We start from the raw sequence: 144,179 nt of genomic DNA, 5'->3' as shown, positions 1-144,179 counted from the left end.
TGCAAATTGCATTTAGGACTTGTGACTGTCATGGGCAGTAACATGGTACTGGAAAGAAGACATAGTAAAGCCTGTGTCTGGATTTATTCAAACCCATGACTAAACTTCATTTTTTGGCTTAACAAGACTTCTGCCCCTGTTTCCAAACTTCCCTGTATAAATATTATAGGACGTCTACAAAGGAAAAGCCCAGTGAACATATGTAAGCTTTATAAATAAAGAGGAAGCACATATTCTTGAAGCTCTTTTACAGTTTTCTCTTTTCATATAACTATGGTGAGTATAATTTCAAGGTGTACTATTCAAAACTCTAGCATCTTAAATGTTATTTATCATGTTCATATTTCCTCGTTTCTGGTTTTAACCCATAAATCAAGTAATTTGCAAGGAGAAAGTGCAAAGTATGGCATATTTGTAGACAAGACTAATTTTTTCACATACTTGTACTTCTTGGAATCCCAGATGTTGCTTTCTTGAAGGTTCATGACCACTATACACTTTTTAATATGAATTAACATGTAGAAACAAGACAGCAAATTTTCCCAGGAAGCAGTCGTTCTGTGAGGGAGTCTGCAAATACCACTTTGATCTGTGTAAAACTGAAGACCCTAGATTTTTATTGTTTTGCTTCTTTATTCCCAAATTAAACTCATTGAGTCGTTTATTAAGTGCTTCTGAGCATGGTTCTTTGCTGATGATAGTCTGATCAGCTTGCAAGAAAAAGGTCACATCAATTCACAGATGTCAACATGCAGCTCTTATCTGTTTCGATCCAGAAATTCCAGGAAATTATCACATGGAGTTCCCTGCATGCCCTTCCAGAGCACTATCTTTCAGGCCAATCTTTAAAATAGTGATTGGGGTCAGATCTACACATACTGAAGTGTTTATTTCCCAGGACAGGAATACCCTAGCCCACTGACCCTGAGAAAATTGTGTTTTATTTTCTAAGTTGCTCTAGTTTTGCTCTTTTCTGTTTTTCTCAGGTTTCCCTATAGCTGGCTGGGTTACCTCATAATTATTTTAATAAATGGGCACACTGCTGGCAGAATTTATTCTTCTCAAAACCACAGTCCATCTCTAACTTGAGCCTGAAGATAGAATTTTACACAAAAAGGACTGTAGTGATGCTGCTCTGGAAGACAAATAAGCAGTAGTGTTTTATTGTTTTTATGTGCTTGCAGAATAGAATTTACCTTTATTATACCTTCAAGCATGATATTTTGTATATACATACTTTAAAGGAAGAAGATACAATTCCAAGACCTACTCTACACAATGGGCAGTATACTTCGCAATCAGCTTTTTTTCTTTAGTGAAAACAAAGCAAAGGTCTATTTCAAGTTAAGAGTGCTGACTGTTATGAGACTTTCAGAGTTTTCTTAGTTTGGAAATAATTTTTGTTTTATTTTTAGTGCCTCACATACCCATTTTTAAGTACTTTCTAAGTACTTGCCGTACAGTTCACCACAGTGGTTGTGCTCAGGCCACCAGAGAGACAGAGGTGGTCTGCAAAAGACCCTGGCAGCACAAACAACTGACACGGAAGAATAGGACCTGTGTCTGTAGAAGCCATTGACTACCTCCCTTCTGGGGTAAAGTCTAACAAGAAAACACTGGAAAAATGTATGCAGTTGGGCAGCTCTTGCTCCACAGGGCATGGGGTTCATGAGCTGCCATGTAGTCACCTTTTCCCAGTCCCCCTTTCTCCAGACCACAGCAACATCAGCTCTTTTCCTTGCTTGTTTTCACCCAGGGGCCTTTTCCATGCACATCCTCAGCACTGGGATACCCAATAGGGCAGCCGCTGGCTTCACTGCTGTGAACCACATGGCAGGTTTTGTGCAGCAGCTGTGTGGTTTCTCTTCCCCTAGCCCTGGGTGCCAACCCCTACAGTGTTTCTCCTGCCCTTTCCCTAGCCCTCTACGTTTCACTGGGACTGTCTCACTGTACTCATCATAAGCACAGCTGCAGAGCCCTTCCATGGACATGGCCCAGGGTGTCTGCAAAGCAGAAGCCGCAGCTGAGTCTTCCTGTCATTTAGGTGCTTCCTCAACTTGCTCATATGCTACTGCACATGCCACAAGGGGAGCAGGGGGAGCATTCAGCTTGGGCTGTCGATTGGCATTTTGATGGCTTCTTTGATATCAGAGCATGAGAGAGCAAGGGGTGGTCAGTAGTGGTCTTGATCCACCCTCATTTAAGGACCCTCTCTTTGCTATACACTGAAGCTGTTACCAAATTCACATATTGCTCTTTGAGACCCATATTCTATAATGCACTGAATCGCTGGCTTATAGACACGAGTACCTGTGGGAACTGGAGCTGTGTTTCAGGCCAGGTTCAGGTTCAGGTCCAGCCCAGATACAGGCTGGTTCCACAAAGGCCTCATCAATCAGGGGGAACAAGCTCTGCCCTCTAAGTAATCTTTTTCTTGGCTTGTATGAGGTTCTTTGAACTCCAAATTTAGGTATCCCTCCTAATTAATGATCATTTCACACTGTCTTCAAAAGCCATTGGATTTTGATTAACCAGCAAATAAAGATGGCTTCATTCTCTTCTCTGGGCACATATTTCCTCTGTCTCCTTAGGAGTTAATTGAGTAGGTGAATAATAGTCTGTGCACTTTAACAGTCTGCGTAGGAAAGGCAATACCAGCCTGGTCACCAAGAGAACTTCACTGACATTAAGCACTTAGCAAATTTGATCCCCCGAAAGGAGAGAGAAGGTGCCTCAGTGTTCCCTATTACATGGTGCCCTGACGGCTCCTGTGCAGCTGGTGCCTTGAAAGCACAGCATGCAGCCTTGCTTTTCTGTGGCTACTTCAGCTCACTCCTCCACCCAGACCTCACTGTAGAAGCTGTTTTAACTGGGAAACAGACAACATATTCTGGTTTCTCCTCAGCCAAATGCAGAAATCTTCACCTTTGGAAATGTCTTGGCCCACTCCACTGAAGTTAACTAGGTGGCTGCAGCATAACTTAAAGACACAAATCTGCTAATCAATGAGATATCCTCCCTTTTATTTGCTATTACCCCTAAGATGCTGTGCATTTTAACAGCATTCAGAAAAAAGGGCAAAACAAGGGCAGGAGAAGTCCTCCAAGTGTTTTCCTATTTTCAGCACAGTGATTAGGCAACACATATGTGGAAACAGTGAATGAATATGCCAATGTCTCCACTGCACAAATCAGGCAAAACACAGCATGCGAGATCAAATAGGCATTAAATTTGTCCTGTGATGAAGACATGGAGACCAGAGAGTGCTGGATATCTTCCAGATCATCTTGATACATGCTGTTGGCTCTTATTAAAATTTTGCTAGAGCAGAAAACGCACTGTCGTGTTTTCCAGTGAGGTGCTAAGTTCAGAGGAACAAGCTGAAGGAGTAAAGCTTTCCACAAGTGCCGCTTTTGAATTCTCCTGGCCTTGGAGTGTCTTAAAGCATTGTTTGTATTAAGTACGTATGTGCAAACACATCCACCAACATATAACCAAATTGAAATCAAGAGGTGCTGAACTTGCATCCACAGCACTTAAAGCAGTCCTTCAGCTTCTATAGGGATGAAAGGTGTTTTTAGCACTAGCTTCAGGCAAGACCCAAATACCAAACTCTTTGAACATGGCAGTGATAGCACATGTGCAGTGGTTCAAACAAGCAAAAATATTTTTAAACACATTCTGGAATCCTTTTCATTGTTCAATTCTGTTTGATGGATTGTAATAGAGAATACCTATAGTTTTCATGGGAGGTCAATGACTGGGAGATGCTTTGTTGCCAGTGACAGTTGCACATCTCTTCAAATATACTAAAATACCAGAAACAAAATGCTGTGACATATCTCTTTGGGAAGTTTAGTTATCTTGCATTATCTCCATGAACAGGTCCCACATTGCTACCAGCTTCCTTTCTTGCTTAAAAATATGAGTAAATGCCTGACAACACTTTTGTGTTGTCAGTGAGAGCATTGTTGAGAGGTTCCAGGGGAAGCCACAAATCTGCCCCTTCTCACCACAAAAAGATGTGCTGCATTTGATAACACTGACTCTAAGGAGGAATTACAGAAGTTACCAAAACCAATTATTTAAGTTAAAACAGTTGAATGCAAAAACGTTTACAAAATAAGGTTTGCATATGAGTGTCCTGACAGACAAAGGTCCTAGGGTCTACTCTGTGACAGCTAGGGGAGTCAGAATAGTGATAGAAGAGATCTTGAAAAGTGATGTTGCCCCAGGATAGAGAACAAAGTCAGGGACACCTAATTTCACACAAACAGGAGAATTGAAATATTTTGTGTAAAACATGCATTTAGCTTTTCCCACATGCAAATATACAACTGCCACACTATATTTACAGACATTTTGAGTTCATTCCCTCACTTTCTGCCTTATGCAGGCACACTCGATTTCCCCACAGAACACATCAGTTCAGAATCACAGATAAAGCAGTGGTGAGGTAGCGTTTTGTAATAGGTGTAAAAGTCCCATAAATTGGATTAAGAAGTTCAAGCTGCAGAAATTTTATTCTGTCTCATAACAGCCTCAGAACCTTCTCCTCTCAAGATGTGTTCATCGTCAGTGGCCGCTGGAAGACATGGTTAACTGACACCCACCAGCACATCATGGGCACAGCCATGAGCATCTCTCATTCTCACAGACTCTCATCTGTACCTATGCAGTCAGAGGAATAAACTGTCTTCTGAGTAGGGATTCCTACAGCATAAAATATTTGTCTGTTCTGGAGCAGTGTAAAACAACTTAGTAACACTGGCTTTTCAAGGTATTGGTGTTTAAAGTACAAAATTGATCTGGTGCCATTGGTGTGCTTTCTACTCCATTTTTCTTCTTAAAAACCTGACTGCGTAATGAAATTGAAAGGTGACCCTTTAGCCTGATTTTGCAAATTTTAGTTCAGAAGTTTTCCTATGATGGACACAACCAAGAAAATATGTAAGACCCTAAATAAACCAAATGTTTACCTCCTCGTTTTACTGTCTGACTTGAATTCTTCAATGTTTTGTGGGCTAACTCTGGAAATACTGAAAGCTATTCATAGGCTGAAGTGAGGCCACAATGCTGCTGTTCTACGGCCCAGATACTATCAAGGCGCTTTTTTTGTTTTCAAGCTGCTTTGCACATACAGCTTTGTCCCACAGAGATCAAGTCAAGTAACATGTAAAAATGCTGAGAAGAATGGGTAAAAAGTAAAAATTACCCTGAATGACAGAAACTTTCATCAAAATCTTTCTTGACACAGTAGTTACAGTTGAGAATTAGTTTTATATGCATCTTCCACTCATCTTCATGAAATTGAACATGTTCATAAGTGTAGCCAGGTTCAGGACCTTGGATTATCAAACATTCAGCAGAAACTCAGGCTTCGTTTTGTTTTGTGTTCAGCACTAAATACATTACCAATATCAGAAATTCAAACACAACTGCACTCTGCACCCAGTGAAGAACAGCTAGGAAAGGTTTCAGCAGACATCCATGATTTTGGCAACTCAGCACGGTTCCCACAGCTGCCACTTTTCTGATGCATGATTAATTCAGCACCACATGTTGCACAGTACCGAACAGTCCTGTGTTTTCACATGGCACTGCTTTTATTTACATCCCCATAACATTGAAGGTTCAAGAAGCTAAGACTGAGGCAGGGGCCTTATACCCACTCACTGATGGTTGAAGTCAATGAGAAGAGGAAGAGCAGGGGAGGGAAGCAGAGGCTCCAGAAGATTAAATGTCTTCTTCAAGGACAAGCAGGTGTCTGGAGGCACAGGTACCTCACAGAGCAAGAATAAAATTAGCAGTCAGCTGATATCTTGTAATCTTCTAAATCCATGAAGCAAAACTACTTTTCTGAGACAAGTGTAATCCTAATGCATTTTGCTAGTTTTGGTTAACTTAAAGGTCCCTTTTTCCACTGATTTCAGAACATGGTGCCTCAGGCCAAAAGTTCTGTTTAAAGACAAATAGCACAATTATTAGCCCTTTAAGTCCCATGTTTTGTCTGACTTGTTTGATCTCACTTGCAGAATTACCATATTCTCTGCTTTCTTCAAAAAACAGCATTAAGGTTTTTTTCCCGAAATTACTCCAGTACGACAAGGACCATCTTATTCTTCTCAAGACAATCTCATCATGACCTTTAGCTGACATACCCAATATATTACTTCACCAAAGGCTAAGACAGTTCTTGTCGCGCTGCTGTCACTGGGGTGACCCCTTGCTTTAAACTAAAATATTTGTTACTGTCACATGCGGATGGCAAATAGACAATTGTCCTGTCAATGAAATCGTTAACTCAAGATTTGGACAGGTGTGAGGTGATATTTTTCCAAAGTTTATTAAATGTAATGGTTTTATGAGTGCTTTCCATTAGGGGAAGAAAAGAAGAAAGCAAAACTGTGACACAGCAAGAAGCACTTGCTTTCTGTGCTGAAGAGTTATCTTTACTTCCTCTTATTGCTAATGATCACAGAGCTCTTTCTCATTTGCTTATCCCCAGTCTCACCATGCCTTAGCCCCTGCTGAGCTCTTCTGCAGCCCCACCATTTCTCCTTCCCATCGTGGGGCCATGTACCAGTGCCCAGCATGCTGCCGTGTCCCTGTCCCCTGTCTGCCCCCGGAGCCAGGAGCAGCTGTTGGGCCATTGGACACCTCTCAGATCTCTGAATGCCTCCTCCCAGGCCACAGTCATCCTGGCTGTGGCCCAGGAGCTGCTGTCACCAGCAGGCCCAGAGGAGAGGAGGCACACTCCTTGCTCGGCGTGCCGCCCAGCACTGTGCCAGGTAGGATGAGCAGGAGAGGGATGCCAGAGAGGCAGGAGCTGGGCCTCCACTCTGATGGTGGTGGAACAGCCTTACCCAGAGATGCTCCTCCTGCTTCATTTCTATTCTCAAACCCTTTGCTGACAAGGGTCTCTTCAAGGACCCTTAACTACGACCGCTTGCTTTTATTTTTTGGTTTGTTTTACTGCTAATAGTAAATTATTCTTTTCTTAAAAAACATAGCAGGACATGGGCTTTTGCATCATTGAAGGCCAGATTAGATAAATGGCTTAAAATTAAACATAAAATTACAAGACCTGGCCTTTCAAATCTATATACAGCCAACTTGTGTGCATATATGGTCCTGTAATTGTCATACACTTCTAGGGTTCTCCTCCCTTGCCAACCCTGGAGTTAGTTCGTGGAATTCCCTCACACCAAAGAAAGTTAAGACCAGAGAAGTTAAGACCACCCCACCTAACCTTGGCATGAAACAGTCTGAAAGAGATATTAAGAGAAGAGAGCTGGAAAAGGACACAACAAATTAGATGTTCAGCTTTTAGGGTGAGCTTCACCAACTTCTCATACTTTTTTCCTTTTTCCTTTTTTTTTCTTCTTTCTCCCTACCAGGAGTGTACATCCTTTATCATCAGTTTAAATTTAAAACCTTCATTGCAGGAACAAATTAATTTTCCCCTGTTTTCAGCAGGATATTGCTTGAATGCATTTTCTGCCGGATTCAGATATCTTTCCACACCTGTTGATACTACCACCTAAAGAAAGCCTTTCCAGGGTTTGTGTGTGTGCATTTCCTACATGAAACTACAGCCTTGTCTGAATTGTCTCATCTACCTATAAAATGTCACCAGGTGCAAGGATGAGGTAATAGACTTTTCTAAACCAGAAGACCTCAAACTATGTATGCCCATACTCTTATCGCTGTTGTTGCTGCTGCCAGCTGGAAAAAGGGACTTCAAGTTAGTGTTGGCAGTTGTTAAGAAGGCTGGGAGAGGAAGAGAAAAATCATCTGAAGAATAGCTGAAAGGAGCTCAAGGAACATGCATACCAAGAGACTTGCTGAAGTACACAGTATAGTACAGTACCAGTAGCACTCCAAATCCAGTGGATGCTTAGAGATATAATATGGGAAGTACTGGATGAGACTGTGAGCTTATCACTGAAGTGTTTGGTCTGTATTGCAGAAACACTAAGTGATGACTGCTCCAAGGCACTACCACTTGTCATTCTGACTAATAGTTCCTTTGTTATGGCTTGTTTTTACACCAAGACCTATCTTCATTACTGTGGTGGCAGAATGCGCAGGAACTGCGCATTGATTGGGAAATCCCTACAAGGTTTACCATGAGATGGTGTCAATTGGAGCAGCTGATGTTACGAAACTTAGAGCAAATTATCTTTGGAGTCTCACTCATCCATCTCCAATCAGCCAATATGAGACCTAATCTGTGCCTTCCCCCCAAAAGAGGTGTAACCTCATTGTTTCATAAAGCAAATCTGTTTTTCATCCTACTTATCAGTCACAGCTCAATATTTCCCTTGAAAATCAATATTCCTAATATTCAGAAGTACATCTGTAAGGAAATACAATTTATTTTCACATTAATCTAAAATCAAAGGAAAGCAAGGTGGCACATGCTTACTGGCAGCTCTGATTAGCACCCCTCTGCAGCCTTCTCTTACTGATGCATGGGCAAAAGCATCAACCACACATCCTACCCAGTCGTCAAAAGGAACATAATAGATGCCCAGTAGCTTGAAGAAAGACAGAAAACAGTCTCTGTTAAAATGCTCCTCATAGATCATTTAAAAAGGTTCAGTTTTCCACTTTGCTGCAGTTTAGTCATCCAGCTAAGGATCCCATGTCAACAGGGTAACAGATTTTGCTTGTGTCTTTGGAGGCAGTATACAGGTGAATTGAAAAGGATGCCTCGCCAGGCTCTGCTCCAGTCAGTACTTGTATTGCTTTTCCAATCCAGGAGCTCACATGCTGGAAGCTCACAGCATACCAGTCTGTCAGGGATCACGTTAGCAATTGTGTCTGACATCTTCAGTTACGGAGCTGAGAGAGGACCATAGTGCTGTGAAACAACGTGTGCTACTTCAGACCTTGGGCGCTACTAGGAATGAAAGGGGACAACACGCATCTGGGAAAGGAGCACACATATTAGGGCATTGAGGTGTTGCAGCTTGTCTGACTTGTCTAACAGTTTTCCTGTGGGTTAATGTAACCTGCATGATGGGGATGGTGAGAGCAGGGTAGATTGAGCAGATGGGGGGGGGGGGTGGGGTGGGGAAAGGAGTCCTTAAGCCCTATTCAAGCTCTAGGACTGTGTCAGGCTATGGAGCATGTGTATGCTGGCTGTCTGGCTGCAGTGCACACTGGAAGGAAGAAAACACATCATTAAATTGGTGCTGTGGTCAATTATATGCCAGAGCTGTAAACTGAAGAGCAGGAAGGTGGCAAAGATAGTGACAGCTGTGCACAGGATTGCCCATTCGGTGTGGAGAGCCCTGCTCCCAATATATAAGGGCTGCTCAAATCCCACAGCACCCCCTTGTTAGGTGCTTGGCTTCTCCACCCTTCCCCATGCAGGAGGACACCTACCTGGGGGCCAGCCCTGGCTCTCACTGGGCACAGCCACATACCCTCTGGCACTGGTGCACACAGAGTTTCCACCACCCCAGCCTGGGTGCTGCTCAGGGTCTGCTGTGTAGCCAGCCCCCTGCTGCTGTGGCTCGCTGCCTGCTGCTCAGCTGTCCCGTGCAGCAGCCCCAGGGCTTGGGTTACAGGACAGTTTCTAACTTTGTGCTTGTCCCAGGCCATCAGGGCAGAGGCACATGATTTTTAATTTATGAGGACACCCATAGAGCTGTCACTTTCAAGGCAGGTGTTGAGAAGCTGGCAAGCGGCCCGAGTAAAGAAAAAGACTGACCTCACCCTGAAATAATGGCGGCCAACATGGTCACAGGACCATGTTGCAAGCATTGACATAAGTGGGCTTTAAAAATAACTAGGTCATCCCTCTAGACTAGCTCACCGTCTGGTACAAAGAAGCCATGAGGTACCAATTTATAGTAAAAGTAGGAGTGTAAACAGCTATTCAAGGGGTTGATGAACTTGTAGCATTTTGAGTCATCATTTTATTTAGCTTTTTTAATTCTCCTACCCAAATCAAATTTTAAGTCACACCACTAGACATAGCACCAAAATAAGAGGCAAGCTTTAATGACCGTGCTTGGTGGTGGCACCAGACACTGGGCATCTGTGATTGTAAGGTGGTCACAAATCTCCTTTGCGACTGCAGCCACCTCACTTTGAATCTAATGCACAGCGAGTACCTAAAATGGCTGTTGGACTAGATGATTGTTGTGGGTCTTTTCCAGCTGAACTCCTTTAGTCTGAAAATGAATCAAAGGCCACAGCTATAGAAACATTTTGTTGCAGAGGGAAGTTCCTGAATATGTGTTAATAGAATCTGGCCTTAAGAAAAAAGGAGAGGAAATATAGAGAGGAGAATACTACTTCTCTGCCTCCTCCAAACTTTGGAAAAACTGTTCTTCATTCTGATCTGAGATGGGGTGTTTTCAAAATGGTGTTTTGTCAAGCATGCTGCACACCTCCTCAGATCAGGACATTTTGTTCATAAGAGTTCCTAAGAGGAGAGAAACAGGATTGGGAGTATCTAGAAACTTAAAATAGTACAAGAGTTACTAAACTCCAATAGTGACTTAGGTTTTGACATCCACATCCATAACACACCTGGGTGAATTGGGTGGATTTATGGCATGCATTTAATTCCACACACAGCTGAAGTGCTGCTCCTGCCCTCTCCAGCTTGGTCTGTCATTGGAAAGAGAGAAAGGGTGATTTTCCTAAAGAAGTCTTTTTAAAAATAACTCCTTCATATCACCTGAATGGTGCAAAAGGAAAGGACAAGAACAGGAACTAGATACTGGCTACTGCAACTCTGTGAGAATACAGACACTGCATACTCAGAACACAAGAATTAAATTCATGTACTGGTTAGCACTACTGGTTTTGTCAGTGGAGCAAGTTCAAAGCGATTCTTCTTGGTCTTTGCTTCCCAAAGGATAACTGCCCCTCAGCAAGAACATACAGCACACTTGCATTTAGCTGAGCTGTTTTTCTCAGCCTGGAAATCAGAAACAAATAATATCAACATGGAAAACACTTGCTTTTGCTTTGACCAAGTGTGCCTTTGAGTCAGCTGTTAATGTTTTGTCACATGGTGACCATTCCTCATCTGAGTAACTAGCAAACTACCATAAAAAGTCCAGTATTGCTGGCATTAAGTTGTTTGTCAAGCTTGCAATGCAGTTGCCTAAATCAAGACATCAAGTTACCAGAGGTCAATAGATTGCTATTTCACACTCGATTGTTTCCATGCTTCCTCTAAAAAGTACTTGCTAATTTTCAGTTTGTCAGCTAACCCTTAATAATGTCAAAAATGCCTTGTTCCAGTAAGGCATCTATTCTGCTGCTTCTCTCATTCAGTTTTAGGATTCTCAGCTCATTACCCCAGGAAAGGGCAAAACTGGTCCATGTACTATATTCAATTTACATCTAATTCTTCCATTGCAACTTGCATCATGAACATAACTCCTACCTTTGCAGTTGTGGAAGACTTCAGTTGCTTAGTCCAAGGCATCAAAGTGAATAGCAAAAACAATTAAAACAAACCAGGAGAATAACAACCAGTATGCATTTTAATGCTTTTTTTTCTTGTCAAAAAAGAAAACACTCTTTCTGGGACCTGTTTTGTGAGACAGACTGAAAACAGGCTGTAAGCGGTATGCACCATTTCATAGAAAATTGTAATTGACAGGCCAATTAAAGAAGAAATACCCTCAACAAAGCAGATTCTGTGAGCCCAAACATCTTATCAAAGTGACAGGCTGCCTAATTAGCTTCAAATGGAATTAGGAACTCCATTGATCCATTTCTTTTCCAGTAACATGGCCATCCTAATTATCCATATCCTACTTCATTCATTTAGACTGTAAACACCTTTCCGATACAATAGATCCTTTCTTAATCAGTGCACTACAGACTAGGTCTAAGAAAGCCACTGTGCCTGTGCAGTTGTTCTAAGTTGATGCCACCCTCTTTGGTGTTTTCTCTGCTCCAACATAATTAAGAATTATATTGATCAGCTGGATGACTGTAATTTCTGGATAGGTAACTAGGAAAAAAATTACCTTGGAAAAATTACATTCCCAGGCACGTCAAAGAGGTATTACAGGCTGCCTCAGAGCAACAGTAGAGTCTGCAAGGTGGTGACCATGTAAAATCTGACATATCTGTAATTTGCCAATTTCACCCAATCGGTAGATATTTTGCATAGCATCTGTCCCAGAAAGACTTTTTGGGTTGTTTTCTGGAGGACTTTTTGTTTGGTGGGTTTTTTGTTTTGTTTGGGGTTGTTTGTTTTTTTTTGTTGTTGTTGTTGTTTTGTTTGTTGTTTTTTTTTTTTGTGGTGATGGGTTTTGTTTTGTTATTTTTGGTTTTTGTTTGGGTTTTTTTTAATTATCTTTGCAGTATTTCAGTTGCTTTCTCTGTGTGTGTTACATTCAGAAAAAGGAAAATAAGTTGGGGTTTGATAACTCATCTGAAACAGCTTCTGGTAAGTGTTTTTGACCCTGCAGCAAGAAACAGAATTAAACATACAGACAGCATTGAAGATAAAGTCTCAACTCTCTCTCCAAGTTGCTGAAACATTTGGTGGTGATGACAGGAAGATCAAAGCTTGTACATAATACCTACCAATCCAAGGTTCTTCGACAATCTTTTTTCAAGCATAAATGACTTCTCCAGATAATATCCATCTGCCTGTTAATTATATCACCTGGGCTAGTATTATCCATCCAATTATCAGATAAAAGCAAAAAAATGGTTATTAAATTGTAATATTTAATAACCATTGCAGCTGGATGTGTAGTTTTCTCTTTTATGTGCACCTAATAGATGTTATATCCTTAAGTAAAGTGGAAGGACAAGTGTCTTTGACTTTCTCTAGACTTCTGCTGCCAAATTACTTAACAAAATGTACACCTAACTAGCTAAAAAATTTGTAAATAGGGAAAATTTGACAGGATCAAATTAGTGAAAACATAGAAGGGAGTAGTCAGTTAACTAGTTCTCACAAAACTGATCCATAGCCAGGAAGACCACCCACAGATATCTCTTGGGACAGTGGAGCACACAGAGTCCTATCAGGTACAGCTCCATAATTTACCTGTTCAGTTGTTAAGCAGAGCAGGACTGAACTCTAGACTTCCAGTACTCAGTGAGCCCTTCTTTATCTCACGTTCAGGGAGAGGGGTGGCAAGGGTGTGAAATTTGGTTTGGATTGCTTTCTTAAGCAGCCAAAAATCAGTTCTGGGTAAATTAACTAAAAAAGCACACTAATAATAGCTCATTTTTGCTGGAGCTGATCACAGTTATGAGTCAACAATAAACAATCCAGGCAGGTGAGAGCATTGCATGTTGCAAACCAAATAAACATAAATAATCCCCAAACAATAGTCAGAGTTGCTGGGAAGGTACTTGAGGCTTTACAGTTATCCTTATAATGTTACAGGTTAAGTAGGTTACATGTTGGAAGGTAACCTACCAGCAGACATCTTGATTAGATATTTCCAGGCTGACATCACCGACGCATTTCACTTTTTGATAATTAATTCTATGTAGCACACATATTGTTGCAGTCACATAAAAATTTCGTTATGATCCTGACACCTTTGTAAAGATTGCACTAAATTTTGCATGAAAGGAGAGTTTCCACCTCTTTTGTATTTTTAGCAATAGCATAGATTTGCTACTGAAAGAGCGAGAGCTTTTATTTTGGAAGGGCACAGTACTTTTAAGAAAAGATGTTCACAGAAGTAAGATCTGGTTTGGTGAAAACACTAATGCAATTTAAAGTCTATGTCAGGCAGAAGAGTGTCTGAACTATTTTGCAGCTGTATGCCACTTTCTAACTATATGCTTATATAATGTTCGTATATTGTGGCATGTTGATTAAAGCTTGCTGTACAGAAATGAAAACATACAGTAGTCCATGCTTGTTCTTCTCTTCCATCGCTAGTTGGATGAGCATTTTACTGGGGAGACAAGAACAGAACTACTTCTGAGTCAAAGGAAATTTTCTTTCTTGTGCTTAAACATCTTTCCTCGCTATAAATGCAATGAAACAGTAACACTGGTTTTGACCCCAGTGCAGGCTGCAAGTGTTCTTCTAGACACAACAGCTATAGATGCCTCCAGCTTCCCCACCACAGCCTGCAGTGTCCTTAGGTCTTAAGACTTCCTAGTATGCTCCATTCCCTGCTTTCACTTATTGTCACTGAAGCAGCTTAACCACTAAAGAACAATCTTATGGAAGTGTTTTTCATGAAAATTCCTTTGCTGCCCTACCATATTTTTCTCTACTCCTTCTTTTTTCCCCAATACTTACTATCAGGGATATTTCCAGCTCAAATGTAATTAGGAGAAGGATACAACATAACTATCAAAGGTGCTGTACACACAACTAGGTCCAGAAGACTTTCTCATTACCATGCCAGCCATGTTCCAGCCAGCTGGGTGGCCTAGAAAATAACAAATCTTATTCATGCAAAGCAGTTTACCTGAAATGCTTCATTACCCAGAGGCAAGCACGGGATCCAGTTGACTAAATCCTCATGGCATCCCAGAAGACTGCACTTCTCCTTAGTGTTTACTCAGCAATGTCTGATGTTCCTCATGGCTGTTTCAATGGACCATCTTTCTTTTTTTTTCTTTCCCCATTCCTTCTCCTTTCCCTTCACCACTCTGAAGTCAAAAGATTTTCTTTTCCCAGTCAGAGGAATTTCTTTGTCCTGTATACTTTCTGAGGCTACTTTGTCCAGTGTATTCAGGGTCCTCTGTGTACGAAGCCACAAGGTACTCAGTAATGTGAATTAGGATGCCTCTGTTGCGTGCTGAGCTTTATGCAAAGTGAGTCTGATACTAGCAAAGTAATAAAGAATATTTCCAGTTTCCATTTTTTAAAAGTGGTTGATTACACAGAAGTTCAAATTATGACCGGGAAAACCATACAGAATCATCTCTACTTAATTTCCCCAAAACAATGCCCAGATGTTCATAGGTGTTCAGATGGTGCAGTGTCCAGTATCTAATATAGAAACAGTTCAGAATATATATGACCATATACTTGCAGTTAAAATATCCTTTCTTTCATCAGCTACAGTTGTGTGTGCTGTCCTTCTACATAAAGCTCTGCCCAAGATGTTCTTACTCTGTTAACACCTGCTGTATCCCTAAGGATTGCGTAAGGGTAAACTGTTACCAATTCTAATGCAACAAACTTCTATTATTAAAGTTCATTTCATCAAGGAACCATTAAAAAAGGTTGTTTTCTGCGGGAATCAAATCACAGTCAGAGACCCTTTCACTGCATTGGGTAGAAAAAAGAAGCAACATGCTACCTCAGAAAGCAACAGCCTAGCAGCCTAAAGCACTGCTAGAAACACTCTCTCTATTTGGAAAGATTTCTTGGTTTGAAGAAATTCCTTTCTTTAGAAAGAAATCACTATGGTCTTGTTCTTGTTCTTAAATATCTGAACCGATTTCAAGAAAAGGACCCAATGTCTCTGTGAAGCAAGGCCTGAAAGACAAAGTGGAATGAATATCTCTCAATGGAGATCTTGTAAGCTCACATTTCACAACTCTGTCTGTCCCCATTAGTTTCAGTTGCTAGAGGGTTTGAATGGACTTTCATTAAATGTTACATTTAGATCCCTCCCCCACACCTTTTATGCAACCCTGCTCAGAGGACAACTGAAGCAAATATGACTTACTGTCATGGTTTAAACCCAGTCAGGTAACTTGTTCACTCACTCCCAGTGAGTGGTGCCGAGCTGACAACAATCAAGGTCCGTGTCCGTCTCCCCCCCCTCCCTGCACCGGGCTCTCCCCTTCCCCGCTCCCGGAGGAACGGGGAGGAGGATCGAGAGAGTGCAACTCCTACGGGTTGAGACAAGAACAGTCCAGCAACAAATCACCACCGCTACTATCAGCTAAAACAATGATAAGGGAAAATAACAAGAGAAGAGAATACGATACCACCGGCCAAGAAAGCGAGTTCCACCCGGAAGCCCCTGTCCTTCCGGGTAACTCCCAGTTACCCCCCACCCCGGGCATGACGTGCTGTGGTATGGAATACCACCCCGGCTAGCCCGGGTCAGGCGCCCCGTCTCTGCTTCCTCACAGCTTCCCCTCCTCCCTGGCAGAGCATGAGCCTCACAGAGTCCTTGGTCAGGGTAAACATCACTTAGCAACAACCGAAAACATCGGCTTCACCAACACTGTTCTCAAACTAGAAGTCAAAACACAGCACTGCACCAGTTAACACAAAGGAAAAAACATGACTGCTACTGCTGAACCCAGGACACTTACATACAAGGCTGTGTTTTGATATAGCCACAAAAAAAAGATCTTTTGCATTCTAAAATGAAGAGTAGTAAAAATCTGACAAGCTAAGACCATCCATAAGCAAAACAAACAAAGATGTCAACAGAACTTAATCTGAGGAATTAATATGAGAACTTTTTGGAAATGGGAACATGCTATAGGTGTGAGATAACATACATTGGAACTACTTATTATTTGTTTAAAACATAAGTGGCCTTTTTAGTTGGTGAAATACACCTTAAACCTGCAAGTTCTCTGGCTCTGTGTACTAAGATCTTCATTACTAGAAGAATTTACCTAAGTGTTTAGGTTAACTAAGTGTTACTAACTAAGGTTAACTTAGGTTAACTGTTATTAACTAAGTGTTTAAGTGTTCCAGAAAGCTCTTCCTTAAGTGAAAATTAATATATGGATACTTAAGCATGTTATGTCAGTTTCTCAATTACAATTCAGCTTTTTAAACACAAAAAAGCTGTTCCTTAAAGTTCATTTTGTGCAAAAGCAATTAGCTGGTATCACTTCTTGTGACCTAATGAGCAGAAAAGGTAGGGTTTAGTTTGGTTAACACGAGAGAGTTTGGCCAAAGCTGTTGACAACAGCCAGGTTGGCACACTCCGGCAGGGACTGAACTGTTCTGGTCTCAGTGTTTCAGTGTAAGTCTTTCACCTGTAAATGCTGGGCATAAGCATGGCCAGCCTTGGTGGCTGTCAACAGTTGCTGCTTCTCATGGCTGCAGCCCAGCAGGGAAAATGAGTTGGTGGTCTCAAACCACCAACCATTTGTGCATGGCAAAAACCCCCATCACTGCTTAATACCGTCGATGGCAGAAGTAGCAGCAGAGAGAACCAGGAGGAAAGCAAGCAGGGAAATACATCAGCCAACACAGGACCCCGCCCACCTCTAACCAGGATGGGGAGGCTTGAAGGGAAATTTTTCTACAGCATGTCACACAAACGAGTCAGAGTGGTAAGAATCAGCGGCAGTGTCCATGCTGTATCTTTTAGGCACACAGTGCTCAAAGAAAACCTGAGGCACTTTTCTAGACAATATAAGATTTTGCACAAAAACAGAACACAGCAAACTATACAGGCAGTCTGGAGATATGAAACAATCCCTAACTAATTCTGAGATACAGCTGCAAAAAAAAACCCTGGTCCTGTATTCCTGGGGACAAATAGGGAGCTAGCAACTTGATAACTTGTCCCTATATCACCTAGAAAATCTTCATCACAAATTAAAGAAGCAGTTCAGGACTATCAACTCTCACCTCTGCCAAAATCTTGTCACTGAAACTACAAGTACAGCCGAAGTCTAATCCATGGTAACTTCTCTTTAATTCACGAGCTGGCAAAGATACGGAAGGAAGAAAGAGCAGCAAATTTCCCTTCCCCACCATTTGGAAAAGCTGGTCAAAGGAACAAAATATTTATGGCTGATTGCATGGGGACAGTCAAAAGATGGAAAACATCAGCTATTAGGTAACCCTGCACTCCTCTCATCTAGTTGAAGCATGTGTTATGACACCATCTCATGCACATTCCCAGCTACTGCTATTACATTACTTGCAGACCTGCCCCCTTTCCCTAAAAATGACAGATGCCCGTGCTCTAACACAGGTCTTCCCAGATGCATCCCCCCCCACCATCCCAGCCTCTTCCTAGCCAGCCCTGCGGGAGGCTGACTGGCATGGTGAGTTAAGCCTAAGATTCTCAGGATTCCCCACAACATAACAGCAATGCTTTGGAGAGTTTCTGCAGCTTGTTATGGGGGATGCCGTGCATGGTTACTAGAGGGTATATTTTCATTTAGTCTGAATGCTTGGCACCCCCGGACCGTAAACAGAAGCCTAGGTAGGAATAGATGGAATTATTTACTTACACTCTTAGTGATGAAAATGATTAGTCAATTAACTTTACTAATATACAGTATCTTGAAAGAAGATAAGATGTCAAAAAGCAAAGCTAGCCTCCAAATTGTGTCAAAAGGAAGAAGCTCACCAGCATTTAGGCTGATTTATGGGAAACTATGACAAGTATGCAAATTATGAGAGTTCCCTTTTATGTTTACATTTGTGCATTTTTCTTTGGCTATTTCTGATGATAGGCAGATCAGTACAGCTACACATAATTTGATCTCATTGACAGGAAATCATTCAGCCTGGAGAGACATCCTGCAGCCCCAACTTCCTGTACTACATCAGGCTGAAGACACCATGTTGGTAAATATCTTTAAGGGGAAAATGGCAACTAAAATTAGCCAAGATGACATTACATAGATCACTGAAAAAAAGCCCAGATGAAAAAAGTTTATAACATGAGACAGGTTCAATCACTTGTTCAGTTCATTTAAGTAGTCCAGCTGGACAATTATAGACAGCTACTGATTCCATTACATAATGATGAAGCAATGTCCTCATGAACTTCTATTTGTGTATCATTGTATCTGTCCAGGGTCTCTGAAACTCTTTTCAGTTCACTTGTCATATCCATCCTTGTACAGGGTAGCTCCTGGTCTATAATCCTGCATGTGTTATCCATGATACATAATACAATTTCTTGGTATCTTGAGACATGTATGTGCTTTGAGCTCTCTCCAACTGAATGGCCAGCTTAGCCAACTCACAAACTGAATGGTGAGCATGGTATAATCACAGGTGGCCTGGACCAAAGGGTTCCCTTCATTTTATGCAAATTCAACTTCATCCTTTAGCTGTGCACTTCCACCCTTCTGGGTGGTTTAACTTTCCCTCTGCTAATTTGCTGGTGCCATTCTACTAAAGGAGGTAGAGCCCTACAGATTATGGTCAAGCAACAGGGTTCTCTCAAACACCTCTAGCTGTGTGAAACTGGTTAAGGAATTAATTTTACAAACACTAAGTCAAAACTGCCCCCCCCCCCCCAAATGTTTTATAAAAGTCATGGGAAAAGTCCTGCCATAGAAACTTTGTGAACTTTCAATGACTGATTGCAGTGGGCAGTTTTCACCAAGAGTAAGTCCAAGTATGCTCTCCAGAGAGCATGCTTTAGAGATTTCCTGTGAACATTAATTTTCCATCTTTGATGAGAGTCACTCAAAACAATTTTGACTCTTCAGGATACGGAGAATCCTTTCAGATAACCAAAATGGTTCACTCCAAGTGATGGTCAACAACCCAAATATGAAAAGCAACATGCTCATTTTCATGGTCCTTGTCCATATGGCCATATAAACCCAAAACTGCCTGTGTCTTCGTGGCCATTTCTGTGCATCTGGACATCTTACTTATACCAGCACCAGCAGATGTGTTCTAGCACCAGCAGACGTGGTCTAGCATCAGCAACAAGCAGAAATTTCTAACAACGAGTAGCCCCGATCTTGGTGCATTTGCTTGTATGAGCCTTTCGTTGCACATGAGCCAAGACAGTTTGAGACAACACTGAGGCCATAAAAAATACACAGTATTAAAAGAACATCCAGTATTGAAATGAGGTTTAGTGTCTCTGTTGCTGTGTGTGAGGCCACCTCACAGTGGATAGAAATATGTTAAAGCAGCTCTTCAGCTTTAGCTGTAGGGATTTTTATTTTAAATTTATTGTGTCCCACAATTCAAGTCCAAGTTATAGATCAAAATGGTCTTGGCACAGTAAGATAAGTTGTAGGAAAAAAGCAAACTCAGTTTTAGATCTTGATAGGTTGTACTTAACTGAATGCTTCATGTAACTACCGATGTTCTCATTCCTGGTGTTTGTCTCCAATGTGCTGTGCTGTAAAATATTCTAGCGCTTTCTAAACTGTCAGGTACCAATTCATATTTTTCATGCATGTTGATAATCCTCTCCCCACCCTCAAAATAAAATTTAAAAGAAAATAATACAGTTTTCATTTATATTACTTTAATGTAGGTATGGCAAAATAAACTGCATCACTGGGAAAAATGAAATTTTCCATTGCAAGGCTCTGTGAATTGTCTGGAAGACCCTCTCTCTCCTGAAATAAAATAATGCTGAGTCTCACAGCACTAACCACTGCTGCTACATTCCCCAAAAAAACTGGAAGGCAGTTCAAAGGGCAGCCTACCATAGCACAGACAAAAAAGCAAACTCGAACTTAACTCTTTCTAGTAAACACAACACTCCAAGGTGACCTACAAAGCTGTGTGGTCACCGGTGTTCCCAGGCATGAGTAAGAGCTATGGGGTGAGTAGACCATCTCAAGTGAGCTCCCCAGCATAGATCCTCCATTCCCAGACCATCCCCATTCCCAGTGAGATGACACAAGCTTCTCCTTTGGACATGAAACCCGATGGCAGCCCCAGGTGTCCTACCCTGTGACACAGTTTCCACCCAGGGGGAGTTTCCAGCCCCTGCAGCCCCCACACTGCTGAGAGGGCACTGGGCTCTGGGATTTTTCCAGGCAGTAAGCCAGAAGAAGGAAGGATGGGATATCCCCATCCAGATTTGACTTACTGGAGGTAGATTTCAACCCAAGGATGAGGCCAGGACTCCCCAAGGACACAGATGGCTGTTATACATTCTCTTCTCTGCCTGACAGACTGCCTCAAAGCACAGGGCACAGCCCAAGCCTGTATGGACACATGCAGTCAGTGGTCACAGGTCACCCCCTGACAGCAAAGCCCTTGCTGGTGACCCCTTGCTGGTGATCTTAGTCACTCATTCAGGAGCAAGGTACTTGCATATGTTCTTTCCGGTCATGGGTTCTTCCCCTTTAACAGATAATATTAATACTGATGCTAATACTAATGAGATAAATGAAGGAAGATAAAAACGTCTTACACATTAGTAGCCAAGCAATGATTACAATGTCACGTTCAACAGCGTTTGGCCAGAGTGTGTCCTGAGCAACCCAGTTTACTTGCATCAGGCTCGAGCCTTAACTTCTCTCACATATCTGTGAAAAATTTGAAGGGGGTGTCAAAGGACGCAAAGGACAGGCCTAATATAGGCAGAACAGTCAACTGCAGTTTAATTCTATTGGACACTACCTACAAAGCTACTTAGTCATTGACATTCCTAGACATCATCTGTGAACAAAACCACACATCTGAACACTCCCAAGGCTTAAATTCAGATTTAAACTTTGAGCAGGTTCACAAGCATAAGGATGATGAAAAAAAAAATCTCTCATCTGAATGAATCCTGAATGTTAGCCAAGCATGGTCACATTGTCTTCAGGATACAGAATTATATCCACAGCAGATTCCAGGCAAGTGAAGGGAAGAGGCAAGCTAACACCGTTGGTCTTTGCCATCTCATATAGCTGCCACATGCTCCAACCACTGATACCCTGTCTGCAGATAACTACACGGGAGGTACAGACTCTGCTGGGCCCTGCAGGCTGCTTAAAGGTCTGATGTTCTGGGAGAAAACCTGGAAACTTCAGATTATGAAGCTGTTTTCTACATGATATTTTTTTATGTGGATGCTGTGCAAAGAATTGGAAAGCTTTGGAACAATTAAAAGGAAATATTTTCTAAACAGAAAGCTACTGTTTCTTGGAAGAAACAGTGAGAAAACCTCTAAAGTGTTTTTTTAAAGGATGTATCTGCTGAACATCAAGTGATCAATGTTCTTTCTTTAAGAATATGGCTTTCACATGATGTTGCTTCACTGGAAAACTTGCAGGTTTCTGTTATTAAAATTCCTATATTCCTCAGGCCAAATGACTTAATATCATACAGTGCTATCAATACAGAAGTATCTCCACATACATGTGCATGGAGTAAATCTGAGTATTAGCTACTAGCTCTATTTTCATTATTTGAACCCAAAGAACACATATACAAACACAAAGTTTTTGGTAAGAGGTGGCATAGCTAGACAAGTAGCTAAAAGACACTACTTTATTTGCAAAGTTTGTATCTTGTGTATTCTTAAACCATTCAGGATTGAACACTGGTGTCCTGGGTTCAGCAATAGTAATATTTTTTTCCTCTTCTTCGTAGCTGGTGCAGTGCAGTGTTTTTTGACTTTCAGCCTGGGAACAGCACTGATAACACCAATGTTTTTAGTTACTGCTCATGTTTAGTCTGACCAAGGACTCTGTGAATCTCATGCTCTGCCAGGGAGGAGGGAAGCCGGGAGGGAGCAGAGACAGGACACCTGACCCAAACAAGCCAAAGAGGTATTCCATACCACAGCATGTCATGCCCAGGATGTAACTGAGAGTTACCTGGAAGGGCTGGCTCACTTCTTGGTTGGGTTCGGTATCGGCGGGTGGTATTGTATTCTCTTCCCTTGTTATTTCCCTTATCATTGTTATTATTGGTGGTAGCAGCAGTGATTTGTGTTATACCTTAGTTACTGGGCTGTTCTTATCTCAACCCATGGGAGTTACATTCTTTCGATTCTCCTCCCCGTCTCTTCGGGGGGGGGGGAGGGAGAAAGTGGGGAGGGGGGGGAGTGAGCATGAGGGCTGTGTGGTTCTGATTTACAGCCTGGGCTTAAACCATGACAACTAGTTTTTTCACTATTTCCACTACAAACATACACTTGTTTTTCTAACTAAATGGTACAATTCACATTCTTGAAGTTAAAAAAAATATTTGTCCTGGTTACAAGTAAGTAGGCCACACTGACAGTTCAAACTTCAGTTATTAGAAAATAAACAACTACAAGAAAAACCCTGGGGAAGAATGATGCTTCCTGAGGCTTCAGAACTTCCAGAAACTTTGCCTCTCTAGCTCTAAATAGAAATCAGCAGAAATTACCTGAGGCTTCAAGAAACACATGAAATAAACTGATGAGCAATTAAGCTGTTTTGAGCGCTTGGTTTAACCATGTCAGGTTTCAGTTTGTCATATAACATTAGAATGTACTTGGTACAAGAGAGAGATATGCTCAACTTTATTAAGTGGAGACTATCTAAGAAGTTGAAATGAAAGAAGAATCAAAGATTGTTCCCACTTTGGAAGAAAACCAGGCATTGTTAGGATAATATAGTTTACATATCTCCCTCCTTTTCTTAATAGAAATGAAGAAAACAACAGTAAAGTCACTGGTTCTGAGAAGTCCTAGGCCTTATCTGTTGTCATAAAGTCACACAAGTCACTTGGAGTCATGTCCCTGCAGGTCCTTGTATTCCTGCCAAACCACCAGTACCTACCCACGGTAACAGAAATAATGTAAAATAAAAATGTGAGCTCATTATATGGGCTCATTTATCCTACTGGGTCCTGAGAACAATAATGGAGAAAGGTAGTAAAGGCTGGGTAAGTACCCATCATTTGGTACAGTCACAGTCTTATTAAAAAAAACATTTCTCCGTAGATAAGTCACAGGCAATGAGACATGCAAATCTTCAGGAGTCAGTAAGGCATGTCTGCCTTAAAATCAGTTTGGAGGAAGCCTATTGGCAAAGACTGCAGGACTCAGTCTTTGGAGGCAGTAAGAGTTTCAGCAGTAACGGGAATGAGATCTTTCATAGGAATCAGCCTGTGCAACCTCCCATGGTAACAATGAACCAACACTAAATGTGTACACACATATTACTTTAAAGATATCGAAATAAAAACCCTTACTGCACACATCCTTACGGAGGAAAAGATGAGAGAACAGATGTGGCATGTTAATTGCACTGCATGAAGCAGCACCGTAAGATACTAGAACAGTCTAAAGATGACCATGGCAAAAGAATATATGGGCAGTAGAGCTGAATTTTAGCATAATACCTCTGAACTAGAATTGTGCAATCAAACTCTGTAAAAACATGTCTGGACTTGCATTCTGCTAATAATAACATTGATCTGAACATAAAGCAAACTATATTAATTTCTGTGTATAGTGTGATTGTTGTCATGTTGCTAAAAGGTGAAGTATAGCATGTACTTGTTACAGATCCAGCTCAACAAAAAAATCTAAACTTTAAACATGGACCCCAAGGAGTGGTTTGCTGAATGAAGCCTGGCATGATCAGTGCAAGAAATGAGAGTTTCAGAAGTGTAAGATGCGCACTCCTAAAAACTGTAGCTTTGCAGGACAGCAACAGGCACCGCTCTTCTTACACAGGCAGCTGCTCCAGAAATACTCACTTGTTTACTGTCGGCAGCGCGTGCGCAGGGACAGCACGCCTCTGCTCCTGCACCGCGATTGAAAGGCGCATGTAACGAGGGTCTGCGTGCCTGCTGAATCCTCCTGTCAGCAGATCTTCTCAGTTTTCACTTCTTCTTCACTACTTTGCAAACTCTCAGCTATTTTTTCCCAGGCCGTAATATGGGGGCTCTTAGAGATTATTGCCATTCTCCCCCTGCCTGTCATACACCTTGTTTCCAAGTATGGTCACTATGGCAGGACTGTCGCTTGGAGCCTTTGTGGGAAATTAATGGCAGACAGGAAAGGGCAAAAAAGACAGGACAGATGGCTCTGTCACCACCACCAGCCTGATGCCATGGGAGAGCGTCAGCGCCTTTGCAAATGCCACTCTGTTCCGCAGATTTACTCTGAAGCTGATCCGATCGCACCCTAGGCAGCTGTCTTTCTTCTTTTTTGTAAGATTTTTCTTGTCCTTTGACTTTCTGGGCTCATTCGCACAGCAACTGCAAAAAGTCAGTTTTTAAATTAGTGACTGGGTGCTGATGGTCTGTAATACTGTTTAACTATAAGCATATTGGCATCTTGCTAGAAGTGGTGTTGAATAGTGTTGTTAATAGGGCTTGTTTACTTGCTGGTTAAAATCCAAATTGGGTCAGCTGAGACCTGAAGAGGCAATGAGTAAATTTCTAATTTAGTAGGTGAACGGAGTGATGTCACCTCATTTTATTCTTTAAATGGCATTCTGTCTAGTTTCACTTTCACAGTGAAACACACACCCGTAGTATACTGGGTGCACATTGGAAGCATGAAGAGATGCATCTCCTTTTGTGAGCAGTGCCAGACAGACTGCGGTTTGGTTTATGCACATACTCGTGTAAAGATATGATGAGGATTTTACGCGTTTAAAGCATGATGAGCTTCAATAGGGTGAATAAATTGTGATTTGACACCGGGCTCTGCAGTCAAAGAGTGCAGAGAGAAAGCTAATACCCTGTCTTCTGGAGAAGCAGGGCTATAATCTCTAGTTATGTAGTCTCAGCCTATATGACTGTAATTATAGGAGAAGTTCAACATTGCACACATCCCAGAACAGTTTGCTGTTACGAAAGAACTGTTCATGTCAGGCATATTTGCTTGCAAAGACTGGTAGGTTTGTAATATTTTGTTAATTAGATTCAAGATTAAATGTTTCTGATTTCTGTCACTTTTGATGTTGCAGAACATTTCCAGAGTTGGGCAAAATTTAAAAAATGGAGAACCAGACTGCTAACCAGATGAGCTAGTGCTCCGGTGTCATTGGGAGTGTAACCATTTGCCTCCATGTGGAAATGTCTCACTGTCCCAAATCTACAGACAGCACTCAACAGTGGCCATTCGATGTGAAGAAATATCTGAGATCCTGCTCGTTCCCAGGGACATTAGTGGGAATTCTGAGACACAAGAAAACAGACCATCAGTCTTGGGGGATTCTTGCCATTCCTGTATTTCATTCCAAATGAGAGGTACAGGATGTTTCCCTCCTACTAGGTCTAGCTCCTGCCTGATATCAGGTTTTCCCCATGATGATTTTGCATTGTACACCAACACTACTGAGTACTGGAAAATAGTGTGCTGGAAATATAGCTAGAGATTGCTTGAAGGAAGACAGTTGACGCCCCACCTTCTGAAGTCGAAAGAGCTTTTTCTGTTGCTGTGAAGCAGGATTGGTTTTTTTTTTTTGTCATCATAGCATTATAGCACTGTATCACCAAGTCAGTGATGTCATTCCTTATGGAGAAGCCCGCTATTCTACATGCTCAAACAGCTTAATTGTGTTTTTCTAATCAAACTCATCTTTAAGACTGATTCAATGAAAAGTTACAATGTTAAAGTTTTAAGGTAAAGTGATGCTCCAATCTTGGCAAAGAAAATGCTCATTCTGTAGTGATAAGTTGCAAATATGCCTGAATATAAAGTATTTAAAAAATTTACATCATGTGGCTGGAAATGGACCTGAAATGCGTGAGCTTGCTATGGTGTAATACTGAGGTTGCCAGAACCCAGCTTTGAGACATTAATCCACATATCAAAGAAGACCACTTTGCAGTAATCTGCAACAGGGATGAACTCTGGATTTATGAAAACAGGAGCTAAGCAACCTATGTAGCAGCAGGACTTCAGGAGTATCCAGGATAAGACACTCCTCCTATCATAAAGTAGTCATTTAACAGTTTTCTAGATTTACATGAATCATTCTATATTCCTCCTGTTTCTTTGAGCAAGATGAAGTTTGTAGCTCAGGTACACCATTTCCATCAGACCTCACTTCTGCTTTATGTTCAGAGAGATTAGAATGGGAGTGAACTTTATCTTTGGGATCTACAAAGCAAGAAGGTATGAAGTGACAATGTTACTTAAAAGGTTAAACAGGGAAAGGTTGTTTTATGCAAGCATATCTGCTTAACAAAATGGTAGCCTTACCTTGTCTGGACTTCACTCACACATCAGTGCTCAATGCCATGAACAATAAACTCACTGCTCAGTTGCAAAGCCTACTATTGAATCTGTTTCAACCGAAACAAGGTCCCGGAGCCATTCATTTCCAGGTCTGGAAACGTCTGTTTGTATATTCCGCACCCTGTCCTAACTTTAATCAGAGGCTGAAAGCAAAAGGATTGCTGAGAAGGATGTGAAACATAACTGCAGTCCCATATTCACTCTTGGTAGTGAACATGCTGAATATGGGAGGTGCCATACTGCAGTCCCTTGTATAGGAACTGTGAGTCAACTCATAGGTGCAATTTCATGTTTTATATTAATTACACCAGCAGCTTTTGCACTCCATAAATTTACTGAAGGTCATCATCTTTGCCTCTTCCAGGATGAACCAGAAATACCTACTTTCCTTTCCTGATGTATTTGCCCCATGATGTCCATTCCTATCCTTCCTCATTTGTCTTGAAACTTTCTCTAATACATTACCCCTACTTCCAGTCTGGTCAAGAATTCAGTCCTTTGCCCACTGGATGACTTGGTTTTCTCAGCCCTGGCCTAGATGGAACATTTCTACTGGCTGTCCTTGCAGAATATAAATAATAAAATTTTGTTGATAGAAGGCAAGCTTGGGACTTCTGTTTTTGCAGATGAAAGATTTTGTTCATGTTTCCACCTGCTCAATATCACTAAGACATATCAAAATGCAAGATAATTTCCTACTATTACATTTCCTTGTCAATAAATGCTGTATTCTTCACAAGAAAGTTATGTCATGATGAACGGGAGGAAAGAGTCCCCTGAAATCTACATGGGAGGACACATACTGTGCCATTCCTGACCTTTTCTTTTGCACCCCAGAAGCACAGCTACCTTGGCTGTGTTCAATTCTTGTTCTGTGTCCCCTCATTATAATGCAATATGTATATGTCACAACCATGAGATCTCACTATGACAGTTGCAGAGGGAGTTTAGGAATATCAGGTTCTTAGGCAATCCACAAAGCCTAACACGAGGTTACTTTTTCCAGGCTGCAAGCCTGAGTCAGGTGCTTGATGGAGGGTAACTAAATAACATCTGCCAGCTTAGAGCATATGTTTGAAAAACAGAGGTGTTGTTAGAGTAAGCCTGGGGTTATGTGCGCAAGCTTGTGCTGCAGTTCTTCTCCTTGACAGGAAGCCTTGATGCTTACTGGTGCAAAGCCTACTTGAGGCTTAATGTAAAAGCAGGATAAATAAAAAAAAATACTTGTGATTTTAATTATTTCATTTAACAGATAGCTGAGGAAATAACAGTTTTTTTCAGAAAGACCCTCAAATTTGAAGAAGAGGCTATATCCCGTGATTGAATAGTATTGGTAACTCCTCAGTGACAAAGTGTGGAGGACAAGCACAGGATCAAGAGTGTTTGTGTTTCCCTGGACTGAAGGCTGGAAAGGTGAGCACCAACTGGAGGTACAGCCACAACAGACCAAGAAAAGCTCCAGAAACAGCTGTGGGAAGACACATTGCCTCTCCCCATTAGCCATATCTCCCGTTTTCTCCTATATTTTGTGCCTCACTCAACCTCCTGGAGCAGCAATCCAAGTGCTGCCAGTGTTGTGGCAAAAAAAACCCCAAACAAACAAACAAACACGTGAGAGATTTACAAGTGGATAAAGTTTCTTCATCTTTACTACTCCAAAATTTACAAGCAATACCGAGCTACTGCTATCTGCAGCTTATTAAGAGAGAAAAAGAGCTCACACCACCTCTTTTTAACACTAACAAAAACCTCCATATTGATAAGCAGAGACCAAGCCTCTGCACTGAATACAGTCCTGTGGATCAGAAGTGATGTGGAGGTAAGGACAGTCATGTCACAGTGATAGTGGACCCATTTCAGTGCCTACCTGACACACAAGTGCTTCATACTCATGGTAGTCTGGGGAATGCAGAAAGACGAGAGCCACTCAAAATACTGCCTCCCAAACAGCCCATGAGGTACACTGTATTGCATCACAGAGCTGGAAATAAGAAAGTCATGTGCACTGACTGACTCAGAAGTTACATTCAGGGTGAGCAAGTACTAGAGAGGAGGGGGGAAGAATGGGGATGCTGTATGGGGCTGGCAGAGAAAATGTTAGAAGTCAGGACTATATGAAAGTGACATGCACATGGTCTTAGTAATAGAGGATGCTTAGAGTAGACAGGATGCCTAGGAGGACACAAGCAAGGTGTTGGATAACAAGTTATTAAATGTCAAGTGAATGAAAGTGTGTTCTACACTGGGTCAGATGAACACTTATTAATTATGCCTGTGTCAGCAAAATGGATAAGCACTTACAGTTGCTCTTGAAAAGCAGTTACATGAGGTTCAACAAGATGCCTGTGTCACCTGGAAGTTTGCGGCAAGCGTCATGGTTTGCATGATGTGACGGCTACAATGCTTTTGTGAGACACATTTAGTTCTAATAAGCAACAAAGAAAACTATGAAGACTATTATTGAAATTGCAGAATAGAAAAGTAATATGGTCAGAATATTGACTTGGGTGATTTCTATAAAAGAGGGAAATTAATCAAAAAGCAAAGCTTACATAAAATGTAGCATATGTAGGTATATAGGCATGTGTGTGTAGCCTAAGGGAAAAGGGATGAAGAAACAAAGTCTCCCATGAGACAAAACACAACCAGTCAGGTCTGATTATCTCCAGACTAGACTCCCTGCTCAATAGAACTTGGAACCTGTCATTTCTTCATTCATCCTTGCCTGCTTTCTAGTATCAAAGATGCATTGCTATAATATGCTTTCAAGGAGCCTGCATCACCATGGTAAGCTCATGGATAACCCACACCGGTCACCCTACAGGTTGGTTATCATTTTCCAAAAGGAATGTTTTGAAGGGGGAGGCTGCTTTTTCGTCAGTTTGGAAATACCTATTGCTATCTATCTCTGAAGTTGGTTTTGGAAGAGCACAAGAATCAAAAAAGTGACATTAACCTTTCAGTGCATCAGAGCACAAGAAAAGCCAGAAAGGTTCTCCAACAGTTCTGACCACAGAGAGGAAGCTCCTCTGGTCAGCCTGAGCTGGCCACCTCTTGGGAACAGTTCCTCACCAAGTTGCAAAGGTCAAGGATGGATCAAGGAGCTCCAGCCTGCACAAAATTTTGGCAGGAATTGAACTGTGATAATAATTCACAGTAGCCCGCAAGGTGCCATATTAAGCCTCTTGCTTTTCATTCCCCCATTCCACCAGCTCCTTTTGTTAGGAAGGATGCAGGGAAAGGCTATTTTCAAGGAAAGGCGCTGTAAATGACATGTTTACAGGAAAAAAATGTAGAGAATGGCCACAATTTTTTAAAATAGTGTCTCCATGATAAGTCAGAGACACTGTTCTATGAAACCAATGGAAATAATTCTTCTGTATTTCCAAAGGCCCTGTGAGTTCAGAGTGTAACTTAGCCACTATCAGAATTATTATTTGATCTGACTCTTAAAACATTGCCAGTTGCAATTAGTCAATATATGTATCCAGAAAAACAGGCATCAATAATGTCAGCCAAAAGAGATATGTGAGTAGCTTCTGTATATAGATGACATTTGTTACTACTGTGGAGACTGAGATGAATAGCTGTGTGTGACTAGGCTTAGACCACAGACTCTTCATGTTTGCATAAGAGCTCCCTAATGACAATTTGGCAATCTACACTGATACGCATTTTTAAACTTTTCAGAAAGCCACAACCAGCATGCTGCTTAATCCACTGACAGCAAAGTCAGTCTCCATTAAACTCTTGCTATAGGAATTGCATTGTCAAAAGGAAGGAGTAAGCAACTCAGAGGTGGCAGAAAACAGAAGTGGGGCCATCACTGCTCAGGTCAACTCACAGTAGCGAGCAGGGAGGGTGGAGAGCAAGAATAGATTACAACAGAATTACCCTCCTATTCAATGAAACCTCATGTATTTGAAATTCTTTAGCAGCTCAGCTCAAATAAGGAATGTAGATCCTTGAGTGTTTAAGGAGGATAAATCTTCTGGCCTTCCCCAGACATTCATGATCTGCCTGTCCTTGCTCTTCCATATTCTTAAGCTAAATGAACATTATCTCTCCTTCATCTTGTTCACAGAAGAGCACATACAAACCAGTTCTTGAATACTACCTCTCCTCTTTGATTGAGTAGAATGAGTAGAATACTACTCTTTGATGAGTAGAATACTACCTTTCCTCTTTGATTGAGTACTTTGATTCAGTAGTGAAAAAAACAAGTAGAGAGTTTGCTTTTGTATAAAAAACAGAACTAGGGAATTTTGAGAAAGCTGTTGAAGCGATGATTTCACAAACAATTCAAAATCCTAAGCTACTTTTCCAAGAGAGAGAAATCTGTAGCAATTCTTGTAATAGCTTAATATTCTAAATAATCAGAAGCAATTCAGTGACACCTGGAAGGTCAGCATTTAAATTTATGTGAATGACCAAACACATCACTTCCCTTGCAAAAGAAACCAAATATTCAGAGTCAAGAGAACAGAAGTAATAATGTGTGTTTTAATGGAGTCAAGTATGCAGACCCTGTATCTTTTAAATAAAGATATTACTGTTAAAGATGAATTTTTACACACTTTTTGAAACTCTAGATTTCATATTACTTGACTGAAAGCTATCAAGCGGAAGATTAAAATCTTTATAGTTAACATCTCACTAATGAGGATGTAAGTATAATCATGATCCAGGTCTGACTGCTGCTCCTGTGGGATAGCCCCCCTTGCTGACAGCCCCCCTTGCCAGTTGGGCAGGTCGGCTCTGCCTTGCCTGGAATTTTCTTGATCTTCGCTCTTGAGTGGCAGCTGCTGGCACCCTGTGAGCACAGGGAATTTGCTGGCATATTGTGGGTCAGGCATAGCAGACGCCAGAGCACAGGGGAAAAGCCAGAGACCCTGCTAACTGTGGGTGAAAAGCACTGCAAAGAAAAAGAAAAGGGATTAGGTTACTGCACTAGACCTGAAGATCAAATAATTTAAATTAATTTATGTCCAAACAGTAACCAACCCTATGTGCCGTTTTCTGCTTGGACCATATTGATTAACCTGACTGCAGTGGTAGAGTGTTAAAACACCCACACATGCCCACATGCCCAGTGATGGCTAGATTCAGGTATCAACAGGCACTGCTCTTCATGGTGCCAGGAAACAGAAGACAAGAATATCCCAGATAATCAAAAGGTCTAAATGACTACCGTGGGTTTGGGACTGGGGTTTCAGTTCCCAGGTTCCCCAGTCTGGCTCTGCCTGGGCTTAGTTGGCACTGGAACCATTCTGTGTGCAGACCTGGAACCACTGTGCCCAAGACAGGGCCAGGAACACTGTGCCAAGGTGTCTGGCATTGATCTGCCTCAGCATTCTCCCTCCCAAAAGGTAGCACACGTTGTCACACCTGAGTTGCCACCTAAAGTTTCTCTGCCTCTGCAGCACTGCTTTTACCCACAACAAGTAATCAGTCCACAAATATCAGATGTATTTCCTTTGGCTTCAAAGCTTTCACCAGACTGGAAGCATTTAAAACATCAGACTCTTAACAGCAGCAGGCATTAGCAAAGGCACAACAGTTGCATTTATTGGTGCTCTGCACTTTAGTAAGTGTATTTCTTATTAACTTCAAGTAACTTGCTTTGTGCTGTAACTAAAGACCTCTTGGAAATTTCTGTTAGAACAACATGTCTCAGACTGTCTCCTTAGTAAGGTTTTCTACAGTTACCATGGTACTCCAGCCTGCATCATCTACCTGTTTTTTTTCAGTGTAAATCTTTAGTCTTGTTTCTAATGAACACAGTTTAAAGAAGATTGGGGGTTAGCTTCCTTAGAAGTTAGTTATTTCTCTATGAAATCAGGAGAGATCTGATGGGGCATTCCCTGTTCCTGTGTCACCACTATGCCGGAGAGCTCTTTGAACCTTCTTGCTTTGTGAGGGTGTGCCTGTCCCTGCAGAGGGGTTTTTCATACACCCAGGCAGCTGTGCTGGTGTCAGTGTCCAGGTAGGCATTTCCAGGCAGGTGTACTCCTCCCCAGCAGCACAACTGGCCAATAACACTGTGCACCTCTCAGGTCACTGGGAGAATGATAAGGCCTAAATTTTACACATGCTTGTAGGTTTTTTTCCTTAGGGAGGATGCTGCAGCAGAGCAACAGAGATGATTCTGTAAACATTGGGATTTTCTTCAGGTAAAAAATCTCACTTCTACTTCCCATTGAGACTTTTTGGTATTGCAGAGGAGATCAGGACTTTTCAGGGGCCTGGAAGAAGGTAGAAGTAAGGAGGACTGCCTTGGGAAGTGTTGCGCATGTAATTCAAAAGGAAAAAAAAAAGGAAGAGAGAGTAGAAGTGGAAGTGAAAGAGAAAAGAGGAGGAGAGGAGAGAAAAAGAGGAGAGGAGAGGAGAGGAGAGGAGAGGAGAGGAGAGGAGAGGAGAGGAGAGGAGAGGAGAGGAGAGGAGAGGAGAGGAGAGGAGAGTTGTGCAATGCAAGAACTCATTACATAACAGAAAGGACAAGTTTGCAAGTCATCACCATCAGACCCCTCAGTTCAGAGTTGCTACTGAGCAATACAGATGTTAGTGGTGACCAGTGGAAATGCTTATTCACTTCTTAAACACTCTATAATGATAAAACATCAGCCCCTGCAATAGCCTGCTCACCTGGCCTGACATTCCCTGGATGGTTTCCTGGATGTATCTCAACATGCAGAAAAGGCTTAGGAAAGAATTTCAAGGACAGATAATGGTCTTTCACGAATGGATTCAAGGAAGGCATTTCAGGCTATGGAGAAGTACAATAAAACCCAAAGAGCAGTATAGGATCTTGACAGACAGGCTGCCATGGCCAGTGTCACTGGCCAAGCAGACTGAGGTCGGCATGATAGGAGCAGAAAGAAGTGTAACGGCTATGACAGTGATGCATCCAAGAGGGTCATAGAATCATAGAATAGCTAGGGTTGGAAAGGACCTTAAGATCATCTAGTTCCAACCCCCCTGCCATGGGCAGGGACACCTCACACTAAACAATGTCACTCAAGGCTGCCCAACCCAGGGATGGAGCATTCACAGCTTCCCTGGGCAATCCATTCCAGGGCCTCATCAGCCTTACAGTAAAGAACTTCTTCCTTATATCCAATCTAAATTTCCCCTGTTTAAGTTTTAACCCATTACCCCTTGTCCTATCACTACAGTCCTTAATGAATAGTCCTTCCCCAGCATCTCTGTAGGCCCCCTTCAGATACTGGAAGGCTGCTATGAGGTCTCCACACAGCCTTCTCTTCTCCAGGCTGAACAGCCTCAACTTTCTCAGCTTATCTTCATATGGGAGGTGCTCCAGTCCCCTGTTCATTCATACATGCACAAATGTCTTGACTGCCTTTAGGGCAAATGAAAATTTCTGATTACTGAGCAACCCAAAATGCCTACTTGTCAACCAGGTGGTCTGCTGCTGTTTCAATTGGAAATTAACTTTCCCAGTTAAAGTATAGCCCTGTGGAAACTAGATGTCCTGGTTTGTCATTCTCAAGTCGGGAGAAGTGGTCCATCATACAACTAGATCATGACAGGGTGAGAAGCCAGGGCTATGGATTCCTACCATGAAAAAAACCAATGGCATAATCTTATCTTTAGCAATCATTATCAGAAGCCTTTGGTCAGAAGGAAGCTAGAAAATACTGATAAGTCCTTTCCATCAAGTAGATCAGCTGCTGTCTGAATCATAGCAGCCCAAACTGATGAATTACACATGGTGCTGACATTAAATCTTGGTGCATCTAGTTGGGTTTTTTTTTGATTTTTAAATATGTCTACCTTCTGTTGGACAGTCAGCATGTGTTGTTACAACTTGGCTGCCTAATTTTAACCACTAACGGGGCTCGCTTATCCCCAGGATCCAGATTCGGGCCAGAAATAGGAAGCCGAGTGATGGTCATGTGTTTGACAAGGAGCCGGGCAGTGGGCCAAAACACATTTGAGCTGGATGGAATTTCTTGCCCCTGTGAAAATGCAGCGCTAAATCTTCCTCCCCCACTCGCCTCTTTACACACAAGTGGATCCCTCTAGTACAGTGAACTGTCACCCGAAACTAACAAGGAGGATGTGTCTCCCGGCAATCCGAGCTTCGGTCAAAAGTTCACCACTTGCCAGCCCCCCTATGCCAACTTGGACCAAGATTTCTGGAGTGGTTAGAAAAATATTTTAATGTAATTCACCTTGCTATGCTATTTCATTAATAACCTCTAAAAATGCAAAGAGTGCGGCCTTAAAATTCCTTGACATCCTCAGCATATGACTAATAATAATGAAACTTTCTTGCTGTTGATGGAGTCACTCTGCGAATGTTCTGTTTTCCCTGGAGTTTCATGGAGCCTTTAGCAAATGCAGTACATTTGCAATGATCATTTTTTACAGGCTAGTAACTGCTGTTCAGCCAGGCTCGCCTGAGCTAGCTCTTTGTCCACCCCGCTAAACTGCACTTTCCTTTCTCCCCGCACTGTGCTATTTTTCTCGCAAGAATATTTTGTCCCAGCGCAATTTGAATGTGCCTGAAATACTCTTTTGCACATTACGTCTTTCTTATTTTCTCTATATTTGTTTTGAATCCAGTCTCTCAATGTCTTCCAAAATATGTCATCCATGTGAAGCATGGAGTTGTTACCAGCCCAGGACTGTGCGTGCTCCATACCGCATTGAGCTTGAAGGGCTCAGCCCTTGGATGGGGGCAGAGCGTGTCTGACATGCCATTATATAACATGAAACCAATGTATACAAGACCATATTTAAAAGTACATTTTACAGAGATCCCTATTTCTAGATCTTGCTTCAAGCATTTCTTTCTAAAATAGCCTTTTGGGAGTCAGTGGACAAGACTTTGCTTACTGGGGGTAAGTCCGGGGTTACAGGATTGGTTTCTGCTTCATTTTTGCATTCAGGCTGCTAGAACTAGGAGTTCATAAACCACCGGATGGTATCTAGAGTTAAATTAATTCTAGATCATTTTTTTGTTCTTTATTCTAGATTTTTACCATAATAGCAAAAGCAGAACAAATAGTCAAAAGCATTTTAATTCTCAACACCTCCCAAATTAGTAATAAAACAGAAGTCCTCTCATACTTGGTTTTTGTAAAGCATATAACAAGGCCTGATTATGGCACATAGTCCTTATCCATTCTTGATAGGTCTGTTTCCATTGCACACCCAGATCCGATGTGATTGTGTCTATTAGATGGTCAACATCTCCCAGCTGACATGTATTTGAAGATGGCATGCTAGATGATTGGAACAGATCCTTTACCCAACCAAAGCATCCTTTGGACCTGGGAGGTTTGCAAAGACACAATTATTCTTTGGAATGAGAAGCACTTGAGATCAAATCTAAAGTGTTACCAAAAGCCATGACAGGCTATAATCCAAACATATCCTCCCCAGCAAGTTTAGCCAGATGAGCAGCTCCCTAAGGAGCTTACTAAGGAGCTCCTTAAATTGGGCATGACATGCCCAACTGCCCAGCTGACCTGTTTTGTATTGGGGGTGGGTCTGTTTATAGAACACTCAATGAGAGGCACACAGGTAGATCCAGAAATGTGTAGAAAAGGGAAGTGATTAAAAACTGTTTTTATAGCTAGATGACCTTTCACTGTGTTAATTCTAAACTATCCCTTTCCTAATAAATCCAATTTTTCCTAACCCTGCTCTGTGCCTGCCTCAATTAACAGCTCATTTTTTAGATTCAGGTTGTGCCATTCTCAGTTGCATTGAGAATTTATTTCCAAGAACTTCATTCACTAATAGATGTAATCCTCTAGCACAGGTGAGATTTACCAGTGATTTTTCCAAAGGTGAAATGGAGATGGAATATTTTTTCAAAAATATTTCCATATTTACTCCGTATTTTCCTATTTGTTCAAAACTTGGGACCAGGAAAAAACTGGAGCATTCCAACCTGCTCTAGCAAAAACTGGGGGAAAAGAAACAAAAATTTATCAAGACAATTTAATTACATTTTAAATTCCAGAATATTCATGGATGTTTGTAAATATTCCCAGCCCCAGTTGCCATGGATTTTGAAATAGCACGGGCAACTAACAGTGGGTTTGGGAGTGCACTTTTTGCACTGTGGACATTTGATTTGTTCTGTAGAAAACAGAGAGAGATCAGCTTTCCACCAAAGTCTGAGCAGTTGTTACACTTCCACCAACACTGCCACATGAACATGAAAAGTGCTTTAGGTTTTTTTCCCATAGGTTTGGCCAATGTCTCCAGATACTGTAGCCTGATGGTATGTGGTGCAGGAGCAGTTGCAGTCTAGGGGTGGGAGAAACTGTTCCCTTGTGGGGGCTCTCTGGGAATGGTTATTTTCCATGGCCTGTAGGAGAGAAAGAAAGACCTGCTTCTGGCATCTTTTGGTTTTAGAGAAGCATCATCTACTGGCCTAGCCACGTGATTTATGTTGAGTCAGTTCTTCAACTGAATACTAGGTTTTACTACTCTTTAAGAAAAACATCATTTTCCCAGTTTTTGGTGAACACTTTGCTGGTTGCTGACAATTTTAATCTCCAGACTTTCATTATGGTTGCCGTAGAATGAAAAAGAATAGGCGTGTGTATATGTAACATGCATATGACCACATGTGTGTGTGAATGTATAAACATATATGCATACACTTTTTAACCACTTTAGCTGTCTTCTTCACGATAAACTGTCCATTTGTGACAGTGTGTCAGATTGTTTATCTGGTAGTACATCCCAAGTAGCTGGTATACTACTGGAGTAGCATCCTGAGCAGTCACAAACACCTTTTACCCAGAAAAGCCAAATGTGCATCTATTATATGTAAGCTGATTTGTGGAAAGCAATCAATAAATCGATTAATCAGTAAAACAGGATTTTGGAAAACCTGTATATGTAACAAATGTTTCCGCAGGCTCATTCTTACTGCACTTGTTGTTGGCCCACAGTGTCAATCCTCATTCAGTGGGCCTATGAAAACTTCTGTTGTTCTGAAAACTAAACCTATTCCTTCACTTCTGTTCTTCTCCCTTCCAAGTCTATAACAAACCATTTTCTTGTTTTACCAACTGTTGCTCACTGTGGGTTAACAAGTCTGTGAAGCTGAAAATCTCAGTGCAGGTGGGAGCAGGCTGATGTCACACATCAAGACAACCTTCCTTGAGTAGGTTTACATAGCATGGTGTCAGAGACGGTTGTAACAGCCAGCTGGCTGTCCATCCCGGGAATGCTGCTTATACTGGCAGGGCTGAGATGAGGGTGCAAGTTCCTAGGAAAACATCCCAATCCAAATCAGGCCCACAGAAGTGAGGGGCACCTGCTGAAGGCACGCACTCAGCAAGATCTCACCATGAAAACTGAAGGAACCACACTGGGGTCTCCAGGGGCTAAGACTTCAGCTGACTCCAACAAAAAGGGTAGAAAAAATGACTGTGCTGGGGAAGGGGGGCATAAAAGTTTCCCTCCCCATGACAGGGAGATCTGCACTAGAAAGCAACAGCGTGAGGGAAGCCCTTTTAAAACTATCAACTACAACAGAATTAAGCTCTGATCAGCTGTAGTGCTTATTCTATAGCTGAACACTAATTAACCAGCGCTGGGTTTTTTTGCAGACATTAATGTTCCCAATACAGGTAGATTTCCGTCCTTCTTGAAAATGGATTTTAAAAAAAAAGGCAGGTAGGGTGATGTCCTAGGTTCAGCAGGAACAGTCTGGTAACTAAGGTATAACACAAAACTACTGCTGCTACCACCAATAATAACAATGATAAGGGAAATAACAAGGTGGGGAGTGAGTGGGCGGCTGCGTGATTCTGAGTTATGGGCTGGGCTTAAACCACGACAGGTGGGGAAAGAAACATATTAACTCTGTGAAGCTGTGGAAAATTAATGGTTTAGCTTTGGGCCAAGCACTTCCACAAAAGACAACAGCAAACTGGAAGTGTTACGGATACCTAAAAGAGATCAGAGGTGAATCTTGTTCTAAGTGTCTGAGACTGGTTGAATAATAGATCTTGGTATAACGATTCAAGTTTCATTGTTGTAAGTTGTTCTAAACAAATAATAGCTATAGTGTCTGAATTAAGAAGAATTTAGAATTTACATGCACTTTAGATATGCAGAAGACAAAAAGAGCTAAGAATAGGGAGAATATGCACCCATGGCTACATGATCAATCTTATATTTAGAAAGGGCAAGAAGGAGGATTTGGGGAACCAGAAGCTTGTCAGCCTTACCTCGATACAAGGAAGGTAATAGAGATAAATCCTCCTGGAAATAATTTCCTGACATGAGGGACAGAAAGGTAATGGGGACTAGCCATCATACAGTTATGAAGGGGAATTCATGCCTGACTGATCTGATAGACTTCAGTGATGAGTGGCTTGGTGGATGAGGGGAGGACAGTGGAAGTTGTTTATCTCAACTTTAGCAATGCTTTGACCCTGTGTCCATTAACATCCCTATAGAAAAAATAGTAAAATACAGGCTAGGTAAAAGGTCAGTGAGGTGGGCTGAAAACTGACTGAACTGCTGGGATCATAGGGTTGTTATCAGCAGTGTCTGAAAACAGTGACTAATGGTGCACCCCAGGGATCAATACTGGGACAAATTGTTTTCAACACGTTGGACAGAGCCTTGGTGACATGATTTAGTGTGAGGTGTCCCTGCCCATGGCAGGGGGCTTGGAACTAGATGATCTTAAGGTCCTTTCCAACCCTAACTATTCTATGATTCTATGAATCTGCTGCATATTAGCTTTCAGGCTGCTCAGCCCCAGTAAGCCAAAGTGCTCTTTCCAGTCCCCAGTTTAGAAGCTCCCCCATCATATCTTTTAGACCTGAATGCTTGGCTTCTAGATATTAGGTGCTCGACCTTCCCTTTTCATGAAATCTCTTTCCCTCTGCTAAGGTGTCTGATGATCGTGAGAAATTTGTATAATAGGCTAGTAGCTTGGTAGATAGGTAGGTAGATAGAGAGATAGATAACAAATGGATAAATAGTATTTTTAGAAACAGTCTAGCTGTTGTAAACTACAATTTCCAAAGCATTTGAGGTTCTTCAGTGTGAAAACCACTGTATATATTTTGTGCATGTTTTCATATACATTTTAAATAATTTTTATTGTTTCTGAAAAGCAAAAGGCTTGACTCTGTATTGATAAACTTATACAGGCTTACATTTTAAGGTAAATAGTGAGTGTAGGGGAACATAGTTGAAGAAAAAAAGATGTGTTGACTTAGATATAGTTGCCTTTTTACAAAGTGGATAAGGATGATGTCATTTTTTTTCTGTTTAGTGTTTCTAGTATGTAACCAGTTCTTTAGCATGTACTGTCCCAGATGCAGAAGAAAACATGATTCTGAATAAGCACATGTAATTACTTGGATGAAAACATGCAGTCTTGGGATGCCCTGAATACCCTTTGGAAAGTTCATTTTACCCTTGTGCCAGCTTTCTCTCATCTATGTAAAAGCTGCGAGGCAGCATCACTGATTTAGAAGATTAACACTGATACAATTCATGGAGCAGGAGTCATCTTGCTTTTCTCAAATAACAGAAGTGTGCAGAAGGGTGCCACGGGGCAGTCGTTTTTAGGATGCTGCTGGAACTGAAGGAAGGATGCTTGTTTTTCCAGTGAGCTGCAGGAATTCACTGGTCTTTGGACTGGGCCAAAAGGAGAACGCTACTCTGCTTCTATGGGGCAACTGACTTCTGATACTGTGCCAGGGTAATGTGCAAAAGTAACACAAAAAAGAACTGGCAGCCAACCTCTGAAGTTCCAGTGAAGAGCAGGACACACAGCCCAAATTGGCTGCCAGAAGAAGAGAAGCACTATACATAGACTACCTGGCCAGGGAAACCATAAGGGCAAAGAGGTTCTAAGACATCTTCTGAAACACTGGCTTGTAACACAGCACTTGCAGGTCAGTGGCATCTGAGTGTGTTTTGCTGAATAATGAAAGTTGCCCTATCCTGGGAGAGGATGCTCACCTGGCAAAGAGCACAACACCCATTAATCTGTGTGTGGTTTCCCTGGATCATGTCTGCAAGCTGAGCTCCATATGGGAAGAGGCAGGAGCGGGGTGCTGTGGGAATGCGAGGACTGTGGAGTTTGCTTGGTGCTGGAAGGCGAGAGACTGAAATATGGCTTGACACGTGCTGGCTGGAAAGACACAGCATACTGAAAGACAAGCTTCTGTCCTTAGGAGTGCAGAAGGCTGGGACACAGCACAGGGTGTGTGGGAGAGGAAGAAGCTGTCAAGGATTCCTGAGGCTCCTGCTCTTCCTCTGGAGTGTAGAGTTGATGGCAGGCTTTTCCCAACAGCCTTTTCTTGCCTGTTTCTGATACACCTGGAAATCACCCTCAGCTGCAAATTATTATCTTCAACTGCTCTGCAAACGGCTACCATCCTGCCCCAGGAAGGTGCACGAGGGATCCCAGAGGCAGCAGCACCCCTACACAGCAAAATCAGTAAAGCCAAATCCCAGTCTATTCCCAGTTTGGAAGTAGAGGAGTAGATCAGGACAAGAGTCACACAGACTGATAAAATTGTCCCTGTGACTAGCAGTATAACAAAATTTTATGCCTTAATGACAGACAAACCAGTTTATTTAATGCAGCTATTGTATTATTTCAACAGCCAGGGACAAAGGAATAGCTTAGAGCTGCCTTCCCATTCCACTTAGCTTTTATTCCCTCTTCTACAATAAACCATCCTCTATCTGAGCAGCAAACTGCTTGAGTAAAAATCAACTTCTGAAAGCTGTTATTAAAAAAACTTGTGCCAAATTCTGAGCCTAAATCAAGTTCTGCCTATTCATTTCTTGTGAAGCAGCAATGCCAGGTATTTGTCACCCCATGTGCTTTGCTCTTACCAGCTAATACAGTACCTCAACAGAAATTTCAAAGTACTTTTTGAAGTTTTCCTCAATTAGGGTATCTTTGAAATGAAAGTTGCATTCTCTTACCTTGATATATGAACTGGATCTTTATGTCAATAACTTGATTTGTTAAGATAGTATCTCCAACAATTTAACTCAGTAGACCAGAATTTCTTTAATGCATGCAAGCCTTCTTTAAGGAAGAAAGCATAATCATGGAGAAGTATGCAATGGCTTATGTTCTCTAAATCAATGGCTCTTAACCTCCTGTGCCAGCTCACTGACTGATTTATATGTACATGTAAAACACTGCAACTCAGGAAAGTTCCTACCTCAGCATGAGAAAAGATCCTCCTTTAAAAAGTACAACTGTCCTGTGTGAAGTGTGATACAATATTGCCCATCTGAACAACAAAAGTGTATACTTGAGGAAGACTTAATCATGGAAGTAAATGAGAGTCTTTCTTTTCCTTACCTCAGCTTCATATTGCTGGTATTATATGGAAGTCTATACAGACAGAAAAGCATGCACCTTCCCTGTTTGTGCTCTATTAAAAACCCGCTCGTCTCATGTCTTTGCATCAAGCCGCTTACTGTCTCAAGCTGCAGTCTTTCTCTGCCACCTACCTCCCTGTCTGAATATTTTCTACAAAAGGAGAAAGATGCTTCTGAAATTAAAGCATTTACAGTAATTAAGGCCTTCACATAAAACCACTTTCTTTTTTCAAACAAAGCATGTGCCATCAAAATCACAAAGACTGGATATTTCAGAAGATCTACATATCACAATTATATCAAGAATTTAGTGCCTACATTGTTAGGGCTGGTGCTTCAGTTTGATGGAGCTCAGAGCTTATTTCTACTTTTATATTATAACAATAAAATAAAGTACAGTAAAACAAAAAAACCCAACAATTGTGTGCTTGTGGATGATTGTTAAGGTACATTTTGTCTGAAATTGCCTCTCTGTTCTGAGCACAGAGGAAATATGTATTACATATCTTATATACAAACACAAATATTTCTGTAGAGTGTCTTGGTGAACGAATCTCAGAACAAGCCAACTCAGAACTCTGGTGGTTCAGGGCTGAGGGGAGAAAAGAGGTGCAGAGTGATTCATCTCAGATCTAAACGTGCCGCAACATCAGACAAGCAGCCAACTCTACCTCTGAGGGCAAAACTGCCTGTTCCTATGCCAATACATGAAAAAACTTCCATATGCTTTCATATTGAAAAATCAAGCCCTAAATTCAGTGTGTTCAGTGTGTTCTCATACACGCTAATATATTCCCTCATGACAGCTCTAGGTTTCCCTTCCAGCCTTGCATAGTGATCTCTTCATCTGCCGCGATCAGTAGCAGAGAGACAGGTGATGGCCCAGCCCGTAAGGGTTGGGTAGGACGGGTGAGTGACACACGCCAGATGCTGCACCCTCAGTCGGGCTGTGGCTCCCCTGGAAATACATCATGGAGCAAAAATCACCCCGTACATTCCAGCTGCTGCAGAGCGTGTCACTGGAGTAGACGTGTTGTCACATGTACAAACGCACACCAAATAGTGTCTGTACATGTGATTAATTAGCAGCTACCAGTTAATTCTTTGAGACACAGGGAAAAAGGGGAGGAAAGTGAAGGAAAGGAAAGGAAAGGAAAGTGAAGGAAAGGAAAGGAAAGGAAAGGGGAAAAGGGAAAAGGGAAAAGGGGAAAGACAAAAAAAGGAAAAGAGGAAAGGGGAGATTACAATTAACTGTGCAAGATCTCTGAGGTTGAAAATTAGAAACAAAATAAAATTGGGTTCCTCAGGACAGCTAAGGAGACACGGAAATTAGTGACATATGTCTCGTGCTATTTTACCATACCTATTTTTATCTTTAATTTCAGTTAATACAGTGTCCATGAAAACTACCAAGCCAGAAGCTCTTGAGCCTTAAGTCTTCTGCATCAATTTAAACCTAGAAGCTACACCTCAAAATCAGCCCTGGGAACACCATGGAAACAGTTGCCAAGCCCTAAAAAACCAAAAAGCTTTTAGAGAGACAAAGCACAAAGACTGACAAGATAAGAAAGAAGGACAGCAACATTGATCTCAATTCATTTCAGCCAAATTTGATCCAAGTAAACCTACAAGTAGTGCATTCATCTGGAAGTTAAGTATGTGCTGAATTCTACAGAGAGGTTAAGGCTTTAGAGAATAAAACAGACAGTGGAAGTAGGAAGTCTTGTGAAACTGGTTATTGTTTCCTAGAGGGGGCACTGCACAGTGTAAATGATGCACACAGCAAATGGACAAAGATTGCAAGAAACTGGAGTCAATAGAAAATCTTTAGCATCTAGGAGTATAAATACTGCTATATAGGAGTATAGTATATGAACATTATACAGGAGTATTCATATTAGCTAGTTTGTGAAGTGTGCAAGATGTTCATTGGTAGCTTAAAGGTTGATATAAAATCACAGCAATAAATTTTATAAATAACATAGGGGCAAGAAGAGTGGTGAGTAGGGTAGGAGGTGGAAAGGAAATATGGAAAGGAAATATGGAAAGATCTGAGTCTATTGCTAAGTCTCTTGGCACTCTCAAGAGCAAACAGCACATGAATGGAGCTGTTTGCAACATTACACTTCTAGAACTAAGGAAGGTAGGTGATGGATAGGGTCTTGGAAAGGATGACTCTAAAAGGGGTCATGAGCAGATGTCATAAGCTTGCATGGAATCACCAAAGCTTTCAGCTTGGTTACTTGCAACCTGAGTCATCTATGCAAGTGCCCAGAACTGCCAGAAACATGCCTGTACCATCAGCTCCACACCATTGAGCAGTCCATGGTTTTTACCAACTCATAGTAGTGATCCTGCAAATACTGTAGTGATCACAGCGGGAAAGCACGTCAGCATGATGTGTCTTTAAAATTGTGTTGTAGCAAAAAAATCCGACTGCTGTGAGCACCAGTTGCTAAGAAGGTATTTTACCTTGTGTATACCTTCAGCAAAAGACATCTTGGAATAATATCATGTTCTTGTATCAATATTTTTAAAACAATGTTGAAAAATTGCACAGGGTGCAAAGAAAAAAGGTGCAAACATTATATGAGGACTGGAGAAATTGCTGTAGAAAATCAAAGATCTATATCTGTCTTGGCTGAAAGAGAAAAAGAAAGATTATTATGTGGAATAAAATAAGTTTCATAGGAGAAAATATTACATACAAAAAGACTGTTTGGCTAAATGAAGTAAGGCATTATATAAACAGCTGGAAACCAAAGCCAGCCCAGCTCAAGCTGGAAGTGAGGACAACTGAAAGCAGCTGAGCACAGCAGCAAAAGTCTGCAGCAAGGGCTGGATTCTCCATCCACTTCCTTGTATCTTTCAGTTGGGAAAGTGTACCTTTCTGGAAACAGCACAAGTCTCCCTGGGCTTCTAAAAAAGTGTATTATCAACACCATGAGGGTCCCTTCTGGCTAAAAAATGCTTAATCCTTTTATTGAATATGGTGTTCACTGCTCAAGCTTTTGCACCCTGGGCGCTGGCAGGCTGGCACTGGATATAGGATTTCCAGGGAAGGTGAGCAACAAATATGGCCGGTGCTATCATGTTTCCATGACTTTTTTGTCCCAGTCTTTCTGAATGTGGATGTTTTGTTTGATGATGTGTTTGCTTGTCTAGTGAAGCCATTCATGGTAATACCCAGTTCTTCTTTTGTGAAAGGTTTCAGCTTAGTTAGGAGGTAGCATTGACTTTCTTTATAAGAACATTTTCAGAGGCGAGTTGTAACTTTCTGCATCTCACTGTTTATTCAGAACCCATCATTCTTTATTCCTAACAAGATTTTCTTTCTGCATTTCTGCTGTGAACATTACCAGTGTATGATAGCTGGAGTAAGCCCATGCCAGTGTTTTAATAGTACACAGCCAATTCTTAACACGTCCTTCCTAAAAGTGTGCTTTCCTTCATTGCTGTCATAATTTTCTCTCTGATACATCTCAGCTGTTTTTTCCCAAGCCTTTGTAGTTTCTTGTGTGACTCAACCCACCTAAAATTCTTTAGTTAGGACCAAGAAAAACTATTTCTATATAATTGTAAATATGCAGTGAGATCATTAGTAAATATAGTTTCTGACCTTAGTTTCCAAGACAATTTCCTAGACCTTGGTTTCCAGGATAATTTCCTATACCAGGGCTGATTTCACAGAGAAGGCAAAACCACACCAACACTTTTGCATGAATGTTAGACTGCTCTGCATTCAGGCACTGGAATTTGCTTGTGTCTTATGCTGGACAGTTTTACAGTCAAGCAGCTGTTTATAAAAGAAACTGAATTCATACCAAGCCACATTAGACCTGATTCCCCTAATGTATACTTGAAATTCTGTAAGACCCCTAAATTCAGCCCTCACAGACTGATTCTCCAGGGGACACAAGCCAGACCATCTGCTGTATCACAGCACCTAGCTGCCCATGTTGCTGTTCCACTTCATGTTGTTCTTCACAAGAAGCAAACCTTCAGCCTTGGTGAGTATCAGATCCTGCCTTTGCTGTTGCAGTGATTGGAGAAGGGAGGGGAAGTATGTTGTGTCTTTGTAGTATGTGTTCATAGACTCACCTTCTGAGAAATGGGCTTTTTTTTTTGGTATGCTGCACAGTACTGTTACCTTTGACAGAGGCACAGGTTTCTGTGAGGTGGGAAAACTCCCTACCTCTCAGGATCAGGGACATGCAGGAGAAGCAAGGTCCCAGTGTCCTAGGTGAGGTCCCTCCGTCCCTCACTGCAAGGAGTGGAGGGTTATTCTTCAGCTGACTGCCTTATTTTGGATGCCAGCCACAGTGCGAGTCCTCTGTACCATGGTTATCCACTTGCTGCTCAGGAGAGCTAAAATGATAGAGTATGAGGCACATTTCTTTTTTTAAGGCCTAATACCAACCGTTCTTTCCCCTCCCCCCCCCCCCCCTTATTTTCTTCTTGAGCACAGACAAAATTTGCCCTGGTGGGGAAAGGAGAGGGACTGGGGCTGAGCCCCACAGCCATGGCATTCCAGGGCATAATGCAGTAGAAAAAGTAAATTTACCAAACAAGAAGGGGCCGGAGGTGGGGGTGGTGTGTGTGATGTTTAAATATGAATTTTAAACCTTGCACCTAGTGCGGAACAAAATGAAATATGATCATTAGGTCCTGAAATCCGGTTTTGGTGAAGGACAGGCATTCAGAACAATTCCTAGAACTTGGAATACAAAAAATTACATTTTGGGGGAAATAAAATAGAGTCAAAGAGTAATTTTTAATTATAAGGATTCTCTGCTAAAAATCATGTAAAGATTTTCCAGGGCTTAATTCAGTGTTCATTCTTTTCAGTTTTATTCCCATAGTTTTGTAAATAGCCAGCATTGGAAAAGCAAGTAATACTCTTTCTCTCATACTGTCTGTATTATTTTGCTTTACTGTAAATGCTTAGAATGCACTTTAAAACGCGTCGCTTCTCACAGTAGGTGTGACCCGTACCATGGAGCTGGACGTTTCAAAGAATTTATATTGAAATGAGAACTCGCACCCCTCCTAGAGACCGATCTACCTCCTGTGCATCTCCATCAACGTGAATAGTTCAGACACATTCACCTGTTTAAACCTCTATGTGTCGTACTCTGCAGAAAGCTAGCGAGTAAATCCAGTTTACCTTCACGGTAACTTGCTCTTTTCACGTGCCTTTCCCCTCGGCGTTGGTTTAGTTTCTCTTAAATGCAAAAGCATTGCGGTTCCCGGAATTTGTAATGATTCAAAGTTTCTGGGGAGATTCCTCCTCGGAAGCAACTGAGTTTTCCTTCTTCGGCTCATCAGGCCTTGGCGGTGGCATTTCCCGCGGGTCCCAGGACTCGGTGGGATTTAGGGAGACCCCTGCCTCTCCCAGAGCCCCACTTCCTCCCGGTCGGCAGCGGGGACCCACAACGCGGAGGACAGCAGGGGCATCCCGGCAGCGGGGCAGCAACGGCACCGTACGTGGTGAGAATGAAATGAAATAAAGAAATGAAATAAAATGAAATGAAAAATGAAATGAAATGTAAAATGAAATGAAATGAAATGAAATGAAATGAAATGAAATGAAATGAAATGAAATGAAACGAAAGGAAAGGAAGTGCAGCGCAGAGATAGGGGCTGCCTCGCCGACCCTCCCCGGGCCCCTCCGGCTCTTCGCCGCCGGTGGGTTCCTCCCGGATACAAAAGTTCCCCCCGCACCTCCCGTACCGCTGCTCCCGGGCAGCCCCAGCTGCAGGAGGGGGTTGTCCCCGGCTCCCCCCACCCCTGCCACCCGCCGGGCGCAGGGCTGACGTTCCCCCGGAGGGCACGAAGTCCCTTCGGCCCCGCAGCTTTTGCGGGAGGGAGCGGCGGTATAGGGAGGGAGGCAGGCAGGGGAGGAGGGCGGGGGGGGGGGGGGGGGGGGGGGGGAGGTCATCCCAGCCGAGCGCGGTCTCATCACCCCTCACTCCTCCCACCAGTGAGTGGTGCCTCTTAACTCCCGGCAACCTCCCTCCCGCGAAGCACGGCTCCACTCTGCAGAACTCTGCAGAACAGGAGTTGATGAGGGAAAAAACACTTCTCGGCGGCGGCTAGCCATGAGCTGTCTGGATGTTATGTACCAGGTCTACGGTCCTCCCCAGCCCTACTTCGCAGCAGCCTATAGCCCCTATCCCCAGGTACGCGCTGGGGGCAGCGGGGAAGAGGCAGAGGGTGGGAGGGGTGTCGTCTGGAGGATGGCCGTTTGGGGCCTTACCAAAAGGAAAAAGGGAAGAGGAGAAGGGGAGGGGAAAGGGGGAGAGAGGGGCCGGAAGATCTGGGAGCCTGCGATGGTGAGCAGAGCAGAACCGCATCCCACCTTGGCGCGGGGCTCGACAGGGTACGTACCCCGGCGGCGACCGAAGGACTGCGGGCTGCCTCGGGAGTGAGAGCGCGATTTAACCCTGCTGTGGCTTTAAAGGGAAATTTTTTTCTTCTTTTTTTTTTTTTTTTTTTTTTTTTTTTACTTTCTTCCCCACTCCCCCTCCCCTACCCGCCTTTTGCCGGGACTGGGTCCACCCGAGCGCGGCGGCCCGGAGCGGCGATGGCCGCGGTGCGGAGGGGCCCGGGGCACTGCTCACACGTGCGCGCCGCATCCCGGCCGCAGCGGCGGGAGCCACTTCGCCAGAGATGCCACCTTGGAGGGGGGCTCCGGAGTTACCTCTGGAAGTGGCGGGGGGGCGATGGGCTGGGCTGTTGTGGGGTTTCCCCGGCTGGGCAGTGGGGGAGGAAGCCTGCGGTGCGTCAGGGCGAGCAGATGCTCCCCTCTCCAGGGTCCCGCTCGGCGACGGGAGGACCCCGGCCCGTCCCCTGACCCCACCAGGCTCCCGGCGGTGGCGGCAGCTGCGAGACCCGAGGGCGCTTCGTGGCGGGGAGGCGCGTCTGAGCGCCGCTCTGCCGGCAGCTCCGCCGGGCCGTGAGGGAGGCGATCGGCCCCGAGCTGCAATGGAAGGGTCCGCGGTCATATCGGGCGCGGGGAACTGATCTCCGCGGAAAGCGCTCGGTCCCGAGTGGGTCGGGGCTGGTTTCCCCTGCTGCACCTGCTGCACACCGCTCTCCCTTTCGCCTTCTGGGTTTCTCCTTTTCAATTCCCCCTTATTCCTTCCATAAATTAACTCCTTCCTCCCCAGCGAAACAAAGAAAGGGATGGACAGAGGGAGCAGCACGCAGGGCCCGGGGTGGGCGGCAGCCCCCGCCGTGCAGGGCCGGGGCCGGAGCGAGAGGTCCTGCTCCGCGCAGCCCACGGCGTAGTGGCCTGTGTGCTACTTCCAGCGCCTGGCAGCGGGGCCGGAATACCCGTTACAAATAGCAAATGATGTCTTCCCCTACCTTGGCTTCTTCCCTCATCAGCCCCCTCCATCACCCCCCGGCACGCGGCTTCGTGACATTATTTGGGGGGATGATCATTACCTCAATGGCCGAGCCGGGAGCCAAGTGGAAAGGCGGTCGTCACGAAGGAGTGACATTATTGAATATCCCGTGTGTTTTGGCCCGAGGCTCTGCCTGGTCCCCACGGTGCTTCCCCAGCCGCCCGTCCCGCGGCTCTGCCCGCGGTGGCCAAGCCCAAGCTCCGGGTCCCATCGCTTATTCCTGAGAAACTCCCGGCAGCTGCAGACACGCTAATGTGGATAAAGAGAAGATGGGAAACGTCCAATAAACTTCGTAACTGCCGCTGTTTTCCCACCCAGAGGGATCCAGTAAAAACAGAGTAATCTTCTAGGAAATACCTGGAGCTTCTTGCTGGCCAGGGAAATGCTTTTTTTTACCCTGAAATGTGTTTGAGACTGCCACTCTTTTTCTCCCCTCCCTTTCTACTCGCCGCTTTGGGTCACAGGACAGTCTTTGGGGCAGATTTTGCGAGGTCCCCTCTTAACTCCCGCTGCTAGCTCTGGACGGCCGCCGCCTCCCCACGCCCTGCCTCGACCCTTTGGCAGCCCCGCATGAATTTCCACCGTGCTTCTCGTGCGGGACTTCGTTCTCGGGACCCGCGCCTGCTGTCCCGCTCCGTCCTGGTGGGCACCTCTGGGGCTCGGACCCTTAGCCCCTTTGGCAGCCCCTTCGCTGCCTCCCCGGGGTAGGGCAAAAAGGCAGCCAAGGTGTAGGGGGTGCTGCTGGGGCACGGCGGACAGCCGAGGACCAGGCTTCTGCATCTTGTTGGAAAGATCGCGGGAGCGGCCAGGGCGCTGCGTTCCGGCTGGTACAGGGAGGGCCAGCGTACCTTGTTGCGCTGCGCTGCCTGACCGGCAATATTTAACTTCCTTTCTTCCTCCCCCCCCTCCCAGAAACTCGCCTTTTACTCCAAAATGCAAGAAGCCCCGGAGAGCGGCAGCAGCGCCAGCGCCAGCAGCTCCTTCTCCAGCCACCCTGCGGCCAGCATCAAAGAGGAGGACTGCAGCCCCGAGAAGGAGCGACCCCCGGAGGCCGAGTACATCAACTCCCGCTGTGTCCTCTTCACCTACTTCCAGGGGGACATCAGCACCGTGGTGGACGAGCACTTCAGCCGGGCGCTCAGCCAGCCCAGCAGCTTCTCGCTCGGCAGCGCAAAGGCAGCGCGGAACGCCGGCTCCTGGCGGGGTGAGGGCGCAGCACGGCGCGGAAGGGCTCCGAGAGGCGGCGAGGTCCCCTCCGGGCCAGCACCGATTCTTTCCCCCGCCGCGCATCCACTCTCCCTTCTCCTCTCTCCCTCCTTACCTTCGCCGGCGGCGGGACCCCAGCGGGCTGCCCCTGGGACCGGGAGCAGCTCCACGGCCCTTTTCGGGGGGAAAAAGAATAGAATCAACCTCTTCAGGTCACGGCAGGCTGCGGTGATCCTGGGAGATGCAGCCTGGGAGGCGGTGGGGGAACTGAATAGCCTTCACACCGCAGCGTGTGAACACACGCACTCGGTGACTCACCTGGTGGAGGGACTCCCCCACCGTGGCTGCAGCAACCGGCTTACCTGCTGACCCGGGCAGATTGAAGTTTAGCGCAGTCATAATCGATAATGGGAACAAGGCAAAAAAAAAGCAAATGTGGGAACCATCTTACCAGCTTCTCATTCCTAAAAAAACAGATTGTCACCCTACGTGTGTCACCACCCTGGTTGCTGCTGGAGTTGAGACAAGGACCCTAAATTTCTGAAAATGAGGGCTTTCAGACCTGCCCATGGCAGCAGCCCTGTGCAGACAAGGCCGCAGATGATGTGCAGCTCTTCATAGCCATGCCCAATTCACCCTGGATGGGCCTGTGGGGGTACCCAGGGCAGAGGGGAATAACCTTCCCCACCCTCCACCCATCAGACAGTTAGGACAGGCACTTGTTTTCTTCTGGAGCAGTTTTGGTGACCATCCCTCTCAGGGCCACCCACTCGGCCGAGGCCAGTTTCCAAGCCCCTTCATGAATTGCTGCCGGTAGTTTCTAAGAATGAAAAAGTAGTTTAAATATTTCATGGATGAAAGTTATTCAGTGCTGGAATTGATGGCAGGAGAAGAGAGTTCTTTGATTGTCATGAACCACTTTGCCTTCTCCTGCCGGGGCGCAGAGCTGGTGTATCTCCCTGGCAAACATGTATCAGGAGTGTGTTTTTGTCTCGGAGACAGTTGTCACTGTCTCAGGGATAGCGCAATTAATCCCAATTAATAATGCATAACATCTATATGTGCTATTAATAATCACTAGTCTATCTCACATGTTGCTTACCCGGAAAAGAAAATGTAGGGTCCTTCTCCTTTGCCCTGCTAGTCTCCAAAGATCTGCAGTGCTTTCAAAAGGTGTTAATGATACACCCAAGAAACAGGCGTTAGTCCGGTGTAATAGATGAGGAATTGCTCCTAGATATTTAGAAAACTCAGGCTGGCCCTTAGTAGCACCTCACGCTGCTCCTGCCCACAGCAGCCGCTTTCCTTGGCAGGGCCAGGGTGAGCATAAGATTACTACAAAAACAAACAAGAAAAGTCCAACCCTGGACATTGCTGTGATGTGTAATAGCTCTCACTCAGTTTCCACTACTGAGGAAAAGATGTTTTCCTCACCTTAGATAACAGCCTTTTCCCCAAATACATACATAGAGAAACCTGGAGCAAATGATTCCAGTTTCATGGATAAACCCTGGGCTAGGTGTGTTGGATGTTTAGCTGCAGAGGAATCTGTAGCTGTTGGGAGCAATTTCCTGTGTTTGTCAGTTTTGGGGCGGGTAAAGGGAATATGAAGGCTGGTTTGGGAGAATAATAGAGGGGCAGAGCCCTAGAGAAAGGCAATCAGGGCTCGCTGGGTGTACTCATTACTGCCTTTCTCTCCTGCTCCCTTGACCCAGATGGCTCCTTCCCAATGAGCCAGCGCATCTTCCCGCCATCCTTCTGGAACAGCACGTACCAGCCCTCCTCGGTCCCGGCCACCCTGAGCAGCCCCCTGGCTGCTGCCACTCACAGCGAGCTGCCCTTCACTGCCGCTGCAGACCCCTACGCACCCGCCTCCCTGCATGGCCACCTGCACCAGGGCGGCCCGGAGCCCTGGCACCACGCTCACCATCACCACCACCACCAGCACCATCATCACCCCTACATCGGCACACAGAGCACCGCCTACCCCCGCCCTGCCACCATGCACGAGGTCTACGGCCCCCACTTCGACCCCCGTTACGGCTCACTCCTGGTGCCCACCGCCTCTGTCCGTCCCCACCGCCTCACCCCCGGCTCCGTGCCCACACCGGTCAGCCCCCCCTGTGAACTGGGCAAGAGCGAGGCGGGAGCTGCCGCGGCCTGGACAACACCAGGACCCTTCCCCAATGCAGCGGGGGAAATGGCACAGAGCCTCAGCCTCAATGTAGACACAGGTAAAGAGCTGCCCTCTGTCGCTTTGGGTCCACTGGCTCAGTCGCACCCTGCCTCCACACCATCCATAGTAGTAGGGAAGGACCTCCTGTTGTGGGGCAGCTGGGGTGCTGCTGTGGGAGAATAAACTGGAAAGCGCATGGGAGATACATGACCTCTGCACAGTCTCAGGCCAGGCAAGTGAGGATGGGAAGAGGGAGGATCAGGCAGAGTAAGACGTCACCCCACCCTCCCCAATATCCTTTGAATTTCTGGCACCCAAAACCATGCCCTGGAGGTACAGATTGCTCTAAGGTACTCTTGTCCTGGTCCTGGCCCTGCTCTTGCCTGGAGCAGCGAGAGCAAGGAGCAGGACTGAACCACCGCAAAGGTCACCACCTGGCTTCCCCATAGGTTGCTCTGAAGGCAGGAGAGAGGGCAGCCACAGCAGATTCTGTTGTCATTTCTAGACCCCTCAAAGGTTCATGATCCGCCTCTTCACTTTGTTTATTTTGTTCTTGCAGGTTTTGGGAGAAAAGCACAATTGCTTTTGCTGAGCAAAAAGGGCAATGGTTTTCCCCTAGTAATGATACCCTGCGCCTGGTGGGGTGCCTTGAAGTAAGGCTGTGTGCTCACAGTGGTGATAGCTAGCCATGGCAGGTCTGAAGTCAGTGGCTGCAGAGGCAAGGAAATCCGCTCTGATCACAGTTCTCCATGCTGAAGTTTGTTTATCACAGCCACAAACAGCTCCTTATGGTGGCCTCACTTCAAGCAGGAGGGACATGTGTGTGTCTCCAGCCTAGCTCAGGCTCTTCTCCTTGCCCCTCATCCTCTCAGAGCTCTGGGGAGCCCAGGCTTCAGACAGATTCTCTGATCTCAGCTGGCAGAAATGTGGTTTGTCTTTCTCTGTCCTTAAATGCCTGTACCTATTTTTCTTCTCTTCCTTTTTTTCTTCTCTCCATTCTCAGGTTTGCAGCCTCAGGATAAAAGCAAGGATCTATACTGGTTTTAGAGCTGTCCTTCACTCTTCTTCCCCTGGCTCTCCCCTGTAGATCTCTGCCTGTATAGACATGGTGGCATTCACAGCTGAAATCGGGTCAGTTTGTAACAGCTTCTGATCTTGGTTTGCAGCTCGCCGTTACTCCTTCTGTGGTGGATCTCTTCTGAGCTGATGTGCTGACACAAAGACTCTCACATCCCCTTTGCCCTTTTCCAAGCCCACCGTGGCCCCGCAGCCCTTGGAAAGACAACAGGACTTAAAAGGACCTGGCATTGCAACGATGGCACTTTGGACTTGTTTCGGAGAGGAAAATCCTTCTCTTGCGAGAGCCAAAGACGTTGAACTTCTATTTAAGCAGACCCCAACCCAGAACTGCAGTTAGACTTCTCTAAAAGAGTCAAATGATGTCATGGATGGTGATGCAAAACCACTGGCCTTCGTACAGGGGGCAGAGGAAATCATGGGGGTTTTTTTTAGTGGTGTGAATATTTTTTTATGACGGTGAAAATGATTTCTCGAACGCAGACATGGAAAAGCCACTCAGCAGTTTTGAACTGGGTTTTTACTTCCCATCATAGAAAAGTGAAATGAGGAGAAACTGGAACTCACAAACATTTTCGGACTATCAAGGAACTGGTCAGATTTTTCAGCTTTGCGGCTGTGAGTGGCAAGCGTCTGGCTGGGGCCACCTGCCCTGGGCTTGCAACGATGCAGCTGTTCCACACACAACTGCTCAAACCCCAGAAAGACGAAAAGCAAGGTGGCACTTCTCAGAGTTCGGCACAACACTTGTGCTGGATATATCACAGTTGTTTGGTTGTGGGCTTTTTTGTTTTGTTTTTTTTGGTGCTCTTCTTTTCTTCAAGAAACATTTTCTGGTGAAAGTAAAGCCCTCTTTAGGCGGGGGAGGGAAGGAAACCTGTGAAGAACAGCTCTCCCTCAACCCAACAGCCTTTTAGGGCAACACCAGAAGGAAAGGCACATGATGGACAATAGGTCTGAGTTGCCTCTAATATTTCTCTTTGTCTATTTGTTGTTGTCATTTTGTCACTTTAATAGTTGTTTTGTTTTTTTGAAAAGGGGAATGAGATATCTATTTAACAGTAGGAAAGCTGCATTAAAGGTATCTCCTTCTTTCACCCTGTGTGCTTTTATGAAGAATTAAAGCTAAATAAGAGGAATTAAGTAAAGTGGAAACATCAGAACGAAATAGGAAAAATACCTGCCTTGTGAATGGAGTGAGTTATTTTACTACTTTGCATTAAAGATAGCTAGAAATACTAGCAGTTGAAAATATTTTTCTTAGTGAGTAAAAAATACAGGAATAAGTACAAAAGATAAGAAATCACAGGATTGTTTTGGTACTACATTTTAGTGCATGATATATCTCCAAGATGGGCTGAAGTAAAAGGGACTGTTCCATAATAACAGACGTTTCTTGATGAAGCTGGTAGAAGAGGGAAATGTAGCATTTATCATTGCTATTGCACTGATAAATTAAGATGCTATTACACAGTGATTTATAATTAATGAAACAGTGCAACAGTCACTTCAAAGCTGACTTTTTTACAGGCAAAACATCTGATCACACTACTACTCTGTTTTTGAGGGTTTTTTCTTTTTTTCTTAATGTAATATCTTCAAAGGCTGACAAAGTTCAATGCATGTAAGAGGAGAGTTCTAACGCTATCCTCTGACACTAGGAGAAGCAGTAGAAAATGGACTTTCGTGCTGTGATGAGAATTCTTATCTTCTGACACTCTGATATAATCTGGCATAATGGTCACCATGTGTCAGAAATGGAGTTATGAATAACTCAAACTTGCTTCTCTTAGATTTCAACTCAGCAATAACTCTATTTCCAGGAAAAAATAGTAAGAGTACAATGAAGAAGTGTGAGTAAATATTGTGATAACTTGGCAAGGAGCAATGTGTGCAGAGCATCTCCGGCCAGAACTCAGCAAATGACAGGAGGTGAACTGCCATGATTCCTCTAGTCAGACATACCCCTGAGCATTTTGCCCTCAGCCTCCAAGTAGCCAAAGCCCAGACAATCTGTAAAGAGCAAGGGAAGGACTCCAGAATTTATATTACCAGTTAAACCAAAAATGTTCTGAGGCTTCTATCAAGAAAGAAGACAGCAACACTTTGCAGGAGAAAGGTAACTAAAAATGGCATTTAACTTTATTGCTGCAGAGGCTTGGAGATAGCAGGGTCATTCTGTGAGCATTTGCCTGTGGGGTTTTTAGGTTGTTTTTAAAGGTTTTTTGTGTCTTTAAAAAAAAAAAAAAAAGCATTGATCTGGCTCTATCATTGATTGTGCTTTCCCACAATTGTTTCTTTTTTCTCCCTTTTTTTTTCCACCTCTCCTGTGCAATTCATAATGAGGAGGGCTGGGCAATACAGCCAAAATATGTTTGGAAATATTAATGTGAGCACAAACCAGTCATTTACTTCATTGGCATTTACAATTCATTTTGGCTGTGAGTGTTTTGAAGCATGAGAATTTATGCAGTGAATACATGAATATCGGTTTTGACATTTGTTCTCTTCTTTGCTGCTGTATTGTGAAAGCACCCAAACACCAAAGTCAAGATCATGGCTCAAGCTGTTAGATGTGCAAGTGACTTTTTTAAAATGCTCCTTATTCAGATGTTCTACAGTCTGAACACACAGATACCTTATTCTGGCTAATTCTTGCAGAGTTTTGCTCACCCTATGTTATTCTGACTCCAGGGTGACTACTCACTCACAGCACCTACATTACTGCTTTTCCATGAGTCTTTGCAGACTGGAGCCACAGCTCCTGAGGCAGTAACAGTGCAAACAACCTCAGTGCCTTTTTGGAAGTCTGTTCTATTCCTCCTTGCATTATAGGTTATTACTTGCTTCATCATGAATGCTTGCAGGAAATCTGGATATACAAAAGAAACCTGTGTGTCTTGTCTGTCACACAGAGAAAGAGCAGAGCTGCGAGTCCCCAGTCCCGCAGCTTGAGGAGCAGATCCTCCTCCTGCCTCTTTCCGAGTGTCGTGCAGAGTTTAGCACCAGCTTTTGCTCTCTGACTGCTCACTACAACTGATAAACAGAGCCCAGCTGAGGCAACCGAGCAAACACAGCTCTCAACCTGTTCATGCAGAGTCCAGGGAAAAAAAGCAGAGGGGTGTAATCTGCAGAGCATGGCAGTAGCAGGCATTGTGAGAGTATCTACTGCTGCCAAGGGAGGGAGGTTTGTAGGAGTTCACAAAGTGAGTTCTGGGCATGTTCACTGCAAACTCTTATTTCTCATCTTGAAAATAACTGAAAATTAACAAAGCATGTAGGAATACCATTTAAATGAACTCTGAGGTTACCAGTGATCTGTCAAGGGAAGTATGGAAGTGGGGATGGGACGTAATATTTGTCATCTCAGGCTCCACTTCATTTTGATGAGGGTTTTGCTTCAACGTAGCTGCTGATACAAGAATGCATCTGAGCGCTGTTGGATAAGTAGATATATGTGTCCCTGCAGTTACAGTCTAATGTTGAAGAGCTTTAGGGCAACACTGATTACTTCTCACCTCCTTTTGCAGTGCATTTTCTGTAGGATTCCCCAGCAAAGGACAGGAGGAAAAGAGGCAGGGAGGGTGAAAGAGAGCCTGAGTAATCGCCGGCACCTCCCCCAGACTGTGTGCTGCCCATCTCTGGGGAAATGTATCTGCCCTGTCTCCTCCTTGGGTCAGGAGGCACTGCAGTCCCTTCTCGCCTTCCCTTTGAAGTCCTATTTAGGTTCATGACAAGCTCTAGCAAGGGCTTAAAGGTTGGTCCCTTCCTGGAAGGGAGGAAAATGCTGCTGATGGCTTTGAATGCAATAGGGTACTCTGACTGGCAGTTCTCATGCATCTTTTTCTGGGCAAGGGTTGTAATTAACGTGCCCTTTTGATTACCGAAGGGTGAGCCAGCTCCTCTGGGGGATTGTGGCGTCCTGGCTGGCTTCCCTGGCCTGCCACCCAGAGGAGCAGTTGCAGCAGGGGAAGGAAACTTAAGTTGTGATTATTTGGAGGAGTTTATTATTTTGTAGGCTAGGCAATTTTGCACAGAGAAATGCAAGTAGGAGATCAAAATCCAACTTTTTTGCTCAGCAGCAGAAAAATAAAAAAGGAAAAAAAAGGAAAATAAAGAACAAAAAGAAAAGAAAAAGTTAAAGAGAAATAAAAAAAGTAAAAGAATATATTATTTTTTTTTTTTAAAAAAAGCTTTACTTCAGTCAACCCCCAAGCTTTGGGACTACAGCTGTGGGAACTCTATTGTTAATTTCGTTCCCAGCATGGTAAGACTATTCTTTAAACTGACTGCACCAACAAGCGTCTCATGCTATCAAGGCTCCCCTGCTCATGTCTATCTTAAATCATACAGAAGAAGTTACCTTTGCAGTGCACCTTCTACTGCCTCCTTAACCAGGCATAATCTGTGCATCAAAACTCTGCGTGCAAATGGAGAGTAATGGAGAGGCACTGCGGTGCCATGTCCCTGTCCTGCTACCCCTGACATCCCTGCACCCGGTCCTGTGGGACAAGCGGAAGGCACTCGAAGAGCCTGGGCACAGTGCAGGGATGCAGGGTGCAAGGGTACACTCCTCTGGGCATCATACTCATGCATAAGCAGCTCCCTTGGCCATGCTTGGTTGCAGCCCACAGAACCACAGCTGACCAAGGGACTGGATCATTTCTTTAGGGATGTGCCAGTTGCTGAGCTATATTCATGGTAAAGGCACTGTAAATACCAAATAGGATCTGTCCTCAGCCCTGACTCTGCATCTCACCCCCAATCTGTTCTCCTGCCTCACCCAGTCGCTTCCTACACATACTGCTCTGGCCCCACATTACAGCTGGGAGGAGCAAAGAGCAACATTAGGAGGGATACAGACTTTCCTATCACTGCTGTTTGTATGAAGTTGAAGCATCAGATTTTTCTATGATAAATGGAATTGGACATGGACCCTGTCCAGAAGACTCAGCCTATTGGCCTCAATCCTGCACCATACCCCTGTGGCAGGAACCAAGCCCTAATCCTCCATCCAAGGGAACAACCCTTTTTTGCCACAGGCCAAGTCCTAAAGAGCTGCGACAGCCCCAGTTGCACACAGACTCAAATGATTATTCTCTCTTGACGGACCTGCACAGCTCCCTCCTTGTATTAAACTGCAGTCCCAGTGAGCTGGATCAGGAAAGAGACACTTGATAGCTGCTGTTTCCGTGGTTGAAATATTTGTGAAGTTAGCGCATAATCTGAAAGGAGAAGCTAATAAATTATAGGGTGCTAATTGGGGCCGGACTGGAGCTGTCAGTCATATTATCTTAAACACACAGAGACCCTCATAACCTAAAAAGGCAAGAAAGCCTCCAGGAACAGCTCCCAGTTGTCACTAGCCATGACCTCCACTTCAGTGAGAGTACAGAGAGTCGAGGCAAAGAGTTTATTCTGCTAAGAAAATGCAAATCCTGTGTTTAAGAGGGGGCTTGTATTTGGTTTTCTTTACCCACTTTGGGAGTGTATTTTGCAAGGCACATCATTGTTTTGCTTTGCCACTTAACCTGCTACTCTTGCAGTTCGAAGAAAAACCATGTAAACCAATCAGAATTTGCAATTTTTATGTTTGTATAGTCCTTAGAGTAACAGTTGTGCCTTTTTAGTCACAATCCAACATCTTTACATACAGGCCTATCTTCTGAAAGCCATCTGATTGCTCACATTTCTGTTTTTGCTTCTCGTGCCCCAGAAACATATATACTAGTTTGAAGTTGCAGGAATCTATGATATGAGCCAAAACACAGCTGTTCAAACATGGTAGCAATAGAGCACTTGCAGCTCTAGACACTTTGTCACCACTTTTTCTTGTGGTGCTTCCATCAAGATCGAGTATTTTACTTATCAAATAATACAAAAATGAACCAAAGAATAGAATTAATTTCTATATGGAGACAGGTAGGCATTTCAGAAAGCATTCCCTGGAGAAAATATCTGAAGAAATTAAAGAGCAACCCAAAAGTCAGGAGTAGGAAAGCTTCATTTCAGTGGCAGTATGACTAGTGCACGCAGGCATGACAACTGAGCTACAATAAGGTCAAACCCTTTCCCTGGTAAGATATCACCCTGCCCTTAGTGACCACTTAAACTTACTGCTGCAAGACTAATGATTATGTGCACAAAGACTTTTAAAGGAATTTCTAAATGTATCATTTTCCCTCCATTTTTATGTCTGTATCAATTATTTAATGCTAACCTTGAATGCTGGCAAGAAGTAGGACCAACAGTTCCTTCCCAGCTTGCTTCTGTGAAGAGAAATGACAGCATCTAACTGGTGATGCTACCAGTAAAGCCAAGAGCCATCTCTGAGTGGGATAGGCAAGAAGATGTGTTTGACGACTGTGGCTTATCACGACCAGTAGTTTTTGTTTTAGTAGATTTAGGTAGATTTAGGTGCTTTAAGCAACAGACTCAAAAATTATGCAGTGATACCTCTCTTAAGATAGCAAAGACTGTGCCAGCAGACAAATGATGAAAGCACAAAGCTGGCAAGGTTCTACTTGAAAAACACAAGGCTGCACTGTGTGACTAGGTTTCCATCCTTGGGGATATGGTGATGTCAGATTGAAGAAATTTGAAGATGTGAGAAAAGATATTGTCATAAAAGGTTAATTCTGTGATTCCCAAACTTCTGCCTCTCCTGTTGCTCTATAAAGGAAAACTGTATATATTTGTGACTGGAAATTACTGAGAACTTACACATTGTCAGCCTTCCTGGAAAGGTGTGAAAATTGGGTATGTGAAGAGAAATTCACCAGCAGATCAGTCAGAGTCATGAGATTTTGATGCTACCAAACAATGTTGAAACTCCACTGAGTTTCCTACAGGATGGATGAAGAGGCTTCATCCAGTAGTTGCTCACTATACCGCTAAGGATAATAAAGGCATTTCAGTGGCCTCATCTCTAAGAAGCACTAAGTGACTTGTGCTGTCAGGAAAGATAGGAGAGGGAAAAAAAAAAAGCAGGAAATAGAAGATCCAGCTATGTCAACAGCACTGCAAAAGGGATTGGTATCCAAACATAGAGTGGCTGCTTTACAGCTCCATTCTTACCGTAAAAGATAGAAGGCAGTGATGAACGTCCTCCAAATGGACGACGTCATTTGAAGAAGTTAACACATTATAAAAAAGGTTACTTTATACAGCAGCATCAGTCATGTCATTGGCAATAATGACAATATTTTGGCATCATCACTTGGCTTTGATGCACTGGGTTTCTGGTTATTTATTAAAGGTAAAACATAATGTCAGTTGGATGTGCCAAGTGTCATTATAAATAGAGCCATGATCACTTGAAAAATCCAGCTGGTATGCAAGCTCCTGCAAATCACTCCAGTGTGTTTGTGTAAGAAAAGCTTTCAATAATCAATTAAAAGTAATGAAGGTGAATTAGAATTTTTCAATCATTAACAGACCTGTCAGGGCTATTTTACAGACATTGTTTTCCATAACTACTATTTTCAGGTCTACTGTAGCTGAATTTAGGTCAGCTTGTGTAGAAAGAGGTAAATATGAGTCTAGAAAAAAGCTTTCCTTCACAGTTGTTATTAAATTGCATAGTCTTAAAACCGAGTCTCAGAGGATCAGTTTCACCAGGCTATGCTCAGCAAAGTTACACTTGAGGACCCAAACCCTCATAGGCCGCTTGCCACAGATGTCAAAGAAAAAGAAGAAAATAAAAGACAAAACCTGGAGACATCAGTTAATCCAAATAGACGGCAAAACTTTCTCTGCTGGAAACAGCTGTAGGAAGCAAGAGTGCAAAGTGGTGAAGGAACAAATTTTGAGGAGCCCTGTGATCTGGAGGATGTTACTAGTCTCTGTTATCTAGGATACCAGGAAAGTTGAGGAACAACAAATTTAGTCTCAGCCCTGGGCTCTTGTTTGCGCATCTCTGATAGGCAAGGCTGTGGTGAACTTAAGTTTCTTGTTCCCACCACTTACTAGTTTTTGCAGATAACAGAGACTAATAGAAAACCGTTGTGTTAGCGGTGTAACTGCACAACCTTTTGCCTTTCATCTTGACACCCTTTATTTTTCAGCCCCATCATATTTTTCAGTCATATCTTTTTCCTTTCGTATCTCAAAAAATCCTCTTTTCAGGCTGTCTAAGCTTTTCTTCAGAGCTCTTGACAACCACATTCCCATACCTCATGCCAAACTGCTGAGCACTTCCTCTCTGGTGCATAGGGATGAGCAAGTGATGCCACTGAAGCCTGGCATATCTCTCAACAGCAGCTACATGCACAGACTTTCCATAACTTTATCTTTCACCCAGAAAGGACTCAATATTTTTGTCATAAAGCATTGTTTTTTCCTTTGTTGGATCTTGATTATGGTCCCAGATGGAAAGTACGAGGTACACAGGTTTTGGACAGATCTGGTCATTAGTGTGTATACCTGCTCACAAGCTTTTGCAAGCAACTCTGAAAAATAGAAATGCAGTGGTAGTCAGGTGTTACCAACTGCTGTAGACCAAGGGGACTGAAGACTGCAGATCTAGAATTGATGCCACTGAAAATGCTGCCTTAGTAAATAAATTACATCTGCCCTGGCTCTTCACGTTTACAAATTTTAATTAATAACCACAGCATTCATATTATGTTGCAGTAAATACTATTCATAGGTAAGAGTAAATGTTTTTCATCCATTCATATGGATGCAGCTGAGAGATTAAATAAGACATCTAAGGCTACACGGTATGCCTGTCCAAGCACAGCTCAGACTTCAGTTGTTGCCATCTGAGAGCCCAGCACTTGTGGATTGGTTGTGTGTGGTATCACATCCTGAAGCATGCTCACCATTGTTGCTCAGTAATCTTGCCAAGTGTCTGCGCTGGCATCAAGGAACAAGGAAGAGCCTGAGAGAATAAGCAGCTCTGTCCCAGAGGTTTATCTAGGGCATCCCCTGATCAACACCTGGGGGCACATGCCCCCTCTTCTTGGGCAGGTTTAGACACTTCTGGATTGAAGTTTACTTTCTCCACAGCAGTACGCCTTGTGCTACATTTTATATTTGCAACCAAAACAACACTGATAACACACTAACATTTTAGTTATTGTTGAAAAGTGCTCGCACAGCATCAAAGCACTAGAAAGGTCTTTCATTCTTATCACCTGTTATGTGTGTCTCCCTTGCTGGCTCCAAAAGCAGCTATGAAAACTGCCATCAGGGGCTGGCTGCTTGAAGGCAAGAGGTGTCCTCCTGATAGTGAATAACAGTTGATGAGTAAAAAGTGAATCATCAAGAAGAGTTTGAACAAAGAGAGGAAGCACCATGTCAGTGAGATAGAGAAGGTGAAATCAGGAAGATGTGCAAATAGAAGTGTGATACAGAAATGTGAGGGATTAAGAAACTCCTTGCAGGTGGCATCATGGGTGGATGTAGGTGATGGATGTTTGCACGCATCAAATTCAGCTTTACCATAACACAGTGGAATAGTTTCATTGGCATTCTTACTTCTCTAAGGCAGGGAAACGAGTGAGGGAAAATGGAGTAATGCTTAGAGCTGACATTGTATCAGTGGACATTGGATTTCTGCTTGCATGATTCTGTCCCATCTCAGACCTCTTCAAAACTGAATTGACATGGGTTATCACATCTCAGATGCAGTCACAATGTGAAATGCGTTGCCTAAACAAAATTTTGGCAGGATTGGAAGCTTCTCCTGCTAAAGAAAAAGATAAATGAAGTCCTGCAGTTTTCAAAACCTTTGTTTGTGGCTTGCTGACTGAGCAGTCCTCCTAAGTTAAGTGGAATTACGCACACACATGAAGTCATCTAGGTACAGAGACTAAAAACTGGGATCTTCCTGGTTTCTGGCTACCACATGCTGCTAGTTAGTAAACATCATTCATATTTAGGTTATTGAAATGAAAGGAATGGCTGTATAACCAATCAAGCAGCACTCAAAGAGGAAGGAAACATTATACAGCATTAATTTGTCACTCATGGTCTGGTGAGCATAGCAAAGTGCTGCAATTGTTATTAGCAAATCTGTCTTGTACACTAATTTGTAGATGAAGAAAAAATATTTATGCAATTATAGACTGCTTGAATAGGCTTTGTCAAAGACTTTGAAGAATCCTAATTCTAAAGCTCTCAATTTCTATCTTGTTTGAGTAAAATGGCCAGAACCCATATTTCTTGTTCATCTGTGTTGGATCTCCATTTAAGGAACTTTTGAAGCTTGATTTCAGTGGAGTTACATCTAAAATATGTATACATTCTGCCACCACATAGTCCCTCTACAGCTATTTAGTGTCCCCCATTATCAAATATTTGCATAAAATCAGAGCACGTTTCTAGCCTCCTGACAGATGTCAGTGAATAGCTCTGCAGAATTTGCAAACTTGTTCATTATGAAATGTTCCCAAAAGCTTATTGCTGTCTTTTGCTTAGTAATTATTTATATATCATTTTATTACGGACTTTGACCTGATCGCCAAAGGAAAAGTATCTCACTTCACCCAGCCTGATAAAGAAAAAAAAAAAGCAAGGATGATGAACATTAGAAAGGAAAACTAATATAAGAAAACAGGACTGTCTAGATTCACAGAACCACCCCAGTGCAGCTTAACATTCAAGATGATTGCAAGCATTTGTTCAAATTAAATAGTGAAATAGAACATTCCCAGCGGTGGACAACCCAGTCATCCTTCATCAACTGCTTACTGATTTGGAGATCATGAAACAAGAATTTCTGTTAGATTTTCAATTTATAAAATCTTGTGTGTGCACAATGAAGCTAGATTTCAACTGCTTTTTCTTTTCATGACCGAGTTGGTCTCTTCTTTGAAACATCATAGCAGTACTCCCTCTTTGAAACAAGTGCTTGTGTCTGAGGCATATGTGATTGCATAAATTTAATCAACACCTCAACAACACCACTTGCTGTCCGATTACATTTTTCTATTCCCTTAAACTTATCTCCTATGAAACACCCAAACAATAACATGTAGAAAATCAAAAGATATGTAAGTGTTGTCTTATTCTGCTACACATGATTCGGTGCCTTATGATATTATCTGGTAGGTTTAGAGTTTTAGAGAGTTGCTGGTTTTTTTTTTAAGACATCTCTGTAATTATGAAGATGTGCAGAATATTTTCCTTGGCTTATGTCTTCTTTGGTAGAGCTTTTTCTCTTCTTTGCCTCTGTCTTTCAAAACAGACAGAACCAGACTCAACTGAGCTCAGCAGAATTGATGCTTCCTTGATCTTGGCTGCCTTCTTTGACAAATACCAAATAATTTAAGCCCTCTTGATTCCTTGTTTCCATTAGTGTGGCTGAAAGAATACTGTCCGAATCTGCACATGGAACATCACTGTCTGCATTAGGAAAAAAGAAAAAGAAAAAAAGAGAGAACAGCCCAGTGACACACATGTAGTATTAGAAAGCAAACAAAATCAAACAGCTGTTGGAGAAAGTTGGTTTAGGGACCCCATAAAGAGTGACCAATGATTAGAATGTATTCTCTGCTATTGCCTGTATGGATTATAGCTTTAAGCAAATCATTTCAGGAAGGGTGGTCACCACCATTCATGCCTCCACGGGCAGCAATATAGTTGTGAATAAATGACTTGCTAATTTTGGTGGTAAAGACAGCCTGCATTAAACTTGAAGACAAAGTGATTTTAAACTCTACCTTTGCGTTTACACTGCTAATAATGCTGCTAAAGGTTCCTGTAGCATATGCAATTTTCTACCTACTAAATCATTATATATTGGCTCTCCAGATGACTTGTAAAATCTTCTATTATTCTCAAGATTTGAACTTGGCAATCCACTGCATTTTTCCCATTTCTAAAACTATATTTTTTTCTCTAATTTGATGCTATTCACATATAGGGTTGCCAAAAATCTATTGCAGGGATATATTTTAAAAAAAATATATGTAAAAATTACTAACTAAAGGTTCAAGTTATAATCGTTGCTATTTTTTGCATTTATTTTTGTAACATGTACCTTCTTTTATTACACTCCCTCCTTATTTTACTTCACAATTGGAAAATTAAGCATGTGACATTCAGGATTATCTGTTCAAAAGAATTGCAAGCATTGCACTGTTGCACCAGGCAACATACAATTTATTATGTCACTATAATCACATGCCTCCCCAAGCTATAAAGTCAGAAGTCTGTCCTGCATGCTATAGAACATTAGGAAAGATTATCATGAAAACACAAAGGAGAATTTTGATTTTAGCAAGCTGTTAGCAAAATGGGGACATGGAGCAAACTGTGGTCACATAACACAGTGACTGACAGCTATGAAAAATCATTTGATACTCACTTTGTCAGTTCAGGACTATTATGGTAATATTTAGTAATTCAATCCAGACTAAGCCTTTACCAACCAGTACAGCTCTTCTTTGCATTTAGTTTTTGTTTAATAATGCTTTTAATGGGAACCCTCAGGGGCAAGTTGCCTTGGAAAAGGCTCACTGGCAAATACTGAGTGCATGTTTGCAGCAAACTCGTAAGAGAGAAACCTTAAAATAAGGACCCAAGTAAAACTGGGTATTTACAGACCAGACATATGCCGGCTGACCTGCCTAAGTATAGAACACTAGAGGAGCATTCAGATTTGTTTCCTGTATAAGTATCTGGAACTGATGAGGTGATGTTTACACAAATGTGAGTATGAGGTCACTGAGATATTTTTACCAGATATATAGATACATTACTAATTCTTTCCCCAACAGGTCTGAAGAACTACAAAGTATATAAAATATTATAAACCTTTTCAGCCTATACACCACTGTGTTTCTCATTATAGAGAATAGCTTAAAAAAATCAAACCTTGCCTTGGTTTTATTTTGTGAACAAAATAAGCAAGAAAGACTATTTTTGCAGAATATTCTTATCCTATCAAAAGATGGAGAATATAACAAATAAGAATATAACATTGATGAGTTTTCTCCTATGACACAATGTAGGTGAAATTTGCTACTTTCACAATAAGATTTTTGACTACCAGCGCCCTTTCCTTCACTGTTGTGTCTTCTCTTAGCGCAGTGTTCGGCACCCATGAAAGCTTAGTGCCATTCTGCTGTACAAGCCAAAAAAATTCTATGCACAGATGTCAAGTTATGTAGTACAATTCTTGCCTCTCATGTAAGTTAGCGAAACAACCAAATGATTTTTGCTTACTTAGTTGTATAACTGATGGAGACAGAAGATACTGAAAATGAGCAACTGATGAAAAAAATCATTACATTTTGTGGAATTCCCCCAGAACCATTACCAACACCTTGGGAACTATAGGCCATTGCACACTATTGTGAATAATCTCTGGATGCACTTTTCAAAAACTTTTAAGAATTTGAAGGCAGATAGAGTGTGGAGGCAGGTCAGTATATTCATAAGATATCATTCTTTTTTCTTCAGTTTTAACATTGCTAAAATTAGTTGATTGATGTATAGTCATGCTGTGTTATACGTGAGTAAATGCAAAATAAACCATGTGATGTGATCCCCTCAGGTTTCACAAGCAAAGCCTGGCTGAGCCAGCAAAACACCCCAAGAGGAGACGTCCAAGGAACACCTTCATGGAATCTGAGGTCGTGCTGGGGAGTCAACTCCAAGCACCTAAATCCTGAGCGGTTGTCTACACTGTGGGCTGTTGCATAGTGTAGAGTTACCCACCTTCTTTTTAAACAATGTACCTCAGGGCATGAAGCAAGCTAGCTCTGGCAGTCCAAAGCTTTGTACAGGCTAAGTATTCTGCTGAGAAGCAGGCTCCCACTGCGCTTTGCGCTCTCTCAGGTAGACTGTTTCTAACAACTAAAATGGCATGTTCAAAGCTCAGCACTGTACATGCATAGATACCTGTGTCAGGACCTAAACGCATGTAGCTCTGACCTTGCCGGACAATTTTCCTAGTAGTGGTGTGCTTAAAACACAACATCTGAGCCAAACCGTAGGTAAATGAATTATGACACATCTCTCCAGGGGTAGGCAGAATCTTACTCCTGAGAGTCCCGCACTAATTAACACAAGAAACTACAATCACCTGACTCATATTAATGAGGGATGGAGTTTGCTTGCTTAGTCTCCTCTGAGGAGACTGGTCTTAACCTGATAAAATCTGTGCTTCCTCCTTCCCAGTCTCAGCATCTCAGTTGGCTGCTTCCTGCCACGGGGCAGCCGTGGTGCTGAGCTGCGCGATGTATTCTGCCTCCGACCACAGAGTCTTTCCTTGCCTGCTCAGTAGACTGTGTGGGCTCACAACATGTTTTGAAGTCCTGCCTGGGAAGGTGTAAATTTTTGTGATGTCTTGATAAGCAGATGGTTTTTTTGGTGTTTAAGTTCAGAAGGTGACAACATATAAGATGAAAAAATATGTCAGCAGAAAAGCTGATTGGTAGAGACTGAACTAACTGATCTAGAGATGCTGATCTTCTATTACAGCTATTTCAGGGCTAGATCCTCAGCTAGCACAAATTAACAAAGCTCCATAGAAACCAGTGGGATGCTACTGATTTACACCAACCAGCCTGAGACGTTCCTAATTCTAGGTAACATAATCCTATACGATGCTCAGCACCTTCGATATTTTAAAGTATTTAGAAGTGTAGCCGCATTTGCTTTTTCCCATTAATATCCTCTTGTTTTTCTCATACACTGTGTGCCCTTTGTCTCTGTCACACAATGTACATGGTAGTAAACAAGAGACTGGCTAACTTACTGGCATGGCTGAAAGATGTACCCCCCAGTGAACACATTCAAAAGAAATGCTTGATGACATGTTTTTGTTAAGAGTGAAAAAACTGGCTATTGAACCCTGACTTCTCCACCTCAGCTATCTTGATTAGCTCAAGGAGAGAGTTCCTGTGTAGGGAGTATTTTCCTAATACCTGCTGGCCACCTGGAGCTGGAGGTGCTGTGTTTCAGTTTCTGCACATTGCCAGTAAGAATATAAATAGAACAAATATATATCCGTTTTAATACTCCGCTCTGTATTATATATCAGTGGAGATATATCTGTGTTTCCTGTTTAATGAAGCATATGATCTTGCATGGTTTGAGGATGACTCACTGAGTTTTGCTATTCCATTAGGCACTAAAGGTGCTAAAAGTGAGAATTGTGTTCATCCAGCGTTTCTCCACTGCACTAAACTGCTCGAAGCATTGACTGACTGTCTTTTTATTTTAACAATTTTTTCAAAGATCTGTGGACTGAAACCTCTGCATGCAAGCAGCTGTTTTGGGAAATACAGATACAAATCTGTTTATTATCTTGTTTCTTGCTTATAATATCAGAGCCCAAAGAAGGCCAGTTCCACATTTGCTGCGGTATAATTTGCTGTAAGCACCCCTCTTATCCAGTTCACAAAGCAAGAGTCATTTTGCTAAGTTTTAATCACCCAGATCTTACATGTCCAGTTTAAGCTCCTTGCCTAGGCTTCCTTTACAATCAATGGAGAGAGAAAGCAGGAAGAGTAGCTTTGTGAACATGTTTATTTCACACTCTTAACTACACAAGAGCATCCCCTGAACTACAACTACAACTTTCTGGTGATGTCAAACAGCCTAGACAGCCAGTGTAAACTCAATGCTGAAATTTTAGTTGCTTAGATATGTATACCCATGCCACACAAATGTCAGCTCTTATAACGTCATATCATCTGATTTTTTTCCCTCAGTCCAGTATTAGCAAGTATTAGCATGACTTTCCTTGCAGTATCACATGGTTCATGTGCACTTTCTGGAACCAAGCAGCATTTGTGTAGGGGACAAATAAGAAATGACCACACCACCAAGTTCCCCTTTTCCTGCAGTGTTGTAACCACTCACTTTTTTGGAAGAAGCCTTTTCTCTGACCTCTGCTGGCTTTGGGTCAGGCACTCACTAAGCTAAGTGGGGAAGAGGATTACTGAATTTCAGAAAAATACAAAGGAGACTAGATAGAAGGTTTTAAAAATGTCTGTTATCAACACATCTGCTTTAGAGGAGCTTCCGTTTGTCCAAGTGACTGCTTTAAGTTCAGAGAGGTGTGCAAAATAGTTTTTAAAAGGCAGCTGGTTTTAGGAAAATAAACTGATGATTCTCACACAGGGAACATCAAACCAGTACTACTTAGCCAGCAGAGAGTGCAGGCATATAATTAATGGTGAAATCACTGAAGCTAGATTTTAATATTAAATCCCCTCAATGCAAAGTTTTGCACAAAAACTTAAAATAAACAAGCAACATTTTTAGCAAGTACCTTAATTGTCAGAAGAAGTAAACATACTGAGTGACTGGCTTTGGAAAGAAAAGTGGGGGTGTGGAAAAAAGAAACATTACAAAATTCTGTTTCAACTTCCCGCATTTTTTCAGGCAACTTCTCCAGCTTAGGGATTTAAAAATTTGAGGCCAAATATGTTTCCTTCTACTCTTTAGACTTTTACTTTGCATTTCCTCCAACTGCCCTGCATCTCCTCTCACCAGAGGAGCCACTTCTAACAGTAAGAGCGTGGTGCTCTGACATAGCTGCTGAGCAATTAGACACTTTTTCCTTATAGGTCCAGAAGGGATTGTGGGGAGCAGCCCTGATAAGAATAGTCCTCCTGGGTCATAGAGACAAGGAGCTGCTCCAGCTGCTCAATGCCCAGTTGTCTGATGTCGGCAAAGACGTTTGCCAAAACAAACAGGTGCTTCCATCTGTAAAGGGGCACACTTAAGACCTGAAAAAATATAGTGCTGTGTTGTATGTGCAAATGTAAAAAGTTATGTCTGAAATAGATTGTTATTTTTACAGCAATGTGGGCAATCCTGTTAGCATGCTGATTCATGACATTTCATTTGTGGGAAAAACAGCCTTTCAGAACCGAATGGGGACTCTGGTGATGGGGCTTCTGCTCAATCAATTCCCATTGGATTCAAAACCCACTGGTGTCTCAGTCCTCCAGATGGATAGTGCTTCACTTATACAAAAAAATTTTGTTAATGCTACTTAATGCCCACAATCAATGTTCTGGGAAAGACTCTTAAAAGCAAGAAGGAAAAACTCTTACCTGGTAGACCTGGTCCTGGTCCTGAGTTTGCTTCCCTCCCTTCTGAAGCAGCAGTGCCAGAAGCTGATGGTATTGCTCAGGCACATTTACTGCCACTTGATGCCTCCTTTAGAAGAGTAACTCTTGCAATAACAAATCTGTTGTGCCTTTTGCCATCCCCACACTATCCTGTTAGAGTGCTGTCCAGACCACTAACATACTTATTGTCTGTATTAGTTCACCCATACTAGCAATTTGTATGTCATACTGCACCTTCATAAATGTTACTGAGAAAATCTAAGGTTTTCCAGCTCTCCCACCTATGAAATAGCACTGACAGCATTCACAGACCAGCTAAAAGTGTAGCTACCTACAAGTAGGTAAGGCTCAACAAAATTTGGAAGATGTATGAATCCATGTAGGGCTAAGTATCATAGTTATTTTAAGGCTTGCCGTTTCACTTTGCGTGACATTTGGCTCTTTCTTTTGGAACCAAGTCTCCTGGTAAGAGCAGGCATTTCTTGGCAGGAGGCTTACAACAGGAGTTTCATTACACACAAAGGCCAATGACCGCATAACAGTTTTGGAAAATGTTGTCCAGGAAAATCCATCATGGAACAGTCTTTTGGATCACTTGCTTTGGCTGTCATTCTTCTACTACTACTACAAACCAAACATGTACTTCACTTAGTCCCACCTAAAAACAAATGCAAATTCATAAACTCACTAATTAGTAAGTAGCTGGAGAGCTACAGAAAACTGACATGCATGTGTCCCTGAGCAGCAACATTAAGACATCACCAGAACTCTAGTCCTTCAGTCAAATACACAGCATGACATTTTAACAGGCTTAGAAAGACTGTACTTGGGGAAAGAGGGAGATAACCTACAGGCAAACTATGAATACATGGGGAAATAAGCATGTGCACTATAGAGACATGTAAAGAGCTTATCAAGTGTTTAGCCTTGTAAAACACATTTAAATGAAAAGATTATAAGTAGATAAATAAAATTCAAGCTATACTGTTGTCTGATGGGCATTCCCTGTGTGAAAATCCCCAAATGAGCCTGAAGAGAACTTAAGGAGGAGTTTCATGAACTGAAGCATGAAAACATTGAATGGAAGCGTGGAAACAGTTGCTTTGTCTTCCCACCCCAGTGAAGATCCAGCAGTGGATCTGTGGCAACAACAGCTGGGAAAAGCCTATGGAAAGGGAGGAACAGGGGGAAGGCACAAGAAGAAACAGGGCAGCTGGTGGGGAAAACGGTAAGGCTCAAGGACAGAGTGTGTCGAGCAAAACAGGCTGGGTCTGAGAGCTTCTGCCAAAGCTCTGTCTGCATTGAATCTCCCTGCTTACCACAGTGGGCTAGATTTTACCAACTACATTATTATAAAGAGATTTAACAGAATTTGATTTTAAAAGTGACCACTGGCAACAGATTCCCTGAATAAAACATACATTATGGAGTACCAGTATTATTAAGACTGCCTTAAAAGCCCATTATATAACTACATTTTCTGTAGTAAACTGTTTTTCCAACTATTAACCATTCAAACTGGAAGCCTCAATCCATATTTTCCTTTTCAATAACTTGTCCATTTCCAAGAACACTACTTTTGTCTCTGGTAAAAAAAAAAATAAGCAATGGTTTTTCTGTGAGACCTCTGCCTTGTGGCAGAACCTCAAATTTTGGCAAAATAATGTTTTTTATGTTAAGGATATGTATTTGTCATATCAACTAAATCAGTAATGGTTTGCCTGCATTAAGGAAATTAACAGCAGGGGAAAGATCATGCTTGGCTGGTCCATGCTAAGCAGATACTTGCACTTGAGCTGAAAGTTCTTGCAAGTTACGTCTGTGCCAAGCCTCCTCCACTAAAATGATGACAACCTATATTCCAGCCTCTTTCCCCAACTGCAAGCAGCAGGACAGGCTCATATTTTAGCTTCAATCCTGTGAAAAATTTTAACAGATACTGATATAATTGTTTCGTGATAAAAACCAAGAGTTTCTTAACTCCCTCAGTTTGCGTGCCTCTGTTGCCTGTGGAGCTAGGGAACACAGAGCAAAGACGTCTAAGTTAGGAAACCGCATTAGCTTGGGAGTACATCAAAATAGCCAAATCAGTACAGCCCTGTGTCCAGCGGATATTGTGTTCCTGTGGCCATGTGAAAATTAAACATCAGAGTTTTGACTCTGCAGACGTCTGTTTCTGCTCCTGACTAAAGAGATATCTAGAAGAGTATCCTAGACGAGACGTCAAGCTTCTAGACAGCTGCTTTTAGGTGAGATAAAGTCCATCCAAAAGGTAAGACCTATTAGCTCAGGCACAGTGCCTAATTAATTGGCCGTATTCCTTTCCTGAGCTAATCCCAGGCTTAGATTTGTGCCAGATTAAGTATCATCTCTACATTCTTGAGTGAATTACACTCTTGAGAATGAAGATGCACTCAGAGAAACCAGGAAATTACAGTACATGCAAATACCCAAAGCTTTTCATTATAGAATAAGGGTGCAAAATCTGCTGTTAAAAAAACCAAGAAATGATGTTTTATCAGTGCTGGCTTACTTTGGTCCTACCATGTCTGTATGAAGTCTTTAGTCTTGTAATGACATATAAACATGTCATGCATAGACTGGATCTGACATAGAGAGAAATCACAATGGTGATGAACAGACACTTCTAGAGCTATATGATAAAGATTTGTAAAGCACATTATAAACATTAGCAAAATAGCAAATATTCAATGCCAGTGAATTGAATATATGTAGAATCCTGTAGAAATATTACTATGCAGTTGTGGAATTGAGTACTGCATCATACCTGGAATGGATTAGGAAATTTTTAGGAAATCACAAAGTATTGGTGTACCAAAACTGTTTATGAAGCTTGGTGAGTTCCTAGTTCAATAACATTTTGTAAAGAAAACAAATAAACAAGCAAACAAAACCAAAAAAAAAACCCACACAACCAAACCAAACTAAAGCCCTTAAACATTTTGAAACAACTAGGGTTTGGGTATTTTGGAATGAAAAGTAATTCTTTTAACAAGAAATATTTTTTATTTGAAAACCATAGAATTCAAACAGATTAAATTTAAAAAACAAAACAAAAAACTAAACCACATGATGTGAACTAACAGTGAAGTATCTCAACTGATAAAAACTTCCTTTTTGCAGATTTTCAGACTGCACTGTTTACTAAGGCTTCACTTGTGCTCAAGATTTAGCCAGTCAGGAATTACTGCAATATGTGAAAAGTTCTTGTTCTGGCCCAGTCAGGATGTTCATTTCCATGTTTAGATAGTTTAAATCACAGTTGCACAGACAACTTCAAATTTAGCATCACCTTTTCTTTTCTTTTCTTTTCTTTTTAATTTTTGTCTTCACAACCTTAACATTCTCATATAATTGGGATTTGTTGTGCCTCACGTCTTAAGTTTATCTTCCCTAACACCACCTGATTTCATTCATTCACAGTGTGCAGAGCACAGACATGGTGTGTCTCCAGGCTAGAGCTATCATAGTTCAGGCTAGAATACAGGATGCCTTGCTTAGGCACCTGATTTATGCCTCACTATCAGGTAACTACCAATTCAGTATTCCTAAAGTAAACACCTAACTGCCATATTTAGCTGATGGAGAGGGAGTAGATGCCTCTGAAATTGGAACAGATTTTCAACCAGAAGCCTTCTAAAGCTCTTCTGGCTGTACAAGGAACTTAAGCATTTACTTTAGTAGAACAGGGTCATGAAGTATCAAAAATTTAAATGCAAGCTGGATGTGTCTGTGAGGCAGGCTAGTTGCAACCTCACAGGGGTGTTTTTGCTTGGTAATCTTATATATGTTTTACCTAATGCATCATACTTAACAGCACCTGATGAACCTTTACAAGTTCATTAGCAGGTAAATCTTTGCTGTTCCCATTTTATAGGTAGAGCATTTGAGGCAGGGACAAATGCAATGAAAAGAATTGCTGAATCCCACTTTGTTCATGAGGAAAAGGTTATGGGGACAGCAAGTGCTGACCCAGACTCACCTTCAAAAGCTTGGTTGATGACTCCAGTTGCTGTCTCTTTGTCTTCTAGGTAGTGGATGAAGGACAGTGGAGAGTGTCTTACCTCTTGCAGTTTGTCTTGAATATAAGAGAAAGTAGGTCTGTTGTGAGGTTCTTGGGCCCAGCATCTTGTCATTAAGTCACATCTGGAAGAAAAAAATTGTTAAAAGGCAAACATTAAAGGTAATAGAATCATTCACCTCAACACTTACCATTAAATCATCTGAGAAGCAAGTCTGGCCTAGATTTTCAACTTCTGAAAACTTTATATGTTGTACAAACATTATCATCAGCTGTTGAAGGAAAAGCCGATTAAAGATCATTTGTCAGGAATACTCCCTATGAATGCTTCTAATTTTCCAAAGAGCTGTTTTGAGATTGGAAGCAGCTATAACATATTAAAAAAAAAAAAGAACAAAAGAAAACTCACTAATATCTGCACCAAGGAAGTCACTGATGGCTTCTAAGAAAGCAGACAAGGAGCTGATTCTCTCACAGAAAAAAGAAAAGCTATCTAAAATCAGAAATGAACCTGAAGCTACCAGTTTATTTAATCCTTTTCAACTCAACGCCACCTCAAATTTATGAGAAGTTCATGGTGAACCCTCCAGCACAGAAAGGGTTAATTTAGACTTCTGTTTCCAGACCAAAACAAATAGGAGCAAGTTTTCTCATCAAAGGCATAAATGATATGAGTTTCCTCCGGGTTCAGGGATCTTAGCCCACCTCATACACTGTCTGTACTATTCAGTGGAAAACTGCCCCTCCTGTTTGTCTAAAGGATAGGGCTGATTAATTATTGCTTACTCAGGGTGAGTCTAGGCTACACAAAACCAAATCCTACAAAAGTCAGGGGAGCCAGGCTGAAAACCAAAACACAGCCAGCATCTGGACATGCTAAGTGTTGTGAGTAGAGGGAGGTCTTAGAATCTCAAAGCCGGAGAGCAGTGTTTAGCAGCTAGTGAAAGGCGGGTTCAGGAAGCTGCTACTGGAATGTGGTGTATTCACCTCTAAGCCCTAAGTTCAAATCCTCCCCTGACAAACAGCCTCCCAGACCTGCTGCTATGTGATAGCAGGCATTATGTGAAATGAATTGGCTTGCTCAGATCCTTGCTTATCCATCTTAAAAAGGAGACTACTGTCCTTCGGCACAATTGGGTATTTTACAAAAGCCTTCATGACAGGTGGGAAAAATCTCTAGACTTCTGCTTTTTTCAGTGATATTTTTCACTAAAATATTGCTGTTGGGTGAGAAATGTGAGTAGAAAAATCGTTTCAGGACCACTTTTCATTAACCTGTATCATGGTTGTACAGCTGGACAAAGTGATTCTGTTTTTTGAGAGGATCCAATGAAATCTTGAAAATCCATGTTTAGAATCTAAAAAGCAGTAGTGACTTACAAAAGCTCTGAATCACTTCATTAGCTTACTTTCAGGTGCACTGGTTATTGATAACACTGAAAATATAGATGGAAAAGTACTGAATAGGACTCAAAATTAGGTGAAATAACTCTGGCTTTCCTTCTGCTGCCAGTAAACTGTCTGGATCACACTGAATTTGAAAGCCAGCCTTGGATGCTGGAAGCCAAACAATCTGCTTTCTGGTCATCCTGGTTAGTAGGATATCCAAGTAAAAACAGAAGTTCCGGTGCTCTGCTCCAGCTTAGCACTTGGGATCTCATGAGAAGAGCCTCATACCAGGTGTAGCAATGAAGTAAAAGAGCTGGCTGAATATACTTCTCCTCTAACAGAAAGAAACAGACAACTACAGGCCAGCAGAGGGAGGAAGAAACAAGAAATAATACGTAAGTAATAGACATATGGAATGGTTTGTGTTGGAAGGGACCTTAAAGACCTGCCATGAACAGGGACACCTTCCACTAGACCAGGTTGCTCAAAGCCCCATCCAGCCTGGCCTTGAACACTGCCAGGGATGGGGCAGGCACAGCTTCTCTGGGCAACCTGTGCCAGTGTCTCACCACCCTCATCATAAAAAAATTCTTCCTTATATAAAACCTAAATCTACATTCTTTTCATTTATGAAACGTAAACATGACAAATGTGGATTCTGAACATTTTTGTATTCCTAAAACCAATCTCTGTCTTTCTTAAATAACTATTATTTTACTGGACAATCTGCTCTATAAAACCATTCAGCTCATTGTCCCCACACAATAACAAAAGCCATTTGTTATTGAATGGGTATATTCACTGCTGCCAAGACATTCAGAACTGGAATTTTCTCATTTTAATGACAATCTATATTCTTAGTTCCTAAATCAAATTACTTGCCTGGTGGCTTAACATGTTAACACCAAATAGAACTGATATTGTTCACAAAGTATTTCATTCAGATTGGATTTAGGTTTCTAATGGCAAAAACATTCATGCTGTCTCATAATATATTGGCAAATTTTGCATGGACAGCTATTTGTGGCATGATAGTTAGCTTTCAGGCATGTTGTGACATCCAAGGTTTTAAGTCAATGGCACAAACTTTCACTAGCCCAGAAATGCGTCAGCATGAGTCCAGTCAGAGGGTGAAAGCCAGGTTAACATCCTGAGAGGTACACGAATGACAAGCACATTTTGGGGGGAGCCAAACACGGGCTAGTAAGTAGTACATTGCTCTAGTATGAGGAATAGACACAGAAGATTCCCCTACTTCATGGAGAAAAAACTTCCAGGAAGAAATGAAAAATAACAGATCCAAACATAACATCAGTTAAAGGTTTATGTTAGGTTTAAGAACTAGCCTGTACATTTAGATGTACCCCTACACAGCTACACTTCACAACTGTATTTTATCTGGATGGGACAATTGGTAACCACATGTCCAGTAGAGTTTCATAGAGTGAACAATACCTGAAATGAGCTTTAACACACAAAAGCCACAGGACATTACTAATTTTCTCTCACATGAAATGGAAAATAAAATTGACATGGGTATTTTCTTAAAAAAGGAGGAATTTTGTTGGGATGAAGAGCCCATGCTTTCATCTGATGCTTTCTGAACTTCCCTCTTCCATCTTTCTGAACTTCTCTTCCACCCCCCAGATCCCCCTAGGAAGGCATTCCGGGAACCAAACAGCAGAAGCTCTTAGCAATCTAAAGGTTCTTTATCAAACTCAGTTATGTAACTTCACATGGGAGTGAGCATTTGGTGAGACGGCAGCTTTGAGTCAGCAAGTGGCACACAACTCTTACACAAATTCTCCCGACTGTAATCCACAGACTTCCAGGATCTCTGTTAAATTAACTTGGTTCAGTCCAAATTTTGGCATGCTCTTGCATGCAAACCACACCCCCAGGTATCTGTGCTAGGTGTGGATCTCTGACTGTAAAAGTAGTGCCACTAATATCTAATGCATGTTTCAATTAATGTGGCTCATTTATAGATCCCCAAGCCCCTTTTCCAAATTATTACCGTGCTTCACCTATTCGCACTTCTTTGGAGGAAAGCAGATGAGCAGTCCCTGGAGTAACATTGTGTGGAAGTGGGAGGAAATTTCTCCCCCGTGCTGGAAAAAAAAAACAAACCCAAAACAAAACAATCCCACTTCCTTAGTGCTTTTACACCCTAAGGTTTCTGTGTCAGCCTTACTTGCCCTTGCAGTGTAAACCTACCACAGATTCCTAAACACTTCTCATATGAAGTAGTTTGGCCTTTGAACTCTCTTCCTATCAGTGATGGTTTGTTTTGTCAAATGACAATAAGCAAGCCAAAGTGCTGAGGAGACAATTACTGATTGCTGATGTCCTGTTGCAGGTTCAAAACCACAAGGAGGGAAGCAGGAATGTCAAGAATCCCAGCATGCCATTAATGACCTAGCAAAGTAGCAAAAAGCTATTTACGCTACTGACAGAAGCTGCATGCAGGTGCTGAGTGTTCACCAAATGAGATAAAAGATGATACAAGAGTCTAAGAGCTCATTCAGCCCCTTGGCTTTCAAACATTAAGTTACTGCTATTAGGCCCTGATCCTACAAGTTACAACAGGCAGACCAGTGGTTAAGCCCTATCTGCTATATACCAAATTTAAAATCTGGGACCTTAAAAATTATGTCAAGCAGTTTTCTTAATGCTTCAGAAAATCTGGTCACTTGTTTCAAAGGTAAATTGTAAGCCTTAGTGTGATCTTGAATATCAAACGAGTACATGGGTATACATTACCTCCTATGCTTTCTTATTCACAGGACAGCTGTCAGCAATTTTTGAGGAAAACTTTATCAGCAGAAAATATTGAGCTGAAATTGCTTTGGGCTCTTGTTTGTTCTGTGACTTCCAGTTTTCACTCTGTTCTTAAAACAAAATCTTAATCTCTTTGGTTTTTCAGTTCCTCCAAGTGCTAAAGCTTACGCAGGGTTTTTTGGTTTATTGCTGTTATGGTGTTTCAGCTATACCTACATAATGATAAATAATCACTCCCTCTGGAACTCAGAGCATGATAATTGATCTGAAGCCTAACACAGATTTCTGGGCTTGCCAATCACAGAATAATTCTCAAGCCACTTTCTCAGCACCAGGAGCAAGAATTGTGCACTTTAAATAGCCTTTCCTATTTGTAGGGACAACTTCCAGGTGCATTGCTGTGACCGCTTATGCAGAGTGGGTGATACAGGAACTGAGACTTGAAAATACTGAGTGATTGTTGGGCTTAGATTCAGCTTCCTCCTTTATAGAATAGTAAGGGTTGGAAAGGACCTTAAGATCACCTAGTTCCAACCCCCCTGCCATGGGCAGGGACACCTCACACTAAACCATGTCACCCAAGGCTCTGTCCAGCCTGGCCTTGAACACCGCCACGGATGGAGCATTCACAATCTCCCTGGGCAACCCATTCCAGTGCCTCACCACCCTTACAGGAAAGAACTTATTCCTTATATCCAATCTAAACTTCCTCTGCTGAAGTTTTGACCCATTACCCCTTGTCCTATCACTACAGTCCCTAATGAAGAGTCTCTCTCCAGCATCCTTATAACCCCCCTTCAGATACTGGAAGGCTACTATGAGGTCTCCCTGCAGCCTTCTCTTCTCCAGGCTGAACAGCCCCAACTTCCTCAGCCTGTCTTCATATGGGAGGTGCTCCAGTCCCCTGATCATCCTCATGGCCCTCCTCTGGACTTGTTCCAACAGTTCCATGTCCTTTTTATGTTGAGGACACCAGAACTGCACACAATACTCCAAGTGAGGTCTCACAAGAGCAGAGTAGAGGGGCAGGATCACCTCCTTCGACCTGCTGGTCATGCTCCTTTTGATGCAGCCCCGGATACGCTTGGCTTTCTGGGCTGTGAGTGCGCACTGAAGCTGGCCCATGTTCATTTTCTCACTGACCAACGCCCCCAAGTCCTTCTCCGCAGGGCTGCTCTGAATCTCTTCTCTGTCCAGCCTGTAGCTGTGCCTGGGATTGCTCTGACCCAGCTGTAGGACCTTGCACTTGGCATGGTTAAACTTCATGAGGTTGGCACCAGCCCACCCCACAAGTGTGTCAAGGTCCCTCTGGATGGCATTCCTTCCCTCCAGCGTATCAACCGAACCACACAGCTTGGTGTCATCGGCAAACTTGCTGAGGGCGCACTCAATCCCACTGTCCATGTCAGGACAAAGATGTTGAACAAGACCGGTCCCAACACCGATCCCTGAGGGACGCCACTTGTTACTGGTCTCCAGCCGGACATTGAGCCATTGACCACAACCCTTTGCATGCGGCCATCCAGCCAGTTCTTTATCCACCGAGTGGTCCATGTATAAAACTGATGTTTCTCCAGTTTAGAGACAAGAATGTCATGTGGGAACACCTCTCCTTGTATGGGTTTGATCCACTATGTGTATTAATTTTATTTTTTTCATTGCAAGAATTTTGCAATTAAACCTGAATTTTGTGCTCAAGAGACAAATGGAAATTGAAAGCTTTATCTAGATCAGCTAAAGACTATCCAGATGTGCAGACTTCTCTTTTGCAGTACTGCTTCAGCCTTTCTTACTGGCTTTTGTAAGCATTATATCTGCAAAGAGGGCACAATTTATTTTCCACAAATGTTCTAATATTATCCAAATTCCTGCAGCTGCCATTGAGAAAGACAGTTATATCTGCTAACACAGGTACATGGTGTGCAGGGGCTGGTAATTTCTTTCTTAAAGGGATCTTAACTTTAAGACAGACAGGCACTCTCAGTCTGTTATCACATTATTACCAGATTTATGCCCAAGACTGACTTTATAAAGTCTCTGAAATCCCATTTAAAAGATCAATATCCACCATTCAGCTTGAACACTTAAGTTCTTACTCACAGGCTCCACTACTGAATGAATTAGTAGCAGGCTGGCAGCTACAAGTGCTACCTCTTTTATCTGAAAAAAACAAATGAAGGATGTTGAACCTTGCTTGGGTATAAGTAACATTCAAAATAATGGTCATCTGGCAGTAAGTCTCTTGTTTCTTATGAATATTATCAACAACATTTGAACAAAATTAACTTACAGGTCATCAGGACAATTGTTTGGAAATTCCAGCGTTCCTCCTGACCGTACATGGTGTAAAACTTCTGTATTGGAGAAACCTGGATATGGTTGTTGACCCAAAGTTAATGTTTCCCACACTAAGACTCCAAAAGCCCTAAGAAACAACAACAAAAAATAATTATCATAGTCACTATGAACAATCTCCCTGTCAACAGCTAAAATACGTCTAACCTAAGAATATGACTCGGTTAGAAAAATTAGGAGTAAGAAGTTTCAATTTGTTGTGAAACAATTCAGATGTCCAGCCTCTGAAATAGCTAAAATAAATGTGCAGAACTAACACACTTTCCCAGACCAAGATGCAGCTCAGAAGTCACTGAGTGCCCACAGCTTCCCTGGGCAACACTCCTTGGTTGAGCATGTCATCACTTAAACAAGTGTTTAGAAATCTCTACAGGTGTTGTAGAAAATGGAGAGAGACAAGTTCACCTAAGCACCACTCATAAAGCAATCAGCACCTTATTTGGTTTGGCACAGAGTGCTAAACAGCTTGCTTAGATGAATGTGTGGCAGTCAAATGGATAGGCTGAAAGGCTGAGGACTTGGACAAGATTGGTGAGCTGTAACCCACCATAACTACCTATGGCTTCTGAAATCAAAACTTGTGTGAATGTCTGGTTTAATGGATCTGATTTAGGTTGGGGTTTTTTTTCATGCTTCCCGACAGTGGGTCTCTGCTTCTTCATCATAAACTGAATCCTACCCTAAATTTATCTTAAGTAAACCTCCACAGTGAAGTACTATGACCTTCCCTTGTGATGATGCAAAAAAATCTGTACTTCAAAATAAAGAAGTCACCAGAAGAAGGAGAAATGGGGTAGGGAAAGTATTTGACTGTAGAAAAGAAATACCAATTAAACTAATGGAGAACAAAATGGATCAGCGTGCAGGTAGTAAATTCACTGACTAATCAAGCAAAAACCACAATTGTGGTTCTAGTATAAAATTGTTCAATTGAGTGACACTAGTTCTTCCCAACCAGAATCCAAACCTAGAGCTCAAAGCATTAAGAAATACATCCATATAGGTACTGTCTTGTGCCAAACTCCTCATTAGCTCATTAAAATATCACTTAGGAGGAAATCTGCCTTAGCCTAGAAATTGTTAAAGATGGCAATATTCAACCTTATCATTCCTCCTGTAAACCAGTATTTTCTTGCTGTGGGATTTAGTGAGACACACAGCTGTGTGGCTGCTATTACTTACCAGGCATCAGAGCGATTTGTAAAGACACCATCAATGAGGCTTTCAGGAGCCATCCACCTCACAGGGAGTAAGCCTTCTCCTCTTTTCCTATAATAATCATTTTTATAGATATCTCTGGCAAGTCCAAAATCACCGATCTTTACTATCCGGGAAGAGCTCTCATATTCCTTCTTAGACACAAGGCAGTTGCGAGCAGCCAGGTCCCTGATTTGCAAGGCAGAAATGAGAGGATGGAGTTAGTATTGCAGAAAAACTCAGGTCAGAAGAGACCTCTGGACATCATCTGGTTCAACCCTCTCTTCAGAGCAGTGTCACCTTTGAGGTCATATTAAGTGGCTTAGGCCTCATCAAGTTAAGTTTTGCATATCTTCAAGACTGGAGGTGACACAACTCTTCAGAAAAACCTGTTCCAGTGACTGATCCTGCACATGGTGAACAATATTATCTAATTTCCTTTGCTTTAACTTGTGCCTATTGCTTCTTAGCTTTTTCATGTGCACCCTTGGGAAAAGTTTGCCTCTGTCCTCCCTGGCTACCCATTAGGCAGACGAAAACAGTAAATGGATCTCCCCATATGCCTCTCTCTTTTACATGGGATATAATTCTTTCCTAGGGTGCAATGAGGCCTGGATTTAGATCTTAGATCTCACTATTTTGTGAGAGAACTTTAGGTGATTTTTAGCAGAAAAGCATAATATTAAATTTTGACTCCAGGGCTGTCACCTTGCCTGATACATTGTGATATCTTTCTAGGTATTTTTTTCCAAGATTAGACAATCAGTCTGTATATTGTGGGCAAACCTTGGAAGACTAAGGAAGTAAGTTCTGTACCTGTGTATAAAATGCATTTTCTCTAAATAGACACAGCCTTTGCAAATATCCAAACATATATCCAAGAGGTCAGTCACTGTGAGTAAAGGACTCTGAAGCTACAAGAAATAAAGATAGAAGTTAGCCATGTCTTCCAGCTTTACAAACTCAGAACGGCAACCTCCCTCTGCAAAGATGGTATTGTTTCTTCATTTGAAATGTATAGGATCTTTCCAAAACATGCAAAGCACAGGTGCAAAATCTCTGTAAGTCAATAAAGTGCAGGCTAAATGTTGTCAGGGTAAACTGCCAAATCACTGCACTGCAAGACAGGTGAACACATCCTGTTCCTTGATTTAGGGCTAAGAATATCCTGGGACCTTAACAGTGGAAGAAATGGAACCCTGAAAATTTCCTCCTACTATCAGATCAGGTTTTCTTGCTGCTGTAGTATTCAGTATAATATATTATTCTAATAAAATACACATATATACTTTTCAGTAGAATTCAATAGTGACTGTGCATTTGATCTGATCATGTAAATGAACTTGACAACTGCTATGATGCTATAAAATTTCAGTGTTGAGTACTTTTGACCTACAATTCTACCATCCAAATTATTGATCTGCATGCAAACTGGAAAAAAAGAGACTTAATTAAAAATGTTTATTATTTATTATTTTCTCCTCTTTCCTCCTAAAAAATTTCAGGATACAGGCAGAGGTACATCTGTATCCCCTATATGGCTGGACTATGCAGTCCACTTGAAAAAGGGAAAAACTGCAAATCTGTGGGCAGTTGCAGGTTAAAACCATGTGTCTCGTGGTTTTTATCCTACCTTTTGCTTTCTGGCTCCTCGTAAATAGCTAAGTAGATCCCCTCCTTCCATCAGCTCCAGTATAAGGTACTGAGGTTCATTTAACAGGCACACACCAAGTAGCTTCAGAATGTGAGGGTGATCAAATTTACTAAAGATAAGCAAAAAACTGTAAGATTACAAACGAGTACTCCAGCTGATTGAGAGCTAGTAAAGTCCATATAGCTGCAAGCAATGAATGAACAGTTTGGCCTTTACAATCCTGCTTTTACCAGCAACATGATTTAGTACTCAGAGTGACAGATCCGCTGTCATGAGGAGAGTTCAGATATCCTTTCAAAACACAGGCTTATACTGTACGTTGTTGGGCAATTTAATGCATGCATGGATATTAAAAGTACACTTCTTCATATTTCTAGGAAGCAAAAAAAGGTAAGCAAATGGCAATCTTATCTAAGAATAACATGAATTGCCGCCTGTATATTAAAGTTACCTGTATTATTTTGATAGAGTACTTTTACTACTATATTCCCTGTAGAACTGCTGATTCAGAGAAATGCAGAGAAAGATAAAAGCACAAGATGCTACATATTATTTTACAATTTAGAGAACTGTTTCTCACAGTATGTTTTCAAGAGAAACAAAATATGCGCAAGGAATACTTGCAGACATGCTAGTGATTGCTTGTGTGTGTCCAAAAAGATAAGGATTACCACAGAGCAATCAGAACTCTCAGATCTAACACTTCTCAAAGAATGAAGAACATTTATTGCCCCTATCAGTGCCCATATTTTTGCAATCACATTTCTTATGTTAGAAAATGGTTTCCTTTTTGCATGGCTGTGTGAAAGGACTCAGACCAGCAGTCAGAGAAACTTGACTCGGGGCAACTGATGGTGTCCAAAATGCTGTCAAATACACCAGTGTAAACAAACAAATAAAACAGAGGGGCAGGCATTCTCCTTCTAACCTCTTTCAATTCACATAATCTTAGGTGTGGGCAAAGACTTCAGCAAAAAGCTTGATTTGGATTTGACACTTCCCCCCCTCTTCCGCCCTGAGCACATATCTCTCAATCAGACAAACTTTGGCACTCTCGAGAACAAAGAGAGGGGAAGGAGCACCTGGCAGTCTCCTTACAACTCACACAGACCTTTCTCCACTGAGCTGTCATTCCTTACTTTCCAAGCGATGGATACACAGAAGAAATTGCTACACATATTTGTACACAAATGACTTGCGAATAACCATTATCAAATGACTTTTTGAAATACAGACAACTCAATTTCCCCATTGCTGCAGAGCAATAATAGAAAAAAGTCCTTGCTTAACTGGAACGTATGCATGACATCCAAAAAGGAAGCAAAATAAAAGTTGTATTTAAATATTTAACATTAAGGTTTGTAAACAACCAGTTCTGGTTATTTTTTTCTTTCTGCCCTTGGTTTCATTTATAAGACCTTACAGATGAGTATCAAGAAAAATCATAAAGCCCTCCACAAGAGAATTAAATCTTTCATTTTTCATGTAAAAAAAAAAAGAAAAATATTTAAAGCATATAAAAGTACCATTTTTAAATTATTGTTTAATTATTACTCAGAATATAAAACATTTAAAATCTTTTTTCTATTCTTTTCATTTCTATCTCGTTATATTGGTGTACATAGTGGCCAAAATCAGTGTTTACATTTAAATGTAATAATTTCCAATTATATATTTTTCCAGGGTTTCTGGTTTTGGATTATTAGCTGCAACAAGAAAGCAGAACTCAGGAAGCGTCAGAGACTTTAACAATGGATACGTGCAATTTCAATACTACACAGAAACAAGAACTTAACTGGTAGACTAAAGATAGATTGCAGAAAGTTTACACACAACACTTATTCTTTGTCATTAATTTACACTTTAATGACAAGGTGCCATTTTGGTTTTCATAAGCTTCTTACTTCATTCAATGTACAGTGTGTGGAAAAAGAAAAAAAATGCAAGTCATTTTTTAAAAAACATATAAACACGAAAAAGGATGCTGTGAAAACTAATTTCAAATTTAGTAACACTGTGTTTTCTATGTACAGGGTGTAAAATAATTCAGTTTTCCAAAGATGCTTCTAATTCTGCATTTATGAAGTAAGAGCCAGAGAAGTGCAGAGGTGCATCTGAAAACTAAACCATAATCCCAGTTTTATGTTACCAGACGAAAACTTCAGCTGCACTTCTACTTGTTTCTGTGGATACTCTGGAAAACCAGATTTCCAGCTGACACGCAGACTTTTCCATGTGAAATTCTCACCCTGGTAAGAGATGCATTATTTTTTGAAGTCTGTCTCAATAGAAGGGGTGTCTGTCAGCCTCTAGTGGTAAGTATGCACATTTTTTAAAAAGCAATTTCCACTGTAAATTGAAGCTTCAAGGCATCACCTTCTTTTGATATGTTTATTCTGGTAAAATGAGATTAGCCAAATGTTGCCCAATTGCCTTTAGCAACTAACTTAGTTTTAGGTGGGCAAAGATACTGAATTACATCAGTCCAAACCTCAGTACATTCATATGAGCATACCAAACTTGCAGTCTGTATCTTAAATTTTGCTAATCAGATTTGTAATTTTATTTGCATAAGATTCATCAGTAGTGACTTAAAGTTTTAGCAGAAGGAGAAAACCCCAAAAATGCCACAGTAATTTGTTTAGAGAAAAGCATTTCTTTCATTCTTCTTGAAGACTACCAACCTTATGGCTTCAAAGGGTACCCCGTGGCAAAGCTGTCCCTACCTCATTAAGTGTGCCTCCTTCAAGAATTCACTCTTCTCGTGGTCTGTTGCACCCTTCTTCAAAGTCTACTCAACAGAAAGCAAAAGTGTAATAAAACTTAAGTCACCACCATCATTATCACAAGGCACTTAAGTAAAGCAATCAGACATAGACATGGCCTTAAATGGAAGTTATTTTCCAGCATTTGTTACAAGGAGTTAGGCTCAACTCTAAGCTTTACTGCAAGGAAACACCCAAATCTCTCAACACCTGTTTCTGTGGTATAACCTCTGAGCCAAATCTCTCTACACATCACATTCTGTTACCAGAGGAATACAAAGCTGCAATTACCTTGACTGCTACTTTGGACTCTCCACTTCCATCTGCCAGGATATCTACTGCAGTCCCTTCATACACCTCTCCAAATGCTCCGCTTCCTAACAATTTATGTAAATTCAGTTTGTCGCGAGGGAAAGCTGGCAATGATTCAATCTCTGCTTGAGAAGGAAGAATGCTACAAAACAGCAATACTGGTCACTTGCTCATATCGAAAAGCATTTGAAATGTTACTAAAATTCTTCCTTACATGAATCTGGAACTAGCTGTCTCATCAGATACATTTAAGGGGGGCTCAGGTGAAACCTAAATATTTTGGAAGTTATTGGAAAACATCAGGTCTTCCGTTCCCATTCATCTGCATTTCTTGCCAACGTGAACATGCAGGGTGGGTTAGGGGCAATCCAGGCCAGGGGGCATGCCAGAGAACCAGCATGGAAGAGCCTACTGTCCTGGGTTCAGCAGTAGCAGTCACTTTTCTCCTTCTTGGTAGCTGGTGCAGTGCAGTGTTTTGACTTTCAGCTCGGGAACAGAACTGATAGCGATGTTTTGGTTTGGCCAAGGACTTTGTGAGCCTCATGCTCTGCCAGGGAGGAGGGGAAGGCAGGAGGAAGCAGAGACAGGACACCTGACCCAAACTGACCAAAGAGGTATTCCATACCACAGCACGTCATGCCCAGGAGGTAACTGGGAGTTAGCCGGAAGGGCAGGGAGTCTGCAGGGTTGGAGGAGGTATCGGTCGGTGCTTGGTCGGGGCTGGGGGGGCAAGTTATCGGTCAGCTGGTGGTGGGGTGTTATATTCTCTTCCCTTGTTATTTCCTTTATCATTATTATCATTGGTGGTAGCAGTAGTGATTTGTGTTATACCTTAGTTACTAAACTGTTCTTATCTCAACCCGTGGGAGTTGCATTCTTTTCAATTCTCCTCTCCATCCCTCCGAGAGCAGGGGGAAAGCAAGAAAGGGGGGGGAAGTGAGCGAACGAATTACCTGACTGGGTTTAAACCACGACACCTACTTACAAGCAGATCTGCCTTTCAGTGCAGATGCAGCCCTTAACTCCACCTTGAGGTGTCAGGGACGGTGAAAACTAGTCCATGGAAGCCCTTTTAGATGTTTTTGCCCTGAAAATACATTTTCTTCAAGGACGTACCTTACAGCATAACAGGCATTGGATAATCCCACTGTATCAATCATGCCCCTGAGTTGAGCTAGTTCTTTATCTTCTTTGATAAACACTATCTGTCCAGGCAAAGCCTTTTTTCCGGATTTCCATCTTTGGTGCCATACTGGAACAGAAAAGCAGACCATCAGATATTTTACTCTGAGAGCATCCCAACATGTCAGCAGGCTGAAAGGCTACAGGTTTTTTGTCCTTGTGGTCAACATGACCACCCAGAAGTTTATGTAAGAAAGACATTTCCATCTGGGCATCACCTTTTTCCCACAAAACACAGGCAACTGCTCCTTGAGATGAGAAATCAGTCAAACATCCACTTCCACATGTGGTAAGACCCTAGTCTGAAGGGATGATGCTTTATCCCAGGGGGACGATGAGGAGTGAGAGGGCAGGACCATCTGCATCTCAGGGTAATCTCTACATCCTTTATTTAAGGACAGAACTTAAGAAGAAAAATATGGGACCCTTTGGTGAATAACTACAGTACCCAACTTGAGAATTATAAGGTACAAGTTTTTATAAGGATACACACAGGAACATTTGCATTCTTTCAGCATTCCTGTGCTCTCCCTGCAGGGAATCAACAGCAAGAAATGCCTGAAATGGAGTGAATTGGTGTACCGTGCTTGATACTGAAAACATAACCATCTATTTCTAGGGTCTCAAAGGATAAGACTATACAAATTTCTGCCATCGCCCACCCTGGGGACTGTTCAGTATTTCCTTAAATCTGGAAGCCAATCATCTCCTACCACCTGAACTGCCTTTTACTGAGGCCTGACTAATCAAGGATGTGCAAAAAACTCAGCCACATACCAAAGCCAAATAGCATGACCACAGTCAAGCCCAGCATAACAACTCCAGTCACAACAGCAATGGCAATGACAGCGTCTGGAGAGATCGTAGTATCTGGTAAATAGAAGGGGAAAATTGATTACTGACTGAGTATAAAAGTTATGTCAGTCCTATGGAGTTGAGCAAACCTGAGACAACCCTTGACCTGCCTATTGCATAAATGTCTTCCTCTGCCCAAGGCTTTCTTGTAGGCTGTATGTATGTATTTGGTCAGACTAATCCTCCTCCCCCAGCTCTGGGCCATTCCTGGGGTGACGACCTACTGTGTACATGGAAAGAGAAAATGCTGAACTGTTTGGCTGCTCAAAGTGGGATTTTCAAGAACACCCACAGAACATAGGTCTAACATTCTGACTGAAGGCACAAAGTAATCCTCACATCCTTACCCAGCGAGGGAGCTTGCATTTATTTCAAGAAACACACCACAATGCTGAGTACAGGACCACAGACACAAAGGTATAAACGAGCAGAAGCAAATTACAGGCCCACAGTTGGGTGCAAAAGAGTATGGATGAGTGCCAACAGCTCGGGTCACCATATAAATGTCACCATTTATTACCTCTCAGACACATTATTAAAACACATTATTAACATAGCAGGTTTTAATTCATAAATAGCTATGATTATTCTGAACAAAAACTTGATTAACAGATTAAGAAAGTACGGTACATACCTTCACCCAAAATTATATCCTCACTTGTGTCACTGTATTCACCAAGTCCCAGCACATTTGCAGCTGCCACTCTGAACTGGAAAGTTCCATCTAAGTTCTTCGCCTTCCACATGCAAATACTGGCACAGGAGCCATTGTAAACCACCTCCCACAAGAGCTTCACTTTGCTGGTGTTGTCAGACTGCTTCCTGCAACAGGCACAGCAAAATAACACAAGTATGTTAACAGAGTGAGGGTAGTTTACTGCTTCCCCCCTCTCTCCATTCTTTGCTTCAGTTCTCTGGCCTGCACAACTTCTCTGCCTGCATGGAAGCTCAATCTGGTCATGGGGTTTTGGCTAGGGAGCAAAACATTGTACCATGCCATTTTAGCAATGCTAGGAATCACACATCTTTAGCTTGGCATTGGAAATGAAATGCTAGAATGTTTTAGACATAAAAAGCTCCAGCACTCTTTCACCTCACAGCCAAGATTTCAAAACCTTCTTATTAAGTTTTCAGAAAAAAAAAAAAAAGAAAAATCCCAACATTTATTTTTGTTTTCTGTTAGAGGTTTTTGCTTTCTTGGGCCCAGAGTAATTTGGTGGCTCTTGTGCATCATGTTTCACAAGCTAAACAGGAAGCAAGTCATTGGCAGTGAAGACACAATTCTTTAGCTAGCCAGTTTCCCCTAGTATCTGCTGACTGCTGGGTATATTTCTTCCTTTCCCCATTGGATTGAGATTGATTGCTCACAATAAATTCAGAGCTGATTATTCACCAACCAAAAGAAGACCATGTATTTAAACTGGAAAGGCCATATTTGAAATATCATTTCATGTCACACAAGACTGTAATATTTCATATAAAATGACTTTCATGAGCACATCAATCATTCTCCCAACACACTTTAATGCAGAAAAAAAGGTCAAACACTTCTAAAACAGAAAGGCATTTGGAAACTGTATGATCATGTCCTTGGTGTGTACATGGCTCCACCAGACCTGTATGAAAAACAGGGGTTGTTTCAAAGGGCTAAGCAAATATTTTCTAGAATGCTATGCAACTGACCAAATATTTTTCTACCTGGTCTGAAAGATTCATGAAGCAAAATTCAGTCAAAACCATCAGCACATGCACATTCAAACTGCAGGAGGAAAGCTTATTTCATTAAAAAAAAAAAAGGCAAAACCCCCAAAAACAAAGACCACCCCCAAAAAGTAAATCCCAGAACCAAACCCCCCCACGCATCTCAGCTAAGAAATATGATTCCACAGATGAATAAGAAGCCGCAGTCTGGAGAACACAGTGGCTAACTCACATCCCTGACACAGGCCAAGGGACTGTCCTTTGTTTATTCATGGACAGCAAGCCAGGTACAAACTGGCTGATGGCACATCAAAATTATTGTGGTCTCATAGCATGCAGGTCAGTGCTGCTGTATGCTCACAGAACTGTATAGAGGAAGCTTACAGCACCAGGAAAATATGTCTGGGTGAAAACTTATATAGGTAAAGTATACTCAGCTCCACAGTGCTGTCAGTCCCTAGCTTTCATAAGCATAGAGTTAACTGAGGAAGAAGAAGTCATAGCTACCTTTCAAAAACTGCTTCCCTCCATCAATCTTAATTTCAAACAATGTCATAGGAATATCCCAGAAGATGGACTCTCCTCATTCTTACATAATGCATCAATTAAGTCTTCCACTGACTGCCTTAAACAAATCTCTCCAGAGTCATAATCAAAAAAATGAGAAATTTCAAAGTCACTGCCCACAGCAGTATACTCTAACCCATCAGTTCAGCCCTTCCAATGCCAGTGCAGGAATAAGTGTGAACATTCTAGAGCTGTTTAATGAGTGTGACATATATAGTCCAGGCAATCTGTATTCAGTATCAAAGCACTTCAAAAATTACTTAGTCATCCCAAGTGGGTGGGGTTATGTTATGATTTTTTATAATGCCTTTCATAAGCACTAAGATATTTCTATATGCATTTAGACAAAAATACATACTATGTCCTTGAAATATGTGATTTGAGAATATCTCCAAATTTTTTTCTAATTCACCAACATATACCCAAATATATCTCTGTAACTCAGGGTTGGTCTGGAAATGCTGGCGTATGTTTTCTTCCAAGTTTTCCAGGAATTTCTGGAAATGGTGAATACTTAGCTTATCCAAGAAAGAGATCCCATGAGAAGGGCCATTTGCACCATAGGTGTTTCACTCTTCCCATTAGAGCTGAACTGAAAGCCCCTGCACATGAAGGTGTGTTCCGAGCTGCTCCCTATGGGGAAGAGTGCCTGCATGCATAGCTTACCTGCTTTCTAAGATGTAGTAGGTCAGGTTACTTCCATTGTCATCAGCCTTTTCCCACTGTACAGAGTTTTTAGCGTCTTCTGCTCTTTTTGGAACTCCTGGCTTACTGGGAACACCAGCTTAGGCCAAACGGAGGAAGAAACAGAACACTTTAAATTTGTTTATAGTAAGAGAAAGAGGTAATGGGCACAGAGGGAAATTTAGATGTGCAGATGGATGTTTAGACATACAAAAGGATGGAGGATATACATGAGTAATGCCCAAGGTAGAATGAATATTTGGTCTTTTTATTAGACAAATTTCATATTTTTGATTCATATGCAGCCTCTAATCAGTAATTATGAGTTCACATGCATATAGACATTTAATTTCAGTTTCCCTCACTCTTTGCCTTTGTTCCACTTGGAAGTGAACTTCATTTCTTTACCCTATTACTTTCGCAGATACAAGATTGTATTGTTTATTTTTAAAAAACACACAACTGTTGGCTCTTAGTATAAGAAAATGACCTACTAAAATGTATAAAATACTGTGTTTGAATATTAATGTCCTGAAAATAGTCTTAAAATCTTGTTACCTTACATTAAGAGCTTACCTGTAGTTTTAAAGCTTTTTGAGGAGGAAGTGCTTTTCAATCCTGTATCATAAACTACTGTTACTCTTACAAGGTAGCTGGTTGAAGGAAGAGTTCCTGTGAGATTGCATGTGTAAACAAGATCTGCTGTGCATGTAGTTGTTGCAGGAGAAAACCAGTCACTTTTTGTTTGCCACTAGAAAAATAAAATATCATCATGGTCAACTTTGTTGCTCTGCTGAAAGTGTGTCACAGTTCTATTCCTGGGTAGGTTAACTACTTTGCCACCTTTTATTATCATAGGGGAGAGATTACACATGTGATGTTTCAATCATGGGACTACGTCCTCTTAGAGACCAAGGACAAAAAATCCAGGATTTTAATTTGTTTTCAGGAGACCTACAAGTCTTGGCAGCCACAAATGACAACAGATTAAGTGACCCCTTTGCACAGCCAAAAGGAGACTTCTCCTAGCTTATCTGTGTGCAGCTTGTATTTCTGGATCACCATGATGTTCCCATGAGTTCGGTTTGCATGATGTAATTGAAAGGAGGTGGTTTAGTGGAATTGTGCTATGACATTTGTTTTAGGACAGGGAAATATTTGGTGTAGGCGTAATGAATCCTATTATCTATATTAAGGACTCTTTGTGATCTAGTTCAGCAAATAACATTTTCTGTCTCCAGTGGTCCAGACATTCAAATCTGAAGCTTCCATCCATGCTGCTGTCACTTGCAGTGCTTACTTCTATCATCTGCACTACTGGACCTGTTTACCTCTCTGACATTTTTCCCTAACCTCTATCATAAGAAAGTAAAATTCAGATACTAGGTTGTAGCTAATATTTAATTCTGAAACCTCTTTTCTTCTCTTCCTTGTACAGAGCAGACACAGGATTTATAGCTACAAGCCAGGCTGTGGGGAGGGCAGTGAGGAAAGAGCGAGGGGACTCTACTGAAACAGGAGACCTGGGAGGAATTCTGGTGGGGTCATCCAGGATGTCCTTTGACACTATGGAGTATTATATGCTACAGCTGCACTCCCTCTTGTTCCTGGCATACACAGCCTCCATCCTGCCCCTTCTGAGATACCAAGACTGACGTCACCATGCCCAAGTTATCCACAGAGACTCTTTATAGACGTCCTGCCACCCTGTCCTGATCACCAGGACAGAGTGGGTTAAATTTGCTTTGATTTGGGGAAAAAAAAAAAGAATAAAAGATATTCGTACCTTGCGCAGCTCAAACCAGAAGCTGGTTTCATTGACATGCAGAGGAGCTCTCCACTGTAGCTGGAAACTGGTATTTCTGGGAACTATGTTGAAAGGTGCAGGTGGAGTCTCAAAAGTTTTTGCAATAACAGGGACACTTTCAGAAAACCAGTTCTCATTGGGATGAAAAGCAAGAACCTGGTGAGCAAATGGATGGTAAGGAAAAGGCACAGTTCCAGACCAGTGGGAAAGGTGGCTTTAGCAACTCTGAGTGTTTGGAAGACTGTCTGTTTTCAAACAAGACTCGGAAAAGTCTGCCAAGCTTTGAACTTACTTTTTCAAAACACACATATACCTTTACAGAAAAGCAGTCTAAAGAGCTGCAGGTTGGTGAACAGGTAAAACTGCTTTTAATTGTACCTTGAATAAATTGTTTGTTCCAGATTGGAGCCCATGGACAGACCAGGCAAGCGTCCCATTTGGAAATTCACTTTTTCGCAAGGGTGTTGCTGGGACAGAAGGTAACAAATTGACAGAGATTTGATAGCGGACGGATTCTAGAGGTCCATTTGGCTTCAGAGGTTCATTCCAAGATATGCTGATGGTGGTGTCAGACAAAACCACTGTCTTAATGGAATCAACTGCCTCTGGTACTGAAACAGAAATTAAAATTAATCTCCTATGAGGTCCAGATCTCACTAGAGGTTGGTTTGTTTGTTTATTTTTAGAGAAGTCAAGAAATGTCACTGAAGAAAGGAGACAGGGTTATAAGCTCATGAATATAATCCATTTACAGGACTGACAATTTACACATGTAAAACTCGTATTCCTGTACAGTCAGTCAGCTAATCTCCAAAATATTTTGAGGAACTTTTTGGGTATCTCTTTGGCTATCCTACCATGCAAGCAGACAAAAAAAAAACCCAGCTGCTGTCCTTTGTCTCTACATATATAGTCATATCACTGAATTCCTGCTTTCTCTTAGATTCTCAATTAGGGTCTCAGATTCAATAAAGTTTAATATGATGCTTAATTGGAAATCCACTAAAAAAAGTACCAACGTCCTATTCCAATCGGGAAGTCTTTTCTCGAGCAGAAATGTATGAAGGAAGAAAACCTAAGACTGAGCATTTTTTGCCATCAGTTACAATTTTGCTGAGAAATTCATGGTCTGTCTGAGTTGTGTAAGAAACAAACTGGGCTGCTGGTCTGGTGTCCATGCCAGCTGGTTACCCACTAATTGTACTGGAAAAATCAACCCTTCCTTTGAAGCTTTGAGATTGCAGACTTTGAAATGGTAAATGTTTTGCCCCAGCCTTGTGTTAATAATTCTTTTTTCATATTGAACTGTCCATATAATAAAAAGTTAACAAGTCATTACACTATGTTCCCAATTTGTCAGAATGATGGATACATATGCTATAATTTATGCCCCAGTAGCAAGACTGCAGATTATTTAAATGAAATGTGCAGAAGCAGGTCTAGTAAAGAAGACAATTTCTCATTTCATATAAAACATGTGGAGTAAGAGTGACACTCTGTGGCAAGAGCAATGTATTAATTTTTCCAAGCTGTCTTTTTTTTTTTTTTTTGTTCCCACTATCTTGTTATTTGTTCGAAAAAAACAGATTAATCCAAGCTTCTTTCATTTCATTACAGGATTGAGGGAAACACAGGGAATTCATACAACTTCAGAGGTGTGAAATAGCACACAGAGTTCAAGAGGCTCTAGCAACATCTGATTACAATTTAAACTACCAGTAATGTTCATGAAATTGAGAACATAAATGCCAGGACACATACACAATCTGTTTACATCTGGTTGGAAATCTTTCAGCAAATTGTATAAAGCTCTGAATGTTGATACAGATACATATCAAAAATGCTCAGGATTTGGGGTCTGGTGTGGTTTCTGTTTGTTTTGTTTTTTTTGTGGTTGTTTGTTGGCTTGGTTTTGGTGTTGTTTTTTCTTTTTCTAGGACTTTATTTTGATCCCAAAATTTTGTTTTGCCCCAAGTAGAGAAGCCAGTTCTGAGTTTCATGTTTCATTTGAACTTGAGACTGAAAAATTCCATTTTTGTGGAGCAACCCAGGCTCCCACTTAATATGCTACTTTTATGTTTTGCTACTGAAAGTGTGTACATTGCTGAAGGATGGCTCAGGTCACCACACAAAGAAGCAATGGTGTGAATTCTTGCCATATCCCAATAGTATTCAATCTTATTCAATCAGTGCATCGAAGTTTACAACAGCTGAGGATTTCCATGCAAAACATTGAAATGTACTGATCATCAGTCAGATTTTCCCATTCTTTTTTTGCCACAGACTCCTCAGGAATATGCTCATAGTATTCAGATATCCACATAGGATGAGCGCCTAAATGCTGCAGATGTAGAGATCTGACTACTAAAAGAAAAAAATATAGCACGGTTGGAAGAGAACTCCCAAAGTATAGCACGCCTGGATCCCTAAAATAGTGTGGCATTGCTCGCAGCTCTTGTTCCACTTTCATCTAAAAGATCAAAAGAGGTTTGTCTTAAACAAAGGTTTTCTTTAAGTGGGAAAACATGACTGCCCAGGACAAAAAAACCCAAGGAATGGTCTGTGCACAAGAGAAGCCACTGGCAATTCACAGGTAATGCTCTGCTGTGGACAATGGTGGTAAAAGAAGAAGTTATTGTTCTTTGAATGGACCTTTAAATAAACCACAGAATGCATCCCCAAGAGAAGAATAAAGGGAGTCAGGAGCCCTGGCATGTACTTGTTGCCAGCTATTCTGGATAAAATGCTTCTTGGGCACAACTGATCAGCAAGAGAAAGAGGCTTTGAGACAGGTAAGAAAAACACAGTGATGGCTGTGTTTATTTCAATTTCAATTGCTTTAGCACCTTCTGGAGCAGCCAAAAGCCAAACAGAGGTAAAGAGAGAAGGGGAAGCCTTAGGACTCCTGCTGTGGTGCCCTAGCTGCATGTTACTAAGATCCGCACAGCTGCATGTCAGTATTGACAGTCCTGCTGTAACTGGGTTAAATGAGCTAATGCCCAAGGACCACATGCTACTGGGCCTTTAAATTCACTCCCTCACTGTCTCTCAGAGAAGAGCTGTCCCAGCTCTGTAGGACAAGAGCCAGGCAGCAAAGCTAATGAAAGTGGGGGATATAGCATTCCTACATCAACAGCAAGCATGCCTAGGTACAGTTTTCCCAGTCTTTCCTGCAAAACACAAACTGGCTGACATGTGGACATGGCTATAATTCTGCTTTGCTGACTTGGGCATCGTCAGAGATGCCTGATGGCTCTGCAATTGATGAGTTTATGTGGATCAAGCTGACCCTAGCTGGTGACACCAGGCACAATAAATGCAGCACAGCTGCGCAGCAGAAGAGCAAGGAACTGCTATGAATACTACAGGAAATAGCTAGCTCTCATTATAGCTTTCCGTGTTTCCATCAACTGAGTCCAGCAGCATCAGTCCAACAATGAGAAAATTGTCTGAAGAGCAGAACAAAGGCAACTCCTCATGAAAACAGAGATAAGTGTGCACGTGCACACATACACATCCGAAGCAAGAAAAAGCGCTGAGCATGATACTTCTGTTGGGTTAGGTTGCAAGGCAAAACATGCAAAGGCATAGCATGTGTCTTCAGATGATCCTTTTTTTTTTTTTTTCTGGGACATGACAAGAGATTCAGGGAAACTGGGATGGTTAATTTTTCCCAAATTCAAGTCTGTTTTGCCCATGACAGTAACTGGTGAGTGATCTCTCCCTGTCCTTGACTCTTCAGTCATATTTTCTCTTCCCTATCCAGGTGAGGAGGGGATGATGTGCAGTCAGCATCCAGCCAGGACCAACTCACAACACTTTCCATCATAGCTTTGTCTTCACTCATACCTCTCTCACCCACTCACTCCTAGTGAAGCTTCTTAGCTTCCTTCTGACATAATTAGATAAGTTTACTGATGTAATTATATATATTAAGTAATCCCTAACCAGTCCACTCTGACCTAAATGACACAATGAACATTCAAGTTCAAAGCAGTATTCCTAGCTTTCTTGTAGTGTGAAAGGGACTGAGAAGGGCACATCAAAATTCTTGAAACCAACTGAAAATGTGATATTGGCACTCAGGTTAAAAGAAGAGAAAATGAAGAGTTGCCTTTCCAATCTGGTTCACAATATATCAAATCTGAATCACCCTAAGAAACAGTAATTATGAAAATAATCTCAAGTCAAGCGGAAAAATCTTAATGCTGAATGAATACATAACACACAAAGTTAAACATATGTAACCACATACACATTCAAACCCCATTTATTAAAAATGTAGTCCAAGGCAGAAACTGCAACCATTTAGCCACTTTTAATCATAGTTTATATTACCTCAGGAAGCCAATGAGCAAAAGCATTAAAGAATACATGCATGCCATGAATCTTACAGATTCATCAAGTCTGGTTGCCAAAACCTTGTAAAGATCTACACAGATTACATTTCAAGCAGAAATCTCTGCTTTCTGATTTGCAACCCAAACTTACATACACCTTCCTTTAACTGAGATGAGAATTCTGTTCAAAATCAGAATAAAATGTGAAACAAACCTCCATACAGAGTGGTGCCAATTGTCTCTTTTCCCATAGGGAGCATTTCCTCATCTGAATAGTAGTTTTTCACTGCAACTTGTATGACATAGCTTGAAAATGGCTGTAGGTTGTCTATGATGGCTACAGGACCCTGAAATTCCTGTAATTCAAAATCAGGTAGTACATGTACTCATATAAAAGAGGTTCATATGTCACACTAATCATCTGTCAATGGAGCAAGGGTTCAAAAATAATACAAGAGTGATTTTCATTCTAATACACTTTAGTGTTTAAAAAAGAAAGTTAATGATAGTTTGAGTAATAGGTCACTGCAGAAAACATATACCAAAACCAAGCTGAGGTGTAATTAGCATGGCTGCAATACCACATTGTTCAGTAGCTGGTACTTAAATGGGAGATGCAAAGTCAGAAAAATGTAAGAGAAATAAAACTTACTAAGGAAAGTACAGCTACCACAAAACACATAATGGCAAACCATTTGGTTGATGGACAGCCATAAGAGTTATTTAAACAGATTTAATACCAACCACAACTGCACTTTTTACAAGTAGAAACTGAAAACCCATTTCAACAGGATTTTAGCAAGAACATGTTGAAAAGTAGAAGAGTACTTGCACAAAGAAAACCTGAGGAATCTACAGCTTAAAAAATACCAAACAGAAAGGGAAATGATTGTTGGGTACGTAGAAGTGGAAAAACTCCCTGATTGAATGTTACAGAATGGCTTATAAAATTATTAGAAAAAAAATCACATTCCTCTACATATATGATACCATGTGCATTTTTGTTCCAAAATAGCCATACCAATGTTTTTTTCTGTAGATTAGACAAACGGTAGCTTGAGTTTCTGTGGCTGTTAGTCATTTGTCCAAGAAAGACCAGGTATGTTGGTGTGGGCTGCAATATGCCAGGGCATAGCTGCTGTGGTGTGACAGATGGCAAGCTTAATGTGAAACTGGTGTTCGTTGTATCAAGGATAGTAGGTTTCTCAGTATATGTGAATGGAATCAGGCATCTTTTATCTAGGAAAGACAAACAAAAAATGAAAAAAAAAAAATTATTGTTGGATCAAACCAAACTTTCATGATTCTACCACCATTCCTATTAGAAAACATAACCACAAATTATTCTCTCTGCTTTAACAAACAGAAAAACAAAATCCCACCTGAGTGCACTTAATTTGACTTCCATTGACATAAAAATAGTGGTCATAAAGGTAAATCTCATTTGTCTTTGATAAGATACAGATTTATTAAAGAATTTAGTAATTCTAGCTCTTTTTTAAGTACCTAAATACCTTGGAAATCCAGGTCATAATTGCTGTGTTATTAAGGGCGGTATACACTGATGAGTCTGAACTTGTTTGTCACAGGAAAGACAGATAAGAAGAATAGAGAGTACCTTTCTCTAGTAATTAAATGTTGTCTCTCTTTTCTACCAAGCAGCTTTTCATGTGTAAAGTTCATAGCAACAGTGGGGAAAGGAAAGAGAAAAAGCGTCTACAGGGAAAAGGAAGAAGAAACTGGAGGAGTAAAGTCTATAGAGAGAAAACAACCAAAAACTACTTTCTGACAGTAAATGTAACAAAAGCAAAACCTGCTGAGAAGGAAAAGATTAAGGGGCATGCATGGGGAAAATAGTACAAGGACAAATATTTGCCCTTGGGCCAGAACAAATGACCTCATTGCCAAGATCTTACCCCTCTAAATGAACAACCCCACCATTCCTACCTAAGTCAGGTTCGTGTATGTGAGGGAGGAAGAGTAACAAAGTCAGTTCAACAGAAATAAATGTCAGGTTGAATCTTTGTCAATTTTATAGTTACTTAGAGTAGTAAAACTCCCATGGGGAAAGTCCCAGATGAAATAAAGAATTGAGTCATTTTTCAGGGTTAAAGTTTCTGCCAGGCAGTTCCACAGAAATGTGTTTACCCTGACAGGAAAATCCTTCACTACAGTCCCCTACAATTCAGTCCCCTTCATGTCAATCCTTCAGTTCAGTCCCCTTCCTCCTAACTCTGAAGAGACATCATTCTCTCACAGAATCTGTGACAGGACAATAATTTTCACTGAGTGCTTCTGATGTGTTAAATGATCAACTGACATCACGTCTCTGGATGGCAATTAAATTGGTTAGAATGAAAGGGAACTCTAGCAGTACTCCTTACTCTCATCACTAAAGCAATAAAAAGCATGTCAGTCAACCCAACTGGTCTTTGCAAACATCACTTTTTCACATATATGCTATTTGCTTTCAGTACTGCGAAGGAGAACAAAATATTTTTTTCTTATTTTAGTATATTCATTTATTTTTATCTTAAACTTGTGTGAGTGATTCTCTGCATTGCCCTTCCTCCTCAAATGCCAAGGCTGTGCGTTCCTCCAAATATATTTGAATCAGTCAATGTAAATAAGAAGGACTCTGTGAAGGTCTCTGGGTAGAAATAATCCCTTTGGATTATTTTGGATTTGAAATCCAGTTCTTCCCTTTCAGTACCAGCTGGGTACTAAGCCTGGGGCTGTTGCAGGAAACCCTATCCCTAGGGATAGGGATTGGTACATTCTGTACCAGGTCCAAACCAGGCTCCTGTACCAATGCCAAGCCCGCACAGACCTCATGAGAACAAACTTGCCCAAAGTGCTGGTAAGGATAGCCTGGACACTGGTCAGAGCAGCTGCAGGCAGGAGTAATTCTAACAGCTACTCAAAAAAAAAAGTGAAATCATTTTATTCCAAAGATGTCCATCCTGTTAAAATATTGTCTTGTATATTTTTTATTTTATGCCAAACTGAAGTTAAAGAATCATTTTCAATATATTTATCATGTTAGTAGCTGGCATGTTCTAAGCCTCTGCATTTAAAAAGATAACCCGTATAGGTACCATGAATCCTAACTTTCTACTAAAACTAATTTTAATTTCTTTCATTATCATTCTATGATGGTTTGTTTAAAATATTAGTTCTAAGAGAAAACTGTATCTACTGTAATGTAAGTTGTAATTGCCTCTCAGATACTTCTTTACAAATCATTTTAATAAGCAGAGCTCTTATCTCTTTGTCTTTGGAAGGGCAGACATTTTTGCAGCATTGCATACTTGTGAACAAAATCAGAAATCTGTATCATAACGGTGATCATTATCAAACTCTGGCTATAGCACTTTGTGGACACATTTGCTCTTTTTCTGTCCTGTAATGTGCACCTTTTCTAAGTCTTCAGGTCTGATACAACTTTGAAAATAGGCATGGTTGGAGTTAACACCATGAGCCTTTGAAACATGGAAAATATTCATCATCATGCCCCCCCATGTGAATCGACACAAGGCCAGTTGTTATATTAATCCTGTTAAAAATGTGCATGGACGGTTTCTCTCTAGAAGGTTGCTGAATCCATAAAGCCTACTTCACATAAATACATACAGCATGATCTACAACTCAAATACAAGCTCTGAAATAAATTTGTTATATTTACAAAACAACCCAAATCCCCTCTACCTGGATACAGTTGTGCCGCTGAACTGTAGGCTAAGATTTTCAGCTCTTGATTTGCTCTCTTCTGAAGAAAATGTCCTGTTCTGTCTTTATTTGCTCGCCAAATTTCAGTGTACTCCTTTGTTTCAGTGCTCCAGTATACAAATTTCTTATCTACAGTCAAGCTGCCAATTTTCTTACCTGTAGGAAAACATTGTATAATTAAGCTTCAGAATAAACCTTGAGCAGGCAATTTTGCAAGAGCAGCTGGGTGCTTGTGTTCACAGTGATTCAATATGAGTATCTGTCTTGGTCATACCATATCTTCAAAGACCTCCTCTGGAGAACAGATTTCTGATATTTTCCAATAGGTCTCATGAAGGTGAGACACTTCATTATTTCAGTTTACAACTGTAGATTTGAAGGCTTTTTATTATCTATAAATATGAGAACTGCAATTCAGTTAACAAGCACAAGAGTTGTCTATAGAAACTTTAATCGTTTTTCCAAGATGAAAACCATGATGCTTTGCCATCTCCCAGAAACAATTAAGATCTCCTCTGGTAACAGAACAGCTTTATTAGCAATCCTCCTGAATTGAGCTGAAAACTGAGCAACCAAGATTAAGTGTTATCATTGTAAGAATTACAACATAGATAAACTGTCATACAAGACTACCTGCATGAAGTACCCTTCCCATATACTGAAGTCTGCAGTACCACTTTCAGGTATAACTTATGATGGTATAGTACATTTTCATTGAAATAAAGTGTAATAGGTGTATCTAATATGAAACTCTAGCAAAATGTGTTAATAGTATAAGCAAAATCTCTTGACTAGTAACACTTGAGTCTGCAGCATCTCCATTTAACTTACATCTTATGAGAATACATACTTGCATCAGTAAATATCCTCACACTACTCTTTCTCTTAGTTTGTATCAACAGGGTACAACTAGAAACACAGAACACATTTTGTCCATCTTGCCTATAAATAAATTTCATTTAAAAAGTGCTTCGTTAATGATATTTTGCTGAAATGAACATTACTTGATGTAAAAGACAGCAAGAATCACAAACTATCTAGAAACATAACAGAGCACTCAGACCTTGAAAATCTGGTATTTTGGTAATTCTCCAACAGTGGCAACCATCCACATCTGAGGCCCATATTTCGTCTCTTCCTCTGATAAAGAGCAGCTGGGGATTCTTGGAATCAGACACATCTATACTCATAGGTCTTCCTAGCTCTGCTTCTGCCACATTACAGGTGCAGTAGTTCCTCATCTGTTCTTCTACTGATACATGTCCCAAAATGTGGTGCACGGTGTTATTCAGAATATCATAATAAAACATGCGGCTGCCATAATCAAGCTCCTCCATCCAGTACAAGCGGCTATAAAATAAAATGCATTGCTTACAGTAGAAAAACTTCAATCTGAGCAATCTGCCCTAAATGCAGTCCTGTTAGAGACTACAGCCACAAACCTCCCAGACGTTTAAAACAAGGTAACTACAGCAGCATACTTGCAGAGTGAGTCCAGGTGTTTAAAGGATATTTTTTAATGGAAGGTCACAATAACTGACTATTCTGGATAAAATGATTGCTGTAAAAAATTTTGTCTGGTGCTGACTTTCATTTGCATCACTTAAATAGAAGAACTTGTCAGTATTTGCATGGAATTTGAACTCTTTACTTAAAGATACACTTCTTTCTGAAATTAGGGATGGCCAAGCTCAACTAGCAGTATAAAAGTAGAACTGCATCCACAGATTTCTGAGGTTTACACAGTGCAAAAGACTGATATACTAGAAAAATGTTTATGATTTCATGAAAATTATGTTTAAAATATGTTTTAAAATGGTACTAGCAATATATGCCTTACCTTAAGAAAGGATATGACAACAGAGATGATACAGTTGAATTATTTCTACCCAACTGTATGTTCAAGACTTTCAGAGATTTTATCTTCAGCTCAAGATCAACAACAAATATTTGATTTTCATTCCATGGTGTCTTCAGGGCAACAAAGAGATGTCTTGCAATCCAGTCAACTGTGATGGCTGTGGCATTGTGAAGATATGCATCTTTGAAAAACTTCAGAAAAAAATAAAAACATTACTAAAACTGTCTGAGAGCACAAATTTCCCACCTGATGCTGGGACATGGTGAAATTACATTTGTTTCTGAAATAATTTCTGCTTGGCAAGTAGAAGTCAAAATATAAAGAGATGGCACAGAATGGAAATTACAGTATTTTAACACAAATGAAAACTATTATTTTACAAATATCAATTGTTGTTTCCATGTTCTTCCATATTCTTGAAATTAAAATTAAATTAAATTACATTTTATACAAAATTTCTTGTATTTAATAGTGTGAATTTTAAATTAAATGTCTTTTAAAATATCTTGTGAACAAAGAAGATGCCACCAAAATCATATATGTTTAATAGGACAACTTTACCAATGGCATACTCTAGCCTATTCTAAAGCTACTGATGACAAAAAAAGAAATTAAAAAAGTGAAATAAAATAAAGAAGTCCAAATGTTGTTATACATATCTTTATTATACTGCTAGAAAGAAAAATTATCCAGCTAATCTCTTTCATATTACACCTCATACAAACTGTTATTAAGAAAATTATGTCTTTGCAGTTGTTTCCCTACCGTATTTTATCATGCTGCTTTTTTTCTGTTTCAAATATGCAGCTGCGACTTCTTCAAAAACATAATTAGCCCCAAAATAATGACAATAATGGCCACATATTTTCTGAGATTGTCTCAAGAAAGGGAATGAACGAAGGAATACCTGAAACTTTGAAGCAGTCTGTATATTCAGAAGAAAAATAGAATCTTCTCCGATATAGTATGCTTTATCGTCATTAGCAATGTAACAGATGTCCTTTACATTTATCTTTGCTGAAAGTTCCCATATGGTGTGATTATTGTCTATGTCAGTGAGATACAACTTGTTGGCAGAAACAGTTAGAAGAGTTGGGACAGGGAAAAGATCTGAAATGAAAAGGGCACAGCAGGATTTACAAAAAACATTTTAGACAACAGCAGTCATTCATAAGGAAAACAAGTACAAGATAAAAGTAAGTTATGGCCCTGAACAAACTGTTTTTTCTCATATGCCACAGCAAAGAAATAAAATATTTAGATGACTTCTTTTCATCACATGCAAAGTCCTAAGATTTTTTTTTAGTGGCACTGTGGATGTTTACCTGACAAATGTAAGCCTAGTAAAGATAGGACTGCTCAATTGATTACTTTAACAGCGCAACTAGAAATAGCCTATGACCCCTAGTAGATCCCTAACTCTCCTGGTTACCTTTCACTGCCAAATTAGAAATATTCTATGATCTTTAGCAACCTGCTCTTCCATGCTACCCTGAGGTTGCCTAGAAAAGTCAATTTAGCATAGTTTTGAGGAAAGGCTTGAAATTTAATCTGATGATAAGAAATGTGTTAATCATTTCATGTCAGAAGCTGTAACTATTCCCTCTGTGGTGTCTACTGTAGGGTGGAACAAATGTTACACACAGTGTCAGGCTAGTTACATACCAAACTCCTGTAGCATTGATTTTCCCAGCAGTTACACACAATGAGATAGCATCCAAGTCATCCATACCTGATGAAAACCTCTCTGCTGTATCAGACATAGGTCCTGGACCCACAGAGGTGAAGGCTTGCACCTGTGGGACAGAAAATTGTTAAGTAGCAGCTTAAATGATTGCATTCAAGAGCCTGAAGAGTCAATGACAGAAATGGAACCAGATCCCCTGGCTGCTCAGCTAGGGGCATATATGCAAGTGCTCTATTTGACCTAAGGCCTTGCTGATGATTTCAAAGGCCACATGCAGGGCTGGTTCATGGCTATGAAGAGAATTCTAAGCAGTGGCCGAGAACGTGACAATCCATGCTTCATCTGTCATCAGTTAGAGCTTGAAGGACACCAGACAGTCTTGTCTCCTTACCCAGGCTGCAGCAATTCCTACTGTTGGTTGATATTGCAACCTACATGGTGTTGTCCTCCATCAGTACCTGGTCTATTACATGCCTTCATGCTTTTAACTTATCTTTCAAGCACACTTTCTGTGTGTTCCAAACATCTTGTCACAATAAAAACATGTTGTCTTGACAAATTTTAATATGGAAATCTCTTTTTATATAAGACTTGTGAGTCTTTGCATTTTTCCAGCAGTGGAACGTCTCTTGATCTGTGGCTCTGTTTTAATGGCGTGTCACCCTCCACCAGGTCAGTCAAATCTTGTTTCACTTGCAGCTTTTAGCAGTGGCTTTAGGAAACCTATAGGAAAGTTTCTTTTGGGCTTCACCAAATCTATATAATGCTGGAGCATTGTTTCCCACCTTATTTAGTGAATAATACAATATTGAGAAAGGTTAAGCGGGGTATCCAAGGGTGAGTCAGTGAATCAGCAGCTCCACAAGCAGAAACCACAAGTTCTTGCCCCAAGCCCAGTGACATCTCCTCGGCAAACACATCAGGCTGCACTGATAACATCTACCATCTAGCATGAGGTAAGCTGAGTAATTCTTCATACCTGAAACCTTACTGTAAGGCTGGGAAGCACATCCATAAGGGAAAAGAGCGTCAGGGTGGGTTTAACGTTGCTCGCGTTCCACTCTGTGAAAGCGTTAGCAGTGTCACTCTGAGTCAAGAGTTGATAGTAAACCCTGAACTGCAATAATACTCCATTTTCCTTTTCAGGCCTGTCCCACCTGAACTCCACAGGGACTGTGTCACCACTTTCATGTAGGTTATTTTGTAACACATATATCCTAGGGTTTGTAGGGGCTGAAGGAACTATACAACAACAACAACAAAAAAAAAAAAAAACAAACAGTAAAAAACACAGAGCAAAGTACTCCTATTAAAACACAAACTCTAACTCATAATGAGCTCTTTTAGTTCTGAGCCTGAGCTTTGCAACCTTAATGCTGACTGAGAAAGACAGCCATCAGTGAGGTGTATATTGTAGGAGGATATCTAAAATATATATATATATATATATATATAATTCCTTTCTGGTTTTCACTGGTGTGTAGGCATCTGATTTTAACTTGCTTAGCAAAAAAAAGAGCTGCATAAACAGAGACAAATGGACTCCTGCACTCACACTGGAGATGTCTATTTATCCAAGTCCTGTAGGTAACAATGGAGCTGCAAGAATTTTCACAGCGTATACTCTATCACCCCTATTGACTGCAGCTCATAAGCTTTCTCAGTGCTCTAGTCACTCAACACTACATTTTAGCTGACTTAACTTTGACCTGCATGAGAACTTTTTACTCATTTACTGAAGTTAAAAGTGCGTAACATTTATTAAAAATTTAATAAGTACTTGCAGCCTTTGATGGCCATTGTAATGGATCTTAATTTCTCTTTCTTGCTCATAGTCATAGGCACGTGGTAGATATATTGTCATGTGCTTTCTGTTCCAAATTCTGTTACAGCAATTGTGTGCATTTATGTGTGTAATAGATAATTACCAAAGATACTCAGGAACATGTCCTTGCAACTTTGCCTGCAGCTGACTAGTCCTGAAAGCTGCTCATTCTTCTCCAGGTTTCACTTGCTGACATAGACCTGGTCCCAGTACCCGTAACAAATGAAGAATGGGATTTAAAATTCTAGTACCTCCTTCAGGGGCTCGAAGGGATACAGATGTTGCTGGTGCCTTGCCCCAGTGTGTGTATGGAGTGACGGTAAAATCAAAGAGTGTAAATGGTTCCAGCCAATCAACTTGGTAGGATGGCACTGTCAGGTTATGGGGATGGAGACACCATTCACTCTCCAAAGACTGTGAATGAAATGAAACAGCATAAAATAAAACAATTTTTTTCCCATCTCAGAAAAGCTTTAAGTTTTCTAAAATTCCCCTCCCCAAGCTGGCCAACTAAATCAAGACAGAGCTTCTCTTCCTGTGAGTGAGTGTTGTTTCACCAACTCCTGTGGCACTGTAGTGATGCATAGCAATCTGCTAGTAATCTGCCCTTTGAATTTAAAGTAAAGCTTGCCAAATGTGCTAAAATTAAGTGTGGATGGAGGCTAGATTTCACATTCAGGCAAAGGCTGTCCCATTGGCAGCTCTGAGGACGCTTCTGTCACTGAGTTACTGTGAAAGGCTTTCTCACACATCTTTGAGCACTGGGAGCTCCTCGCCTGGCATTTCACACCCCAGTAGCTTGCCCAGAGCTACTGCTAAGCCAGTGTTCCTCCTGTGCTGGCCTTAGTGACAGAGAAACAGGACAGCTTGCTTTATACTTACAGTTTAGTTTGGTTGTTTGACCGATTTGCAAATGTTGGAGAAGAAACAAATTATTTCTGTTTAAAAATAGATACATCAGCAAGTAGATGCAGTAATACATGTAGAAAATAAGGAGGAATCCCTCGTTATTAATAATACATAGTATGAATATCCTTACTTGTAGAGCTTTTGATCCCACGCAGTAAAAGACAGTTCCCCATTCCACATTTGTGGGACTCCAAATGATGTGAAAACTTGAAGAATTTCCTTTAATCATGAATGAAGACTCTGGCACTGAATCTGGAATCACTTTTGGTGTAAAAGAAAAACTTCCTGTCCATGAAGAGAGGAAGAAGTAATAATAATCTAAATAATGTGAGCAATAGGTAAACTTTTCAAACCCGACTTAAAGCTTTAAAGTACCATGGAAAATCCTGTAAGCTATCATTCATTAGACAGAAACAATGAATAACAACACCATTTATTCTTTTTAGCCATACCCATAAACTTTTATAATTGCACATTATCCAAGTATAGCCTGATTTATTTATTAATAAGTTGCTGTTGTTCTTACCTTTTGTCAAATGACTAAAGAATTTCAAGAATGAAGAATCATGGGCTGACAGTGAATACTTTTATTGAGGGGTTTAGATAAAGAAAATAACATACCTGGCAAGGGTTTAAGTGATGTGTGAACAAGGGTAAAGTCTGCAAACTCTGCTGGTTGTGAGAAGGGAATGCTAAGGCTCTGATTGACTTCCTGCGTTGTAATAAAATGAAGAGTATTAATCCAGAACAGACGACCACTGTAGTATTCCAGTGCACCTTGAGATATGTCTGAAGTACTCCATGCTGCAAATTCTGTGATGATGGCATTACCACAACTGTGAAAACATGTATGAAACTAGCAAACTGAAAACACATGTGTAGAGAGAACAAGATTTATGCAATGTTTGACACATCAGTACATTTCTCATCATTAAAATTCTTGTCACGTAGGAGGCAGAAAAACAATTCAAAAAGTTTTCTTTAAGTTCTCTAAAGAAGAATACTTTTCAGAATGGCACATGGCAGGAACACCTGCAAAAAGCCTTCATTCCGTTGATTTCATTAGAAAGCAGTTATGAAATGGCTTAGTATTCTGACGCATGGATGTAAAAGTTTGAGTATTTTGAAAAATCAACCCACCTTCTCTCAGCAATTTCTCTGAAACAGTGCAGACTACTTCACAGCGTGAGGTTCATTTTACTTCATTAAAGCAGGTCCCCAGATTAATTTGACCTTGCTAGTTTCCTCAGTGAAATTCCACTGTTTATTAAATGCTTAACATTTCCTCCATTGTGGTGATCAGTGGTGATTTATTCTGTCTTGTTACTTCTACATAGAAATTTACAGGCCTCCTTTTTGTCCCAATTTATTATCTCGCTAAGCAACTAAATACGTTGTAAGAGGCATCGTTTTGCCATCTCGGAAACATCTTTCAGCTTAGACACATGTTATCCAAACAAATTCGGAAAAGCTTTTACACACAATCAGGTCAATTAGGATGGATTACTTCTAGTGTCTCTATTCTGGCATGCCAGGGACAATGATTTATGGATGCCAATTGGTTCACAATGGAGCTGCATGTTCTGGCTAAGACTAATCAACATATTTTGATTCTTCAAATGTTTACCATTAATCATAGCAAGTCTAAAATCAGTCACAAAATTCATCTGATTCTGCACAAAGCCAGCCTGCAACATTATGAGCACAAGTAAATACAGATGCTGTTCAAATAAGTTTAAGGAGTTTAATCTGATGCTTAAAAAATAATAACCCCAAATGAAAAGGAGTAAAAATACAGTTTCATGAGATCATCATGCACTTGGCACTTAGAGAACAAATTCACTATTTTCCTCAAGGTCTTAATATATATTCAAGCTGACCCATAAACATTGTTTGGTTTCATTTTGTTTTTTAAGCTTTGTCTTTCAGGAATAATGCATCCATTTCATGCTCAGGGTGATCAAAAGGAAAGCCTGCTGAGCGCTGATTGCTCAGGTGAGAAAGTGGTGTCAATTCAAGTCCTAAGCTCTGTGCAAGATGAGCAAGTTACAGCTCTAGGCACTTGAAAACTGTCAGGAGTTGTAATGCTAAGACAAAATAGACAGTAAATGGTGATTATTTCCTAAAGCTAAGTCTGAAAATTCATGAGCATGACCTCAGTTCAGTTGAGTTTCCATACTATGTTTCTCTCACTGTAAAACAGTGTTAATAACCATCGCAACATGTAGTTTGCCGTCAGTTGGCTGTTAAATTAAATTGTTACATTAGTAACTAGTGTACCCAGCACTGGGCAAAATTTGTTTTTAGAGTATCACAAAACCTAGAAAATGCCAACACATGCTATGCATTCACTTACCCTTCTTTGCAAAGAGAAACTCTGTATAGGTTTAGGCATAGGCTATCTTGCACAAGCCAGTAAAGAAAATCATAGGTGAGATCCAAAGTTAAACCAACCACCTAAGAAAACAGAAAGTCCAAATGGCAACTTGAACACATCTTCAGTTTTGAGGTAAAAGCCCTTAGGCATAACTGTTGTCTAGACGGCATCATGAGTAGCATGGTACAAGGCTTTCTGTTTATTTTTAACAGGCTCTAATATCCAAAATAGGATTTTCTTGCTTTTGCAGTAAACAACAGATTCAATACCATATGCAGCAATAATAGAAATCGATCTCTAATAATCTGTTCTGTGAATAATAAAGAATTTGCTTCCATCAACTGGTGTGCTAAAGGTTAGCAAGTGCAGTCTATGTCATGCCATTAGCACAGCTTACAAGTTGTTAGGGGTTTCCTTGAACATGGTTTCCAGCAGGTCTCAAACGTCTTATTCAAACACTAGTTGTGGCTATTCTATTATAAGCTTAAATTTCCATTATGGATGTAAGTGGAGCAGCCTTTTTTTTTTTTAGCTCTTCATTAATAAACTGCAGAAGATGATGACAGGAAAGCAAATGCCATATCACTTAGTTGTCTGTTGGTCCTTATGTAATCACATTCTCGGCATATTTCTGTTGACATTATATGTCAGAAAATCAAGGTTTAAATGATTGCTCCTGTAGGTTTTACTGTTAAAAATATCTCACAGTATGCATGTGCCTGTGTGCAGATTTAGTCAACCATGTTATTTTTTATCCCATTTACCTATTTTCCCTCCCAACACCAAATTACTTCTTCCTGAATCTACCTTGCTTTTTTTAAAGTTTAGGTCTGTTTAGGTCTTCTTTCCTTGCTCCGCTTTTTTTTTTTGTTTTCTGCAACTATTACATTTTCCCGTAGACATGCCCATCTTCTTTCTCCTGATCCCTGCATCCTCATTAATAAAAGGCAAAGAAATATTTGTACTATTCATTTTCAGGAATTAGGCAGCAATTTAACACCTCCCTTCTGTAATGCTTAAAAAAATTGACAAACATTTTCCATTTCATGAAGTATTAGCCTCTGGACATGATATGTAGTAGTGATCATGCAATGTATCTTAATATCATAAGATGCAACATAAATTTAGCTGCTTGAAATACTCCTTGACTAGAAATACTAAGAGACAATACCTAGAGGGCCATGGCCCCTCCTGCAAATAACACACTTTGCTGCTCCCCTATAAATTACTTTTGTCCCACTGTAATTGCATAGTGTAAATGACTTACTAAGTGCTTTGGAAATCCTGTGACACATCCTAAGCTGGAAAAATTCAGAGTAGCTCTGCCAAAATCAATCAAGCTATGCCAATATGCACCAGCTAAGCTAAAAAACTGATTGGAAAATAAAATAATTGACATAAAAGGATCTAGTTCCTGACAAAGAAATTAGACTTTCAAAGCTCTGCCTTTATGTATTTTATTTTTTTTAGTAAACCTGTCATCTCCTACTGTAGTCTTTGGTTGTTATCACTTGGATTTCAAGCTAAAAGGAGATACAACTATATACTGCAGAAGATCCTGTAGTGACCAGCTGAACAGCCTTAATAGAAAATCAGCTAGAAAATACCAGTAAGAACCAGTTATGTAGAGAACATGTTCTAACTGTTGGATAATAACAATTAACTATTACATCTGTGATTTAATATTGAAGAGGTACTCTTTTAGGGATAAAGGACTCCACTGAGCAAGGAAGATACATTTCAGTACTTGTGCAAACATATATTTGCATCTTTATATGGGACAATAATGACCAGTTTGATAATTCCACCATAAAAGAATGTTAAAATGCCCTTTTTTGTTTAATGGGTTTATTTTCTGTTTTATTTTAATAAACACCTGCCCGCTATAACTGGTCACTTCTCAATCAAGACATTTTTACTTGGCTTTTTTCCTGTATGCTTCACAGCAGGAGGCTGAGTTCAGGAAGTCAGTGCATAGATTAGGGGCATCAGAGAAGCAGGAGATGTTTGCTTGTAGGAGGTGTGAATAAGTGGATGGTTGAAGGCTGGTATCACTGACACAGAGAAAGGTGCAGAAAAAGAAAAAAAAATGACAGGAGCAGACAAGCAGTTTTATTGCTGCCAAGGTTCTTGAGAATACGAACAAGAAATCTGAGGTTAGCATGAGGCGATTCAGAGAAACAGGTAGAGAATCAAAAGACAAGGGCAAGGAAGGTGACATTTGCTGCTTAGAATAAACCTCAAATTGTCATTCCTTTGCAACAGATCACCCAGAAGATACATAAGTGTAAATGTGCCGTTGAGCTTGGACAGCATCTATCTTCCCATGAAGACAATCCACACCAGCCAGCTCCTGAAGAAAGGTGTGAGGTTTGTACTGGAAGATACAGTGACCCTTTGCAGCACAGACTTTTCTCTCTACATGCGACAAATGTTCTTCAGCTCTTTTGCATTTAGGTCTGCAAGTATAGCAGGTGCTACACCAGAACCAGCTTTCCCTCTCCTTCCCAAACCCTCATGAATGTAACAGAGACCTGTAATACAAGCTGACCTTCCCAAATGTTAATTGCCTTCCAGAGACTAAAGCAGGCTTGGCTCTTTTTATAATCAGACAAACATCAGCCTCTTTTCCTTTGGAAAAGGAGATTGAAATATTCTTGGGAATGATACAAAGGTAGACAAGAAACAGATCTTTATTAAAAGCCTTTTTTAAACTTTAAAGAACCAGGCTTCAGGTAAGATGGAAGCATAAATTGTACAACAGATTCAATAAAAACAAAGGCTTCTTTAGCAAGAGCTGTGTTTCAAAGAAATCTGGTGCAGCAGATAATATATCTGAGTTGACCATTTCTGTGGCAGTCAACCTATGCTTTGCTCCAATGAATGGAAGAGAGGGCAAAACCCCACACAGAGTGTGGTTTGAGCTGAGGAGCATTCAGCTCTTCTTTGAGAGAGACTCCAAGGAGTTAAAGCAGTGCAATAGACATCACAGTCTCTCAGCATGACCTGTTCAGGGCACAGCCTGGAAAAGGTTCAAAGGTTCACTGGGTCTGCAGTCCCAATTACACTGACTCCCAGAGTCCTTCAGTCCCTGTTGTGTTAGTAAGGAATTCTCTTGCCAGGGAATTGGGTCATCCATTACTTTTCTCCCAGATACACCAGGAGGAGAGTGAGAGAGGAAGAGGCAGGGAGGGAAAGAAGAGAAGGAAAGGAAGAAAAGGAGGATAGGAAAAAAGGGAAAGAAATGAAAGAAAGGAAGGACACATATGTGGCTGCTGAGACCCTGGCAATTCTTTTCATGAGGTGAATATCCAGTCTCAAGTTCCTTCAGTGCACAGGTCACACTGAGTCCCACCTAGCAAGAATGAGGACAAGTCCTTAACATGGCAAATTCCACATAGTGGCCGAGGCAGGACAGGACTGGGGAAGGCAACAATGATCCATGAGGACCCAGCAGTGAACCAAGGCCTTAAGAGTTTCATAGGACACCAGAGAGGGGAAAATGGAGAATAAAAGCATGGTAGAGGTCAGCAGAGACTCAGAGACTGTCTGTGAGGACCTCAGAGCACATCAAAAACTCTCCAAGTAGGGAAGAAGAGTTAATGGGCTTCCACATATTGCATGGGCTTTGGTGAGCTATAGCTAAGCATGTCATCTCTATTTCTCCTCTACAGCTCATCTTTGCATGGGACCCATTATCTACCTTAATACAGCTAAAACAACAACCTCCCATAGCTTTGCTCCCCCTATACTCTTTACTTGCTTCTGCAAGAAGCCCCCTTCCCTTGTCCCTGAGGATCTGTTCTGCTTTACAGCAGACTCTTCTCAGCCTCCTGGAGCTCCCCAGCAGCACAGAGCAAAATAAAAGGGGCCAAGCTGGGGCCAGGCCTGTGTCTAACTTGGGCAAGAGAAGTAGAGAAGATGGGGAAGAAAAGGTTAAGAGTGAGTTGGGGATGGAGAGTCTCAAGAACCCCAAAGCACTGCTGTTGCCACTGCATGGTGGACAGGATCAAGCAGAATGGGGACTGTCAGTGGCAGATGTGACATCCCCACCAGTGCTGCAGCAGCAACAAGCTGTGACAGACTATGGCAGGGCCAGCTGCACTGAGCACAAGTATGGCATCAGCTGCTGTCCCCCTTCTCTCATCTGCACAGGCCAAGTCTGTCTCTGCAGCAGCACCTCTACAGCCTGAAGTGCAACTCCGGTGTCCCTGGCAAGTGTCTAGCCTCAAAACTGACCCTGCCAGGACCCACAAGCTGGGAAACATATGAAAGGAGGCACGACGCTATGGAACTCTGGCTCCATATTCTGATGGAAAAGCCAGAACTGACCATTAGACTTAAGTCATTTGGGAAGAGCAAGTACTTTTCACATATGGGAAGGAGCAACCTTACAACAATAAGGACATCTTTAATGTCACATTTTGTTGCAAGGGTCTGACTTTAGAATTTAGAAATTTTTAGTACAGCTATTACATGATTTAATTCTTACACTGTTCTCAAAATGATATAACACTATTGCAAGAAAGGCATATTCTTCTTCTGGTCATAACACACTGATTTTGACAAAGTAAACACGGACTATATTCAAGAGATCAAACCACTAAAATACACCCCTGTCCTGTACCTCCCCTGCAACCCCCCCCCCCCAAAAAAAAAAAAAAAATTAGTCACCTGTTTACCAGAAAACTGTAGCTGCTCTTGTAACGTAAGATACTCCTCTCCATTCAGTCTTGCGCTCTCCACTGAATACGTTGTGGCCCAGTACAAATAGCCATTTACTGAATCCACTACTAGATCCTTCACTAGAAACACAACATGAGCCACAATATCCGTATGGTCTCTGAGCAGTGATTTTCTGTAGATCTAGGGAGAAACAAATTGCTTTTAACATCACACCTAAATTATCAGCCATGATCAATTGAGTATACATACATGACTTTTCCACAGCGGTTTATCAGAAGCTTATGCAAGCCTTAGGCTTTAAAAGCCTAAACCTTTTGTATTCAGAGTACAAGTATGAAGAATAAGGCAAAATTATTAGTTAATGTTTGCCAGAAAGTAACAAAAGAAAAAGCTGAAATATCTCTTCCTCTTGGCTTTCCCAGTTTTGGCAGCCTTCTGTCTGACAAGAATTTCTCACCCACTTTATATTCACTATTCACAAGTGTAAATGAGGGTGCAAGGCAGGGTGAAATCTGGCCTTCTTGCTCCAGTTTTTAAAACAGCTTCTGACTTTGCACTTACAAGAAATGAAAGGCATAATTTGACAGCACTGCATAAATTAGCACTGCAATTTTGAAGTCAGATACCTTTTAAATAATTCACATCAGTGTTCCTGATATGAAAGTGTACAAGTGGAATTGTAATTATTTTTTTATCTGCAGTGATCTGCAAAATATTACAGTATAGAGGCCAATCTTGAAAATCTCTGTGTAAACAAATAGTGTCAAATCTGATTAAAATAAAGTCCATCTATGTCTTAGCTCAGATCAACTTGGCAGCCTCCATTTTCACCATCTTCACATATTTTTACAATGCTGAATCCAACAAAGCTGTTAATAGCATGTTTGATTTGCCTGTTTTGCACCTGGAATTCAGTATCCTGCTTTAGTAAATATTAGAGAACATTTTACCCCAAACTTTTGTGCAAGTCTGGGAAATTCACTCAAGGGAAGAAAGATCTCCTTGTTCTCTACACTATAATAGCAAAAGGTCCAAATGCATCTCAAGTTGCAAGAAGTAGGTATTATCTTCCCAAATACTGATTTACAGTCTTTCTTGTTGACATTATGGGGTTTTTTCCCTTTTCTGAAGTGCAATTATACCTACCGTATTTGCTTTGCCAGCCCAGTACAAGCATTGACCTAACCAATCAAAGGCCAACATCCTGGCATTTCTGATGTCAGATACATAAGTATTCCTAGTGGTAGCCTCTCTTTTGTTCAGTGACCAGGTCTGAACTTCCCCCATGGAGTTAATCCAATAAAGAGTGTCATTATACCAGTCGAGGTCTTGAAGAAGAAAGGGAAGATATTAATCATTTCACAAACACATAAATAAAAATCCATATTTAAAAAATAAATAAATAAAAAGTAGCCAGGCACTTCATTTTAAAAAAAAAATAAATAAAAATGAACAGTTAGACTCACTTAACATGCAGATAGATACTTCCTTATAGGAATACAATGTATTATGGAATTATAGGAATAGAATGTTTATTATATAAACTTACATAGTACATATGTAGCCCTGATGATTATAAATTTATGACATATATTAGGATGCTGGAGGTGGAAATATTTAGTTCAAAGACTTGATTTTAGCTCTGCTGTAACTGTGGTGATGTCAGTAGGCATTCATTAAGAATTAATTTGATCCATAAAGTAGAAAAAAGGATGGCTCAGTGAAGCTGCTTTATTGCACTGCATTCAAGTCTAGAGTGCTGCAATGAAAGCTCCTGTCTTTCAGTCCTGCTGATGAAATTTATGGAGGGCTAATAAATGCCGACAAGTTTTTAGCAGCAGCATGCTGGTTGTTCAGTATTTACCTGAAATATTTCTTATATGAGGATAGAGGAGTTCTCCTGGCCCATAGCTATCCAACCGCTGCTTCCAGAGCCCTTCAGACCCCACTGTCAACATATACGGTTCTTCTTCAGCTGATAAAGAAAGAAAACTGCAATTGTGCACACCAACAAGCAACAGTTGCATAATATTTGTATTTCAATAGCAGGTGTTCCTGTTTCTGGAAAGTTGCAGAAGCATAACTAAAACTGTGCCTACCCTAAGGAATAATGGATAAAGAAGAAAGGCATGAAAATATCTGAATTTGAGAAAACCAGAGATTCAGGGCGAGATTAGGTTCAGAACTATAAAGCAATTTGGAACCTTGTTAGATGTTAAAAAACCACTGTGGGTTTTGACCTGGCCTTACTGAAGTCGGGCAAGAGTCACCCCCCTAATCATAAAATCATAGGACAGTTAGGGCTGGAAAGGACCTCAAGATCATTTAGTTCCAACCCCATTGCCATGGGCAGGAACACCTCACACTAAAGCATGCCACGCAAGGCTTCATCCAACCTGGTCTTGAACACTGTCAGGGACGGAGCATTCACAACCCCCTGGGCAACCAATTCCAGTGCCTCACCACCCTAACAGGAAAAAAATTTCCTCCTTATATCCAATCTATCTAAAGTGCCAGACCAGTGCCTTAAACTGAAATATATTTTCCCCTCAGACAGAGGTTATTATGGGGAAACTAGGTTTCAAAAAACATTCCAAAGATCTACAAATCTCAGACATTGTGCACACATCCATTTCCCCTGTTACCTATGTGCAAATCAAGGATTTTTAGCCTTTAGTAAGCCTGCACTCTCCCCTAAACTGTTACTAACCCTCACGGCGCTGCTCAAACCACTTCATCATAGAAAGTGCTTTACAGAGCACAGGAAAGGAATAACACCTCTAATAACTGTTCATTTGATAGTGTACAAAATAATGTGTTTGATAGAATATTTGCATTAGAAAAAGGTAAATAAGTAGTAATCATAAATACATAATACATATAATACCATTAACATAGTTTGAGAGTCTTACTACTTTAACTAAAAGAAAATTTACTTATCATGTATTCTTTTTGACAATTCTTTTTGTGCCCTTCATTTTGCAGTCTTTGCCCAAAGCTGGGGCCTCATCAAGTGGAAATCTATATGCATAAGTTGTTCTTCATTTCTCCTAGCTGGCAAAGCAATTCTCACCTTCTTCTAAAGTTGTGCCTCTAAATGTCTCTGACCATGGCCCTTCACCAGCGGGAGATACAGCTCTGACTGACACTTCATAAGCCGTGAAGCTGGCCAGCTCCTTCACTGTAAACCTGGTGTCTCTAATGTTTGAGAAAACCCATTCCTTCTCAGATGGATGTTGAGATGACACTTTCACATCATAGGTCCAGTTCTGCCAAGCAGACAGACCTGTGAGATCCAAGCAATCATGTCATTATAGAGTAGATGGCTGTAACAGGTGATACATGTTATTTGAGAAAACTGTATATTGGAGGCTCATTTCAAAAATTCCAGCATCAGGGTAATTAAGAAATTAAAAATAAATTGAAAATTTGCGTCCTCTAGCTCTGGGACAAACCAAGAATTGTGGCTCAATCCCCCATGAAGAATGAAGTTGGAAGAACCAAAATTTTCCCCAACCAGGTCATTTTCTGCTGATTAAAGACACACGCACAGAGGGTAGAGACCATAGCACAGTCACTGATCAGAAGTCATTACCTCTCTGGCATGCATTTTCTGTGTGATATCAGCAACCATTACTGCTACACCATACCATACTGAAGATGGAGTCTTGCTTAATTAATCTTGCAGATGACAAATGAGTTACTGATATAAACCTGTATTAACTTAGCCAGTCAATTTAGCTATTTTACTGGCAAATTTGGGGGTAAATTTTTCAAACTGAGGTAATTCCACATCTTCCAGCAGGACCAGCTATTGAAGTCACCAAAGCCCAGCATCAGGAAAAAGAAAGCCAGGAAGTTATTCCTCTGGAAAGGAAAGGAGTGGACTTTCAGGAAGAAACAACTGAACTTACTGGTTCCAATAGTGTGTTCAGGTGGTCTCCAGCAGATCACAGCTTGGTGCAGTCCAAATAGTGCCGTGACAAGCCAAGGAGAAGTTGGTAATGGAAAAGGCTGAGTTGATGCTCCATAGATAACCAAGTTGCCAAAGCCAAAGTACTCTGGATATGCCAAATTGCAATCCACAATGTACTCATTGAAGCTAGAACTCCCCAGTGGGGAGACCTCTTCATGGAAAACTGCCCAGCCGTCTGTGACAGTAAATGTGTTATCCTCATAAAAAAAGCTCTCCACATCATGAAGTGGCACGTGCGATCGCAGTGTGTGAAATTCTGAGCCATCAAGAAAACCTGACACAAAGGCCTGTTCTGTTTTGTTGAAGAAAATAAGTCTCTTAGATTGGAAGTTGATCATGAAGTCTCTCAGAGCACTGTATTTCACTACTGGTGAAGCTGTGGAGGCAGTGCCAGGAAAGAGTTGAAGGTTTGCTCTGTATATGCCATCCTCCAGGAGACAGAAAATATAGCTGGCCATAGAGCAAAATAGACCCAAATAACTACAGTGCAAGAACCCTGTAGATGAGTCACAAATATTTTAACAGCTTAGAGATGTGCCTGTCTTTATGCAGACAATAGGAAAATGGTTTTGGTGCTATTAATGTACATCCTGGGAGAATTAAGCACATCTCATTTTACCTTCGGGGGATTTGGCTGACAGATTATTGGAGAGTATTCTTCCATAATACCTCAAGTGTTAAACATGGACATTTAAGGTGCATAGATCTTCATAGTCGTAAAAGCCCTGCATGTCTGAAAACCTAATTTCTGCTTTGGAAATACTTTATCTCCTCTGCTAACACCATAGGGAAGAATATGAAGAAAACAATGTTGCATGTTGTCACTCATTTTCCAACTGTTTCTTAGTTTGTTGTTTGTTGCCAATTGCACTGTTTTGGTAAGGCAAAAGTCAGAAACAGGAACCCAGATGACTAGTGAAGTGAAGAAAATTAGAAGCTTTATAGCACCTTTGACACCACGTGCTCAAAGGAGGACACTTACCCATTATAGGGATCAGCTATAACCTTCCTAGGGGATGTCACATAAAGAGGAGTGATGTCTTCAGCTGCCGTGCAGTTCTCTAAATGGCAGACATGTATCTGGGGAATGAGAATCAAAACTAGTGAAGCATTCATAGGGTGTTTGCTAGTGAGCAAACAAGCTGACCTGAGATCCCTTCAGGGGAACCAGACAATGAAACACCTCTCTCACAGTTCTAGGTCCTTCTGGGCTCCTGAGTTGTCAGTCACCCAAGCATAGCACTTGTACACGAGTACAAATGCATCCATGGCAGCTTACCCTGAAAGAGTTGTTTGTCAGCTACTCTCCTCTCGACTTCCTACCTCTAAGTTGGAGGGAAAAACGCAATTTGGAGGGGTATAGGCAAACTGTACTTTGAAATGATCTGGCAGGGAAGGCAAAAGAGGGAGGGAAGGAATTGCTTTTCTTATCCTGTGAGCAATACCCTGGGAATTCTCTAACCTGTAGTGGATTCAGAAATCCCTGTCATCCGCCTTTTCATCTGCAGCTCATTTTTATCTTTTTATCACTGCTGCTTTTCCTACTTCTTGTTCTCTGAGCAATAACTGAAAACTCAGACATGGTAAGAAGACTGGAAAAGAAAAAATTCCCCACTAACCATTTAGGGCAATTTTCTAGTCCTTTGTGCACTGGAGGACTACAAAGTGTCCTGGGTTCAGCTGAACCCAGGACACAACGGTACAAGCAAAGCCTGACCATTTATAGAATTGATCTTTTATGAGTAGGGAATCAAGTGCAGAGTTGCCATCTTCATTTTGACTTCAAGCTGAAACTGTTGTAATCTAACCTGTCATCACTGGAATGAAACACCTTCTCTCTTGAACATCTTTTGCCAATTATAAAGGGCATTATAATCACCAACTAGTTACCTGACCACCTTCCTGAAGCAGAATAGTAACTGAACAGGCTAGATGGAGAAACAAGTAACAGAAACAAAGTCACTTATATTGGTATGAGGAAGGTGTGAAATCAGTCTCAAAACTAAAGCAGCTAAAACCAAAGATTTTTACATCCTAAGGAGAAAAATAAATAATGGAAAAAACCCAACTAAGGACACAGAGTTCCATATAGCCTCTTTGCTTTAAATATTACCTGATACTCAAGCCTTTCTCCTTTTTTAAAACTCTGAAGTGTGTGAATATTATTAAAGTAAAAAAATCTATTCCTATAACTATATTTTGTGCATGCATATCCATATATAAATCAGATTTTCTAATGTAAAATAAATCGCAGTAATGGTTCAAATTAAATAAGAAATTAATTAAGCCCTAGAGCACTACCTTTTCATTCATGACAAAGTATATCCTCTGGTAAAGCCAGTCTACCGAGATGGACGTAATATTCCCCCAGCCAGCATAGAAGAGCATTAGGTTGGATATATCAGACATATTTGCAGCTCCTTTCACCCAGATGGAATTCCCCTCAGAAAAATAGACAAGTTGCTGATAAACATTCACAGAAATTCCTAAAAATAGAAAGATACATGCACACAGAGAATCTAAGAAATAAGTTTCAGTTTTTCAGTTACTTTTTCTACTTGACTTAAAAAGTATTTTTCAATCTGCAACCCAACATCATTGGAGAAAAGTTAACTGTTTTTTCTCCTCCACTTCTGGTCTTCCTTCAGTTAACAAGGAAACTTTCCTACTTGCTGTGGAAGTGACATTATTATAGACTATTGATCTTAAGAAAGGTAATCAGACAAAAAGAGGATATGTAACTTGCAAACTAAGTGACACTGATTGCCCCTCCTCAGGGCAAACAGATGCAATTGGCATCTCCTCACAAATCACCTTTCACCCTAGAATTCATTATCTGTGCCACCACCACCACCACCGTACTATCAAAGGATATTTATTCAGGGGCAACATTTGTTCTCAAGTATCTTTGAGGCTCTGTGAACTTCCGTAGAAAAACTCAAGATTTCCACACTGGCTCCAAGGACCAAGTACAGCACCGGTGTAGATAAGAAACATTAGAGTGGTGAGTAATTTGAAATAACATGGTTGTCTAGTGACTTAGGCTACTAAGTGCTTTGTTACAGAGCTCTGTGCCCCAGACTAGCTAACACACTATATGACACTTCGTATTATTTAATTCTTTTTGAAACACTTCCCCATGTTCATGTAAAATACAGTCATTAATCATAGGGAAACATCTGCTTTGGCTTCATTTCACCTCAGTTTAGATACATACTATGTGAAAATCCAGCTCTAAAGTAGCTGCCTAGATTCAGTGAAAAAAAAAGTTGCACTGGGGAGATAAATTAATCTCTTCCCAGTGCCTGTCAGTTCAAATAGGTCAAACCATGTCCTGTAAGTTCCTATTTCTCCCCCACTGACTATAAATGGAGGCTAGATAGTGTCTCAGGCAAGGTGAGGTGCATTCTGTTCTTGGTTAGTATGAGGTCTAAGCCAAACTTGAGATAAAAGGAGAGAGCCCCGTCTGATTTTACCTGTAATGTTGTGGTTTATACCATTTTGCAGACACTGGGTGGCTTCAAGAAAATGTTCTGTGTATCTCTTCCTTAAAGACTGGTTTCTGGATAGGAAAAGCCATGTTGATTTTTCCTTAGCTAGCAGAGAGGAAAATTCAGAATTAAGATAGATGGCTGCAGCAGAAAGAAGAATGTTCCTAACTCAGATACATCATTTATAGACACGCATACACATATGCGTACATGTACAAATGTATTCTTACACTAGCAATGACAGACTAAAATTTAAACTCTTCAAGTATTGAAAGTGGGCAGTTATTCACCATTACCATGACTTCTGGCTCCTCACCCAGGGTAGAGAATGCAACACAGGAATTTCACACCATCCTTTCTTGTAACAGTAGTGAGTTCTTCCCTAGTGAGGGAAAGTAAGCTGGAACAAATGAAGCCCTGTGGACTGCTGAGGAACACAAGGCACTAAGACTCTGTGTGATACTCAGACCCAGCAGAACTGGGATACTTAACCCCCTTTGGGCTTCTTTGAAAAGCCTGGTCAAACTAGAATATTATCCCACAGAGCTGGGGAAGAATACGCTTATTTCACATATTTCATCATGCTGACCAGTAATTTTTTTTCAAGGAACATGTAGGGTTTTTACAGAAAAAGGACATACTATGATCTGCTTCAAAGTTGATAATTATCTTTTTTTTTTTTTAATAAAGTCACAGATTCCAAAGTTATGAAGGAAAACTTTGGTCACATAAACTGACTTCATGCTTATACTGGCCCAAGTAACTCACACCAAAACTTCTGCAGCAAATTCATACCTTCTGTCAGGGCTATGCATAGGTCTGGGAAAGATATCTAGCCTTGCTTTTGAATCTCAGACCCCTGAAAATCTAGCACATCTCCTGCTAAATTGATTTACAAGGTAGCTATCTTCATTTTAAATAGTGGTGTATTATTTTGAGCCTAATTTTAGTTTCCAAGCAATCCTTCCCCCTTCCCACCCCCCTCTAGTTTAAACAGCTGCCTGTTATCAGTTACAATTTCCTCATAAGGGTATCGTGAGACTGTCATTGAATGCTGTTCCAATTTATTCCTGGATAATCCGCATAGATTGTGCTGCATGTATTTCTCACATGATGCACAGACTGCAAGTCATTTCAGTAATGATGTCACCATAGCAGATCACAAAAAGCCAACACCACTCCCTTATGTCTTTTCCAATGACATTTTTTTGCAGTCTAGGACAGAGATCAGATTCTTTCCCTGGCTCTTCTCAGGTCTCAGGTCTACACAGCTTTACCTCATGCAGTAACAATTTCTGAACATGGTACATGAGGAAGGGTTGTTCATCTTCGCATTAGCAGAAAGAAAGCGTGTGCCAGTGCAATTCAGGGTGAATCAACTGTGGCAGCTAGTAAGGGGAGGCAGGATATTTTCCCTCCCTCAGGATGTTTTTCGGGTGGGTAGGGCTGGTTGGCTGTTTTCTACCTTAAGTTAATTGGATGGTAATTGGCTTGATGAACAGAGTTTGCTGCACCACTCTGGACATTTCACAAATGACACAGATTTTCGTGGCTCAGGGTCAGCCAACCCTAGAGTGAACCTCTGCAAGTCTCCAGGTAAGGACATCTCAGTGTGTCTGAGCTACCACCAAAGAAAAGATGTCATATTTTCAAAAGCACTAGAGAAGCTATAAGTTCAGTTTCTCTAACCAATAGCAGCAGAACACTGGTGATTCAGAGACAGACTTAAAGTGTTTGCTAGGGTTGAAGAGTTTCCAGGTGTTTAACAACTGCATTTCTTCAGGAAGGGGGAGTGTCTTTTGTTTTTTCTAAAGAGACATTTTAGTAACATTGATTTCATTCTCACTTGCGCTGTATCTCAATATGTACCTTTCTCTGGCAATTAGTGAAATTTCTGCAATTCTTTTAGTGATACCTTTAGTGTATTATCAATTAGTTAATTATTATTAATTAGTTAGTACAGTAAAATAAATACAGCCATGAAAAAGCAACAACAATTGATATGGTTTCCCGTATTTGGCATGAGAGAACTGAAAATGTTTTGAGAAAAGAGTTTCATGTTAAGCATTTAATATTATTAGAATAAATATATTTGTTTGTCAGCTGGTAAAATCTCATGTAGAAAATGGAGCCAAGCCATCTCAGTCACTGCCTCAGACCACAGGTGTTTTTCATCTGTAATACAACTCACGCCAAACCTGTTTGGGCTTATCAGCATCTCATTATTACCATACTGTGTAGCCTAATAATGTCTACAGCTAAAGAGCAGGACTCTGTCTGATATGCTATTGACTCTTCAGCATGCAACTCCTTGTCATGCGGTGTTTACAGTCTAAATATTATTCTCTTTTACTAGTTACACAGCAGCCCAGCAAAAGTGACTTTGTCCCCAGGAACAGACAGTGATAAGGACTCTGCTGCTTTTGTACCTCTGGATTCAGGAGTTGTGATGTTGGCTTCGGCAGGGGGTCCAGCACCAACCTCATTGACTGCCACAATGCTGAACCTACAGTAAACCAGAGAGACAGGTTTTGTTTTGCATGTTTCTTCTCAAAGATTGCACAAGAAACATTTTACCAAATAGGGCAGCTGCTACAGGACTGCTTGACATTCAGAAAATGTCCATTTAAATATAATGTTTTGGGAAATTTTGAGTGAAAATAAAACCAACCAGAATCTGAATTCCTCAAAGGTGAGGCAACAACAGAATCTTCTAAATTAAAATTCAAAACAGGGTTTCAGACTCAGGACAGCAACTCGGTTTAATTTCAAAGAAAGATCTGTATTTATCAATGCAAGCAGAATGCAGGCCTTCGTCTTTAATAAAATGAAGGACTAGAGAGGACTGCTCTAACATTCCCTGAGTACACTGGAAACATACCATAAAAGCTTAACAAAAACCCTGGAAAACAGCAGTTAAGAAAATGCAGCCTGCTGATCCTATATCAGATTGCTCCCAATCCAACTTCCACGTATGCAGCCAACTTATCTTGAATAACTCTGTTATCTCAAGGAAGGTACTTTTGCTTTTGGCAAGAACATAAGTAAGCAGCATAACTGCAGAAGTGGTGTTTAGGCTTACCATGTACTACCTGGGCAAGAAGTGCTACAGCGCAATTGACCATGTTGGTTATGTTTTCTTTTTGTACCTGTAAGTGTTGTTTGGGAAGGTGGAGTAGAACTGGAAGCTATGCCCTCTTGAGGCTCTCAACAGTTTGTGTTTCTCACTGGTCAGGAGCAAATTATATCCAACAATCAATCCATTTGGAAAAAGTGGTGGAGACCAGCTAACTTCAACTGTATTTGGACTTGAACTCTGAATGTTTTTAATGATAGGAGCTGTTGTAGGAGCTGCAAGAGACAAAAATAACTGACTCAGGGATGGCATTTAAGACATTAATGTTTTTTCTTTTTTTAGGTACAGTTTTAGGTTTCATACCTGTCAATTCATTTATACTAATAAATACGATTAGGGACAGCATAAAATTTCAGAAATGTTTAACATTTTTGGTTAAACACAGAAAAATGTGTGCATACTTCAGTCAAAAAGTTAATATGCATAATTATACACAAAAGTATTCAATGTGCCCTCACAATTTTAATCTTGTACTTTTCTGTGTACATTTATAAAATAAAAGCAGTAAGCAGCCCTAAATAATCTAGTTCAAACAAAAAGAGGCTGCAGTATTTTAGATTTTTTACAGCTACCCAGCAAATAACACACCCATCATTCTGAAGATTAAACATCAATGTTTTGTGTGAAAGAAACAAGGAAACCAAAATGTTTCTGATATGGTCCCAAAAGACTAATAATTAATAATTAATGATACAGTTCATTACCTCCAAAAGCATGTGTCCGGTAACTGGGACTAGATGGAGAATGGAGCTGCAGCTGAGATGTAATGATCCAAACTACTCGAAACACATATTCTGTGAAGGCTTGAAGATCTTTGACAGTGTATGAAGCTTCAGATACTACCTAGGTTAATGCACACACACAATCGTTTTTATTATTTTTCTCCTTCTGCAGCTACTGTATACAGTGTTATCAGGGCAAAAGAGGTCTCATATAACATACGTATTTTAAAATACAAAAGTGCAGCATCCTAAATTAAAATAAGAGGAAATTCTGGGATTTATTTTCAGCATGACTTTGATTTTATGTCCTTTCAGGACTTTTTCTTCTTTTTTCTTCAGAACACACCACCAAATCTAAACAATGAGCTGATGGATGCAATATAGTAATAAATTTGAAGAATAAGGTAAAAAAAACTACCAAAGTAATAGCATATTGTGCGTAATGTATTTTAAATTGTTGGTATATACACTACTGGTTTAAGATCCAAAGGCTCCTAGTTACCCTAAAGTATTTACTATCTGAAGTCATTGTTCCCCATTATTTCAGCAATGATTAATTCAGAACTTCCTGCTTAGCAAATTATCTTTACCTTTGATTTGGGCACCAGCTTGCCATGCTCTGTAATTTGGTCCAATAGAAAAGATGGCAAGATAACAAGTGTACAGTTGACGCAAAAGAACATGAGAATAACCATACTGAGTAAGAACAAAGGTCTACCTGGCCAACTATTGTGTCTTTCACAAGAACTGAAAAAATTTCTCAGGGAAAGGTATATAAAAAAAAGAAAGCCTACAGTGATGTTTCTCACAAATATTTTCAGTCTTGGTATTTCGTAAGCACAGCTCAACATGAAATAATGGTAATGTTTGCATTTAGTAGAACTCAATTTTGTTTTTCCATGAACTTGTCCAGTCACTTTTCAGACTTTATTTAGTAATTTGAGCAACTTTAATATTTAGGAGTTTCAATTTAATAATTTAATAATTTAACATCCAGAGGGGCCAAGAAGTATCTGAAAGTTTTAACTACATATTCTGAGAGGAAATACCTTCATTTGCTAGTTTTGAACTTGCTACCTGCTAGTTTTCATCAAGGTCCCTAGGTCTTATGATGGAGGAAATGGAATAATTGTCCACTTTGCAGCTTCTCCATGCTACTCATGATTTTGCAAACCTCTTTTGTGTGCCTAGCATTATCCAATATTTTCTAAAATAAAATGAAGAGCAAATAAGAATCTATTTCCTTATAAAGTAAAAGGAAGTGTCCTCTACCTCTGTGTACCTCCAGTCTCCAGGGAGCTGACTGAACTTCCACTGGATAATATATTTCACCCCAGAGATGTTAGCTGGTTTCCACCCTAATGTGACATTGTGGCTTCCAATGGTAGTTACAAATGGTGCTCCAGGCTCGTTCAAGTAATCTGATGGGAAAATACAGTATCACAGTAAGAAAAAATCTTTCATGGCAATCTTTTTAAGGGTAAAAGCCTCTTACCCCACACATCTGAAAGCTGTGAAGCTAATAAAACCAGACAAAAGTATGTATTGAAAATGTTGCTGAATAAATCACGCGACATTTTAAAGCCAGCTTGAAAAAGTAAGCCTAGACTGGGACAAGCTCAATGTGAGCAAATGTGACTGCAATTCTGTGCTTGTGAAATGCACTTTTAGTTACAGGTTCTTAGTAAAATTTGCTAAATAGAAACCTAGAGAACGTATGAGAGACTTCTGAAGCAATTTTCAAGGGGCCAATTACAATAGCACTGTATTGGCCTAACTGTTTCCATATCAGTTGCAGGAGATTTGGGCAATGATTTCAAGATAGCAGACAGGTCAAGGATGTGTGCTCAACAGAGTATCATCTTGAACAGCAGAAACTGGATTCTAGAAGTCTCATGGCCCTCATGATATGGAGGGGAAAAAAGTTCTACTATAAAATAAGAATTAACTTCATTGTATTTGTTAAAATAAAAGAGTGATAATTTTCTGATTAATAAAAACACTCAAGACACTCCTATTTTATTTTTCAAAGAAATGCAGATAATAGAACAAGACTATAATCTTAAAACTGAATATATCAAACTGTGAATTGGAGACAGAACTCTTTTCAGACTTACTCTGTGCTTCAACTCCATATGCATCCTCTGCACGGCTACAGCCAAACTTACAGGAAACTGTCTGTGTAGGGTACAGAACTCACTGGTTAGTTTTGTGTAAAGGCAAACTTCCTCCTAGAATTATGCAAACACATTTTAAACACATACAAATCCTGTGGACAACTTGAATGCATAAAACCCCTGTGGAAATCATTATATTCATTCTAAAACAATAGCAATACCACAAACTCACTCTGAAGAGCTTCCCGAGAGCCTTTCCAACAATTCACTGGGAACTGAATTAGGGTTTTCCTCCTTACGCACTGTCCCTTTATGGAATGCACAAACATGGGGCTACATTAAAGCTGGAAACAGACTTCGTTGACAACCATAGAGTTTGGATGTAACAGTGAATGATGTGTTCCACATGTTGGATTTCACCTTTTTCCCCTTCTTGTTCCTATGAATGAGGCACAGTCTCACAAATGTGTTTCCAGTGAATTTTCAAAATAGTTGAAATGAGTAATCTGTAAGAGCAGCCATGCCTAATTCACATTTCCTTCTTAGCAGTTACTCCTTCTGTTACAGTCATGCCTAAAAGCTGCAAACATAACAAATACTCCAGGGCAGCGAGCTTTCCATGTTCACATGCTAAGTACACAAAATTCCTCAGAGTTTTCAGTTTAGGTGTTTAGTGTTCAGTTCAGTTTAGTGTTACTCTACTTTATAGGTAGAGAACTTGAGAAGAGGTAGTAACATTTTCCAGCTGGATCTCAGTGGCTTCAAAGCTACATGCAAGACAGTCTCCTGGGAAGCCAAAACTTTTGGTAGGTGATGGTTTGAGCTTATCAAAACAGGGATTTTATTTGGGCTCATTTTATTCCACAAATTCGTTCAGCCTATAAAATCTTGAATTTTTCTTCATGCAGGAGCCACCTTTTAAGTGATAATTTACCTTTAGATCATTCAGAAACAATTCATTATGTTAAGTGAGCAAATTCTTTTTATTGCTTTTCCTGTGATTCTAGGATATACCCTATGGAAACTGATAAGGCACATCACTTATTTCAGACAAGACGGTTGCAGCTGAAATAGATTTAAAATCTTGTTTATCGGTATATTCCTATATACATTATCTCACACCAGGTACTCAGTGCCAAGTGCAAGCATTTAAGAAGTTTTTTTATTCAGATAAATATTTCCAAGTGAGTTATCATTACTGATAGGAGACAAAAATCCAGATATTAACAGACATCAGTTACCTACTGTACACTGAAGCTTTTGTTTACAACCAGGATTTGTTTAGTTCGTAGGGGATGGTGTCCCCAGATTACATGCTGATTCATTGTGCCTTCTGCTTCATTTAACAGACATTTCTGGCCATTTGTTTTTTGTCGTGTTTTTCATTCTTCTGATTTTTGTCCAAACCACAGATCTAATTTTTGCTTGAGGTAAGAGGATTACTGAAGCTCCCAGCCTTAGAAATTTTGAGGGAAATTTGCCATCTGCTCTGCCTGAAAATAAGAAATCCACTCTTACTCCCACTCCTTTCCCCTGCACACTGCAATGACCTGATCCTCTGCATGCAGTGACCTGGTGCTCGCCTGACTATGCGGGGAGTCAAGTCAGCCCACCAATTCAGTGGAAAGATAATCCTACAAAAGCCTTTGCAGAGTTAGTGCATATTGTGTGGCCAGACAAGCAAAAAAAAAACAACCCAACACAACAACAACAACCCACACACACACTCCAATTCTGTTTCTACAAAAAAAATTTGGTTACTTCTTGGACTGTTACTACACTCCAAACCCACCATTTAGCATATCTGTAAATGTTTGTCATGGTCACAGTTTCACAGATTAGAAAAACATTTAAAAACCCACTCCATTTAATGGAATTTCTGGCTTGCCAATGGGTCTCAAGAACCCCCAACACAATCCTGCAAACACTTCATTCCCATCCTACATTCTACGTTCATGATAAATGGTTCTCAGAAAGGCACTGTCTTTAGCAGCATTTTGTTGCGCCATACTTATCACTGTAAACACCAGTGCATCTGCAGCACAGACCAGGTACTCCCCATTTGAGATCTCTTCCTAAAGGACAGCACATTACTCCTTACTAAATAGCATTTTACTTCATTTGGATTGTTGACCCAGTCAAGAGTGTTTTGTCCTCTGGCTCCCACTCTTTGTTTCCAGTTCTCGCCAAGCTGGTGTCATATCAGCCGTAATAAGCATTCTCTGCCTTTCACAGCATTAATGAAAAACTGGGTAGAGCAAGACTCCTATGCGAGCCTAGAACACAGTTTAAATACATCTGCACTGCATTCCATACTGGTCTGATTAGTCTGCTTTCTTTAAAGCAATATTCTTTGCTACACAGCAGTTTTTAATGCAAACATGCCCTTAGCCACCATGCTGGAAAGATAGGATTCAGGTACTTAACTCATTCTTCAGCTTTAGAGAGCACAAAACAATTAGACCTGGATTGATAAGATTTGTGTATCTCCACAGTATTTCTTAGCACTGTGTGGACATACTAACCACTGAAATAATGATTTTTTTTTTTCATTTGCCCTGATAGCATTTAGCTTACCTCACATGGTCTTGTGTATGTCTTGTTCTGCCAAAAAACAAATGAATAAGATGTGGGATTACCATAAATATAATCACAGAGTATTTCAAACACAAAATAATGGTTAATTAGAAGTTTCTTACAGTGAAAGTACACTACAAAACCGTATCACTGGGAAAAATGAAAGAAGTGGAATCTACACTTGAAAAACCAGAAAGTCAACATTAAAATCGTGCCAAGGATGAACGAGCTTCAGGTGTTCAAGAGGTCCAGAAAAAAAAAGCAGTTTAAAAACTACTATGGCAGCTGGCCCAGACCAATGTTAATTCTCATCCATCTGGTCTAGTAAAAGCAAGAAATAAATCTAGTAAAGACCATGTGCTTTATTTACACCTGCATACAATTCTGAGGTAGGCCCCAATAGAGTAAAATCCTGAAAAGCTCTACTTCTTTCTCACTGCCTGAAAGTCTGGGTGAGTGGTTGAGCCTAATGAAGGGTAAAATGTCCCCACATTTTAGCAAATACAATGAAGACTTTTGACAGTACAGGTAACACCCATAGCAAGAATTATTAACTTCCCAAAAAAACATACTGAGAGAAATTATGGACATTACATCTTTTCATAGAAACACTGTTCTGGTTAAGTTTTCCACATCTGCCATACTTGATGGGCTGGAGAAAAGTGCTATAGAGACAAAGCAGAGGCAATACTCACACATTTCAGTGGGCAGTTGATTTGCACTGTAGCGTTCCAAAACTGACATCCCTGTGTGCACTGCAAAGACAGATGGTGGCTTTAAAAAGGACTTGGAAAGCACATTTTTAAAGAGACAGGATGCTCCAGCTCTAAAAGTGAGGACAATAGATCAATTTCCAGCTGCAGTAAAACAACCTCCATGACCAAGTCATTTAGCTCCTTCGTGCTATGCAATAAAATAGGCTTAGCAATAAAATAGGCTTAAATAAAATAGCACTTAAACTCGGTAACAAAACCAGTAAATATACCAAAGTTTATAGGTACTCTGATAGTACAGTAAGGGACTTACATTGTATAGTGCCCTCCCAATGTAAAATCAAATATAGAGCTGAAGAAAAAATAAATCATTCTTAGAGACTGGTTTGTGCAAAACAGTAGATGCTCGATTACCTGTTCAGCTTTGGTAAAAACTTGGACACTCTTGCATGTACTGAGAGCACTAAAAGGACTGCAGGACACCTGAGCAGAATGTGAATATCACCTGAGGAGGGTGCTCAGCTTTACCCAGGCCGTGGGAAAGGGCTGATGCACAGAGACAGAAGGAGCCCTGGCTAAGGTAGTCCATGTTCACTCTTGCTCTGGGAATGAGTCACCCAGTCAGCTATGATGTGTGTGGCCAGGGCTCCCTCTCTCCCAGCTTTATTTTGTCACTTGTCCTCTGTGGAGAAGTAACAAATAAGCAGTATGCAGCACAGCCAAGCACAGTGGAAAGCTGTTCAACACAAGCCCCCCACTCTCCAACAGGGGAGGCATCAGCTTTTAAACTATGAGTTTTCAAAGATGTTATAAATGTTATGTGGTTTAGATGTGTTGCTGGATCTTTCTTATTCATTCTGTCCCATCCATTTCCTAATGGTCATGTGCATTTATTATTTTTTTTTAAAGGGAAGCTGGAAGCCTCATGAAACAAGTAGTAATACTTGATAACACTGAGCAAAGATACACAGTAACCTAAATAAGCAAGTCAACCTTGCCATGTATTATCATGATAGCACAGCCTTTTATGGTCCCAGCATCATAAATGACCCAGCCTTGCTAGATACCAGTCGTTGAGAGTCTGCTTCCCACTAATCTCTGTGGAAAATATTGATGACTTAATTCTTCACTGCTCTTCAAGTACTATGTATAACCAGCAGCTTGAACAGCATGTGAAATATGCACTAGAAGAACATCAGCTAAAGTTTTTACAAGAATGCTGCCATGGAAAACTCATGTCAGGCTAAAGAGGCCCCCCAGTAGACACAACCATTTGAAGTCCTACAATACTCTAATTTTTCAACAATTGCCATTTTAAGATTTCTCCCATCAAATCACTAGAAAACAAAATAAGCTACTTTACTATACAAAGGTGGTTGAATAAAAATCTTAGCTATTTACATTTTGGAGGGAATACTAGCTTTGACTCATTTTCTCAAAACTGATTATGAACTTTGTAGATCACAAACATGAACGTGACTCACAACAGAGAACTACGCTTTTTACACATTTTCTTTAAGCAAAAAAAGATAGCTTTGTCTTTAATAATTTGAGCCAAATCTGAGCACACAACCTACTGACTTATGTCAGACAGGCAACTGTGCTCATTTACGTGAAGTCTTTGACAATATGATTGATCATTGTACCCATTTTATTCAAATAGCAGTAACATAAAATGTCAGTAATTAGCAAAGTAAACCATTACTCACTGCTCCAGTGATGTCACTAACATTGCAAAGGTTACTTATTCCAAGTTCTCCTTCCTATAAGAGAAATACATGTATTTTTATGGAGTCAAAATGTTTCCCCAAACTTATTTGATTAAAATACATTAATGCATTGGATTCTTGTAAAACACATTTTCTTTGACAAGTGTTTCCTAATTTGAAGAAATTTATTGTTGACACACCAGTAGCTTCTCACTTGAGACTAATTTCATGGTACCACAAAGACATTGGCAGAACCAGTTGTTGTTAATTTAATTATCTCAGGTAAGAATCTGGCTCTCATCTCCTGTTTCTGGCTCACTGAGTCAGTAACAAATCCTTCAGAAATCTGTTGGGCATAAATGAGAAAGCCAAGTGGCTTTGACCTCTTGGGAACAGGAAAAACCTTCCTTGAAGCTAAATCCCTTCTGTCTGGTCTCCTTTTGAAGGGGTTTTACTCAGCCATATGGTGACCACCATTCCTCCTCTGCCAAAAGTGCTCTCCAGCTAAGGTGGTTAGTTTTCCACAACATCCAAATTGTGCAAAACCAGTCACTGCCTGTGAAGTGCAAATGATTTGAGGATGTATCTGACAACCCTCAAGAAGCTGAATATTAGGTCTTCAGTTTTGTCCTGCAAAGAGGTAAGAGCACCCTTAAAAAAACAATTTTTAGGCAGAAATTTTCAACAGACTGGGCACATGATGACAATAGTGACAGTCAAAGGTGTCACAAAGCAAATGGGAACACAGCAAGTAGACTGGAGACAAAAAATAAGATGTACAGCTCTCAGACTCCAAGATTATATTTTTCTCATCTGAATCCCTTACACAATACGCTCACTGAACATGAATGTGATTTTCCTGTCTTTCAAAGCTGAGAGGAAGAGCAACTTATTTCTTATTCTGAATTAATTTAAGCTTAAATCAAAGGATCCCCATTAAAGTTATCACCGCATGATAGGCTTTCATCAGGAAAGGCAATTAACTCTTTCACTGGTGCAAGAGTTAGAAAGGAACTGTCAAACAAACGTATGACATAGAGCAGGTGAGTCTTCTGCAGTAAATTTCCACAGTTAGTTAGCCCAAGGCACAAAATGTCCTTTTACAGAGCAAAGGTACATGGTCTTCTAAACAACATCAACATTTCAGGCAAATAGAAACAAGGAGGGAACTCCTGAAAGTCTCATGCAGAATTATTGTCTGGATTTGGGTGGTTCTGCTTATCGTTGTGCATCAGTAGAAGGAAAAATAGTAAATTCCACTCAACTACTCAAAGGAACACTAAGAAAGCATAAGATTAAGGATCCAATCACTTTAATACTGAAAGTTCTATCTACAATTTAAAGGATAGGTGACTTAAAAAAGAAGTTGAAACTAGTTCATTATAACTGTGCAAACCAAAGATTCCCAGATAATTTCTTGTGAATTCACACGTTTCCTCAGTTTGCATAAGAGAAGTTGTAGACTAGACAAACTGATAAGTGCATGAACTGAAAGAACAAAGGTTTCTCTCTTCCACCCTCCAGGGTCTTTAGCACTTAGAGTAATTTCAGGAGCTGCTGGAACATAAGGATATAAAGAAAGTATAAAATGAAAACCCATGCAATCTGCTTAATGGGGTTTCTTACTTACCAGGTTCCACAAAACATTTGTTCTCAAACTCTGCTTTTACTCAGACACAGTATTTAAAATAAATTTTAAAAACATACATAATAGGAAGTTCCTACAGTGCTAACAACCATCTATGTTTCAAAAGATGAAATACAGTTTTCAAAACTTACCAGGTTACTTGTACATAAGTTTTGACAGTTTCTTGAGAAAGTACAGTTCACTGCAGAAATCCATACACAGTAAAAAGCAGCAAGTCTGTTTAGCGGGAGACCCCACAGGCAAGTGTTCCTCATAACTTAAACAATTGCATCTGTCAGTCTGATTCTTTCCTTGACTTGGCCATATGAACTCCTTTCAGTCTAGATGATGGAGATGCAACTGCTAAAGTTGCTTTCCAGTTTATTAAATATTTTTTTAAAGCCTTGTTTACACACTCCTTTCCTTCAACTACTTTTCAGCTTCCTGGAGCACTGGTCTTGCAATTGCACAATATCTGTTTCATAGTTTCTTATTAAACCACTGAAACAAAAGAGTAAACCAATGAAAGTCAGCGTATCTCCTTACATAAATACCATTCAAGCAAAGAGGAAACTAGCTGCAATGCTTCAAATCAGGTGCTCCAAGCAGAATGGAAACAGGAAAGAGTGAGTGAAAAGTGACCTAATCTCCATTTCTACTACAATTAAGCTATTTCTAAATATTTTCAAGTGGATTCAGCTAAGAAAATTTCTTTGTGATGATGAATAACCTTGTTAGAAAACACTGCAGTTCACATTAGTCAGTACAAAAATGTTAATTAATTCTCTATTTTAATGACTGTTTCCAAATGTTCCATTTCCACACCAAAATACCACTCAAAACAGACGCCTGTCTGCCTTCAGATACAACACAGACACAAACTAACCAGAGCCAATCTGCTAGGGATTCTATGTGAGTAGGCACTAGTACTAGTAAGTTTGTGTCCGTATCATGGAATAAAATTGAAGCTGATGGATAAATCATGCATCTGATTTAAAGAGAGGTGAATAGTCCTACATTAAGTTGGACACTCACATTGAAGAGGTCAGTGGAAATTCAAGCTTAAGATACACCCACCTCCCAGTCTGTGGCACATCTCTCTTGTACTGGCAGAGCTATCCAGAGTCATTCTGTGAACTGCAGTAGGAAGTTGATCTAGCTTACATATGTATGTATATATAAACAATTTCTATGTCATTTTTGTGCATGTATTATGCATTACAAATAAAATGTGCTATTTTATAAATAGTATAGCATTCTGAAGATCAGTTTAAACTGACACACCCTCTCATTGCTGCTTAAGAAGGGGACCTGCTTTTCTAGCACACCTTTCCAAGCCCCACTCACTTGCCAAGCAAACATTCCTGCAGTCATGCAATAAACCAGGCTAAGAATCTGGTTAACACGAACCCACTGAAGTGAATTGGTTGGCATTAACCTGATAGTGTTCTCTCCGATTCAGACTGCAGCACAGCCCCATGTGCCGCTGTGCCTGTGCATAGTAGGTGAAAAGAGCTAAAAGCACCAAGGCACAAGAAAAGGATAAGCCAGGCTATAGAGAGTCAATGGATATTGCCAAGCACATGGGTCAAAGGTGGACAGAGGAAAAAGCAAGCTCATTTGTTTTATTCCACTTGTGCTGGGAAGCATTTGGGGGTTTCCTTGTGCATTATCTCAGCCTCCTCACCATGACTCAAGAGAACTCCTAGACAAGAGTAAGACTTGTCTAAGATGAGCTTAGCTTTCGTCCAAGGGCTTTCAGCTACACAGGTGAGGGGGAGTTACTGCCCCATTTTCTTGTCTGTTCTCCACTCCAGAAGGATGCTGCCCCCAATCCAGCCCACCAGCAAAGCCACTCAGGAGGAAACTCCTTAGCTGCGGCCAAAATAAGCCAGTTTAGTCTGACTGCTTAAATAGTAGCTCTTTGCTAATCCAGCTCATCTTGGCTGAAGAAGCTTTGTCAGAGCTCACGTGAGCAGAAAAACTCAAGAGGAAACTGGTGACAGGCAGATGTAGGCTGCAATTTCTTCTTGAGACAAAGCACTTTGTGCTTTGGGTAGATCTTTAGGAGATTTAAGACCCTCAGCATATTGTCTCTAGGGCTAGTAGGTCTACACCAGTAATTTAAATGTACCCATATACCTAATACGTACCTAAGCAGGTGGCATGGGGTAATCTGCATCACACTTTAAAAAACACTCATACTCCAAGAGAAGATAGCCACAACTGAAATACATACGGGAAATGGCTCTCAGGTTTTATTACATACCAAACTGTTCCTGGCTATTATTTGGGCTAGTGTTGATGTAGACCAAAACCAGCCAGGGACAACAGTTTAACAGTTGATCTATGTGGTCACTCAAGACTAAGAATGCTGCCTGGCATGGATTTACATTACTAGCTTAGCTGTAGTCCAGGTAAACAAATACGTCCAAGTTCAATCTTTAAAAAAAAATAAAAAATCTTTTAATTCCGTTTAATTATTCAATAGTTTTTTGTTTTGGTTTTGGTTTTTTTTTTAAGGAACTAATTGATTGTTAGGACATTTTGGGTCTTGTTTGAGGGTGTATAGGGAGAAGCAGTGGGGTGGGAGAAGGGATTAATTTAGGAACCTGGTGAGGAATGGAATCAAGGTGCATCTGAAAGCCTGAAAAAAGCACTTGGCAACCATATAAAATGTTGGCGTTTGGCTCTTAGGGAGAGGAAAATTTGCTTATTATCAAATACACATAACTGACCTTTTATAGGTGGAAATATTTTCTATTAGTGATGCTGATGATTCTTGTCAGTGAGCATTTGCACACTCATATATGTGTAGCACGTGCATGCCTTGCCCAAATGGGCTCTAACCAGTAATGCAATATAGATAGTTGATAGAACAGAAACATTAAAGACGTTATTCAAATGAACGACTCGTTATATGATGCAGAAATTTGTCTTAGACTTCCAGCACTGTTTTCCACCAGGTGTCACTGTAACATGCCATAAACCAGGACCTTCAAATGGAAGCAAGCACTGAAATGTCTCCTTTCTTCGTGTTCCTTCTAACACATTGGCCGAGCAAACACTAGCAGTCACCTAAGTCTTTGGATTTGTCACCTGAATTTCAGGAATGCTTCAGAAGAGAGTATTTATGGTCTTTAGAAATAGAACTTTAAAAGGAGGTTTTGTAAAATCTGTAAATGATGGAGCATTAAGTGTTATTTTTAGGTGCATTGCTTTCACAAAACTGCAACCTGTCACTGAACAAGGGATACAGATCTTGTGAGATATCATTAATAAACCTTGACATTTATATTATAGATCTATGTACAGAACATGATTTCCTTTATCCCAAAGACCAGTGCAGGGAAAGGATCTGCAAGGGAGAAGACTATGAATGAGGATTAAAATAGCAGTGTAGTGAGTGACAGAGAAAAGTAAACTTTATTACAATTCCCTATCTGAACAGCAGTATATAACACAGCGCCTCACAAACTATGGATTCATCTTTCAAACTCCTCTGAGAGCAATAAAAATATACACAGACAAATGATCAGCCCTGATAGCAACGAATATGTGCTATCATATCTTGAGGAGAAACATGCACTTTATTACTGCCACTAAAGCAAGTAATTATTATCTTCTTTGTACTTGATCCGTAACAACAAATCTTTCCTGTATGTGAACATACACGTGGTTGTGCATACGTATACATGAATGTTATAAGTAGACTGATGATCTAAGACATAGAGCTTTAGGGCTCCACTGCACTTGCAGCAGACCAAAATCGTCAGCTCAAGGTGGGTTGGCAGCCTCCTCTGCCATTCACCCTAGGGCACAGACACTAGCTGTTACCCCTACAGACAGAAAGATCAGATGGGAAGCATGTCCTGGGCTACCAGAGGTTACAGCCCAAGACATTAGCATGAACCGATGCCAGCTTCAGGATATTGTAATATGCCAGAGCAAAAGCTCTCACGCTTCAGGGCAGCTCCCAGCTGATGCAGTCCAGGAGCCATGCCATCATCTCTGCACCCGTGGCAGCAGCCTCCATCAAAAAGGTAGACCAAGCAGGTCAAGGCAGTACCCATGTCAGCAATTTCTTTTTAATCTGCTCCCATGCACAAGTCAGGCACCTAAAATCTCATCAATGAAACACTTGACCATATGCCGCCGTTTAAATACATCTGTATGTAGTTTCACAAAACCACAGCACAGAGCAGCAATCAGGACTGCAAAAACAGCAAAGGGGATGGCTGAGGAGGCAAAGAGTGGGACACTCAAACCCCTCAGATGTCTGTGTCTAATCTGGACTGTTTGTGTTCAGTTACATAGCACTAAAAATTCCTTGAAGTTGAACCACATTCATGAGTCCTATCTTGATAGTGGGGAAAACTGGGAGAGGTGAAAAGGAGAGACTTATCAATCCAACATCCAGCCTACAGGGCAGAGCAATGAAAAGGAAAATCTCAGTTTTTACTTATTACTTTCTAACCCCTTTGTCTCGTGGAGGTAGCCTTGAAAAGATATGCTGATGTGAAACTCTCACTAGTGGTGATGGATTTTCACTCCTTTCCAAAGATCACAGATTATTCTCATTTTCCCTTTGGCAATGGACCCCCATTCGTTTTTTAATTTCTCAGTAAGTGAACAAGAACCCTAAGGGCAAAAAGCTTCCTTCCAATGCCCCTGCCTCCCTCCCCTTTTATTTGTTAGTGCGACTGCTAAGGCAGCTGTTTGTCTGGCAATAGTAGTAGCCCCTCAGTTAAGGAGGGCTTTGCACAAACAGGGGGAAGACCATACAAGAGAAACCCCCTGGAGTCTGGCTCACGATTTATATCTATCTCTGCAGATTAGAGAAGCCAGGCTGGGGATGGGGGAGAAACAGACTGTTAAACTGGATCAAATTGGAAAGACAGTCATGGATGAGATACTTAGCTAAATCAGTCAGGAGAAGGGGATTTGTTTCTATCGATCTGCAGTAATGATGACTGGAGAAATGTCTCATTAAACGATGTACAATGATGGATTTCAGACTAGGCAAATTTGAGCTGTGGAGATTAACGATAACAAGAGATGTGAAAGCTAGGCCAGGACAGAAAATGTAAGGAACGCTAAAGAGTGACATGAATCTATAAATATGCCGCTAAAAAATTCAAATCTAAAAATAAATAAAAGAAAACTAAACTGTGTTTCTTTAATCATCCTATATGACATCAGGGGAGAAAGAAAGCTGGTACAAAGTGACAATAAAAACCTTGCTGTTAAGTAGATAAAGCTTACATTGCTTTTTTTATTGCTTTAAAGAGGATAGGTTGGCAAGGTATTTGCAAAGCTCTTCAGAGATTTGTTCAAGTGTTATCTATTAGGTATCTTCTGATTGTTATGAATCAAACATGCAGTCTGAAATTTGAAGAAAACTGGATTTCAACAGGGCAACAGTTTTAGTGTAAAATGGCCTGATGTAGCATGTCTGAAGGGGACTTCATGGGAAAAATGTGCAAAGGTTTTTAAAGAGGAACAGAAGGAAAGAAGATTGCATACTGCACAGGGAGTAACTTATTGCTCTGAGCACGCAGATCAGTGTGTAAGAAGATATAAAGCCAAGATTGGTAGAAAAAGACAAAAGGAGCAGAAGCAGTAGTGTAGAAGAGATCTTCAGAATAGTCAGATGCTAAGCCTGAGCAGGCATAGATTCATAAAAGGCTTTACCTCTAACACCTCCTGGTTTCCATGGTATTCCAAAACGCCTGAACATTTCATGTCCCAGTAGTTTCATAAAAAGAAATTGCTCATACAGCAATCCAGAAGAGAGCCCAACTGCATGGATTTTCTGACAACTGGAGAAGCTACAGTGCCCACCATGGAGACAGGAGTTAGCAGGGGATAGATTTGACTATTTCAATTACCTGCCTGTAAAAGTGTGCTACTAGGGTCCTGTTCAGATGCAGTGCTCACTAACCTCTTAGTAAATATCTACAGCTACAGTCCCTCTCCCCCAAAAGTTCCTGTCCTCCTCTCCTTAGCTGAGCACTGCCTCTGGGTACACGCACTGGTCCACAGGGTCAAGTAGCTCCCTTTCTCCGAACAAGCAAGAGCGAAGCTACTCATAGAGCCTGTCCTAGCCTCAGTCAGGAGCAGGGCAGCCGGCAGCACCAAAAGGCACCTCACTGGGGACAAGGATAAGCCGAGGCCACTGACCCAACCCTGACATCTCCATTGAATGCCATAGCAGTCACTTGAATTTAGATGTATTGATTTTAAATTAATTACAATGCTTTAAAACAGCCCAAGTATCCATCTGCCCCCAGCCATGTGTGCTGCCCCTCATGCTGACACTGGCATGCTGTCAGACCCTCACAGTTGTTTGCATGTGGAATAAGCCTTTTCTTTTGCTGAGGAACTTTCCTTCCTGAGGAAGTTTCTTTCACCAAGAAGTCAGGCAGATGCCAGAGCAAGGGGTGGGGACAGGCACACAGACCTACACCTGAACACCAACGGTGAGGATGCACATTGAAGCTAAGAGGACTTACTGCTCTGTGAAAGACAGCAGCCCTGACATTTCTCCCAACTTGACACCCCACCATGTTCCCAGATCTCAGTTTCTGCTGCCCTAGCAGTGTAGTCAGTCTCCCTTGCACCAGCTCTGGTGCTTTTCTGATCCTCTACTGAGCTAGTCCAGATCCCTGAGACAGCTGAAAGACTTTCACCTTGTTGTCAATAAAATGTTCTGCTAGCTCAGCAAGTTGAATCAGCTCAACACATCAGGTGAGCACCGGGAAGAGGGGAAGTAAGGCCAAGAAATGGACCCTTTGACCCAGCTGGTTTGAACCCTCACTCTAGCAGCTGCTATTGTTAACTAAATTTAGGTCTGAGGATACACCATTGTCCCTTAATAGAGAGAAGCTTGGGGAGCAGGGTCTGCTGCTCATAATGTCTTTGAATGTGACCTTGCACAACAGAGCAGTGACCTCCCTCTGCCTTATGATAATACAAATAATAAGAGTTGGCCTTTAATTGTGAACACATCTGGACTCCCCAAAGATTTGCAAAACAATGATGTGCTTACGCTGTAATGACAAACTACCTCGGTATAAAGCAGGCTAAGACAGGAGAAGCATTAAACAAGGGATGTCATACTGGTTCATATGTTTATGCTTCCAAGATTGAAGATATAAATTGGATTATGAAAAGTATGTTATTTTTCTAGTGTTACTTACAAACACAAGCGCACACACGCCTCTTCTAATGCTAAAAGGACTCAGTGAAGCTCAAAGAAGAAAATAATGCACTAGAAAGAAAAATTCCCCAGATCAAAACAGATATAACACAATTACTTATTCTAGAACAATAACTGCAACATCTATTCCTGAGAAAATCCATCTGTGGTGTTTGTGTTTTTTTTTCCTGGACTAAATTACAAACCAGAGAAAGACTGTTCTGTGAAAACAGCTAATGTGCCCTTTTGCAGTAATCCACAGCAGAGACTGCAGAAAAGACTTCAACCTCCTCAGGCACCCCTGTTCACAGGCCACTGTACTGGTGGATACCCATCCCAACAGCAATTTGAGTGAATATTGAACAGCTGAGGTGCAGGCACATGCTTTTTTCCACTGCTCTGCAAGATGCAGAAATTGAGCAGAGTGGAGAGCTATGGGTACAGCAATATCTTGAAACAATACAGCACCAGAATCTGGAAAGTATGGGCCCAAAAAAGTGTTTGGTGCTGCTGTCAACACAGGCTCCCAGTAACTTCAAGCTTCTTCAGATTAGGCCCAAGCACAAAGCTGAGGTCAGAGGCTTTGCCCAAGCAGCACTAAGTAGTAATGCTTCCTTTGGTTTCCAGGTCCAGAAAGAGTGCCAATCAAAATAGTGTATTGCTTTTTCACACATGTTTTTCAGATAAAGATAATACATATGAGAAATTGTCTATATGTATTTCTACAAGACCAGCAAAACAAGATAGCTATAAATATTTGTTCTGTGTAGCAACAAGTTAGCCTTCACTTGGTAAAACAGCTGTCTGCGAATGTTATCACTATTTAGTGATTGGTGTCTTTGTCATGCTGGTTTTGTTCTTTTGTTTCAGTGTTTGCTATTTTATTGCATTAATGCAATTATACAGATCAAACTAGCAACAACAAAAAAAAAAACAACCCTGGAACACAAAAATAGAATAAACAACACCAAAAAAAAGACACTAGTCTTAAAATACAAGGAAGTGAAGGTTCACGGTCCACCAAAGCCAATCTCTGCAACCAGTGGAAGCCAATGTGGGATGACCTGCATGTGGTCCAACAGTGGCTTGTAATTAAGAGGAGCCTGAAGAGCAGCTGGGCTTCCTCCTCCTGCT

General features: G+C 41.1%; 2 protein-coding genes across 5 annotated transcripts; one reads left to right on the top strand and one right to left on the bottom strand.

Annotated features, from left to right (window-relative positions):
- Positions 1-48,128: 48,128 nt before the first annotated feature.
- Positions 48,129-54,478, top strand: VGLL2 (vestigial like family member 2). 4 transcript variants are annotated; one of them, XM_061461802.1, is made up of 4 exons: positions 48,129-48,340; positions 50,483-50,774; positions 52,492-53,010; positions 54,119-54,478. In XM_061461802.1, exons 1-4 carry the CDS (start codon positions 48,260-48,262, stop codon positions 54,157-54,159), a joined length of 933 nt encoding a protein of 310 aa, XP_061317786.1. In that variant the 5' UTR covers positions 48,129-48,259; the 3' UTR covers positions 54,160-54,478. The 4 variants fall into 4 exon arrangements, with proteins under 4 accessions (XP_061317786.1, XP_061317785.1, XP_061317788.1 ...); XM_061461801.1 differs by having other exon boundaries at positions 53,956-54,478; XM_061461803.1 differs by lacking the exon at positions 48,129-48,340 and adding an exon at positions 49,527-49,908 and having other exon boundaries at positions 53,956-54,478.
- Positions 54,479-64,572: 10,094 nt separating this feature from the next.
- ROS1 (ROS proto-oncogene 1, receptor tyrosine kinase) lies at positions 64,573-136,320 on the bottom strand. Its single transcript, XM_061460056.1, has 44 exons — positions 135,997-136,320; positions 134,218-134,271; positions 132,491-132,550; positions 131,796-131,822; positions 129,219-129,279; positions 128,374-128,522; positions 127,084-127,222; positions 126,393-126,594; positions 125,673-125,749; positions 123,229-123,348; positions 122,054-122,238; positions 120,735-120,832; positions 119,691-120,202; positions 118,850-119,062; positions 117,641-117,751; positions 116,923-117,104; positions 115,765-115,956; positions 111,070-111,170; positions 109,335-109,549; positions 108,844-108,998; positions 108,056-108,218; positions 106,959-107,221; positions 106,025-106,088; positions 105,200-105,402; positions 104,272-104,483; positions 103,495-103,781; positions 102,411-102,587; positions 99,724-99,941; positions 98,917-99,058; positions 94,741-94,973; positions 94,342-94,518; positions 93,132-93,306; positions 92,538-92,655; positions 90,238-90,425; positions 89,526-89,618; positions 88,683-88,818; positions 87,546-87,708; positions 87,216-87,280; positions 84,469-84,598; positions 83,652-83,749; positions 82,821-83,024; positions 81,574-81,708; positions 75,075-75,238; positions 64,573-65,381 (listed from the first exon to the last, which is right to left on the bottom strand). Exons 1-44 carry the CDS (start codon positions 136,117-136,119, stop codon positions 65,236-65,238), a joined length of 6,930 nt encoding a protein of 2,309 aa, XP_061316040.1. The 5' UTR covers positions 136,120-136,320; the 3' UTR covers positions 64,573-65,235.
- Positions 136,321-144,179: the final 7,859 nt, after the last annotated feature.

The sequence above is a fragment of the Pezoporus flaviventris genome, unplaced genomic scaffold (assembly GCF_033815535.1).
Source record: "Pezoporus flaviventris isolate CSIRO_AGI_PZ_B2104156 unplaced genomic scaffold, CSIRO_AGI_Pfla_v1 ptg000031l, whole genome shotgun sequence".
NCBI classification, from domain to species: domain Eukaryota; kingdom Metazoa; phylum Chordata; class Aves; order Psittaciformes; family Psittacidae; genus Pezoporus; species Pezoporus flaviventris.
The sequence above is the reverse complement of the archived record's forward strand: the minus strand, read 5'-3'. Positions and strand labels throughout refer to the sequence as shown.

Coding starts and splice junctions, on each gene's coding strand:
- ROS1 (XM_061460056.1), bottom strand. CDS start 136,119: ATGAGGAACACTTGCCTGTGGGGTCTCCCGCTAAACAGACTTGCTGCT. Junction 134,272..135,996: donor ACTTATGTACAAGTAACCTG/GTAAGTTTTGAA, acceptor TTTCTCTTATAG/GAAGGAGAACTTGGAATAAG. Junction 99,059..99,723: donor ATCTACAGAAAAAAACATTG/GTATGGCTATTT, acceptor TTTGAATTACAG/GAATTTCAGGGTCCTGTAGC.
- VGLL2 (XM_061461801.1), top strand. CDS start 48,260: ATGAGCTGTCTGGATGTTATGTACCAGGTCTACGGTCCTCCCCAGCCC. Junction 48,341..50,482: donor CCTATAGCCCCTATCCCCAG/GTACGCGCTGGG, acceptor CCCCCCTCCCAG/AAACTCGCCTTTTACTCCAA. Junction 50,775..52,491: donor GAACGCCGGCTCCTGGCGGG/GTGAGGGCGCAG, acceptor CCCTTGACCCAG/ATGGCTCCTTCCCAATGAGC.